This window comes from Myotis daubentonii, chromosome 15 (assembly GCF_963259705.1).
Source record: "Myotis daubentonii chromosome 15, mMyoDau2.1, whole genome shotgun sequence".
NCBI classification, from domain to species: domain Eukaryota; kingdom Metazoa; phylum Chordata; class Mammalia; order Chiroptera; family Vespertilionidae; genus Myotis; species Myotis daubentonii.
The window spans coordinates 57,617,232-57,746,342 of record NC_081854.1 but is presented as its reverse complement, the minus strand read 5'-3'; the positions used below and the strand labels follow the sequence as shown (position 1 = coordinate 57,746,342).

Genomic DNA, 129,111 nt, shown 5'->3' with positions numbered 1-129,111 from the left:
ACGCACACGCCAAACCAACCAACCGAACAAACACAAAAAGAAACTGAAGCCCTGGCCGGTTTGGCTCAGTGGATAGAGCGTCGGCCTGGGGACTGAAGAGTCCCAGGTTCGATTCTGGGCAAGGGCATGTACCTGGGTTGCGGGCACATCCCCAGTGGGGGGTGTGCAGGAGGCAGCTGATCGATGCTTCTCTCTCATCGATGTTTCTAACTCTCTATCCCTCTCCCTTCCTCTCTGTGAAAAATCAATAAAATATATTTTTTAAAAAAAGAAAACAAAAAGAAACTGAAGAAATTACAACTGAGTGGAAGCATGTGCTGTGTTCACGGGTAGGAAGACTCGACATCATTAAATGTCCACACGGCCCACGGCGACCTGTAGATCCGCCGCAATGCCTATCAAGACACCGATGGCGCATTGCACAGAACTGGAACAAATATTCCAGAAGCGGACGTGGAGCCACAGGAGCCCCCGGACAGCCACAGCAATCCCGAGATAAAAGAACGCAGGTGGAGGCTTCACACTACCTGGTGCCAAACAGCCCGGCACTGGCATGAAATCAGTAGATCAAGGGGACAGAATAGGGGCCCAGAAATAAAGCCATGCCTTCATGCTCGAATTAAGATTCGACAAAGGCGGCAAGAACACACAACGGGGCAACGATGGTCTATTCAAGCGATGCCGTTGTGATAGTTGGACACGAGAATAAACTCAAAATCGATTAGACTTCGGTACGAGACTTGAAACCAGAAAAATCCTAGAAGAAAATATAGGCAGTAAAATTTCTTGTAGCAATATATATATGTATTCTTTTCTGATACATCTCCTCGGGCCAGGGAAACAAAAGGAAGAATAAACACACGGGACTACATCAAACTAAAAAGCTTTTGCACAGCAAAGGAAACCGTCAACACAATGAAAAGACAAGCCCCTGATGGGAGCACATATTCGCCAGTGACACATCTGATAAAGGTTTAATGTCCAAAATGTATACAGAACGTACACAGCTCAACACCAAACCCCACAAAACCAAACAACCCAATTACAGACGGGCAAAGGGCCTGAATAGACCCTTCTCCAAAGAGGACCTACAGGTGGCCAAGAGACATGAAAAGACAACGCCACGAATCATCAGAGAGATGAAAATTAAAACCACGATGAGGTACCACCTCTCCCGTCGGAGTGGCGACCATCAGTAAGTGAACAAACGACAAGTGCTGGCGAGGGCGTGGAGAAGAGGGAGCCCTCGTGCCCTGCTGGCGGGATGCAGACGGGTGCAGCCATGGTGGAAAGCAGCATGGAGTTTCCTCAGCAAATTCAAAATGGAACTGCCTCATGACCCAGCGATCCCACTGCTGGGAATACATCCGAAGATACCCGAGACACTGATGTGAAAGAATCTATGCCCCCCTGTGTTCACTGCAGCGTTATCTACAACAGCCAAGATGTGGAGGCAGCCCAGGTGCCCATCCGTACGTGAGTGGATAAAAAAGCTGTGGTCCGGTTACAGGAGGAATACTACTCGGCCATAAAAAAGAAGGAAATCTTACTCCCCTTTGCGACAGCGTGGAGGGACCCGGAAGGCCTTATGCTGAGTGAGCTAAGCCAGGCAGAGAAAGACCAGCACCATGTGATCTCACTCACGTGAAACCTAACGAACAAAATGAGCTAACAAACAGGATAGAAACAGACTCATAGGGACAGAGAACTGGCAGCAGCTATCAGATCAGAGTAGGATGTGGGGCTGGGCAGAAAAGGTGAACGGATTAAGCAAAGCAAAAACCTCCCCCCCAAAAAACCAAACTCACAGACAGACAGGGGCATGCTGATCAGCAGAGGGGAAGGGGGTGGGGGGCGGGGAACATACAACACAACACACAGAGGACGTTATACAGACTGTACATCTGAAACCGATATAACTGTATTAAACGGTGTCACCCCAATGAATTACAGAGAAAGACACAGCTTTTCAGCACTGAACTTCTTTCTGCCTTGTTTGCTTTCTCCGACATGAGCTGAAGAATAACGGACAGGAGCTGGCATTTGTCACAGTCTCACACAAGACTTTTTCCGACATAGTGCCAAGGGATACTTACGATACATCACATCGCAAATCTAGCCACAGCCTACAGGCTCCACCGTAATGAAGGTGATGGAATTCTGCAGCCGCGTGCAGAATGAATGAGGACTGTGAAACGGTGAGTTACGACCCCGATACAACAGCTCACGCGACGACGATGCTTCGCGCTGACCAACGGTCAAACGCTATAAGCCTGGAGAGACCGCAGGCAACTCAAAGCGCACCACTGAGTTGTAACCATCGGGCGAAGGGTGAAACAGCCCAGAGCTGATCTTTTTGTTCTCGCTGCTGAAAGCGGAACAGAAAGAAGCCATGGCCTCTTGAAGAGATGACCTTCCACCCAGAAGCCCACTCAGAAAGGCCGATTGGTTGTGGCAGAAACTGACCACTACGTTCCTGGCCAGGCTCTGGGTAGGTGATGCCTATAATTATGCAAACGTCCACTAACTGTTCCCATCAGCACCTCTGCCGCTGAAGCAATCCCCTCGCAGGAGGCTGCCAAGATACTTCCTCGCCTTCTGCACGCTGTGTTTTGGAAAGAGCAAAACACAACCTTCCTTTCCAAGCCACGGCTCGGTAACCGAGGAGTGACGGACGGGAAAGGCTACGGAGCAGCGCTCCCAATTTACTAGAACGGATGGCAGCACTGGCGGAACGCCAATCCCTTTAATTTTTAAACTTAAAGGACCCAATTTTTGCATAGGTAACACATGCACTGGGTTTTAAAAAAACCAGGAGTAGGGACAAGGGACGCCTTCCCTTCCCGGTGGTCTGTTCTGTTCTCCTCCGAGGCCCGGAAATACGGCTTATTCGGTCCTGGTTTCAGAGGCAACTTTGTGCCACGGTCTCCCCACATGCATCTTATTCGAACGCACATCCATCTAACCTAATGCACACCCACTTACTCTGATGCACACACATCTTACTCTCGCTTCTCCGTGCCTGCAGGTTCCCTTCTCAGAATCCACTTTTTAAAAAATCTCCCGAACCTCTCCAGACCGCTGTCTCCATCCCCATCTCCACAGCGGCAGGCGCATCGCCTGCAGGAGCCCGAACAGCCTGCTCTCGGGCGGGCCAGGGGCCTGCAGCCGCCACCAGCGAGGCTGGGCGCGCGCAAACAGTGCGGCTGGGGAACCGGCACCGGAGGAAAGCCGGATACTACGCTGTGTTCCCCTGTGTTCCCCGTAGCTCACGGTCGCCATCCGCACGGAAGGAATCCTTTCCTGAAAGGCAGCAGCGGAACGCACCGGCCAGAGGGGGCAGTGCGCACCCACGCGCCAGGCGCAGGCGGCCCCCATCACCCCCCTCCATCCTCCCGCCTCCGGGAGCCCCGGGCGATCCTGTCCTCCCAGCCCGGTCTCTGCAAGTTCTGTCTGCGAGGCTGTGCAGCAAACCCAGGGACTGGCCGCGGGGCCAGCACAGGGGCTGTCAGGAGGAGACAACCCGCCGCCACCGGGCGCCGGGAGAGCGCCGAGCAGCCGGCACCCCACTCTGCACGGAGCTTCTGAAAAAAGCAGAACAAAACCTTCATGTCTGAGCCGCGGCTACGGAGTCGAGGAGGGGCGGGTGGGAAAAACCACGGGATTCAGGCCAGCGTCTGGGGTGTTAAGAGTGAGGGCGCCCTAGGCACTGGCCGGAAGGTCCCGGTCACCCGAGCAGGAACCGGGCCCCGAGCACACAGCCCGGCAGGTCAGCGCTTTGCATCCAGTGACCGAAACCTCGGCGGCCGGCGAGCTCGGGCAGAGCCGGGGCAGAATGCGTGTCCCGCTCAGGCTGAAACGCAGGCTCCCACGGCGTTTGCGGATAAGACGGAGGAGGGAAAAGTGTCGGCATGGAGGGGGAGCAGCACCCCAAACACCCAGGCACCCATACATGCCACTCTCCACGCCTTCCCCGATCAGAGAGAGCGCGAGAGAGGAAGGAAGAGAGAGAGAGGGGGAGAGCGCGCATTCCATAATGTGGCAAATGCCGGGCTATTCGGCGGCACCCCGTCATCAGGGGAAGCCCGCGCGGTGGGCTGTTCTCCCCCGAGGACTGCAAACGGGGTTCATTCGGTGCGAGTTTCAGCGGCAACTTTGTATCGCGGTCCCGGCGACCTCCGCTCACGCGTCTGAATGGGAAACGCCCCCAGCCCCGAGGCGGAGCGGCCGCCCGGGGGGTTCCGGGCCCCGACCCAGCGGAGCGCGGCCGCGGCGGCAGGCGGAGCCCGGGTCCGGGCGGCGCGGGGCTGAGCCGAGCCGAGCCGAGCGGGTGGCGGGGCCGCAGTGGTGCCGCAGCCTCCGGCCGCTGCAGGTGGGACCCGGCCGGGCGCGCAGGCCGTGCGCCCCCCGCGGGTCGTGCAGACCGGCCGCGGCCGTTCGCGTGCACCGACTGGGTCTTCACCTGTCGGGGGAGCCCGGCCTGCGCCGCACGGACGCGAACCCCACAACTTCGTGGAGCGACGCCCGCCGCTCGGTGCTGCGTGTCCCCCGTCCCCCGGCCCGGAGCCCCGCGCGCCGCCCGCAGACAAAGGCGCGCGGGCGCCGGAGGGACGCCGCCCGGCCTCGGCCCGCAGGGGGCGCCGTGCCCCGCGGCCCCCGCGCTTACCTTTGAGGATCGAGCCGAGCTGCTCCAGGGCCATGTTCCCGGCGGCGCGCGGGGCCGGGCGGCGGCGAGGCGCCGGCGCTCACGGCCCGGCTGGTAGGCGGCCCCGCGCCGAGCCCATCGCGGCCACCAGGCGGCCTCCCCGCGGGCTGCGCTCAGGTCCCGCGGCGCGCCATCCCCGCGCCCCCCGCCGGCCCCAGCCCCCCGACGGGCGCCGCCTCCGGCCTCCCGGCGCCCCGTCCCATCGACCGGCCCGGAGCCGAGCGGCGCGGGCGCGAGGGACAGCCCCGGCGCGGGCCCCGCTCCAGTGGCGGCGGGCGCGGGGAGCCCGGCTCATTTAAGCGCGGAGCGCGAGCGCCGCGTGCCGGCCGCCGCCCGCGCGCAGGTCCCGCCCCTCCCGCCCCGCCCCGCCCGCGCCCCTCGCCCTCGCGGCCAATCGCCCCTGGAGGGCGGCGCCTTCGACCCGCGGGGCCCGATGGGCTGGGTCTCGGGGTCCTGGGGTCCCGGGGTCCCGGGGTCTCGGGGTCCTGGGGTCGCTGTCCCCGCCCGGGATGGGTCGGAACCGCCACCGCGGGAGGCCGGCGCCCTGGGGGAGCGGCACCGACTCCTCGGCCTCCTGGGACCGCAGTTCAAGGTCAAAGCTGCCCGGCTCAGTCCCGCTTCCCCACCCGCCGGGGCCCAGGGCCCTCACGCGAAACCCGCCCTTCGGCGCGGGGTGGTTGGCCTGACCCGCGGGAACGTCTCCAGCGCGTCCTGACCCCTTCCTCGGTTGCCAGGCACCGGACCAAGCGCTCGCGTTTGAGCTTTAACCCTCAGTCTCGCCGCGGTAGGTGCCGCGGAGGCTGGGGAATCGGAGGCCCGAGAGCGGGCTGTGTGCACAGCCGGGCGGCGAGGGAGGGAGGGAGGGAGGGCGGGCTGGGGACCCGACACCTGCCCCAGACCTGCCCTCCCAGCCGCGGAGCCAGGCTCCTGGGTCGCTTGACTCCGCTGATCAAAAGCTCCAGCTCTGCCAGCTGCTGTGTTGGGTGTGAAGGGCCGGCTGCATGGCTCCGTGGTAATTTGATCACCTTCTTGTTTATTTGTTCTTCCCCATCCCCCTCACCCCACTCCATCCACTTGTGAGCTCTTGGCCCGCCAGCGAGCACTGACCTATGACCCAGGAGGTCACGGTGCGATTCCCGGTCAGGGCACAGGCCCGGGTTGCTGGCTCAACCCCCAGTGTGGGACGTGCAGGAGGCAGCCGATCAGTGATTCCCTCTCATCATTGATGTTTCTCTCTCTCCCTCTTCCTTCCTCTCTGAAATCAATAAAAATATTTTTAAAAAATGTATAAAGTTGCTTGCAGGCAGGGAGGCTCGCACATGCACTCAGCACTTACTGTTAGCCACGTTCCGGAGGCAACGATAGCTGCTGGGAGCATCCCTGCCCCGATAAGCAACATCTGCCTGCGCTGACACACAGTAGGACCTCCAGCGTATCTGTCCGACCAGGTCTCATTAGGGACATGTCAGGCACCTGCAGGAAGCCTCCCAGGTTGTCAAGAACGCTCTTTCCTTCTTCTCTCCCTCCCAGAGGCAGAGGAGCGAGTGTCCGCAGGGTTTGCTAGTGAACACATTTGACCCCAGTAAGCACCAAGGCAGCGGTTCTCAACCTGTGGGTTGCAACCCCTTTGGCGGTGGAACGACCCTTTGACAGGGGTCGCCTAAGACCATCCTGCAGATCAGATATTTACATGACGATTCATCACAGTAGCAACATGACAGTGATGAAGTAGCAACGAACATAATTTTACGGTTGGGTCACAACATGAGGAACTGTATTTAAAGGGCCAGAAGGTTGAGAACCACTGCACCAACGTCTCTAGCCCATGGCCCTACCCAAGGAGGGGTCCCAGGGGCATGTGTGGGCTCACCCATCACCCGCCGTCACATCGAGATGGCACGTTTACAAGCCCGTTCCACAGACACAATCCAGGGCCCCCGGGGAGACCAGCACGCACGGAGAGTCAGCTGCGAGCACAGACGCGGTGGGCAGCGGGACTTGGGAGGAAGGCGCCGTCTCTGCTTCTGCAACACGACAGGTTCCACATGCACAGCGGCCGAGGGACCAAGGGAAGGGAGAAGGTGTGTGTGATGTCATCCGTGGAGGGATGACACGCTCAGAGGGGAAGGGCTGGGGTGGTGAGTGGAGAGGGGAGAGGGGAGGAGGGGAGGAGGGGAAGAGGGGAGCGTCCCTCTGGGGGAGGGTTGTGCTGGGAGGCAGTGATTACAGGGGACGGAGGTGGGCTTTGGCCCGGGAGACCCTGCTGGACCGACAGGCAGCGGAGTCTGCTCTTGACTGAGGAGGCCAGAGGCACAGGTTTCACAGGGGAAGGTTCAGTGGCAGCAAGTTCAGGCTGTAACAGGAGAGATGAAAGCAACCCTAGTAATTTATTTTAAAAAAATGTTTATCGATGTCAGAGAGGAAGGGAGAGGGGGAGAGAGAAACATCCATGATGAGAGGGAATCATGAATCGGCTGCCTCCTGCGCGCCCCACACTGGGGATCGAGCCTGCAACCTGGGCCTGTGGCCTGACGGGGAATGGAACCGTGACCTCCTGGTTCAGAGGTCGACGCTCACCCACTGAGCCGCGTGGCTGGGCCCACCGTGGTCATTTAACAAGCACACGCACAGCACGTGTTCATTCCGCCTCGCAGCTCTTACTGGTGGTGCCACCGTGATGGAACCTCAGCGGGCTCTTCTCTGCTGGCTGGGGAGTAGGCCCCCCCCCCAGGAGGGGCTGGCTGGGGAGCAGCCCCCGGGGAGGGACTGTGGGGAGCAGCCCCCAGGAGGGGTTTGGCTGGGGAGTAGCCCCCCGGGAGGGACTGGCTGGGGAGCAGCCGCCGGGGAGGGACTGTGGGGAGCAGCCCCCCGGGAGGGACTGGCTGGGGAGCAGCCGCCGGGGAGGGACTGTGGGGAGCAGCCCCCCGGGAGGGACTGGCTGGGGAGCAGCCCCCCGGGAGGGGCTGGCAGTGGTCGCTGGGGCTCCCTGGGGACGCCTTTCACACGGACTGTGTGAGGGCAGCAGCGTGTGGAGTGGAGTTTGCAGGGAGGGGAAGCACAGACTGTGGCCGAGACTGCGGAGAGGCCATATGCTCCCGAAGTGAGAGGCGAGCCCTGCGCATGCCTCTCAGCCGGGGTTCTGGATCCAGGTGCCTTTTCCCGGAAGCCCACCAGGAGTGCCCGGTCTGTCCCCGCTTACCTGCCAGCGCCCGGCACGGGCTCCTGGCCTCCTGCCCGCTCTTCCTGGCACAGGCCCAGCCTCTGCGGCTCCTCCCAGGGTCCCTCCCCCCAGCCTCTCCTGCGGCCCCAGAACAGCCGTCCGCTCCAGTGATTGTTGCTTAAACCTGTTTACTCGCAGCCAAAACGCAGGCTGGTTCAGTGGTACCACATGAAGCCATCATGTTAACGTGGGAAGTCCTTTCCTTTAGCGTTTCCCACCCATGGATGCCTGGTTAAAACAATACAGAGCGGGTTGACGGTGTTGGTCACTTCCCACACAGGTGACAATACGTGTGTAGCTGCTGTAGTTTAGTTGTCCCTGCTCTTTTTTTAAAATATATTTTTATTGATTTCAGAGAGAGGAAGAGAGAAGAATCAATGATAAGAGTAATTGATCGGCTGCCTCCTGCACTCCCACTACTGGGGATCCAGCCCCCAACCCGGGCCTGTGCCCTTGACCGGAATTGAACCCGGGACTCTTCAGTCCCCAGGCCAACTCTATCCATTGAGCCAAACCGGCTAGGGCATAGGGAGGAGTAATTTTAAATTCGAAAGTATGACTGTTGCTCTCAGATTTTCAATCCGAGTTTAGATGTCCCAAGTGGCATATAAAATGTTCCCTTTTCCTTCATAGAGGCTCCTGGGGCAGCCTGTCACCAATGATTGGTAAGTGTGGGAGCATACAGGCCCAGCCTTCTTATTAAAAAAAATATTTTTATTGATGTCAGAGAGGAAGGGAGAGGGAGAGAAACATCAACGAATCATGGGTCGGCTGCCTTCTGTAGGCCCCCCCACTGGGGATGGAGCTTGCAACCCAGGCCTGTGCCCTGACTGGGAATGGAACCGTGACCTCCGGGTTCATAGGTTGATGCTCACCCACTGAGCCACGCCGGCCGGGCACGACGCAGCCCTCTGACCCGGCTTGGGACCGGTTAGGACAGGGGAGCGCATCCTATCGGGAAACTCCCTGTTGGCTCCTTTGAGGCCTCCAGTGAGAATGCCTGGCTGCTGGACACAAGGCCAGTTTCAGTGCTTTTCCGAGCCGCGCTAGTGTGTGAGGGCCCCTCCACTGGCTTTGCTCCTTCTCGGAGGTCTTCCGAAGGACAGAAGGAAAATTATGTTTTAAAATGGACTAAAGCTCGTTCTCTTGCAGTGACTGTCAGACCCACTGGGCCCGTGTAAACCAGAGGTTCATGATGGACTCAGTGGGCCTGCGTTTCCTGATCTTGCAGCACGCTGCTCTGGGCTTCCCTGCGGAGGCGGCCACCCGTGCAGCCCCGCTCCTGTTCTCTGTGCCGGTGAGAACCTGCCTGTGGGTGCTCTTCCCAGGAGTGCGGGTGCTCCATGCGGCGAGGGTGCCTGCCTGGGTCTCTCCAGTAACGGTCCCGCCTTTCCTCGGCGAGAGGGGGGAGGGGAGGGCAGTGTGTGTAGAAGCTGTGAGCTTTCCGCCCGAGGCCCAGGAGGGAGAACCGTTTTGGGATCCCGCTTTTGAGAAGGCATCACGGTTTTTGGGGGGTAGATGGGGCCATAGAAAGGGCGGGGCCACCAACAGCGTGCTAACGGCCCAGCCGCTTCCTGCTCCAGGATCATCGCTTAGACTCACGGACATGCCTGGCGAGGACTCAGGCCGGAAGGTTTATTAGGAAGACACGCTAACATGCTTAGACACAAAGAGCCGCGCAGACACGGTCTCGGGGACCCGCAGGGAAAACACCACGAGGGCAAAAGTGACTGTTCTCAGGGGACTTTCAGTTTTAGAGCCGCCGCATGTCCATTTCACAGCAGACAACTGTGGGGGCTGCTCCGTGAGCTCCTCACGCTCAGATCTGAGCCTGCGGGAACTCCGGCGAGGTGGCGCCCACGGAAGTTCACACAGACGTGGTGTCGGGAGGTGAGCCTGGGCTCCCCCAAGCGCCGGAGAAGGAAACTCGACCATGGCCGTGGCCTCTGGTGCGCCCGCAGCGGCTCCGTCCGGAAACCCACGCTCTGTGTGGGGAGGGGTGAAGTTTCAGGGCCGTCCGTTGGTGGAGGGCACCGCCATATCTGTAGTTAATATGAGCACACGCCCTCTGTAAGATAGCAGCCACCGGGAACTCAGCTTTTCCGCATGTGATTCCTGACGCCCGGAAGTAAGATTCTGGGAGTCTGTGCATTTTGATGTCAGTGTGGACGTCTAAGGATAGTACCCAACACAGCAATGACCCTGACCGCTCACGCTGTGCTGGGCGCTGAGCTCCCGGCAGATGCCCTGTCCCATCAGATGCTCCAGGGGGCCCCGCTGACCAGTGCCCGCCCCACTGATGACCAAGGAGACGGCTCGGGGGCTAGGCATCGGCCGCGTTCCCACCGCCTGCGAGGCTGGGACCGGGGCTAAGGCAGCCTGTCCCCGCGGATTCCAGAGCCAGATCCCCAGCCCCCGTGCTGTGCCATCAGTGAGGCCCCGACCTGCCAGACGGGGGGCAGGTGGGTAACTTCACCTGAGAGACGCTCACCAGTGTATCGGGGTGAGAAGCGAGACCAGGTCAAGCGGAACATAAACCCCTGCTCCTTTAAATAGTTTATTTACAGGCTTTCCCGTCACCATCATTCTACGACGATTATAAACACGGACACAGTGCATGCACCGCCCACAAAGGAATAGACAGCTCGGCACAAACAACCCGAGACCCGCCCGCTGCCAGAGCTCCAGAGAGACCCGGCGCCTCTGGCCGTGACCGCGGCGCTCCCCCAAATCACAAAGGAAGCGTCACTTATAAATAATGTTCACCCCCCTTTCCTGTCTCAGCCAAACCCGGCGATTCCGTGAATCCAGCGAGCGCCGGGCAGGTCACATGGCGTCGAAGTGAAACCGGTGGGCTTCCTGCCGCTTCTCTCTGTCGTCCGCTTTCTGAAAGAGACGCAGACCCGGTTATAAATGCAGGAAGTGGCAGCAGACGCCTCAGCTCTGGGATAAAGAGGTTAAGTCAGAAAAGCCTCAGCAGTGAACGGACACAGGTGCTTCTGGAACAGTCTGTGCCCGGGTTTGAAGTTTGCAGGAGCGATTTTCTACGTACTGAGCCACTGATTCTAACAGCCAACCAGAGCTGTTCCCTAAACGCTTCCTTTTGACCGCGTAGCATTTATGTGAAAGTCGGAGTAAACATGAGGCTCTGTAAAGATGGAACAGCGATCACATTTCTCCACTCCTGCCCCTGCCTGATGTTAGTCAGCGAATCTAAGTCATATTAAATAAAGTACATTCATTATTTTGGGGCTACCCTATTGATTTAGCAGATATTAATTGACCCTGTTCCCAGCAAAGTACTGTGCTTGGTACTTCGAGGGATTATAAAGACCCTCATTTTTGTATTTTGCTCTCAAGGAACTTAAAGCCTAGAAAGAAAAAAGCCTAACATACTGCACAGTATTTCAGAATAAAAAGTGAAATGTGCCTGGCGGTTGAAGATTGACAGATGAACCAGGAGGTCAGGTTCAATTCCAGTCAAGGGCACATGCCCAGTTTGTGGGCTCGATCCCTAGTGGGGGGTGCACGGGAGGCAGCCGATGGATGATTCTCTCTCATCGACAATGCTTCTCTTTCCCTCCCTTTCTGAAGTTAACAGAAACACAGATGTATGTTTAAAAGTAAAAATGCTGCCCACGTCCTGAGCGGGAGAGGACTGTAGCTGAAGCTGGCGGGCACGTGTGGAAAGCAGGGAGCCCGGGTGGGTGCCATGGTTAGGGAGAAGAAAGGAGCAGCCAGCGTGGGTGGACAGGCGGGAGGCAGGCAGGGAGCCAGGAGCCCTTTTCGGGAAAGCACTTTGTGACCTGCTAGTTATGTACTTTTTATTCATGTACGAGTAGGAATGAGCCTTTTCAATTTGCATCTAAACTGCCACTAACTGGTCGCCGCCTGGTTCCCTCATGGGCGCTGTGTGAAAACCTGCATATGTGGGGTTCTGTTCTTAATTATTCAGGGTGTTACACTGAAGCGCCGAACTCAGTTCAGTGCAGAGAATACCTGACAGAAGGCAGATGGGCCACTTCAGCTCCTCGCCCGAGAGCTGGGGCCCGCTGTGAGCCTGTGGGCTCGATTCTTCTCAGGGAGAGAGGGAGAGAGAGAGAGAGAGAGAGAGAGAGAGAGAGAGAGAGAGAGAGAGAGAGAGAGAGAGAGAGAGAGAGAGAGAGAGAGAGAGAGAGAGAGAGAGAGAGAGAGGGAGACGGAGAGAGGGGAGAGGGGTCATCCCCGCAGAAGGCCGTCCGCGGCTCTCCCAGGAAATCATGGACACTCATCAAAAATGATGACCATTTTCTCAGGCCGTTAGGAAATTGTTTCCAACTAAATTTTTCCCCTGTACCTGGTGACTTGGGGTGATCACTCTACCATATTGCACAACATCAACATTTTAAAGTAAATCGTCTCCTGTGATCTGTGTGACCTGCTGAGACACAGTCCCTTAAGGGGATAAAGCAAGTCTCAATCAGGTGACATGATGGCTCTGGCCAGCATGCCCAGTGGTTAGAGCGTTGGCCCAAGCACCGAAGAGTCAAGGGTTTGATTCCTGGTCCAGGGCGCGTACCTGGGCTGCAGGTTCGATCCCTGGACCCGGTCGGGGCTTGTGCAGGAGGCAACCACTCGATGTGCTTCTCCCACACTCTCTAAAAGCCAGTGGGGGAGATGTCCTCGGACGAGGATTAACAACAACAAGACATCATGGGCAGAAATGGAAACACCAGAAAACCCTCCTCAGGTCACAGGCCTAGAATGCGGTGTTGGGAAGAGCAGCCTATTCCTTAGCCAAAGCGAGCGCTTCGCTGGCGCACGGACCTTCTCCTGCCAGTGCAGGACGCCGATGATGGCCAGGATGAAGATGCAGACGCCGATGAGCGCGATGGCCGTCAGCAGGACGATGTTGCTGGGCGTGAGGTACAGCTTGGCGCTCCAGCTGCCGATCAACGGAAGAGGCAGAACAAGTTTAACTTAAAGACACCATTCTACCGAGACCAAAAAGCAGGACAGCTTATGAATGAACCCACTCATTCATTCCAGTCACTCCCCCACCTGTCCATGTGTTACCCACACACAGAAGCCACTGCGTTCAGGCAGGACGAACCATGCTGGCCTGAGGGGTCAGCTTTTACTCGGCGGCCTGGATCGGGCCGCTGTGACATTTCTCCTTGCTCCTGGGGACACTGCTCTGAGGTACATTCGACAAGGGCACTTGGGACAACGTTAGGCGTTGCTTTCACATCCTGCTTGCCTTTAACTCTATGCCCTGTACCCACCGGATTTCGGTAAGATTTCCGTATCATCCTTTTTTGGGCCTCTGCTCACAGAGGGACTACGACCACCTAAGACAACCACGTGACCAGCTGGTGCAGGGAGACGGCTTGTGTGTCCCTGTGTCGCGGGGGAGGGCTGACGCCCACGCGGACGGGAGACTCCTTACAGAATCACCCAAGTCGCTCTGCGTCAGTGGCATAGGCAGACTTCAGCGTAAACAGAAGCAGGTCTTTCTTGTGACACAGCCCACAGCCAGCACCTGCACAGCCCGGGAGCCTGAGGCAGGTCTACACTGCAGGGGTGCTACACAAATCACTTTTGTTCTCCCCAAAAAGAGGTAATGGATATATTTTCATTTTAGAAGTTTAATAACGGTAAGATGGTTCTATGAATGGCAAGTAGCGACTGACTTATTTGGGGCTAATTAAAATTTATTGATCCATAAGTTAGTCTCTAGTGAGTAAATCTCAAAATACGCCTCAAAGTAAAATCAATTTGGCTTTTATTACGTACGTAAATCTGGAAAGCACATTTCTTCAGAAAGAACAAGAGAAGCATGGGGAATGTGGAGGTTGTAGAGGAAAGCTGTAACAGTTTTCCAGAAGCTCAGGAGAATACAGGAACGAGCTGAGGTTGGCTGCTCCCGGCATGTCACCTGACTACTGTGGATATACCCGTGAAGGCTTTTATGGAAAAGATCGCTGCTTATTAAAAACCCAGCACCCTGACATGTTAGAATTTACAGCTCGTAACTGAGGCCTGGTTTATTTAGGTGGAACGTGTATAAACTCCTCATTGTTAACCTGCTGGCTTTCGGATAAGGTGGAGTTTGTCGCATAGGAGCGCCGGGGCTCTGTGTGGGGTGTGCAGTCACGGGGTCTGCGGGGGCGGGGGAGGGGTGCAGTGCTGGCCCGCTCTGGGGGAGCACAGCGGGGAGGGAGCTCAGGCAGCCTTACCTCCGGGGCACGTTGTGGGGGTAGGGAATGACGATCAGCTGCGAGTTGGGGATGATGGCAGTCCACTCCTGCTTCCGCACCGCCTGCAGGAGGAGGGAGGACTCAGCATCGGGTCCACTTACACTCTCTCCTCTCGACAGAGGAGCGGACAAGCGCCCTCTGGCTTCATGGAGCCCTGGGCACGGGAGCTGCATCACATGCGGCCCAGGCCAGGCAGGGCTCCCTGAGGCACAGGGTGTGTGGTCTTTCAGGGAAGGGTCGCATTTCCGCCTCCGGGTGCGTTCATTCAACAAACAGTATTATTTATGCGCAGCCGTCACCGGTCCCAGTGCTGCGTTCCCAGGCTGCTCCGAGCTCAGAGCAGAGGGAGTCTGACAAGCACGTGAGGCTCGGTGAGTGAGATGGGGGGGCGGGGGGAGCAGAGGGGGGAAGCAGGCGGAGGGCGGGGAAAGCGGGCGGAGGGCCAGGGGTCAGAGGCTCATGGCGAGGAGGCGGGAACTCTTAGCTTCCCATTAGGATGTGCTCCAGCCAGGCCACTACCAGCAATTCTCTTAGCTCTTGATTTGAATCATTGCAATTCAATTCAATTCAAGATTCTGAATTCAGATGTTTGAACAGTGAATATTAGAATACAGGTTAATTGTAAACAAAAGTATTTGTACTCACCTTCTCTCCAGACGGACGGGGAATCCCGACATAAAGATGATCGAGGAAATTCGCACTTCGGCCTAAACCTAGTACACTGTAGGGCAGCTGGAGAGCTAGATGTGCCGACTGGCTGAGTTGTCCAGCTACGTTTATTAAAAGAAAAAAAAGACACCTTCGGAAACAATGCTCATCAAATATTAAAATGATAAACTGTTAAAAATATGAATAGAATCTCATGAGGCGAAATCTTTTGTTCTAACGAGTCCGGCCCTACAGTTTCTAATTTTCTTTGGTTTTTCAGAATACGCCTGACTCACTGCATCTGTGCAGACGGGATCTCTAACTGCTGAATGAGCTGCACACTTTCTCAGTTTCTCACACTCTCTGTGTTATGTAAGTCATTCATTCACTCAGTCATCCGATTTCTGTCCTTATACCAAAGGGAGGGGTCAGCTGCTGCTTAGAGGTATCTGCATCGTCCCTCCGTCCCTCCCTCTTTCCTTCCAGTGAGAAAAAGTCACCATCACTAGTTAAGTCCCCCCCCCCCCACCCCCCCCCGCCACTGTTGACGTGGCTCTTCCTGTCAGATCTTTAGTTGATGTGAGATTAAGGTAAGGGGACAATTCTTGCAAAAACTCGTTTTTTCAGAGAGAAATCGTGTCATGGATATTCCAGAGGACATTCTAGCTCTTTCTGTTTTGTTACCGATTTATGTTTTTTGACACAAAAACAAGCCTGAATAATGTTTGCTCAAGCTAAAGAAAGATAACACCAGCAAGTCCTGGATGTTCTGGTTTAACAAGCATCTGAATTAAAATGTAAAAAAGTAATTTGTTCCAACTGTCTATATCCTCATTTACGTTTCCTTGACCAACATCGTCTATTAAATAAAGTATTTGATTATAATTGTCAATTTCTCCTTGAAATTTGAAAGTTTTGTATTATGGGATGTTTCTGTGCTGAGGCAGGGGCGTGGCTGGGAGCTTAAACGTGTACAATTAGCTAAAAAGGAGACGCACTGGGGTGTACTGCTGTGAGGCCGTCAGATACAACAAGGAGGGCCGTATGGTGAGTTCTCCCATATTCTGGGTCCATAAAAATGGAGAATAAAAGCACCTCGGCCGACGCTTGTTCACGGCGAGGCCCCTAGCGCCTCGGAGCAGCACTGACAGGTTACGGTCCTGCTCTCACTTAGAGGGTCGGGACGATCACAGTTGTTTACTGCGACCTGAACCCCCTCTCAGGCCGCCGGCGTCTGCCAAGAGCTCACCCCCTTCGCTTAGTCTTCGTTTTTGTATGAATTGCATTTCCCTTTATTGCTTCAAAAGTAGAGCTAGCGTTTTTCTTTATGATCATACATCAAAACCAGCTCCATGTAATGTTCTAGCATCTATTCCACTAGGAACAAACCAAGATTACTTTAGGTTGTAGATTGGATTCCTAATTTTTATTTCTTCTGAGAGGCGCTTTGTTAACTAATTTACCGCTTCACAATTTGATCAAGGTAACGCTAGTAATTTCTCTCAAACTCTGCTACTTCGACTGAGAATCGTGTAACAACTTGGCTCATCACCATCGGGAAATCTGAGGAACTGATATATTTGCCGTGAGGAGCTCCTGTGATCCGCTGAGGAGCGCCCACAGAAAGACGAAGTGTGATGTGAAGGGGAAGGTTTATGAAGCGCGTGGAAGCCTGCTAGCTGTTGTCGCCAGTTGACTTTGCCAATAGCCTGACTGCAGGTGTCCTGTGCGCTGTGAACTGGTGCTGGCCTTACCCGAACCATTTTTCGGATATCCATTTGCATCCACGGTTGTGTACATGATGTAAGGGCCAGGCTGGTTCACACCAAAGGGCTGCAATAAAAAAAGAGTTAAGCCGGAGCAGCAGTGAGTCATGTTGGACATCTCTAGGAGCCGATGCTGTCTCTCATAGACGGGTCGGCGTCCTGAGCGGTTCTCCCCAGAGAACGGTCGCTACTTGAAGGCGGGCAGCCCCCCCGAGAAGCCCCGCCCGCAGCACGTCTGCATTCCCCAGCCTGGAGCTTGCTCTGTGTGAACTGCCCTACCAGGCGGGACTGTTTGTTAAAAACAAGCTTCAGAGTGCCGATCTGACTGTAACCTATGACAACTATTTTGTGTGCATCTATTTTCATGCAAAGAATTTCTCAGAAATATTTACAACTGAGAGTTTACTTACTGTTATCTTACGAGGACAGTCATTAGAACAGAGGCCACTAAGAACTGTGGAGAAATAAAGAAAAGGCTCTTTATTATCCTATATAATAAAAGCATAATATGCAAATTGACTGAATGGCAGAACAACCAGTCACTATTTCGTGCACTGACCACCAGGGGGCAGACGCTCAACGCAGGAGCTGCCCCCTGGTGGTCAGCAGGCTCAGCCAGAAGCCAGGCTCACAGCTGGTGAGCGCAGCAGCGGTGGTGGGAGCCTCTCCTGCCTCCGCTGCAGGTGGAGAGCAAGGAGCGAGGGGTCCCGGACTGTGAGAGCCCCGGACTGTGAGAGGGCACAGGCCAGGCCGAGGGACAACCCCCCTCCCACCCCCGCACAAATCTCATGCACCGGGCCTCTAGTTACTGATAAAATGTAAGCTTATATTTAAAGAAAACTCTTACTGTTTCACCTAAAACCTATTAATATGCTCTTTTGGTTGATAATCACACGCAGAAACCAATTCATTTCTTTAGATCTGAGTAAATTAAATTTTTGTTGTTCACTTTATACCAGTATTTCAAAAGCCTTTGTGAAGCAATCAGAATGCTAATATATAGGTGCGATAATTCTGGTTACATCCAGCTATAGCTACTGTGGGTTTTATTTTCCAACTGGTTAGCTCCATTTCAAGGATGACTTGGAATCTGACAAAAGTGCCAAACGCAAACCAATTAAAATGCCTGCTGAGAAAAACAAACAGAACATTTAGTTCTTTATGTCTCAAACTAGACTTTTCCCATTTATATAGTCAAAGTTTCTGGTCACAGATTTTGGGCACGTTTGATAACTGTTATAGAAAACATAACTATAAAATAATTGATGAGTCTACCATACAACAAATATACAAAAATAAAGACACATTTATTCTATAACCACCCAAAAAGAGAAGGCGAGAATACGTGAACAGTCTTTATAGGAGCCACCTGAGTATGAGACACAGCTGTGCTACTGCTGCTGCAGGTGTGGTGATGCCGTGTAACAAAGCAGACACATGCTATTACGTAAACATCCTGTGTGTGACGAGTTAGAGCTGACTGTTCTGCTCAGCGCGCAGGAATTATCTCGATAATAGTTAGGAACGTGCCAGTTCAAACAGATCCATAGGAAAATGGGTTCTTCTATTTACTTGTATTCTGTGACTATAAAATGACAATTGTTCTAATAGGAGCACAAAGGCACTAAGACACGAGCACGGTTATTTCATCACGCGAGAGGGAGCTGCTCACTCACACTGAAGGCGTGAACGTAACTTCATGTTTACATTAAGTACAACTTCAGGGAAGAGTGAAGAAAATGTCTTCTACTTGAACACAGTGTTCAGTGGTGAAGGTTCTTATCCCGGGACCGTGACTGGTTCTCACTGGCTTCTTCTCAAGGGTTTTTTTGTTTTTTTGTGCACCTTCCCTCAGCTCTGGGCAGACATTAGTATTTCTTCTCCATCTGTCCCAAGGTGAGTTTCACAAGCCTTCACTGAAGGCACCGTTCTGCTGAACAGTAACGATTTGCTCACAGTCGGTGTTTCTGACCAGCAGGTAGGCTCTGGTCATTTCCTCACCTCGGGGCCTACGCCAACATCGCTGCTCAGGAAATACTCGGGACAGCAGGAAGAAGATGGGTTATTCAGCACTCGGGACTGGGTAATGGGCCACTTGCAGGAAAATGAACTTAGACTAGAACGTAGAACATCAAAATTACATTTGGCAGTGGCCCAAATAATATGAAGAACTCTTACATTTCAATAATGAAAAGACAATTTAAAAATGAGCAAAGGATTTGAACAGGCATTTCTCCAATGAAGAGACGGACAAGCTCACGAGAAGGTGAGCGGCTTCGTTAGCAGCGAGGACAACTCGCACCAAACCAGCGAGTGCGTGCCACTCGGTCCAAGGGCGGAAGCACCCAACACGCCCCACGGGGGGCTCCAAACTCGCCAGGGACAGGGCTCCGCCCGCACAGGAGGGATCCTGTCGTGGCCACCCGCGGGAACCCTGAGGACGTCGTGCTGAGAGAAATGAGCCAGGCACAAGGGGACCGGTGCTGCACAATTCCACAAGGAGGTGCCCGAGGAGCCACGTTCATGGACAGTGGGACGGCGGTGACCAGGGCACGCACTTCTGGGTCTTCTCTTAAGGCTTTCGGCAGGGACAGCGGAGCTGCTCCGGAGAGATTACGAAGCATCATTTCTGCAAACTTTTCGCTGATGTCTGGTGAGTGGCGGACTCTGCACGCGGATTTGTCACTGATGCTCGCCCTTGGGCCTCTCGGAATACAGCGAGGTAAGTGCAGTGGCCCCGCCCCTTAGTCAGAGGGGAGCCGGAGCCGGGCCGGACGCCACTCCTGGCACAAAGCACACGGAGCTCTGAACGGCCACGGGGCCACTGGCCACCAACTGGCCTGGAAGCCGCGTTTCCCTGCTTCAGGGGAGGCGGGAGGGGAAGGCCGCGGGACCGTGTTTGCTGTACAGGGCATGCTGTGTCGTGGTTAGCACCTGAGAATTTCACTCAGTCACATGATGGGCTCTCGCGTTCTGTACAGAGCAAGCTAAAAACGGGCTTGTATCCTGTATCTCTTTGTTTTTACAAGACTTTCTCTGTCAGACGTGAAGTTTCATACGGTAGCAACGGGGCCAGAAATGGTAAGCCTTCAATGTGCTGTCCATACATGTTGCACATATGTCCCCGGTGTGCCTTCCTTGGTTTTCACACGGTTCAGGAAGGATGAGCCCAGTGCTTGAGCGTCACTAACAGTCTGCAGGGAACACTTCCTTCGCCCGGGGCTACAGGTGCTTCCCAGACACGCAGCCCCGCAGCCTCGGGCGGCGGCCCGGGACCCGGGGACCCTCCCACGTGGGGCAGGAAGTCACGGCCACAGCCTCAGGAGACTCTAAGTGTTATACTCTTTACACGCGACTTTTCAAGCACACGCCCTAGAACAGTATAAGGAAGCCCACGGACACGCCGCACAGCTCCAACCGTCAGCAGCGCGTGGCCGACCACGTCCACGGCCACTTCCTGCTCCTGGGCCGCAGGGAACCTCAGGCCTGTGCTCCCGTGCCGGCGCGTGGCGGTCCGGCTGCTCCCTCTGTAAGGAGGCGGCCTGCTCTGAGCGGCCACGTGTGTCCACGCTGCCGGCCACTGTGGCCCTGTTTCTGGTCTGCTTCAGGGAGAACCCCGCCCTAACTGGACTAGGACTCAGTTTTTTTATTTGCTATTATTTTTAAATTTATCTTTATTGCTAAAAGTATTACAGATGTCTCCCTTTTCCCACCACAGACCCCCTCCACCCAAGATAAGCATACCAAATATACAGCATGTTTAAAACATTCATTTTAGCCCTAGCCAGTGTTGCTCAGTGGATAGCGCATCAGCCTGCAGATCAAAGGGTCCTGGGTTCGATTCCTGTCAAGGGCAAGTCCCTTGGTTGCGGGCTCCTCCCCGGCCCGGGCCCTGGTCATGTGCAGGAGGCAGCCAATCGATGTGTTGCTCTCACAGAGATGTTTCTCTCTGTCTCTCCCTCTCTCTCTCACTCTCCCTAAAAATTAATGGAAAAATATCCTCGGTGAGGATTAAGACAAAAACACCCAAAAGAAAAAAACAAAAATTTTTAGTTCTAAAATAGCCAAATAATACCCCTTTGAAATGGCCAAGGGGACAGTCACATGGAAAATAAGTGTAGACTCATGCTAGCTTCCTATGGCCTCATGGGTAATGGAGCCGGGAGTCATCCTTGCTCATTCAAATGAGAGGGCATTCGCTAGAAAATCCTCAGAAAGCAAAATTACATGCTCTGTCATTTTCATTTCTCAAATCTCCTAATACTCATATTTCCGTGGCTTTTCTATGTTCAGGTAATTAGGGCCATTTCAAAACTGTAATATTCATATGAAATACATGTCACTCCATTAACAAATAGACTGATGGCTGTCTTGGTGTCAACTGTCATGACAGCAATAACAGAGGCAGTTCCCTTCTAACACCAGTTCATGGTGAAACTCCCAGCAAACCGGAAACGGGCGACTTCCCACACACAGAGCGCCTACAGGCCCACAGCTCACCATGCTCAACGGGGAGACGGGCTGCTTCCCCCTGATCAGAAACAGGCCAGGACGTCCGCTCTCGCCACGTCCACACAGGGACCGGCATTCTCGCGAGAGCGAGAGCAGGGGGAAGGCATAGCCCTGAGAGAAAGAGATGGAACTGGCTACAAACGACACGACCGTCATGGAGACAGTCCCCGGGAACCTAAAAGCACACCCAGGCGGAAACCAGGCCGAACAGCAGTAACTTTACAATCACTGGACGGGAACAGACAGGCAGACGCCGACAGCGCGTGTGCAGGGTGTGTGTGGCCGGGTCAGCGAGGGCGGCTGCGGGGGCGGGAGCAGGAACCGCGGACACCGAGTGAGTGCGTGCACCGGGGAGAGGGAGCGAGGAGGCATCCCCAACAGGAAGGTGAGGGACAGCCTCTGAAGTGATTGGGTTGGGTATGGGAGTCATGGTAGGAATTCCTGCGAATACGAATAACAAAGCACAAACCACTCACTCACCGATGACTTTCACAAAGTAGGCATCTGCCTCAAAGTTGTTCTTCAGCGCGTGGATGGCCAAGTCGCTCCTCGTGTGCCCTTGACTGAGCACCACGATGTCCAGGATGCCCTGGGTGAGCAGACGGGAGCGGTGAGAGCAAACCCCGACCCACTGACAAGTGCTGGACACGCAGGGCGCGTTTCTCACCCAAATGTAAACCGTAGCCAACCCCATGTTCCAAGTACAAATGCCATTACCAAGATCAAAGCCCCGAGTAGGAAAACAAGTGAAAAAAACATTGCTAACTTAGATCCCCGGGGATGACAGCGCTTCCAGGCTGACATGAAGGCCTGGGACAGGGACGTCCACAGCATGGCCACACCCGGCCAAGAGCACCGACTGCTGGCCGCCATCCTGTTCCCTCTTCCCTGCGGAGGGGAAGCTTCGCTCATCCTATCGGAGGAAAAGGGGCGCCCTCAAGCGTCCCTGCCGCCCCTCGTGAGGCTGACCAGTGACCAGCTTCCCCGTTGGCCGCCTGGGTTTCTCCTGTAAACTGACGATGTTCTTTTTCTCGAGAGGGAGTTTTTGGTGACTTCTATCAGTTTATATAAACCCTTTTCATAGTGAGGATATTAATTATTTGATTCTTTCATAGCAAATTTATTTCCCAGAGTCAAAAACAATTTTAAATTTCATTCATTTAAATTTCATTTGGGATGTCTTTTCTGTAGAGGAATTAAAAATTGATATGTAGGCCATTCCCTGGGACCTTTTCGCCAGTTACTTCGATGCTTGAAAACTGCTAATAAAGGTGAAGTAACAGGAGGTTTGGTGGCAGGGAGACAGAACAAGGGCCTGGATAATTCCATGACTGGGAACCAGCCGCTTGTAAGAACAAACAACAAGAGCAAAGGGGGGTTAGGAGAGACGTGCCGCCCTGCCTGGGGGCCTCTCACTCTGAGATGATGAGGGCACCTCACAGGCGGCCTGCATCAGCGCTGGAGCCGAACGCATTTGTATCAGACACACGACTCTCCTGAGCGGGGACCTGGCTTTCACGGGAGGAGGGAGCCAGGCCCTGCGTGCCTTTCCCACGTTCACCGCAGCTGAAGGCCGCCGCGCAGCACCGGGCACAGCTGCGCCCGTAGCTCACACCGCGAGGAGCCCGAGCCACTCCCGCCCTGGGCAGGTGCAGGGCTGGTACCTGCGGAGCACACGCCCCTGCCCGCCTCAGAGCCTCCCTCGAGGGGCAAACACGCACCGCAGGGCGTTTTCACGTTTCCCTGCGCTGCTCGGCCAGTGGTGTCGGAAGTGCGTCCCCCTGTGTGCAGCCTGAGGGGCTTTCCTGAACGAAGCATTTGCTTTCGGGGCCTCACCTATTTCCTGGTCAAACAGGGTGAGAGAGAGCGGGGCGCGATCAGACCCGCCCGCGCGAACTCACATCTTCGTAAATGTCGAAGAAGGTGGCGACCTGGGCCTCCCTGATGTGACTCAGGTCCGTCAGCTCCCAGCACACACGGAACATGCGGTGCGCCCCCTCGCAGCTCGCGTTGGTACAGGGCACGTTCTCCAGCAGGAAGGCCTGCTGGCTGCTGCAAGGGAGGACAGGCATTCAGGACGCGGACACAGGCAGGCTACTCGGCCGTGAAGAGTGAGACATCACGACAGGGCACCCCGATCGTCCGCTCGCAGGAGGCGCCGTGCGGTTCGGGAGCTGAGCCGTGGCGACGGGACTGGGAAGAGGAAGGGAGGAGGGACAGAGGTGGGGATGAGGGCAGCTGCCCATTTCCCTCCGAGTGGCTGGGCGTGAGGCACCAGCTGAGACGGGGTTCGGGGAGAAGATTGCTTCAGGTTCGGGTGTGATGGGGAATGTCCAGGGGCAGGTCCACCGGCGGCTACACACGCAGGCGAAAGGACTAACCACATTTAAATTTCAATGCTATCTTCTTGGGGAAAGTTTGACCACATGCTGAGCTAAGATAATTACATACCTTAAGGAAAGGGCATTTTCCCATCAATGAAAACGCATTAAACCAGGAATGTATACACAATCACCTATTAAACCCTTTCTTAAGCAGAGGACAAAACATTTAGATAATTAACTAACAGAGAAAAAGGAGATGAAAATAATTAATTAGAGCTTCTGTGAAGCTGGAAACTTCTCCTTGTCATGTCTTCCTTGGCCTCGAGTGGCCCCAATTTAAGATTCACGCTCATCACCCGAAGTCCTTCTACCCTGCCTGGGAGGTGAGAGAAGTCTCAGTTCTCGAAAACATGATGGCTTGGAAACTGCCGCGTCATGGCATAGCCGTGATCATGGAAATTTACAGCAAATGTCACTAATAAGCCGTGACTCCCATGTTAGGGCATTCGAGGCAGTAAGCGCAGAACACGGTTCAGAGAGGCTGAAACTGCTCTCCCGGAATTCACCCCCAGCGGCCACGCGCCAGGAGGCGAGCCCAGGCCCCGGGCCCCTCCTCACCCTGTGGGCGCCGTGGCACATGAAAAGCGATGTCACCGGGGTCTACTTGGTTCGGACCTTCACTGACTCGAGAGGGAGGGAGGCAGTTTCTAAGGCCCGTGGCCACGGCATTGTTACAGTAAGTTTCCTGCTCACAGACCACGCGCCACGTTTCCCACAGGAACCCGAGCGCCAGCCTGCCACTGCGCTCTGCGAGGGGACGCTGGTCGCTCACCTCCTGAAAGGACTTAGAATGAATAACACATGTATTTTCTCGGGAGGTGAGCATCCCAGGCCTCTCCCTTACGTTTCCTCCACTGCTGGTTTTGTATGTCAAAGGGCACCGATTGTGGGCCTAAACAGAAATGCTGGCAGTAAATCCTTTTCTGGAGATTACTGTGGTAGGACTTCCAACACTATGTTGGATAAGAGAGGTGAGAGTGGGCATCCATGTCTTGTTCCTGACCTCAGAGAAAACTTCCAGCTTTTCACCATCGACTGTGTTAGCTGTGGGTTTGTGGCCTTTCCTGTGTGTAGGCATGTCCCTTCTATGCCCACTTCATTGAGCGGTTTTATAATACATGGATGTTGAATTCTGTCAAGTGGTTTTCCTGCATGTACTGAGATGATCATATGACTTTTATCCTTCATTCAGTTTATGTGATGTATTATGCTGCTTGATTGGTGGATATTAAACCATCCTTGCATTGCTGGAATAAATTTCAGTTGATCATGGTTATGATTTTTTTAAGTATTGCTGAATTTGTTTGGAGGATTTTTGCATCTATGTTAATATAAGAGACTGGCCTGTAATTTTCTTTTGGTAATGTCTTTCTCTGGTTTTGGTATTAGGATAATGCTGGTCTTGTAGAATGAGTTTGAAAACTTCCCCTCCTCTTCAATTTTTAAATTACTTAGAACAGGATAGGGATGAATTCCTCTTGGAATGTTTGGTAAAACTAACCTGGGAAGCTGTCTGGTTCTGGACTTCACTGAATAAAAAATAAGTTTTTCACTTTCTATTAGATGTCCACCTTTGTTCTACAGAAAATAAATCTGTGAAAAAGAACTAGTGTTCTTTTATTCTCTTTCTTTTAAAAAAATATACTTTTATTGATTTCAGAGAGAGGAAGGGAGAGAGAGAGAAACATCAATGATGAGAGAGAACCACTGATTGGCTGCCTCCTGCACACCCCTTACTGGCAATCGAGCCTGCAACCCGGGCCTGTGCCCTGACTGGGAATGGAACTGTGACCTCCTGGTTCATAGGTTGGTGCTTGACCCCTGAGCCAGGCTGGGTGGGCGGAAGGGGTGTTCTAAGCAGCTGGAGGAAGTTCAGGGACTCCGTAAAGAAAGGATCCACGCTGGTCCTGTTATGTAAGGGCCTGTACCACACTGGGGTGCTACTTAGTTACAAATGTCTCACGTGACTCACTTCCCGTACCTGCCAGAGGTGTTCTTCAGTATGGCCAGGGCGTCCGGGTAGCCGTCCATGTTGTAGTCTCCAATGCGAAGGGTGATTGGAATCGGAATTTCCATCGGGTGCTGTTCTTGCACGAACGGCACAAAGCCCCAGAGCGTGCCCTTGCTGCTGAAATCCTGCAAGACTGGAACCCACTATGAACGGGAGAGAGAGGCGAGGCTGTCTTACAGGCATTTTAGAAAAAAATTTCACCATTCGCAAAACAAGGAATCCCTTAAAGCCCTCAAGAGAATCATCATCTTATTTAAGTTCTTTCTCTCTACAAGAGGGTGGGGTATCATAATTTACTCTGATGAACTGATACTCTGGGAGAAAGTGCTCTTTAAAATTTATCACTAGTCATCTTTCACTGAACCGGCACATACAGCCTCAGAAGGTTTTTCACAGAATTCCAGAATCTTAGGATTAAAATGACATGACTAATGACGTAGCTGAATTGCCCATTTTAAAACCTGTGTCGACTGGAACTATAACCTCAAATAAGTACTGTCAGAAATCAGAGCAAACGGCAGTATGTAGCCAATGTCCTTCAGGAGGACGGCTGGGGGGCGTTAGAGCACGACCAAGTTCTTTCCGGGCGACCTCGTGCCCTGCTGGGCCCGATACGTGACCGTGAGCTTGGCCATCACCCCAGAACCCACCCCCCAGCCCGATGAGCCGGCCCGCCCTGGAGAACGAGCTTTTTCACTAAAAGAGCCGGAAGCTCCAAAGTCAGTAAGTTCTTTATTTCTAAATTAATAATGAACAGAACAGAGGGAATAGGTTGATTTTCAAATAAGCTTTTGGAAATAAATCCTTCTTTTCCGAATGCCCCGTTTTCCCTTTGTGCAGCCTAACGCACACTAGGAATGTGAGGAGCGGGAAGACGCTGTTAGAAGTAGACGCGCCCATAGCGAGCCCAGGGCGGGGACGCCGGCCGGGAGCTGGAGACACCGGGACAGCTGGCCGGACGGGCAGGCGGCCAGCACCCCTGCAGGGTTTCTTTAGGAGCAGGTGAGCTATCGTGAAAACTCCTGGAAAAGGACTCCTTTCAGGGTACCCGGACACCCTCCAGGCTTCTGAAGAAAGCATAACTTGCCGTGGAGAAGAAACACACTTAAAGACACAGTTACAGAAAACAAGGCGCTTAAAAAAAACCTGTCTATCTTTAACCGCTTTTTCAATCTCATAAAGTGAAAAAGTATTAAATAGCATCAAAGTGTTCTCGTGTTTCACTGGACTGAAAAAAATTGTTTTGGAAGATGGGAAACTTCATAAAGCGCCAACTGATGACCGATTTCTGGAGGCTGACAGCTTATTAATGAGAACGCGTTCCTGTGAAGGTCAATGCATTAGGGCCTGAAGAGCAAAACGTTTCCTCATTAAGGTGACACCCTAACAGTCACCACAGCCCCGGGCACTCACCTCCCAGAGGCTGACTGTGTGCGGATGGGCGGGCGGGGTCTGCCACCTGAAGACAGGCTCAACTGCCAGGCTTACTGACACCTAAGCATCGGCATGAGGTGTGTGTGACCTCATGTTTTCAGTGATTCAAACTTTTAGAAACTTCTAGATATTAACACTTAGGATTGTAACAGCTAAGTGTGTTTAGAATGCTATTACATTCATTGGGGTGACAATGGTTATAGAATTACACAGGTTTCAGACGTACAGCTCCACAATGCATCACCTGTGTATTGTGTTTCGTGTTCCAAGCTTCCTTCGGTCACCATTTATCTCCTTTGTCTTTTCCCTGCCCCTTCCCTCGGGCCATCACCGCGCCCACTGTCTGTGGAGACTTGTTCTCGTTAGTGTCTTAGTATAAAAGGTGATGTTTGTACTTATAAGGGCTAAAAGTCAATGTGTTATTCTATCCTCTTTACCTCCAAGAAGAAAGGAAAAGGGATTAGTTCTACCCTATTACTGCTTTCCCGCCAGGCGCTGTCCACATGGAGAAATTTTCAATGTCGTGACCTATTGTTTCCGCGTTAGTCCTTGGCTGTGACTATCGAATCCTAAATTGTTCACCTACAGGCTAAGGGAGGAATCGGCGGGAGATGACATAGATCTCGATATCGCGGACAGAAACCCGATTAGCCTGAAAGTGGATACGATGCTCTTCATTAGCCCTGGTTAGAGTTATGGTGCGTGTACCTTCCCCCCGCATATAGAATGCTAACAGATCATTTAATTACAGGATCAAGAACAGGTTTTCTTTACCCGCAATGATTACAACAGCACTTTCCCCCTCAATAAACCGATCAAGACTGGATGGAAACGCATTTCATTAAGTGAGGAAGTCGATCATTCGGTTTCTCTCTGCTCTATTCTTCAGATTATCTTTCCTGACCTCCGAGCCTGCTGTTCAAGGCGGGACCCCATCGATGTTAGCGAAGTGATGTACCTGCTCTGTCCCGGACCTCGCCAGGTAGATGGCGCTTCTCTGGCAGCCGCGATCCTCACAGCCCGGGAGCAAGTGGTCCATGTGCCCATCTCCATCTGCGAAAGAAGCGCCGAGTCCACCAGCAGCCCCCACACGCGTGCTCCCGGGGCAGGGCACGCTCCTGCCGTCCCCCGGGCACACCGGGCAAGCTGGCGGAACTGGCTCCCTGTTTTAACTGCTCACCTTTCTGGGCTAAATATTTACCCAAAGTGGGAAAAAAGGCCCCATTTCAGGGTCTAATGTTAAAATCGCCCATTTAAAAAAATGGGGCTTTTGACTTATTTACATCCTCGTCCCCGCTGCCCCATGTCAGCAGTAACCCATGATCAGGCATATTTTACATGTGTTTACACACGGGCTGTGTTACATGCACGTTTAGGTGTCGCCTATACAGCAGGGACCTCAATGGTCACAAAGCTCGCAGCCCCGACCTCAAGAAAGCAATACATTTTCATCAATCAAAGAGCAAGTGAAGGGAAACGATGTCATTTCCAGCTGCTGCATTTTCAAGCACTGCACGTCTGCAAAGACCTCTGGAGAGGGGGTGACTGAGGACCCTGGGGGCGGCCCTCAGGGCTCCCCCATCTACTGTCCCGGAGCCTGGGGGGAGGGGGGCAGATTTTGATGTCCGCACCAGGGAGGAGCCCCCTGGCTCCTAGGGCTGGGCCTGACTCGGCATTGCTCTCATCACCGACTCATCGCCACGGCCTAATGTTTCCGTCCCTGTGCCGACACAGGCCTGCACGAGGCTGTGCGAGGGCTCCCGGGAAATGTCCTCCCTGGCGGGGCTGGGTATTGAGAGACAGACGGCGGTGAGCCCCCCGAGTCTCCATACACATCCAGGGGGAAGGCAGGCGTGTTGGGCGGAGCGGGCGAACCTGGCAGTGGGAGGACCTCAGTGGGCCCCGCTCACTTCAAGGACAATGGAGGCTTTCATTGAATTTCCTGGGCTAACTCCTTAGGCTCCTCACGCTTAGCGTCTGTGGTGACACACCCTTCTGAGGGGAAGATAACATAAAACAAAGCAGCTGGACTATGATGGGCAGGGCAGGGAGCACCGGTGAGGGACAGTGTGGGTGCGGCCTCCTGAGAAAGCAGTGCCCACCTCGCTGCGGACGCACCAGCACGGCCCCATTTAAAAGATTTAAAAGGACCTTTTAGGATTTTATGCTCGGAGCTAAAAACTCCACCACAGCTGTGGAAAGCTTCGGTTCCTAGACTCCTTTCTGGAACGGACTCCTCCTGTGAGCTCAGCATTCATTCAAGCATGCGCTTTCCTTTCTTCCCTTCCTTTTTTTACACCAAATGAATGGCGGATGTCTGGAGTCATGCTGACTTCCTGGCTGTCAGTCATTCCCATGACGTGGTTCAGAGGAAGTGGGAGGGCAGCAGATGAAGGCAGGATTCGGTTCACAGGCTTCTCAAATGCACAGGAAAATCCATAATTTGTACACATTAATATTCATAGGCCTATTTAACGTATAGGAAAACGCATATTCTGCATATATTAATACTCAGACTTACTCAATGCCATCTGCTTTTTTGGACTCATTAGCAGCCTTGTTTTTTCCTAAAACCAACTAAGAATACAAGGACTTTTTTTTTTTTAATATTGTTGTTGATTTCAGAGAGGAAGGGAGAAGGAGAGACAAAAACATCAATGATGAGAATCATTGATTGGCTTCCTCCTGCACGCCCCCCCCCACTGGGGATCGAGCCTACAACCCAGGCACGTGCCCTGACCAGGAATTGAACCGTGACCTGGTTCATAGGTCGACGCTCAATCACTGAGCCACACCAGATGGACAGGACTTTTAAGTAGAAGTTGTGGGATATTTATCTAAAGTTTACTGATACGTTAATTCATATGCAAGCTAGAATATGTTTATTCATATGCTACCTAAAGTTATTAAAAATAGGGGAGAAATGTTGTTTCTTCATTGACTATATCCTATAGTTTGCACGTTTAAAAAGTTTGTCAACATATAAATGTCTATGTTTATAGTTAGTGCGATTTTTGTTGTTGTTAATCCCCGTCCGAGGATATTTTTCCATTGGTTTTTAGAAAGAGCGGACAGGGGAGAGACAGAGAGAAACATCGATGTGTCGGGCACATGCGCCCGACCAGGGACCGGAATGGAGCCTACAACCCGGGTACATGCCCTCGACTGGAACTGAACCCGAGACCCTTTAGTCCGCAGGCCGACGCTCTATCCACGGAGCCAGGGCTCAGGGAGGTCTGGAGGCCCGAGAAGTGCACTGGCCCACAGACATCTGCCCTGGGGGTGCGGAGGGTCTGTCACTGACGCAGCCTCGCGCATCCATCCTTGGCTGCTGCAGTAGAGACTGCACCAGGCGCCAGGCGTGCGCTCAAGACCACGGCGTGCTGCACTGTGCTTCACGGTCCCAGCCACCACGGAGGGCCACGTTTCCACCGACACGATCCGACCTCCGGCTGCGACAGGGACTGTCGCTGTGACAGGGACGCGCCGACTCAGCCATCGGACAGAGCCAGGCAAGGCCAATGGGAAGACAGCAACGCCCTGTGCTCCTACGATGTGCCGACACTGTGCTCCCCTCAGCCAGCCTTGTGAGGTGCCCGTCGCCGTCACCCTCGGTTGATAACGGGGAGACAGCCTCTGGGCGGGATGGCATTCCGCCTGCACCCTGAGTGTCAGGCTGAGGTGTTTGTTGGCAGGAGGGAGAGCTGTCACCTCTCAGGAGGAATCCAGACCCCTCCCACCCGCCCCCGTTCTTCCAGCTCAGCCCTGAGGGCGCAGGAGAGAGCATCTGTGCTTGGGTGTCCCCAGCCAATGGCGGTGTCCAGCCAACGTCAGCTTGGCTTGCGGTACAGAACCTATGCAAGGCGGAGACCACACGCCCCTGCAGGAATGCGTAACAGGTGTGCCTCTTGCCTGCCACTGGCTGCAGATACAACGCTCTGGTGTTCACGTCGCCAGAGGCAGGCGAACTCCTTCCGTTATTTTGGTTCCATAACCTGGACATACAAGAACCTTCCCTACAGACAGGCACCCCTGGGCTCGCTCTGTTACTAAACACACGCTGTAAACTGCTCCACTGCGTGAAGGTCTGCCCACATCGCACGTACCACGCTGACTGGATCTGAAGGCAGCTGTCTGCTGACCTGGGGAGCTGATCCGACCGGGGCAGAGTGTGGGGGTGAAAATGTAAGACGGAAACAACCTTACCAAAGTCTGCAAACGCTGACTGTCCCACCACCATCATATTTTGAGGTTTTTCAAGTACAGTCCTGCTAGAGAAGTTTCCATCCTGTTAAAGGCAGAAAATTTTGGATTAGACTCTATAATTCATTTGTCAGGCGTGAAAGAAAGCGTTTTAACGAAAGCAGGAAATAAGTAACTTTAGGCTTTTGCTGTCCTGCACAAAAACCGTCCCAGTGTCCTGCTCCACTTTTACATAAAACACAGGGCAGTGCTGTGGGTGGATGAAGCCGTGCAGCTGGCTGGCTTTCCTGTCGGTCCCAGTGTGACACCCTCTACTACATCGTCACCCCAATTCCAGGCATACCGAGGGCCCTCTTCGTCATGTGCACGGGAGTTTGGGAAAAGCTCAGAGCTATAAAAAATAGCTCCTCCCCTCAAGGCTTCCGTGCAGTTGGGAGATATGGTCTAAATCAGCGGTCGCCAACCTTTCGGACCTCACGGACCACCAGTGGTCCGCGGACCCCCGGGTGGCGACCGCTGGTCTAAATCAGGAAATCAGAATTTCTGAAGGTGACCGATCAGTGGTACAAATAGTTGCAAAGACACGATGCTTTACAGATTTCAAGGGGAAAGACTCTGTTGGAGACAATTAAGAAAAAACATTAAAATGAGGTGAGAACTGTATTGATTCTTGGTGCTGGTGCAAGTGGAGGTGCTGGTGCAGGTGCAGGTGGAGGTGCCGGTGCAGGTGGAGGTGGAGGTGGAGGCGGTGGTGCAGGCGGCAGGAGCAGAAACGGTGTGACTACACTGTTCACGGACAGTCCCGCTAACCGCGTGCGCCGCTGCACTCTCCATACAGACCCGTCTGACATGCAGTACCACACTCACTGCAATAATAAAAGCTTGAGGCATCTCACTCTGTCCTAAAACCTTTCAAAACGTATACATTTTTAAAAATATGTTTTTATTCATTTTACAGAGAGAGAGAGAGGGAGAGAAAGAGGGAGAGACATTGATGAGAGAGAAACATCAATTGCTGCCTCCTGAACACCCCACACTGGGGATTGAGCCTGCAACCTGGGCCTGTGCCCTGACCCAAAATCAAACCGTGACCTCCTGGTTCAAAGGTTGACACTCAACCACTAACCCACACCGGCCAGGCCACTTATAAGTTTTTAAAAGGTCAAATTCCCTTGTTTAGAGCCAGGGCCCTGACTTGGTGTGTGTGATCGGCCAGGCTGGCGGGTCCTCAGACCCTGTCCCATACTCTGTAGCCTGAAATCCAACTTTAAGATTGGGGTGATTTATTCTTCATGAATGAACCTTTCATATCATAAAGCAAGCTAAGAATAAATCAAATCAAATCATGAAATCAGTTTCAGAATCTTCTACCTGCAATTACAAAATAATATGTAGTGGGAAAAAACTCCTTAATCTTGGTCAACTTGGCAATAAGTTTAGTAACTGTTTTCGTGTGCGTGCGTGCGTGTGTGTGTGCGTGTGTGTGTGCGTGTGTGTGTGTGTGTGTGTGTGCGTGTGTGTATTTTAATATAAGCCTGAAGGCAAGGAAGAAAACGTTAGTCTCTTATAAAGAGTTTTCTTCAATAAACCATCAGCTGACAAATTAACTGACAGCCCCGCCTCTCAACAGCTGACAGACAGCCCAGCGGGGGCTGCTCCCGCTCCCATGGGGCCGCCTGGTGGGTGTAACTGGCAGCTGCCCTGAGCCTGCAGGGGCGGGCGCTGATGCAGGAGAGGGCGCTGATGCAGGAGAGGGCGCTGATGCAGGGGCGGGCGCTGATGCAGGAGAGGGCGCTGATGCAGAGGCGGGCGCTGATGCAGGGGCGGGCGCTGATGCAGGGGCGGGCGCTGATGCAGGGGAGGGCACTGATGCAGGGGAGGGCGCTGATGCAGGAGAGGGCGCTGATGCAGGGGCGGGCGCTGATGCAGGGGAGGGCGCTGATGCAGGGGCGGGCGCTGATGCAGGGGCGGGCGCTGATGCAGGGGAGGGCGCTGATGCAGGGGAGGGCGCTGATGCAGGAGAGGGCGCTGATGCAGGGGCGGGCGCTGATGCAGGGGCGGGCGCTGATGCAGGGGCGGGCGCTGATGCAGGGGAGGGCGCTGATGCAGGGGAGGGCGCTGATGCAGGGGCGGGCGCTGATGCAGGGGCGGGCGCTGATGCAGGGGAGGGCACTGATGCAGGGGAGGGCGCTGATGCAGGGGCGGGCGCTGATGCAGGGGCGGGCGCTGATGCAGGAGAGGGCGCTGATGCAGGAGAGGGCGCTGATGCAGGGGAGGGCGCTGATGCAGGGGAGGGCGCTGATGCAGGGGCGGGCGCTGATGCAGGGGCGGGCGCTGATGCAGGGGCGGGCGCTGATGCAGGGGCGGGCGCTGATGCAGGGGCTAATGCTGAGCGGAGCAATTCCTTCACGATGCTCAGCCGCCTGCACGCAGCAGCCCAGCCAAAGACTCCTCACCTCATTCTATTTATTGTTGTAACCAACCGACCAATGACTCCTTTCACTTTATTTTCTAAAACTGTGTGCTTTTACTGAAATACATCGTTTAAAAATGCTTCAAAGGAAAGATTTCTTACCACATTTTCCCAGATCTCAAACTGCGAGGTACCCGTGGCAGACAATGTCGTGAGGAATAAATCTAGAAGAAAAAGAACCGAATTGTCAGCTTTGCTACTGATGTGTGTGCTCGGAAACAGGAAGAAGCGGGCACAGAGCCGTCACCATTCAGCTGCTTACACTGCGTTAAGCGTATTGTGAGGAGCCCGATCCCAGCAGAGGAAGCAGCAGGCGAGCTGGGCTGCTGCGCTGAGGGGGTGCTGGGAGAGGGAGCATCGGGAGGGAGGCGCCCCCCGACAGCCCTCAGCGCCAGGAGGCCTCTCCCCTCCGCAGCAATCACACCATCCATGGAGCACCCCTCCCCCAGAGAGGAGGCCCAGGCCCCAAGCCACTCCCTTCCCGTGGGAGCATCTCCCTGCCCCGCCTTCTCCCTATAGAACCCTCCCACTGCGCAGCCCCTGGGGCCCCTCCTAGTTGCTGGCGGGCGCTGCCCACTCCTGAGTCACTCGAGAAAGCCAGTTACATCCCCCCTGCACCCAGGGCATTATGTCTGTCTTTGTATGAGGTAGACTCTATTTAGGGAAAAGATATTCTGGGCGTAATCACAGTTTGCTGTCCCCCCCTAAAAGCAGCGTGAACCCATATATCCCACTCCGGTTCAAGCCACAGTATTATTCACACCAGTCCCACAGAATCCCAGGTCTCTAGCACTCGTGTTAAATGAGCCAGTTGTATTTCAAATTTTGAGTAGAAAAATAACCTCCCTGTATTCTACCTGGAGAGAGAGGCACAGTGACTGATGAAATTCACTCAACAACAGGCTGCAGGGGTCAGACACCGTCTGTGCGCGGTCAGGGGGCGGGGAGCTCGCCCGCACCTGCCCCGTGTGGCTGGCGATGGCAGCTGTGCTCCGTGAGCGCGGGGATCAAAGGAGTGAGCCGACTCCCAGGGACAGCCCAACGACGTTATTCTTTCGAGCTTTAAAACTGGGAATTGTGCAGAGTGATGGGAAGGCCTGACTGTTTTAAAGGAAATGTGTACAGGAAAAGGTCATTCCTGCTTTGTGTTTTCTGTAAAGATTCCATGTGAATTCGATGAAGCTAGTGTATGGAGTCATTATAATAAAGCTTTCCCCCAGCTCCCCAGGGAGGTGAGTAATCTGCTCCCTTTATTACTAGCTGAACTCAAAGCTCCGGCCACGGCTACGTGAACCCATCCTTCTGTCGCGCACCGCCATCTCCGCCTGCGGGTCACCACTCCCAGGAGGCTCTGCCGGACAGAAAGTGGCCTATTACGAGGACAGTCCTTTACTCGGTCAAACGCACGCTCGCCCAGGAGGTCCCGAACACAGTCTGAGGCCCGCGAGATGACACGGCAGCCAACCCTCCCCCGCCCAGTGAGGCACAGTCACCTCCATCTTGTATAAAACCGCTGCTTGAATTCTCTGCTACTGTTAGATAGGCCCTTGTTCTGTAAACTGTCATTTTTAGACAGTCTCTTCTTCTATAAAATGCCTGTTTTAGTTTGAATAATAGAAAAAGATAAAAACTGTCTGACCTTGTAAGCCGGCCGTCTAACGTAATGGGTTAATACTGATAGCACTTCCCATGTTCTTATGCCACGTGTTTGTTCTTTATGTATCCAAGATCACAAACTGTCTGTAACAATAACTCACACAGAGCCCTTTGTAAAGCCTGCAGATAAAGAAGCTCAAAAGTATAAATACGGAAACTTCCTGTATGTGTTGTTCAGAGATTTGGAAGATACACTCTCCTAATGGATTGGCTCATTAAGGCGTCTTGTATCTCACTCGCTGATTTACAACACAACACCAGGCCCCTCCACACCGCCATCAGCACGACCCCGCACAAGCACACATCTGAGCTCTCTCCCGTCTTCCGGGTGTGGGGTCGCCCCCTCGCCTCCTCGTGCCGGTGACGCCCGCCCACCCGTGTCCAGGCTCACTCCCTGCACCCTCCCAGGAACCTCCTCGGTGCACCCAGCACCTGGTGCTGTCCTCAAACTCAGCTGGGATGGCCCCCCCCTCCCGAGGCCCCCCCTCCGTCTGGGCCCGGCTCTCCCTCCGCTGTGGCCATCACAGTGGCCATGGTAGCCTGGTCTCTGTCTGTCTCTCCAGAGCTCCCGCCGGGGAGGGTCACGCCGAAGTGCGTTCCGCCTCCCTCTGCTTCCTCTGTGCTTGGAAACAGCAGGTGCTCCAACGGCTGTTGGATTATGAAATACTGTATATATTGCAAATTTGCGTGGACTGCCTAAAAATAGTCACTTGATTGCGTTTCTGATGGGAAGTCTTGGGAGAAGAAAGGTCTTATGTTAAAGCATTTCATTAAAATGAGCATTGTTTTCACCTATTGCAGTGACTACTAAGAACACTGAAAAGCCATTACATTTTTATATTATCATTGGAGGCCCAGTGCACAAAAACTCATGCACTGGGAGGGGGGGGTCCCTCAGCCCAGCCTGTACCCACTCACAGTCTGGGAGCCCTTAGCAGCGGTTCTCAACCTGTGGGTTGCTAACAATGAAAATACATCCTGCATATCAGATATTTACATTACGATTCATAACAGTAGCAAAATTACAGTTATGAAGCAGCAATGAAAATAATTTTATGGTTGGGGGTCACCACAACATGAGGAACTGTATTAAAGGGTCACGGCATTAGGAAGGTTGAGAACCACTGTTAGGGGATATCCTACTGACGGCTTAGGCCCGCTCCCCCTTGGGAGGCGACCGGCAATCAGGGGAAGGCACTGCCCCCATCACCCTGCTGCTGCTGCCATTGCCGGCCCTCGCAGCCACTGCAGCTTTGTCCGGAAGGACGTCCAGAAGACGTCCGGTCTATCCAGCCTAATTAGCATATTACCCGTTTGTTAGTATAGATATTATCTGAAAATGTGGGTAATCAGCATAAGAAAGTGATGGGGATTACCAGCCACAGAGATGTCTAAGGTCACTGAGCCACCTCAATGCCAGTGCCGAGCCGTTTGAAAGAACCAGAAGCCAGAAAAGGGGCGGTGATGCCGTCACTTAATGTGAACAGGTGACTGTTCCAACTGGACCCACGTGAGCACAACCGAGGAGGCGCCTTTGCCACAGGCACCCACGGCTCACCGCCGTAACCGCCCTTACCGCCCGGAGTTGTTAGCGAACGGCCAAGCAGGAACAGCGGTGGGCGCTACCGGAGCCCGTCACCGGGCCTGGGAAAACAATGCAGTTTTTTCTGTAGATGTTGCATTAGTCTCAAAATACTTGCATAAAAGATGTTAAGAGCTTCCAGTCGTTTCACTCATATTTAGAAAATGTAAGAACTATAACAAAATTTTTGCTGATTGTATCTTCATGTCCGCGCTAAGACTTTGAAAACCAGTGAAGTGAGATAAGGGATTGGAAGTACCTTGTAAAATTGATTTTAAACATTCATCTCACTATTCAATTACGCACGGAGGTTATAGAAAATAAATGATTCATTATGTGGAGAAATAAAAATAGAGACAATTAATTATTAACTCAATATGAAGAGTCATGCCTCTGGCTCTGAATGAGAATAGAAGCAGCGCTAGAAAATCTCCCAGTCAGCAACGCAGCGAGGGGCTCAGCCTCCCTGTGGTTAAGAGTAACTCACACAGCCCAGCCAGTGTGGCTCAGTGGTTAAGCGTCGACCTATGAACCAGGAGGTCACAGTTCGATTCACGGTCGGGGCACATGCCCGTGTTACGGGCTCGATCCCCAGTAGGGGATTGTGCAGGAGGCAGCCGGTCCATGATTCTCTCTCCTCGTTGATGTTTCTATCTCCCTCTCCCTCTCCCTTCCTCTCTGAAATCAATTTAAAAAACACACAAAACGACTCATAGACAGAGAAATGAGAGGGCATGCACTCGGGGTAGCTGGAGCGGGTGCTGGACACCCACCCACGCCCTGAGAAATGGAGGGACCCCCTCAGCTGCTGGGAAGGCACGGACAGCCAGCCCCAAGCGCCAGTCCTTTCGGGAACAGCGTGGCTGAAAAGACCATTCTCACAGGCCGCGTCCATCTGCGTCCAGCACTGGTCAGCGCAGAGGCACCAGGCTGGGCCCTCGTCACAGCTCAGCAAGCGGGCAGGGCTCTGCGGGTAGCGGCCCCGGGCGGGGGCGGAGGAAGCTGTTACTGACACTGAATCAGGCCCCCTGCCCCCGCCCCCTTCCATGGCACTGACCACAGAGCGCGCCCCAGAATTCATCTTTTTTTTTTTTTTAAATCTTTTATTGATTTCAGAGAGGAAGGAAGAGGGAGGGAGAGATAGAAGCATCAATGATGAGAGAGAATCATGGATTGGCTGCCTCCTGCACGTCCCACACTGGGAATCGAGCCCGAAACCCGGGCCTGTGCCCTGACTGGGAATTGAACCATGACCTCCTGGTTCAGGGGTCAATGTTCAACCACTGAGCCACACAGGTCGGGCAACAGAATTCTTACTTTTTCCCACATGATGGGCTCTTACGCAGGGGCTGGGGTTGGAGAAGAAACCTGTGCTGCTCACAAGCACAGTGGCGAACACTGAAGAGCAAATGCGATGGGAGCACTGCATTTAAGTGGCACGATCAGTGGAGGTGACAGGGGCAGGGCTGGGAGCAGAAGCTGCTGTCGCTGACGGCTGATCCGCCAGTGATGCCACACACCGCGCACGGGCGGCTCCCACGGCCGAGGCCGGATCTGAGTTATTAACATGGAGCCGCCGCTAGCAGCCGGCAGGAGCCCGCCGGCCTGGAACTCCTGGTTTTCGCGCTGTCCTCCCTGCGAGCTGGTCCGCTTCCTTTCTGGGCACGAGGGGCTCCCCGTGGCCCTCAGGGCGGCCTGATGAGACGCCATCTGAAGTGCCTACGGCCACCCCGGACACCGGGAAGGGGCTCTTTCTGCCGAGTCCAGAGCAGGGCAGGGATCACACACTTCGCATGTCATGAATCCCAGTCCCTGGGGAAGGTACAGCGAGGCACGAGCGCTGGGCGTCTCGTCCTCGCCCCCCGAGGGTGTGGCTGGACTAAGGCCTCCCCCTTTCTTCCGCGCCCTCCAACCTCACGCAGCGCCTCCACGTGCCCGGTGCTCAGGTCCAGAGAAACACGAAAGTGGGGCCCCTGGCTCTAGGGACCTGCTGCCCTGGAGGCTGAGGGGGAGCCAGGCCACGGGAGGGCTCTGCGGATCGTGCCTGCCTGAGGGCCTGAGGGCCAGAGCTCCCTGCCGGGGCTGGGGCTTCCCGAGGCCACGTCTGTGCTGACAGAGCGCAGTGGGAAGCGCGTCGTTTTAGGGCTCGCGGCGCTGACAGTGAAATGCTGACGCGACCAACGCGGGACGTTTTGCTGCGTGTGAACCTCCTCATGTACGAGTGAGTCAGAACCAAATAACCGGGTCATTCAGGGACTCCACGCTGAAGCAAGTTATTAAAATAAGACGTATTCTCAGCCTGTAATTCACTAAAAAACAATTACTAGGTAAAGCTCCTCTTAGAGTGTAGAGTGCAGTACACACACTAAGTACACCCGGCATTTACGACATTTGCTCGCAGACCCATCCGAGCTATCTAGTCTGAACTAAGAGCAGTTCTGAGAGGCACTTTCCTCGGATCACGGAGTTTGAGGAAAGCAGTGCCCACACGTCACGTGTGGAATGGTGAGTCTATCTCTGTCGAAGCAAAGCAAGCACAACAGTGCTCACCGTGACAACGAAGAGCCCATGAGGTGAGATCAACAGCCGCCTGCGATCTCAAACCCAACCTCAGCTCCACACGCACCGTTAACACACGGAGACAGACGCCGCCGTGCAAGCAGCAGGCCCGACAGTGACTCATCGTCCCCCGTCCACCTCCCGCCCCGTGCCCCGTGCCCTGGGCGAGCCGATGGTGCTGGGAGAGCACAGCCTATTTATAGGTCACGCGGAGACGGTCCTGCAAGGAGGAGAGGGCTCACCTTCCTCTCTAAGGTCAGAGGGCCGTGCAGGAGGCCCCGAACATCCTCTTCTGACACTCAAGCCCCACTAGGTCAGGTCAGAGCCTGCGACGCTGCGGCAGACAGGAACCAAGTACAAGGAGAGGATGGGGCGGAGGGGCGCCCCCGGAGGCTCCGCAAGCTTATCCTGTTCTACTCCAGTCCCACGGAGTCTCACGGATCCCCCAGCCAGAGCCGCGAAGGAGAGAGAGCGGGGCCAGCGGCGTCATTAAAGTCTACATTACAACCCAAACCTTCAGAAACCAGCCCCAGTTCCCATGTCAGCTCAGTGCTGTCCATTCGTGGTAAAGATGGACAGGAATTAACATTCACCGTTGGGGTTTGTTAGTACCTGGGAAACCCTATATAATAGAAGTAAAACATCCGATTTTTATTATTGCACAGTCAGTAGGAGCTCAGAATTTAGGGAAACCAAAGGCTGTTTAAAAATAAAGTTTCTCTTCCAGAGTTCTATTAATAAAAATATTCATTTCAAAATGCCGTCAAAAACGCCGAGTTTCAAACACTCCCTCCCACTTAGGCCGAAATGCCGCGTTCCTGTGCGTCCATGGTCAGCGGCCACGCCTGGGGCCAGGTGAAAGCACATCTGTCCCCAGCTGCAGGCCAGGCGTGCGAAGTCCCACCTGAAACACAACCTGCTTGTAGCTGTCGCACAGCCTCGGGCCCGGCTGCCCCAGGCGCTGGGTGTGTGAGGAACGTGCACACCCACAGTGTCCTCCCTTCCGCGGTGCGCGTGGCAGTGGCAGGAACACCCGCGCGTCCTTCCCATTTTCTGACGCATATTGGGGGGGAGGGGACGGGCGGAGGGCGGTCTGCCTTCGCCTCTGGAGCTACTCCGAGCAAACACTTCGCAAAGTCACAGCAAGGGCAGGGCGGCCGCTGGCGCTGAGGAAATGTCGGTCCCGGCAGGCAGGAGACACGCACAGTGAGTTATTCACAATGACAGCCTCACTTCGCTCAGAAGCCGCTGCAAACAGCAGGCAGTGCTGCTTCCTTCTCTGAGGAGCCAGGAGCGGGTGGGGGCGGGGGGCGGGGGGGAGACAGAGCACCTGACAGCCATCAGGACGAGAGGGAGCCTCCAATTTCAAACCGTGAAACTGGCAGGAGGAAGACGGAGCCCAGGGCTGGGGCAGCTGGATGGGGCCTGGCTGAGGAGCGGGGCTGAGCAGGGGCGCTCCCAGCTCGTGATTACGATGCGTCCCCCCTGCAGGCGCTGGTGTCCCAGCATCGGTGTCTGAGTGGGAGTCAAGCCCAGAGGTCGCGTGCATTTGCAAGAGACGCAGCGATGCCCGTGGACAGGAGAGAAGTGGAGGATGGGGAGGAGGGGGACTAAAGCATCAGGGTTCCCCACGCCATAAAGGTACCCGGCTTGGACTGTCACCAGGGCACAGCTGAGAGGCCGAGGAGAGGGGACAGCAGAGGCCAGGGCAGGGCAGCGAGGAGCCCGGAGCCACGTGGGGAAGGCCGAGGTCAGCCCCTCGCAGGCGGGTGCCAGCGGGACCCGGGGCGGAGAGCCGGGGCGAGGCCTGTCACCGCGTGCGCAGGCTCCAGATGGCAGCCCATCCAGAGGGTGCGGAGGGGCCCCGAGGTCCCTGAGCACAGAAGTCACAGGACTCCTTTGCGTCGGGTGGTGTGAGTGGGACGGGAGCCTCGTCAACCGTGTTCAGGGTCCGAGCGCGCTCCAACGCTCCTGGCGCCTCCTCAGCCACAGCCAGGCCCGGGGAGACCCGTCAGAGCAGGCGCACAGTGGGCGGCCTGACTGCAGCTGCTGCACCGCTGTCCACAGCACCCACGCGCCCAACACTAACGACAGAGGAACAGGCAGCCCTCTCGGTCCTCTCGCCGCATCCCTAGCGTCCCTGCAGACGTGCGGAGGAGCGAGGAGGTGGCAGGAAGCAGAGGCCGGCACAGGAAAGGGCTGAGTGAATACCAGCATCTAAACACTTCCTGGGAAGCCACTGCCCGTGTGGGGACAGGCGTGAAGCTCAGACGTGGCCCCGACCTCTCCCACCACCTGCACCCGAGGGAGGAAATCTGAACCGCCCGCTGCTGTCGCCCGTGTTCGACGGCTCTGCGTTCGCGTGGCCCACTTCCGTCAGCTGGGACTCTCCAGTGCCGGTCATTTATAAAAGCCCGAGTAGGACCAAGGCAATCTGCTACTAAGGAGAAAATATTAACTTGATTCGGGCTGCCTCCTCTGTTCCTGTCCCTGAAATAAATGAGACACTGAGCAAGGTCACCGAGGCAATCACGCCCCCAAATAACTCAGCTCCTTCCTGACAGGAGAGACTTCACCCACGGGCGGCCTCCGCTCAGAATGCTAATCGCGAAGGTGCCGCTGCTCCTTCCCATGCGCCCGATGGCGCCCGGCCCCGGAGAGCCCTGCCCACGCCCGGGACAGCCTGCCTGCCAGACCCCGTGTTGGTGAGCACATCAGAGGGAGCGCCCTGCCCATGCCCGGGACAGCCTGCCCGCCAGACCCCGTGTCGGTGAGCACATCAGAGGGAGCGCCCTGCCCACCACGTGCAGGTCCTGCAGGCTCCGGCGGGCGGGACCCAGGACGGGAAGGAGGAGCCCTCGCATCAGCTCCTAAGTGTCCCCTCCCCCAGATCAGGTGTGCAGGCTCCTGACAGGCTGCTCAGCGGGCAGGAGGTGCTCCCGGGGCAGGTTAACTGGCACCGCTATTAATAGAGAATAAATGCAGTGAGAACGAGGGAAGGGTAAGGGGAGTGACACCTTTAAGTGAATTTTCACAGAGGCCCACGTTTTACTTTCGTTCTTTAAGGAAAACGCGCTAAGACACCTCAGTACACACTTTCCATCAGATCAGGTCCTGCTCCCGTGAGCCCCGATGTGAGGCGGGCAGGCCCTGCCAGGGGTCACCGGCCTCAGGGCGCCTGCTTTCAGCGCACGTGCTCTCCGTGTCAGAAAGCACAGTGACGACCGGACGCAATGCTTTATGGGCTGTCGGGGAGCGCGGGTGAGCAAGGTTAAGTGCAGGTACGGATAACAGGTGCTAGCAGTTATGAAACAGGCGAGGAGGATGCTGCCACCAGACGTGCTCAGGAATACACACGTGTGAGGGTCAGAGAAGGTGCAGGCTGCTCACGAGCAGCATCCCCGTCCCTCTGCCTCCCCGGTGCCCCTTCCTTGTCGGGAACCGCGGGGGACAGCGGAAACACTGCGGCTGGAGCTCACAGCCCGCTCCGTCTTCCCGATAACGATCAGCTATTATTTACAGCAGAATTTGAATCGGTTCAAACCAAATGCATTTAGAAGGGATTTGTAAGATAGTCTTATGAGATCTTAGGGGTTGAAATGGTTTAATTTGTATTTTTTAGAAAAATGGACAGAATTCTTTAAAAACAAAAGTCTCCATTATCGTCTACATCTGCTCAGATAAAGTCCCCACAGCCACAGTCCTAAGCTTTGCATGTGACCCTGAGACGCTCCGTGTGGGAAAGCTACATATTGATGCGGCCCGCAAACAACAGCACCTGCTCATCGCAGCCCTGCTTCCCCCGCGCAGCCATGTCACCGACCTCCTCACGTTCGTTCAGCACTTAAACATATGATTAGAAAGTGCTTGCTAAGAACATAGGAAATACGGCCTCACAACGCTTTGGCCGTCCAAAAGAGGGAGTTTACACGGACGTGCAGCTCACCTGCTGTGAAATCTTCAGTCAGGTCGATGAATGCGTGAGAATGTGGAATTCGCATTTTACTTTTAGTGGTCAATGCAGGGTGCCAGGATAAATTCCTAGGAACAACAATACAAAGATTTTCTTAAGTCAAACATCAAATGAGCATTGTTTTAAAACAAACAAACAAACAAACAAAGAATCGGTGCATGCAGACGTGTAAAAATTTTTATTTCCTTTATTTAGCTGTTTCACATAACCTAAGCTTCCCCATCTTACATTCTCGCTAGCAATGCAGGAGGGTTCCAATATCTCCATTTCTTTGCCAACACTTATTACTGTCCATTTGTTTTATTATAACTATCCGGTGCTCACTGGCCATTTGTATATCTTCTTGGGAGAAGTGTCTACTCAAAGCCGTTGCCTGTTTGAAAATTGGGTTATTTACTGCTTTCCGTTTGAGTTGTAAGAGTTCTTTATAAAGACTGAATCCTAGATCTTCATTTAATGTGTGACTTGCCAATGTCTATTTTTTCTTTCTTGCTTGTCCTTTGGTGTCATATATAAGAATTCATTTCCAAATCCAAGGTCATGAAGTTTTACTGCAATGCTTTCTTCTGAGAGTTTTATAGTTTTAGCTCTTACATTTATAGAACTTTTCTAAATACAAGAAAAAATGGTTATGTTTTTTCCTAGACTGTAGTAATGGTTACCTTTTATGAATATTAATTTTAAAGTTTAAGCCATGCAGAAGAATGAATTTAAGACTCTACCTCAAACCATATAACAAAAATTAACTCAAAATGGATCCAAGAGCTAAAACTAGAAAACTCTTAAAAAAACAGTGATAAACCTTCATGACCTTAGATTTGGAAATGGATTCTTAGGCATGACACCAAAATAACAAGCAATAAAAGAAAAACTAGATGAACTGGATTAATCAAAATTAAAAACTTTTGTACATAAGACATCTCATCTCTGATAAGGCTCTGGTACCCAGACTACATCAACAACTCTTACAGCTCAACATCAGAAAGACAAACAACCTAATTTAAAAACGGCCCCGGCCTAGCCATTTCTCCTAAGAAGACATACAAATGGCTGCCCAGCCAACAAAAGATGCTTAGCATCATCCGTCAGTGAGGAAACGCACATCAAAACCAGTGAGCAACGGCTCCCAGGCCGGGGATGGCATCAGCAAAAGCCAGGAGTATGACGTGGTGCAGCGCCTGTGGAAACAGGTCGGCATCCCTCAAAGCTCAGACACAGACTCACACAGGGCCCTGCCTCTCCACACGAGGCACCTACCCGCAGAACTGAGGGGAGCACGCTTACGTGAGAGCGTCCCCCCCAGGTCCTCATCGGCAGGCATTCCCGTCCGCAAGGCCCCACGCCAATCAGCCTCCTGCAAAAGGCCTTGCTCTCCTCTAACGGCGCTGTGGTTTGCGTTGCAGCCACTGGAGGAACCTTCTCTTTGAGGGGTGAGCCCCTCCAGGCACCCTGACCCCTAGCTTTGTGCCTGCGAGGCCTAACCAGGACCTGCCCAGATGCTGGCGCCCCGAGTCAGAGGCTTCAGTAGCACCTCCCACTCTGCTTCTAGTTAGAATTTGCTCCCCCCCATTATGTCCCAGCGCCCATGGAAGTACAGACACGTCATCTCTGAAGAGCAATTTAAGGCTCATTAAGTCCAACTTAATTGTCCACACAGTATCCACTGGCTGTGCCGCAAACAAGGTTTGCTTGTGAATTCAGCTTTGATGTGTTTGGAGAGTGGAGAGGAACAATTGCTAATCTGTGCTTGGCAGTGGGAGCCTGGGAGAGAGAATACGCATTCATCAGGAGGGATTTTTCTGCAGAGTAACTTCTTCCCAATGACCCCCGTATACACTCTTTTTAGCACACGTCAGGCTTCGGCTGTAAGCTGAACGTGGCAGGAAAAACAAAACCCAGCACTACCCGCACACCCTAATTTTATTATTTTAAGCAAAACCCCATGATATAAGGTTATGATGAATTTTATAAATTGAGAAACTGTATTTAGCATTTGTTGTAAGGTAATTCAATGCCAGGCATTCACGCCGTGTTCTTTCAGACTACACACGGTTAGAAATGCTTAGAATAATTTCAATTAAGTTCAATTGAATACTGGCTGGTTCACTTCTTTCTTTCTAAGATAGGCCATGCATTCATCGGTCCTTTAAACTCTAAGCGTTCAGGTATTTTTAGTTACTAACAAAATAATCAGACTCAGGTAGAGATTCTATGACAAGTTTAACCCAAAAGTCATTTCAGAAGCGCTTCCTGGTGTTTCCAACAAACTTGTAATTATAGGCCAAACTGAGTTAAAAACAGGCTTTTAGGAAGTTGAGCTTAATGCGGTTAATCATGGGTCTGTGATTAATTACTATCAGCACAGCTATTGATCTCATTGCCCATAGAATTTTCTACAGGTCTGCTTTAAAGTAAGCTACAACTAGAATTTTGGAAAACTTCAAATAACCGGTGATATTTTTCCTAGGAACTATTTGACAAAAATGTGCATTTCAAATGAAGAATTGAGAATAGTGATAAGGCAAGAGTAATAAAGAGGTGATGGGCCATATCCAGTAGAAAGATGTTTTATCTGAGCCTTCCGTTGTTTTAAAAGTTTTGAATTCACTGCTAAAGCTTAAGTAAAAAGTCAGGTTTCACCTACAAACCTGGATTTCCAGCTTCCCTGGGAACAGCAGGCCTGACCACCCCTGGCAAGCGCCCGCAGGCAGCGGCTTCCTCCCTTCGCTTCCTCCTGGGCCCCTCAGACGTCTGAGTTGGAAACTCCTCACGAACATTAACTGTGATCTTGCTCCCTGAACATTTCACATGAATCCTGCGGGCCCTCGCAGTGTTAACGTGGATATGCGTTGCCTGTCCTCTGCTGTGCCACATGGACACCTCTGACAGGCGGTTACCTGACCCTCACATGTATGCAGGGCCCATGCACCACGCTGCTGTGCTGCATGTTCATGGTTGAGAATGGAATACAGACACAGCTGTTTATCAGAATCAAATGGTTTAACATGTTATAGTTCAAAATAGAATTCATTTTTCCTTCTACCTTCAGTGCGGCTCTTTGTACTCAAGGTTTTTCAGTAATAAGAGCAGACACGGTAGTTCTCAAGCAACTGTGCTCACATAAGCTATAATCTCATCCGTGCTCAACTCCATTGGAAGGCCAAGGTCGCAGGTATAAGCTATTCTGATTACAAAGGAAGAAACAGCCGCAATGAAAGTGGGCAGTGCTGAGCCGGGTTGGGTGTATGGGTTGACATTTCTTGATCTCTGTAGAAAATTCCAATTATTAGCTTTTCCCCCCACGGGAAGCATACTCATGTCAAGGTGTTCTGATTTGTGGGCCTCATCACCCTTAATCTCAAAGAACAGCATTTATCAAAGAATCCATTTAAATGTAATTAATGTCAACCACAGCTTTTGGTTGCCTATGGTAACTGCTCTTTGAAGTGCCTGCTAGTCCACCCACTCTCCCCCGATCAGCCTATGCCGAATTATCATTGTTCAAGATAGCCGAGTGAGGGCACCGCCTAGGCGATGGGTCTGGCATGAAGATGGGTCTAGCTGAGACTCTAGCATGCTTCTCCAAGCTGCCTCGGTCTTCTTTTTTATTTAATATCCTCACCTGAGGATATTTTTCACTGATTTTAAGAGAGAGCTGGGAGGGTGGAGAGAAAGAGAGGAACATTGATGTGAAAGAGGCACATCAATTGGTTGCCTCCCACACTTACTGACCAGGGCTGGGGTTTGAGCCTGCAACCGAGGTATGTGCCCTTGACCAGAATCGAACCCAGGACCCTTCAGTCCAGGGGCTGATGCTCTATCCACTGAGCCACACCAGCCGTGGCAGCCTCATTCTTTAGCCCACCGGCCCTCACACATTTCTGCTCAGACAGGCTCTAAAAGAATTTTGAAAATCTGTGTGCCCTTGAACACAGATTTAAATTCATTTCTAAGAAATGTAACCTAAATATTTTCATCAGCCTAGATAGCTACAAAATAGGAAATCTTCAAATCTACTAGAATTGTTGAGATTTTAAAATAAAACGATTACTCTTAAAAATGCATCCAGTGGAATATAACTGCCATGCTGAGTTGCTACGGGGACCGCCATCCACACACAAACATGGCACGCTCCTCTTCAATTGCGACCGTTCCCTCTATCCTTGACGTTGTGCCTCCATCCCACTTCCTTACAGAACTTCATCATGATGGAAAAGTTTCTATATCTGAAGTCTTCTTAGCGACCACTTGATCCTATGTCTCTGAAGAAATGCAGGTCTACAAGTCAGTATGTCAATTAAAATTGGTATCTAAGTGGTTTTGTTTATGTATCCAAGTGTTTAAAATAAACCTGAGGTTATTTTAACTACGTGTACAGTTGCTAAGAACACACATTATACAGCTGGATCACGTACTAAGCCAAAGGTGAAACTGTACGGGAAATGGGTATTTGTAAGAGCCGAGGGGAGCTTTAACATGGATTGGCTCATGTGTCCTATGGCACCGCTAGGGCGGGACAGGATCAGCAGTCTACACCCGCTCTTCGCCCTCACAGACTAGGTGCTAAGAAATCCTGTTCATATGTCCTATTAAAATCTCCCTGGGAATATAATACTAAGAAATTATTCTTATTTTGTTAGGTCTGATATACTGTAATTATGTATTTTTTTAAATCCTTATTTTTTAGAGCTATATACTCAAACGTGTATAGATTACTGTGGGGAGCAGCTACAGTGTTTGGACAAGTTCAAGCCTTGGACTGAGTAGTGGGCACAGTCCTCTCGTGGCCGCGTGCAAGTCCCAGCTTGGAGGGCAGAGCCCTCCCAGCACAATCACAGCCAACAGCTGTAGTTGTGAGCTTGAACCTGTGGTCTGAACACATGGCCCCACGTGCCTGTGTGATAGAGTTCAGGTGCATGTAATTGAGTGGGACTGAAACCCACGAGAATGTTGTAAACATCTTGGTCACGCCCTTACTTTGCCTCGTGGCATCTGCTATAGAATAAAGACACGGCTGTGGGCGCTGGCGCTGTCTCTCCACCTGAGAGGGCAGCATCCCACCGAGACCCAGCTTCCATTCTCTTGTCTGTCTTTTCTAATCCTTCACCGTCCCCTCTCAGCGTCACTGAACCAGGCTGAGCTGGTGCGGCACATAAGGCGCCCTGGGGCTGAGTATGCCATAGCCGTGCCAGCTCGCCACAGCTTACACATGTCTGGGGAGGGAGCTAGAAGTGAATGAGCTAAGACTGGTCAGGCGTTGATGATGACAGCTGGATGACGGGTGCGTTACGCACCAATTCATGGCTGTCCTCTCCCCCTGCGCATACGTTTCAAGTTTTCCGTATTAAAAGCAAAAAGGGAACTGCAGAGCTGACGTAGCTTCGGGTTCAGTGTGGGGAAAATGTCTGCCCTGTAATCAATCCGCAGAGCCAGGCCTCACTGTCTCACCAGCCTCCGAAAGAAAGTTATTTCTGTCTGAAGGAGTCTGACCGCATTTCTCCAGTTCACGTAAATGTGTGAATATGCATCTCAAGGAAGATTATAAAAACTGCCGAGCCAAGGACAGGCTACAGAGCGTAGGGCAGATCACCCAAAGCAGCCAATGTTAAAATAATGACACCAGCAGGAGGGACTGACAATTATTAAGTTTTTTTTAATCCTCGCCTGAGGATACCCTCCTCCCCTGACTCATTTCTAGAGAGAGTGGAAGCGAGGTAGGAGAGGGAGAGAGAGAGAGAGAGAAGCATGGACTGGCTGCCTCCCGCACATCCCCCGACTAGGGCGGGGATCAAACCTGCCACCGAAGTGCGTGCCCTCGACAGGGAACCGACCCGAAGCCCTTTGGTGTATGGGCCCCGCTCTGACCACTCAGTGAACCAGCCAGGGCCAGAACCAGTTCTAAAAGCCATAGTTTTTCATGAATCATCAGAAAGGCAAAATCTAATATAGAATTCACAAGGAAATAAGCTATGCGACTATCACATGATATTCTAGGTAGGTTTCCGTAGACCCAGGAGAAAGCCCATGAAGATTCTAGACAGGCTCCTGTGCAGTCCCAGCAACAGGCAAACTCGCAGGCCTCGCCGTGGCAGGACTGGCCTCGCTGTGGCAGGAGTGGCCTGTGCAGCCCCCAACCCCCACCCTCCACAGCTCCTGGCCACCAAGGCAGGTCCCACAACCCCACACACATGAGGCTCCTGGCCACCAAGGCAGGTCCCACAACCCCACACACATGAGGCTCCTGGCCACCAAGGCAGGTCCCACAACCCCACACACATGAGGCTCCTGGCCACCAAGGCAGGTTCCACAACCCCACACACATGAGGCTCCTGGCCACCAAGGCAGGTTCCATCCGCCCGCCCCCTCCCCATCCCTCCCCGCGCGGACACACACACACATGGCTGCTGGCGAAGCCAAAGCAGGACCTCCCTCCACTGGCCTGTTAACCAGGGTTCTCTTCCAGGCGCTTTTCAAAGCCTGGGGGGTAAAAAGTCTCTGGTTCAGGATTCACAGCAAGTCAAAGGTCACCATGAACAGCAGCAAGACACCCACGTTCTTGACTGCAAACCTTTGGGAAAAGTGACAGGAAGTGTGACAGCTTCTCTTCATCACCTTGAATTTTAACAACTGACTCATCTGCGTGCCTGTGAATCACATCTCAAAACCTAACCATAAAAATACGCGGCTTCTCCAAAGCACAGAAGGAGCCGCCACTGATTTCCAAGCCCCTGGGCAGGTGATGGGTCCAGGGAAGTGTGTGTGCTGGGAAGGCAAGAGTAAATACTGCACTCTGTCCTCAGGAACCAAAATGTGGCTTCATTAGCAAAATCCCTCTTAGCGGTTTTGTGATCAGATACAAGAGAAAGTAGCCAAGTGGAACAGGCTAGTAGTGAAAAGTGCCTTGTCATGAACTCTGTGTTAGGACAGCTCTATTTTAAGCCTAGAGGAACTGTAATGAAGATCTTAGAGCTGGCCCGGCCGGCGTGGCTCAGGGGTTGAGCACTGACCTGTGAGCCAGGAGATCATGGTTTGATTCCCGGTCAGGGCGCAGGCCCAAGTTGCGGGCTTGATCCCCACTGTGGGGTGTGCAGGAGGCAGCTGATCCATGACTCTCATCATTGATGTTTCTATCTCTCTGTCCCTCTCCCTTCCTCTCTGAAATCAATAAAAATATATATATATAAACGATCTTAGAATTGCAAGGCTCCAGATGGTTTCTCCCGAGAACAGCTGCTGGGACGGGAAGAGTCCTCGCACACCACTGGTCAAGGAGAGAGTGTACACGGAAGAGCCCCAGGACGAGGGAGGGCTGTTTACTCTGATAGGCAGTCATTGCTCACTGAACAAATACAAGGAAAAGGAAGGCCGTGCATCCCTGAGCCTGGGCGCTGAGGCGGAGAATCAGGCTCCATCCAATGACCCAGCCTGCACACGGCCCCGGGGCCTGGATGTGGCTGCTCTCCACAGAGCACACTTGCAGCCCCAGCCGGACGCCCGGGAGCGCTCACGCGGACCAGACGCCCTTTCCGCGTCTTTCCCACCAAGGATTTCCAGTGGCTAACGCAATCGGCTCACACAGACACAGTCCCCGTAGGGCTGACACCTACACTGAATTACACGGTAATAAGCATGTCGTTTACTCACCCTCCTAACAGAATCTGTGGCTGGCTGGCTTCATGCGTGACGCCAAACACATCAGGAATTAAATCACCATTGAAGCTGAAAAGAAAACAGGAGGCAGCGATTTTATCCAATTCTCAACCGTGGCTTTAGAAGGAAAGGACGCCCGGGAGGGGGGGAGACATCAGGATGCTCACAGCATCTGCTGTGGTCCAGGCAGGTCAGCAGAAGGGACAGGGTCAGCTCCAGGCAAAGGGTGTAGCTGTGGTCACCAGACGCTCCGGCCCCCCTGCCGTGGCCACGAGGAGAGCACGTGTCTCAGGGTCCGGCTGCACACAGGGGTGCAGGGTGAGCAGGACTAAACCGGTGCTCTAGACCCTGGGGCTGCCGTCACCTCTGCCTGACCGTGTCCATCCCCGAGGGACACGGAGACGCCACTTACTGCAGAACCTGACCCAACCCGTTCAGTCGATGGACTTAGGAGAAATAACCGGCTGGTATCCAAGTGGCCAAAGTGGCCGCTGCGTGTTGCGATAACAATGAGAACATGCAGCAATGGAAGAAACCAAGCTGAGTGCCGTAAGGAGATCAGTCCATGGGTTTACAGAGCTCTGAGGGCCACTGACCTATTGATGTTATGACTGTGACTTTAATAACTATGAAAGGACAGAGTGGCCATATGCTGCCTGTCCCCCAAATGATCTCTACCGCATTCCTGAAATCCCTGAAATCTGTATTAATTTTATCCCTGTATGAGTCTGTATTGAGGAAATAAGTGAGAACATTAAGGAAGAGCTGTAAAAAAGGACAAAAGTTTCTCCTAAATATAAAAACCCGTGTAAATTGCTGGAGGAAACCCTGTACTCTGGCTATCCATCCATGAAGTAACAGTTTTACCCAAAAGCAGTTCTCTTAATTCTCTGATTAATGACATGGCTGGAATTATCATGGATCCGTAACAGACACCATCAAAACTACTGAAACAGAAAGAAAACACAAATCCCCTCTTCTTTCAAAAATACCGAATTTCATTTTCCTCTTTCCTCCATCATGGCAAATAAACATATCACTGGGAGCCCCTATTGGCTTTAAAGGGAGAATGAATTTAGTGTCACTACTACTTAGCCAAGTAGTTTTTAAAAAATATATATTTTTATGATTTCAGAGAAGGAGAGGGAGAGAGAATCATGGACCGGCTGCTTCCTGCACGCCCCCCACTGGGGATGGAGCCCACAACCCAGGCCTGTGCCCTGACAGGGAATCGAACCGTGACCTCCTGGTTCCTAGGTCGATGCTCAACTGCTGAGCCACACTGGTTGGGCAGCAAAGTAGTTTTTTATGTGAAAAATTTTATTTTATGTTTGTAAGTTTAAAGTGACTCAAAGGGAAGCAAATGCATACTTACTCCATAATCAAAGGTTCATCTTGAAAAGTCCTGTTGAGCATGGTCATGTTATTAGGATCTGTAAAGAAAGCAAACACATAAACACAGGCCCTGTGGATTACCTTTCATATCCACCCATAGGACAAAGATAGTCTTTCAATTATTTTCAAGATTCATCTCTAACGAATTCCAACTGTTACCATTACGGAGACACTATAAACAGAACTCAAACCGACAGCCCGTTTGTAAAGACAAACCACTGGGCGAGTTCACGCCACAGTGACGACCGGCCTGACACCAACTTGCACTGGCGCTTCCCTCGACCCACCACGCGGGCCTCCTCCTTCAGGTCCGTGCTGACGGGCTGAATCTGCAGCACGAGAGTCCTGTCTACACCCCCATGTGACGGAAAACACGACGGCGCCCCTCCAGGAACAAAGCTGTCTGCTTCGCTACGATGACCTGGCTTCAGATAAGACTGGAGGTCTGGAGGGGACATGGTCTGACTCTCAACCCTGCTCCATCCTGGCAGTGCCTCCCTGGGCAGCCTTTCTTAGTCAGCCTGGCACCTGAAACCTGGAGGTAAGCATGAGCCTTGCCCACTGGGTGCACTGGGAGTTCCGGAAGGCAGGCGTGCGGGGACGCTGTGGCCTGCACGTCTTCTCGGGTCTGATCACTGAACTGTGAGTCCCCAGAGGCCGGTGCAGGGCACCCAGTTTGTGGGGAGAATCACAGCGGGCGTGCACAGGGGCATCCTGGCAGGTGCTGTGCAAATGGCCACTTTCTGATGGTGAAGAGGCAGTCGCTTCCTTGCCGGCTTTGGGGATTGTTCCAGAAAGTTCAGCCTACGGTGTGCTCTTCATCCATCAAAACCCTCTAATAAATCTCTCTTCATAAGCTATCCAGACTGAATTGTTTTCTGGAACTGACCTCAGAACAGGTCTAGGTTGAGAATGAAAAATCAGAAAATGGACTTTTTTTTTTTACACAATCACTGACACTCAAGAACTGCAATTCTTTTAAAAAATTTGACTTCAGAACAAACTTTTTGCTACATAAAAATACCCTTTCCTATCCAATGGTAAATAGTAAAAACTCCTAAGACAAATTCACCTAATGTTTGATTTTTCCCCCAGAAGATGACAGCGCTTAATCCACCGTCGACATGATTTTTGGGGAGATACGTCAGCAGGACGTCCATCTGCGAGTCTCCGTCGTAATCCCCCGGCACCACACCTGTGATCAGTGCACTGTGATTCCTGCAAGAGAAAAGACACCTTATAGTTATCCCACACCAGATACTCCCAATGCAAAAGCTATAATTTCACAGAACCGGTTTATCTCATTCTCTTCTCAGTATCTCATCATCCCTCATGGACGCAGGCCCCTTTGGTCTACAGAAGAATTCAGGATGAATGCAGAGTGGTTTTAAGAAACAAGACCATGACCAGCCCGTGTGGCTCAGGGGTTGAGCATAGAGGCAAGAAGCAAGAGGCCACTGATTTGATTCCCGGTCAGGGCACAGGCCTGGGTTGCGGGCTCGATCCCCTGTGTGGGGCGTGCAGGAGGCAGCCGGTCCATGATTCTCTCCAATCACTGATGTTTCTCTCTCTCTCCCACTCCTTTCTTCTCTGAAATCAATAAAGATATATTTTTAAAATAGAAAATGAGGACAGAAATCACTGATCTTTTCTCCAGTGCAAAGGACTCCCTCCCTTTACCTCCCCCCTCCTCCCTCCCCCTCCTAAACACGGTTGACCTGATAAGCCTGAGTGAACTGCTCCCGGGACACTCAGGAGGAGGGACAGGGAATCCCGACACATTCGGGAAAGCAGATTAGAGAGCAAGGTAGTGACAGGTGCCTGCAGGAACAGACCTGCACCCACCAACTTTTATCTATTTTCAAAGTAAATCATTTGTAACCTTTGCTACATTCACTATTTTCCCAAACAAATGACTTCCGACTCATACCTCCTAACTAGTGGTTCTGTGTCAACGCCACAGTTGGGTGCCAGTGAATTCAAAGACAATCCAACCAACTGCTGGCTATCCCTTAGGACACTGATGCCCGTTCCACAGAAACAAATACATTTGTACTTACTTCAAGGAAACCTTCACTCTGGGTTTAAAATAGGGTGCGCTCTGGTCCGCCAAAAAGACGATTAGATCATTTCCTAAAAGAAGCGAACACAGGGTGTTAGAATGAGGTTCCCTGGTCAGACTTCCAATCAGTGTTTATAGGAACCTTCAGGATACTTTTCTCAACAAGAAAACTTTTGTTTGGCTCCAGTTCACCTTCCCTTTCAAGGTTAGTCCCCGAGTCTGATGGGACGGAGATCCCTAGCGGTACATCACCGATCCCAGGCCCAGAGGAAGGATGGGCATGGGAAACGTAGCCGGGGAAGGACTTCTGCCAGAAGTCGGACTGGTCGCCTTAAATAACGTGCCTCGTACCTAATATATATATACACACACATACACTAGAGGCCCGTTGCAGGAAGATTCCTGCAAGAATAGGGCTTCCTCCGGCTGTCTTGCTCCCTCCCGTCTCCACTGCCTCGTCTCCGCTCCCGCCTCTGCTGCCTTGGCTCCCTCCCTTCTCCGCCACTTCGCTCCCTTCTGTAGCACTTGGCTTCCTTCTATGCTGTCTTCAGTCTTTGCGCCACACCTGCATATGCAAATTAACCACCATCTTTGTTGGGTTGATTTGCATACTCGATCTGATTGGCTGGTGGGCGTAGTGGAGGGATGGTCAATTTGCATGTTTCTCTCTCTTTTTTTTTTTTGGTGTAGATATATATGTGTGTGTGTGTGTGTGTGTGTGTGTGTGTGTGTCTGTGTATATATGACTGTGCCCAGATTGGGGGAGTAGCTACAGGTGTGGGAGTAGCACCCTTTCTGCAACATGTGGGGTCCTACAAAGGCAGGGAAAGTATCCGGGTCCACAGGAAGTCCCAGGCCTGGCAAGGGCCCCAAGAAATCTGGGCTGGGGTCCCGTCTGTCAGGCTTGGTGTAAGCCCTTCACTCCTGTCTTCCTGGCCTTGACCTTAAACAGTACCTGGTTCTGTGGGTCCTGGAGAATGCCCCGGCCCCATAAGGCCCATGGTCAGCATCAAGATTTACAAAAAGGTTTGCCCAGTGATGGTGAGAGCAAGGAACTCCCAAGAACCCCGGGTTGGCAAAGCAAGCAGTGATATGGCAGACTAGGAGAGTGACCCCAGCAAGGATGGGGCAGCCGCACACAGCAGGCCCGATGGCTCGGGAGGGGGACGTGGAGAGCGGCAACAGCAGCGGTTCTCAACCTGTGGGTCGCCACCCCTTTGGTGGTCAAACGACCCTTTCACAGGGGTCGCCTAAGACCATCCTGCATATCAGATATTTACATTGCGATTCATCACAGTAACAACATTACAGTGATGAAGTAGCAACGAAAATAATGTTATGGTTGGGTCACAACATGAGGAACTGTATTTAAAGGGCCAGAAGGTTGAGAACCACTGGGCTACAGCGTTTGGACAGGTTCAAGCCTCGGACTAACTAACGCGAGGGCACCACTGATCCTCTCGGGCTTTGCCACGTTTAAGTCCCAGCACAATTGTAGCTAAAGGCTATGGCTGTAAGCTTGACCTTATGGTCTGAATCTGTGGGCCCACGTGGCTGAGTGATATGGGCTGCGGGAGGTGTGGCCAGGAGACAGAGCTTGACCAGGTGCATGTAACTGAGCAGATTCCAAACCCGGGAGAACATGGTAAACATCTTGACCACGCCCTGGCGGAATCTGGCTATAAAATACAGACTCGGCTTGCAGGCCCTGGGGCCGTCTCTCTAATCAGAGGGCAGCGTCCCACCCAGCCCCGGCTTTATCCTCTTGTCTAACCCTTCACCGCCCGCCAACCCCCAGGCTCACCCCTGGCCGAGCTGGCCCTGCACAGGGGGGTGAACTGGCAGGTGGACACCCCCTCCCCTTGCCTCCATGCAAAATGCTCCTGAGAGTTGTGGCGAGTTGAGGGGCTGGCAGGGCCCCGTAGCTCCCGAGAAAGGGGGGGGGGGGCGGGGAGAAGCCCCCTGGGAAGAGATGTCAGGATGCACCTTCCCCGTCCCCAGGGCAGGAAGCGGGAGGGAGAAAAGCAGGAAGGGACGGGGCTGCGGGAGGAGCGCAGGTACAGCGTCCTGGGGACCAGGAAGGACTCGGAAGGCAGGGGATCCCACGGGGGCAGGCGGGTGCGTGGGCCTGTCGGGGGGAAACTGGGGTGTTTGCAGGGCTGCGGGTTAGATCACACTGAGGGGAACCCCGCCAGGACCTGGGTGGGGGTGGGGGTGGGGAGGGAGATGGGGGGACGGGCAAGCTGTCAGGGGAGCTGGGGGTGAAGGGAGGGCCCGGGCGATGCAGGGGGCCAGCCCTCGGGCAAGGGGCGAGGGGGACCCCGGGAGGACACTGACTTTCTCGCAGCACGAAGAGGTCCGTCTGCTTGTCGGAGTTGAGGTCTCCGAAGGCCGCCACGGCGCCCCATGCCTCGGCCCCGAAGAGCTCGGCCGTGACGTTGTGCAGCGCCCCCGCCGGGACCGGCCCGACCCCCAGCCGCGCGAGCGCACCAAGCAGCGGCGCCAGCAGCGCCCAGAGCCCCGGCAGCCGGCCCGCCGCCGCCATGGCCGCCCTCGGCCCCGCCCGCCCGCCGCCGCCGCCGCGCTTGACGGCAGCCGTAAAGCACCGCGCCGCCGCCCCGGCCGAAGCGCCCGGCCGCCCGCCCGGCCCCGCCGCCGGCCCCTGCCCGTCGCCCTCGCCCCGCCGCCGGCCCTCCGACGGTCGCGAGGCCGGGACGCTGAGCGGGGCGCCGCCCGCGCGCTCACTTCCGGCCGGCGTTTTCGCGACAGTGTCGCGCGCGGGGGCGGGGCCTGCCGGCGAGTTGACAGGCGGCTCGGGGGTGGCGGCCCAGACGGCGGCCCCGGCGCGATGGCGGGGGCGGCAGGGCTGATGGCCGAAGTGAGCCGGACGGTCCTGGAGCAGAGAGCCCGGGCCAAGCGCTCAGGTTTGCGGGCCGGGGCGCCCCCTCCCCCGGGCGCCTGGGGCGGGGGGCGGCGGGGTCCCGGCGCGAAGCTGTGCCCGCCTGGGGCCCCTCAGACAGCAGTCGGCGGCCCGGCCTTCCGCCCGAGGTCTCCCCGCTGGAAATGAGGGGGTGCTCTAACATCACCCCGTATGTGCCCCCAAAAGTAGGGGGTGACACCGACTTCGCCCCAGGCTCCCTCCTTAGAAACCAGGCGGGACCACGTTCCTGCGAAGGGGAGTCCTTATGGGGGGTCCCTCCCCCGAGGCCGGGTGGCTGCACCCCCTCTCCCCCCTGCCACGTGACTAGAATCCGCTCGCCGCCTCCTCTCCTCTCTGCTTCCCGCCTCATCTCGTACCTGCCGGCTGCCTGATCTCATATCCCTTTTGCGTTCCTCCCCGAATCCTCAGCCCCAGCCTGTTATCTTCGCGGCAAAAATGTTGGGGGACAGGGCCCAGGCCATGAAGGGGGTTCCGGGGAGCACAGTTCGGGCTCGGAAGGAAGCGGGTGCCTTCCCCAGGCGAGGGGCCCCAGGGGTGCTCGCCCCGAGGCCGAGCCGGCAGCCCCAAAAGTTCAAGTGTCCCGAGCTGACTCCTTCAAATTGCACCGTCAGCGCCCTGCCGCTGGCACCTGTGGCTGCGGCTCCCGGGGAGCCAGGGCTGAGCTGCCCGGAGGGGAGAGGGAGCCTGTGAGCAGTACTGAGCCTCCCCCCCCACCCACCACCTTCCCTTTGGAAGGACCCGTGTTACTATAGGTCAGAGGTGGGAGATGCTCATGTCCGCGTTGCTAACGGCCGAGCAAAGGCAAACCAACTCTGCAGCTTGCATTGGTGCACGGATGTTAAGAACTCTTTTCCCTCAGCTCATGTTACCGTTATGCCGAGTTCTTGCCGCCTATGAAGTTCTTATCGTCTCTAGTGCGTTCTGCCTCTTTTTTTTTTTTTAAAGAAATGATCTGATTTCATAAATCCCACACAGAAGAGGTGTGCCCAGCCTTTGTTGCTAATTTCGTTCTGTTTTTTTAAAGCCTCACCAAAAAGCTCCATACTTACTAGGACGAGACCAAAACGACCCAGGAAGCAGGAGAGGGGGTCTCGGAAGGCCATTTGAGCCCAGACAGTACCTGGGAAGAGTCACGTGTGCTCTTGTTCCACCCTTTTTCTTAAAGTCTTTGTGGCCGAGTCAGCGTGTGCAGCTGGCCACTAACAGCGTAGGGATGGGGTTCTGAAGAGTGTTGTTGGGTGGGTGCTATCTGGTCACAGAGAGCCACCCAGGGTTGTTTTTTTTTGCAGGGAGCTGAGCTCTGCCCTCAACATGTTTTAAAAGCATTTCTCTCTTCCTTTAATAAGCATGGAGGGTTTCTTTTCTCCTCGTCTTTATTTCCTCTGAAGTGCATGTCGTAACAGTAAGCCCTGAAGACCTGCCTTCTCCTTCTTCGCCGAGAGGAGAATCCCAGTTCTATGTAACCGCTGTTGAATGCAGCCGCTTCCGTCCCTTCCATGTGCACGGCAGCTCGGCGCCCGGTCCACGCGTCGCCTGCGCTTTGGCTTGCTCCGCGCTAGCGGGGGAGATACCATTCGAGGTCCTCGCTCCCAGGTCGTTGGGGTTCCGGCGTCTTCTGCTAACTCCGAAGCAGCATGAGACTCTGAGGCTGCTCGAGTGCATCATTGACGCCCCGTGTCATTAAAACAACCCGCCTGATGGCTGTTGCTTTTAGAAGAACGTAGGAACTGAGCTTGGTCTGAAACTTGGACCGACCTGGCTCCGATGGAGGGGCCGCTGCAGAGTTCTGAGCATTGTTACATAGCCGCCCAGTCACCCGCTGCCCCTGGGAGGGTGCCCCAGGAGCTGATGCGTGATAAGTGGGTATTCCGTATTCCTGCCAATCCACACGGGCCACCGGAACTTAACCAGAGCAAAGCAAAATTCCAGATCATAAAAAGAAAAAATGATCACGAACCTTGATTGGTTGCCTGCGTTGCACACGGCATCACGTGTTAATACCTGCTCACACTGCTTTCAATGAACCTAACCTTGATTGCTTCTAACCTCCACTAAACAGTTGTGAACGCTGCCGTAGTGTAGCCTGTGGCGCTTATGGTCAGAGGCAACCATTTGACATGGCCAGCCCACCCGACGCGGTCGCCTCGTCTCCCCGAGCCTTCTTAAGGTCTGGTAAGTGTGGAGACCCCCCCCCCCCACCCCGGGGGGTCGTTTTACTTACCTTTGTTTCTGAAGTTTGCTGTCGCCAGAGGATAGCGTTTGGATTGTGGGCCCCTGGCGGGCCCGGGCCTGCACACCGTGGCCCTGTGCCCGTTGGCGCGGCTGCTGTGGGCACCGTAGGTTGAATGTGGCCCGGCCTGGGGTGGTCGCGCGGCGTGAGAAGTGACGGTGGAGCCGCAGTTGTCAAACGGGTACATGAAAAGCTTCGTAAATGGTTTTTGGTGTCTTGCGTCACGGAAGTAACCTTGCAGAGTTGGGAATTTTCGGTCAGCCTCCTGATTATATTCTCGTCAGCAGCTCGCTGTGCAGTAGGTGTTTTTACACATTTTTACAGCCGGGAAGGGAAGCTCACTTGGTGAAGAGATGAAGCAGCTCGCCCAGGTCCCGAGACTTAGGGTTCAAAGCCACGCGGTGCGCTTGGTCGAGGGGCTGGGGGAGATGTGCGCACAGGGGCTCGTAGGCGGCTGTATTGGTAAGACCCCTTGCCAGCTGGACGGAGGCTGTGGAGCTGCTCCTCCCGGGGGCCCGGGTGTTGAAACCGGTTGGAGGAGGTCCACGCATCCAGGAAGGACCAGCTACGGGTTCCCGTTTGGAACCCGGGCCTTCGGATGCGGCCAGTTAAGTGGCCTTGGCGCGGAAGCGAAGGCTGGAGCCACCTTGGCCACTCGGGAGAAGCCTGTGGCAAGAGGCTGCTTTGTCCCTGAGGTGCCTTAAGCAGAGTGTCCAAGCCTCGCCCGGCTGGTGTGGCTCGAGTTGAGCGTCAACCTATGAACCAGGAGGTCACGGTTCGGTTTCCCGTTGGGGCACAGGCCCGGGTTTCGGGCTTGATCCCCAGAGTGGGGCGTGCAGGAGGCAGATGACTCATGATTCTCTCTCATCATTGATGTTTCTAGCTCTCTCCCTCTCCTTTCCTCTCCGAAATAAACTATATATAAAAGGAATGTCTAATCCTCAGGGCCCATTAACAGGTGAATGTGAGCTGAGCCAGCCAAAAGGTGACAGTGAAAACGTTCTGTTTTCTCCATAGCCGTTTATTTCCATTTCTATTTCAAATCCTGTTTTGGCACGATAGAGGAGGAAAATCTTGGGAAAAAATAAGAAATAGCTCAGGAAAGACTCAGTCCAGGGAGATAAAAAAGCTTCTACATTAAGGAGTGAAAACAATTCTTGTCTTCAGTGGTCATCAGCTAAATGACAACAGCATACGCAACATTGCCAATGTTTGACTTCTGATGTAGGCTCTGAACTGAGAGACCAAGGGGCTATCTATCTATCTTTGGACTGTGTTTTCTTTCGTTTAAGCACTAGGCTGTTCCCCACTTTGGCAGTGCCGGTAAGGAGCTGGGAGTTTGCAGGGGCTGGCAGTTATGGGGAAATAGAATGCTGATGGTGAGATAGGCTTTCCTGCGCCGGCAGTCCTGCACATTTCAACACCTCCGAGCGGCTTTGACATTGCACAGCGTTTGAAGGCACACACAGGAGGCGTTCCCAGCACCGCGTCGTTACACTGAAATAGAATGCGGCCAGAAGCAAAACAGAAAAAGACCCGCGTCACTGCCGTTAGCCATTTTACAGACGATTCCTTATACTTGACTTGCAATGTGTATACTTTTTGGAGGTGCCTCCACCCAAAGCGTAGTGATGACTCTGAAGAAATACTGAAAACTTTCATCTGTTAAAATGCGAATACACAGAGGGGCTTGCACGTACAGGTTATGGGCTCATGTGGAAATTCCGCGTTTCTGTTGGAAATGATTGTTTCCCCGGGGTAGTTCCTTGGAGGTCGTCATTGTAGGCGCGTGTTTTATGGAGTCATTTATCAGTCATTTCAGAGCTCGGGTCCACAGCTGACCTTTTCCTGGCCCAGATGAAAGCCCGTCTCTTGCTTTTGGAAAATCCCTTTCCAACGTACCTAGGTCGTTTTATGTATTTTAATCCTCTTTATCCCTCCTGGAATGGTCTGCGTTTTGTCCGTTTCTGCTCTTTCTTGAATGTAGTGTGTGTCCTGCATTTCTGTGTGGTGCTTGTGCTGTGCTTGGACTGCTAATGTGTCAGTCTGCGCTGTGGCCGAGTGTAACTCCTCTTGTTCAACCGCTTAAACCCAAAGAAAGATCTGAATGTCCAGCTTCCTCCCTCCCTCCCTTCCTCCCTCTCTTCCCTCCCTCCCTCCCTCCCTTCCTCCCTCCCTTCTCTCCCTTCCCTCCCTCCCTCCCTCTCTTCCCTCCCTCCCTCCCTCCCTCTCTTTCTTCCCTCCCTCCCTCCCTTCCTCCCTCCCTTCTCTCCCTTCCCTCCCTCCCTCCCTCCCTCTCTTCCTCCTTCCCTTCCCTCCCTCCTTTCCCTCCCTCCCTCCCCTCCTTTCTTTCCCTTCCTCCCTCCCTCCCTTCTCTCCCTCCCTTCCCTCCCTTCCCTCCTTCTCTCCCTCCTTTCTCCCCTCCTCTCTTCCTTCCTTTCTTCTTGTATTAAATTTTAAAACTTTTTCCGTTACAGTTACTAGATGATGTTATATTAGTTCCAGGTGCACAGTGTTGTGATGAGACTTTACATCTTTGAGACTTGGTTTCCTTGTCTGTAAAAATAAAGATAATAATACCCCCTGAAGCTATTATTGCGAGGATTAAATAAGATGCTATGTATGTGAAACACTTGCTATTAAGGAGCTGGCCAGGACATTTTAAATATGTTCTTGTCTCTCCTAAACACACGTGGCTTGTTCAGTATTGCTGGTGCGCATCCAAAGTGGGAATCGCCCACAGCAAACACGCGTGCTTATTTCTGTCCCTCGTTTTGGTGTCTGCCCTCTGAGCAGCCGTTTGACTGAGGAAAGGCGTCACGCTGAGCTGCAGGGGGCTCAGAAGGCAGCGTCTAGGGACTGGCCGGCCCCTCCCTTGCTCACCACCCGGCATCAGCTCCCCGTCTCCTGCAGGGATGGGGGCGCGGGGGGACTTGGGCGAAGGCCTCTCTGGAAGGGGTGTCTGAGCTGAAGGAGGAAGCGGGAGTCACAGGAGCCCTTAGGGTGGGGGCTCCAGGGAGGACGTCCGGGTGGAGCGAGGGCACAGGGAGGAGCTCCGGGAGGGCCAAGGGACAGGGCTGACCGGGTGGTGCTGGGGGCGGGTGCTGGGGGGGGGGGTCACGGGGCTGCCCGTGGAAACCTGGGCACTGCGGGGAGAGCCTGGAGGGGGCCCTGCTCAGGCTGCAGACAGGAGGCGGGCCTGCCCCCTGGGCGCCGTCTCCGGCTGCACACTTCCGAGTCCCTTTATTTCACAGGGACTTAGGGTCCTCTCTGAGCAGCTGTGTGTGGTGTTAGGCTGGGCACTGGCAGAGGATTAATCATTTCCATTCGTTTTCTCTCCGCTTTGATGGGAATTTTTTCCTTTCAAATGGAGGCTCTTTTGAGTATAGCTCATCTAAGGCAGTTGATTTCAGACCTTTACGTCATGTTTGTATTGAACATCTTTAAAATGGCCTGCCGGTAACGGGCGTTTCTGTTAAATGTCTTTAAAATAGAGGTATTCAAAATCAGAGCTGTTTCCTTAATGTACGTATTTCCGAGGGGAATTATCTTTGCTTTGCGGGCTCTTCCTGTGAGTTGTTATCGCTGTTTCTATCAGTTCAGAGATCCTTGTTCACATGGAAATACACCGCGACGCTCAACTAATTTGTTATACCCACTTAATCCTGATTCTCAGTAGGCTTGTAGCTTCGATAATTATCATTTGTTCAATAACCACCAGGATGAAAAATCCTGGCAGGATGCAAAGTTAATTATTACCATTTAAAGGAATAAAAACCATCTGAGGATTAGATGCGATCCTTGGATTCTCTCCTGCTGCGTCACACGGTACAGTATTGGCGTTTGTACCCACGACCTGCACCGCACGTCAGCCTTTCCTCCGCCTGTTTATTCTACCTTTTCAATACTTCCTGGAGAGCCCTCCTCTCCGCAACCCTGCTGTCACTATCTTTTAAAAAAATCACATTTTTGTTGATTTTGAGAGAGAGGAAGGGAGAGGGGGAAAGAGAGAACCATCGATCAGCTGCCTCCTGCACCCGCCTGACTGGGGATGGAGCCCGCAACCTGGGCACGTGCCCCGACCAGGAATCAAACTGTTGACCTCTCGGTACCTGGGACAGCGCTCAAGCGCTGAGCCATGCCGGCGAGGCTGCTCTCCCTCTTAATTCGAGGCCCGAGGGTGCATGCTGTAACCCACAGAGGACCCCGTGCCTCGGCTGACCTCTTCCCGGCTGCCCTTCACTTTCTGAAGGTTGGGTCACGTGACGCCTTGCCCTCCACCTCCCAGCGCCTCTCCATCATCCAAAGGGCAGAGGGCAGACCTGGGCCGGGCCGCGCTGTCCAGCCTCCCCGCATGTGCTCTGTGCGGTGCTGCTGCCTGCGAGCCGCTCCCAGATGCCACCCTGTGCCCTGGCTCCTGCACCCTGATCCCGGGGACTCTGTTCAAGGCCTCTCTCTGAGCCGGGTGCACGCCCCCCATCTTCTGTCCTGCTCCAGCATCTCTCACGCCACATATTTCCCCAGGAGCCCGTCCCTGCAGCCCAGTGTCCAGTGATTCCCTGCACTGGCTCCGCGCTTCCTGCGCTCCGTTTAGCTCCCACGAGCATTGCTGTTAGATACGCACAGACCCGTTCCCTTCTGGGCGACGAACCTCTTCAGGTCCGAGATGGACCGGGCTGTAGCTCTGAACCAGTAGCCCCAGATACGGGGCCTGGTGCTGGGGACTTCAGGTTGAATGAACCAATGAGTCACGCCAGGAAGAATCAGTGCAGTCTGAGTACCGAGGGAACTTTCCAGAACTCCGTGTTGCCTAATCATTTCACCTTTTCTTTAAAAAAAAAAATATTTTTTTTATTGATTTTAGAGAGGGAGAGGGATAGAGAGATAGAAACATCAATGATGAGAGAGACTCACTGATCGGCTGGCTCCTGAATGCCCCCCATTGGGGATCAAACCCGCAACCCAGGCATGTGCCCTTGCTTGGAATCGAACCCAGAACCCTTCAGTCCCCAAGCTGACACTCTGTCCACTGAGCCAAACTGGCTAGGGCTCATTTCCCCTTTTTATTGGGCAGAGGGTCGTGTGGGCCCCACGTGTGAAGTGATGTAGCCGTGATGGTAGCCCAGGCCTGACTGTTTTCAAAGCCCGTGTTCTTTCCAAAGCCTGGGTGTCAGGGGCTCGCCCCGTCCAGGAGGTCTGTGCACGCTGGGGCCGAGGGCGGGGCATGGAGAGCAGGCTTCGGACCCGGGGTTAATTTCACTCACCGAGAAGTGAAGGTCGGCTTGGAAACGGATTGACCTGGCTCCCTTGCATGCTGGGTCAGTTAACGGCTCCATCGTGGGCAGGTCTTCACAGAAGGCAGTGGCTGCACAGGACCGCCGCAGCCTTGGGGGGGTGGCCAGTGTGGGTGTGCGTGGGCCCTGGCCCGCCTGGCCAGCCGTCTGCACGCGGCTGCGTGTGGATGAGAAGGACTAGCTCCCATTCGTTACCTAAAAAGGCCGTGCTGGAGACTGTGCACGAGTCTCCTTAATCTTTTCTGGTTATGAATGTTTTTACTCCTATAGTTGTCGGACTTGACTAATTCATAGTTTATTGTAATTTTTTTTCTTACCATTCAAGACTTCATCATGCCGACTGTACAAAGTGTTATGGGGCAGGTTTTTTTTTTTATATATATTTTATTGATTTTTTTACAGAGGAAGGGAGAGAGATAGTTAGAAACATCGATGAGAGAGAAACATCGATCAGCCGCCTCCAGCACATCTCCCACCGGGGATGTGCCCACAACCCAGGTACATGCCCTTGACCGGAATCGAACCTGGGACCCCCCAGTCCGCAGGCCGACGCTCTATCCACTGAGCCAAACCGGTTTTGGCTATGGGGCAGTTTTTGATTAGCAGTAATAACACTCCCATTAAACGCACTGCTGAACTTTGCCAAGACAGGAAGTACCGACCAGGTTCCGTCCCAGTATAAATGACAGATGGGAACGGTGTGGTTCCGTTTCAGAATGCTGAGCGGCTGGACGGGCGATTTCCCTGGGACTCGTGTAGAAGGACGCGTACACAGCGGAGGCCTCGTGTCACATGCTTTACGGCTATAATAGACGACATAACACAGTGAGGGAGTCTTGTGAAGATTGGGAATGGTGTGGAGGGAAGTTCTTTCCCCTCCACGTAACTCAATCAGTGCTGAGCTAAGGCTCTATCTCTCCTGTAACTCAGGAGTTCGGAAGGTGAGCGTTTCCGTGGTGGTGTAAGTCTGAAGCATGACTCCAGGCTTCTCCTGAGAAGTCTGATGTGTTCAGATGAGCACTGTCCTTTAGAAAGTGACCCCCTCTAAGGCTCTCTGTATTTATTCTCGGGATCAAGTCATTGCAAAATCCTATCCTTTTATGATTTCGTCCAGACCCTCCTCTGTGAGGAGTGGAAGATCAGAAGGGAAGAAACCATAGAGAAGAACAGAACAAGTTTAATTACTTTATGGTCGCAGCATGGGTCACTGAGGAGTGGGTCGTGTGTAACTTCACGCTGTTTAATCGTCATCGCTGCCGCCTCTGCGTAGCTTTTGGCAGCTCTCAGGCCTCAGAGGGTGTCAGCCCGTTTGCTCTCTAAGTGCCTCCTGAGAGCTCACTGCGTGCCAGGCGCGCTGGCATTGGGCCGTCACAGGAGGGCACCGCCACGGCTGAGGGAAGTGAAGGGCCTGTGCCATTCCTGAGCATTTCTTATAAAGAGGAGTTCCAGACAGCTCTGAGAGAGATGAGCGTTGTCGGGCTGCAGCTCTGACCTCCCGGACATCGTGCCGTGGCGAGGCGCCCGACGGCCCGCACGTGGGAAAGGGAACTCGGTCTCGGACCGCGTGCTTGGCATTCACGAGGGCCCCGGGAAGCGCCCGCAGCTCCCATGTCCTTAAGCAGGTTTATCGGCTGAGCGCCTCTCTGAAGGTCACAGGGAGGGCTTAATGCGTTTTTATTAGAAATAAAGTGGACCGTGGAGTGGCCTTTTCACATCTCATTTGGATAAGTTGAACCGGCAAAGTTTACTGTATTTTTAAAAGTCGTGTTGTTTCCTGTTTGCCATTTCCCATTTGAAACGCGTTTCTTACCCAGCTTGCCATGGAGAGAGTCAGGCTTAAAAAGTTGGGGCTGGGAGGTGAGGGCATGAGCGGGGGGGCGGGAGAGCAATGGGGGGATAAGGACACATGTAATACCTTAATCGATAAAGAAAAAACAATATAAAAACAGTCGGGGTTGGGATGAGCTGTGATGATAAACGGGCTCACTGAGTAAAGGCGCGCACGTGTACATGCAGTCGGCTTGTGATTCCGGAGCAGCTGCTGCCTAAGGCAGGAAGGGGACGCGAGCACTGAGGGCTCTCGCTCTTCTCCGCCGACGTCTGCGTGAGGCCTCACGTGTCGGGATTGGAGCCCTGGGTGCAGGCAGCCTCCAGGCAGTAACCGGCTTGCGCCCCAGTGCGATGCCAACCTCAGCTTTGCCAGGAAGACAAGTGGGACAGGGCATATAAAGTGTCTCGCGCAGTATTGGGAGGAGGCATTCAGAATTTCCCTTCCTGGGGTGAGAGGGCTGTGCAAGTGGCCAGTGGACACCCTCTCACGTAAGCTTGAGACCATCAGAAATATGTAGAGAAAAGCCGCTGTCCTGTCCCTGCTGGCGATCCTTTCCACCAGTTCGCTGTGTGCCCCGACTTTGTAAAGTGCTTTGTTTATCTGCATGTTCACCTGCATTTGTAAAACCACACGTGTAGTCATCTTGGCTGAGTTTGCAACACATAGTATCATACTATATGCCTTGTTCCCTGACATTACTTTTTCACACTGTATTTTTTTGCTCTTTCCTGGTATTACAAACAGGTCTGCTTCATCCCTTTACGGTGTTAAGGTATTTCATTGAATGGAGGTGTCACCATTTATTCGTTTCCCCCCCCTGGGGGTACATCTGTTCTCTAATGTTTCAGTTCCTGTGCATGGACCAACTGGACAGTAAAGGAAATCACGGTTTACACTTTGTTTCTTTGCTTTGCAAGGAGAGTTTGGCGTCTGGAAGATGCTCCGTGTGCTGAGTCATGCACAGTGCATTCAGATCTCTTAACTGGAACAGTGACCGTGTCGCCAGGAGATCCCTTCTTCAACTTGTCTGACTGTGGGAGTCTGATGGGTGGCCCTTGACTGTCGACTCCGAGGGCGTGGGTGGGTCGCAGACAGGGCGGCCTGTGAGGATGCTGCTGTCACCTGATCATCAGCGTTTCCTAAAACACGTTTTGTCAGCGTCTCTCCTTCATTTCCTTCCTTCCTACCGAACGTTTACTGCCGTCTGCTGTGTACTAGAGCCGGCCCCTGTCACAAAGCACTTTCCAGGGTGGGTCACACATGGAAGAAACAGTGAGAATGACATGTTCTGTGATAAGGAAGAGCTGTCTTAATTGTTCACTCGGCGCTGCCGGCTGCGGAGGGCGGGGCAGGGACCCCTGGCACGTGGGCCACCCGGTTTGATTCAGTAAAGACTTGCTGAGAGCTTCCTCACGCCAGCGTTAGAGACACAGGCCGAGAACGCACCGGAGTCACTTGTCCCTTCGCTGGTAGTGTCCTTCTAGCTTTAATCGGTGCAGGAGTAAAGGGAACTGTACGATGAGGACATTAACATCTAAAGGCAATGGTGCGATTTCAGTTTCAAAGTTGCTGGAAAATATATTGTGTCATATATAGATGATGTGTAGGATAAACATATAGATTCTGTACTCTGGGGACCCTTGCAATCTTAGCAGCTGAAAAATTGATGTTCTAATCTATACTAATAAAAGGGTAATTTGCTAATTAGACTGGACATCTTCCGACGTCCTTCTGGATAAAGCCACGGTGGTGGGGGCTGAGGCAGAGGCTGTTAGGGGCCATCAGGCCAGCAGGGGAGGGCAGTTAGGGGCGATCTGGCTGGCAGGGGAGCAGTTAAGGGGCATCAGGCCAGCAGGCAGAGGTGGTTAGGGGCCATCGGTCAGGCAGGCAGGCGAGCGGTTAGGAGCCAGCAGTCTCGGATTGCAAGAGGGTATAGGCCGGGCTGAGGGACGCCACCCCCCAACCCCGTGCACAAATTTCGTGCACTGGGCCTCTAGTATCCTGATAAGCCAGAGGTGTGGTTTGCCTGCGTTTTGTGTGTTCATAGACAAGACCGTCTCTTCGCTGTCCCGTGCCTACTGGTCTGCACCTGCCTGCCCTCTCACCTTGTCCACGTGCATATGTGACTGGGGGCAGGGAGCCTGCAAGCTCTCGGAGCTGTGCGCCGTGCCCCTCCCCAGGGCAGGCTCTGCGCACTCCTGTGAGCTCGCTGTGCAGCACGACGGCCCAGGGTCCTGGTTGTTCTCTGCTGCCTTGCACACGCCCTGTTGCTCTCTCAGCCTCCGCCCCTCACAGCCCGCACAGCTGTGGGCTCAGGCTTCTTAGACTCGTTCCCGGAAGTCACAGCCCTGAGCCCGGCCTCTGTCTGCGCAACTGGCTGCTCACCGTTAGCGAAGGCAGGAGACCCTAAACGTGCACCCTCTGACCTTCAGCGCGGCCCCTGTCTGAGAGGATTGTTTGTAAACTGCAGATGGGGACACTGGCTGCGCCTCCCCTCAGGCTAAGATTCTACTTTCATGAATTTTATGTATTTTTCTGCTAGAACCCAAGACCCATAGGAAGATGGAAGTGCTTTATGTTTCAACTTTGCGTCAGTACGCAGTACTGAGGGCTCCCTGAGATCCTGTATGCAGATCAGGGCGTGCTGCCCCAGGCATGGAGATTTTGAGACCTTCATGCAGCCACACAAACGCTGTGGTTGAAGCCATTGGTAAACATCACATGTCCATGGTCGGTTTGAGATCTTACATAACATTGTTCCATCTGAGGAAATGCATGTAGGCCAAACGCTCCGTTATCAGACACTACAGTGTTAATGCTGTTTTGGAAATGAAATTGCAGTTACTCAAGAGGAAATGGTCTATTTGAATCCCATAATTTTGGATGCTCTCTGCTTAGAATTTAGGATAAATGGATCTTTCTATTCAATATTTTGTAACCTAAAAAAAAGGAGGGGCCAGTTGGATCTTTTAAAAATGTACGGACTTGACTTCTTACTTTAAAATCAGTTAGGAACCTAATTCCCAGTGCATCAGATACCTCCATGGGAAGAGCTATTTTCTTACAGAATAAAAATGGAGCAGAAAATTGGGGTGGCTGTCTGTGTAACCGAGGGGTTACACACACAAACCAGGCAGATCACAGATTTGTCCTTGTGCTGGGCGGCAGGCCGACGCGCGCTCCCTGGGTCGGAGGTGGACTCGTGACCCTGAGTGGGTGGTTTCTGGGCGCTTTCCACAGGAATTGGGGGGTTCCTTAGCCCGTGGCTGAGGGTTCCCATGCTTTCCTGTCATTCAGCCGCTGAGAGTGGGCGCTGGTCAGGTGAACGATTGAGTGGCAAATGGTCCTGGTCACGGTGAGCTCTGCGGCGTTTGAGCCGAGCGCCCCGCTCGCGCGCTGGAGAGTCCCCCGGCTGACGTGCAGTGGTCTCCCTTAGAGTCCAGGCCACACCGGGGGACCAGGCGTCAGAGCTCCTGCCTGCGCCGAGTGGTGGTGGGTGATGCCGGGGAGCATGTCGGCGCCCTGTTCTCCGGGGCGATGTGGGTGAGCGGCTGGCAGAAGGCCGGCGGGTGCGGCTTGAGCATTGGACACAGCGCGGACCTCAGGGCAGGTCAGAAGGCGGATTCCTCAGGCGGAAGGGAAGCTGATGGGCCAGTGCGGGCACCTGAGCAGGAGAGCTGTTGGAGTGGCTGGTGGCTGCAGGGTGCGGGGGGGGGCGGGGATCTCCCTACAGTCAGACCCTCGGACCTGCTTCAGGGGAGCTGTCTTCTCTCCCTTCTCCACCCAAAACGCGAACCGTAGTGAGATGCGATCGCTCGCCCGTAAGCGCGAAACCCTGCTCGTAGCTTCCTCGGCGGCCGCGGCCTCCTGGGGGCGCGGGGTGAGAGCACCGAGGGTGACAGGCTCCTTCCCCGCAGGCTCCGTGTACGAACCTCTGAAGAGCATCCACCTTCTGCGGCCCGACCATGAAAGCCTGTGGGAGAAGCTGGACCGTCACTACAGGACCGGTGAGCAGCAGGGGCGCGCCCCGGGCCGGCGCTGGCTCTGCTGGCTCCTCCGTTATGTGCTGGCATCAGCGTCATCCCCTCACTGGGCTGTGGGGGGGAGGAGGGGGCTGCATGGGGTGCTGGGGCTGCAGAAGGAGCCGGCGGTCACATCCGTCCTGGAATAGTTGTAGCGCTGTCACCGGGGTCCCTGGTGCCCTTCAGGCTTCTGGAACATTTCAGAGGCTTTCCTGAGGGCGCTTGCCCGGTTTGTGGACGGGCTCGCTGCTCATTCACTTAGGCCTGGCTCCCGGGCAGCCCTGCACCTCGCATAACCGTCTCTAACTCATCGCAACAGACGGTGACCTCGGGTCACTGGCACCCATGTCAGGCCCCTATCCCGCTGGTGCTTTGTTTTCTCTCTGTGTGTATGTTTGTACGTGTGTGCGCACGCGTGTGTGTATACGTGCACATGTATGTATGTGTATGTGTACATGTGTATGTGTATATATGTGTGTATATACGTGTGTATGTATGTATGCATGCCTGTGTGTATGTGTGTAGGTGTATGTATACGTGTGTGTGTGGGGGGGGAGAGGGAGGTTCCCTCTTTGTCCCTCAGAACTAAGTGGAAATGTCTGTGTTTTGTGTCAGTTTACTTCATGTGCCATATGCTTGGACTGGAAGGGCAGACACTGTAACATTTGATTTATTTGTCTCCCCTACAGTAAGGATTTTTGCTTGTTTGCTTCAAGTTTACCTTAATTCACCTTCCTTTGGTCAGGATTCCGGTCTATAGTTTACGTTGTCCTTTATTTCCTCTGTGGTCATATCTGGCTACAAAGATTGGCTGCAGTGGCTTAGCGTGGAGCTCTTCCCGTGTCATCAAAGGTTTTACGCTGCAGCTCAGTTTAGAAACAGCAAAACCGTCAGAAGGGGGCGAGGCGGGGCGGCCCGGGGGCAGGGCTGTGCCGCTCACGCTTCTCCTGCCTCCTTGCAGTCAAGGCCACGGTGCTGCTGTACCAGAGTCCCACCACCGGCCTCTTCCCCACGAAGACCTGCGGCGGGGACCAGCAGGCCAAGGTCCAGGACAGCCTGTACTGCGCCGCGGCCGCCTGGGCCGTGGCCCTCGCGTACAGGTGAGCGGTGCGCGCTGTCCCTCGAGAGGGAGGGGCGTGCTCCCAGGACGCCGGGTCAGCTGTCCCTGGCTCTGCTGCGGACTCCCGGCACCGTCCCGTCTGCCTACGGGTTGACACGGGCCTGGTTTTCATGCTTCACGAGCGTAATTCCTCAGCTCTGGGCCTGCAGGTGAGCATTAGGTGTTGGCAGGAGGAACCGCCACAGGAAGGAGCTGGGAGGAGATACAAGCACGTGGAGGGATAAGTCAAGGCCACAGCGCTCCTGTGCCAGCCCAGCCCCGGCCTCCTGCTCACGGGCTGGAAGGACTGGTATTGCTAAGCTGTCCTGGCACCTGCAGCCGCATACAGACGCATGCAGCCCTGTTAGAGGACCCGCGGCTGCTTCTCAGAACTGGAGCACGAATCCTAAGATGCATCCAGAACTACAGGAGATCCCAAGTAGCTAAAGAAATCTTGAGGAAGTTCAAAGAGGGAGGGATCAGGCTCCCTGATGTCAATACTATAATACAAGTCAAAATATAAAATAATAGTCAAAACGGTATGGTACTAGCATGAAAAATATATATACTGGTATATATATATATATATATATATATATATATATATATATATATATAGAGAGAGAGAGAGAGAGAGAGAGAGAGAGAGAGAGGGAGAGAGAGAGGGAGAGAGAGAGAGATCAATGGAGTTGTATGGAGGGTTCAGAAATCAAGTGGCCATTGTATAACCTAGAAGGATCGATATTAAAAATTGCCTCTACCCTGTAACAGTGAGTTTTAAAAATATCTTTTGGTAGATTTTTCCAACATAGAAATATCGCTTAAAATTTGAGCCAATTCCGTGTGGAAAACATTGTCTGCTATTTTTAGAGCAATTGCCTTCCGTCCTTAAAAGAAGGAGAAATCGGCACAAGTTTCATCCTGGGATTTTTATATTTCTTTGGCAGCATTTCTGCATCTGCTGGGAAAATGGGGCTTCACTGTTAGAGAATTAGTAGACGTCGCCAGAACATGGGATTAGCCAGATAGTTAAATACGTAATTATCGGCAGCTCAGCTCCCTTCCCAGATCCCTTTCCGATTTCTTCCCTGCGCTATCTCTCCCGCCCAGGCGCATTGATGACGACAAGGGGCGGACGCACGAGCTGGAGCACTCGGCCGTGAAGTGCATGCGAGGGATCCTGTACTGCTACATGCGGCAGGCCGATAAGGTGAGGCGCCGGCCGGGCTGCAGCCTCGGCCCCCCGGAGTGAAGAGCCCACAGCAGCCTCTCCCGAGGGGCAGGCACTCAGAGGGCCAGCACGGCCCCTGCCTGCCCAGCGCGGCCCTGAAGTACCGCCTTCGGAGAAACCCTCGCGGCGGGTGGTCGGGAGTTGCTGTTCAGGCTTCGGTCTGTTTGCATTTTGCATCGGGTGTTTGCTCGATAAGGAGTTCTCGGGAGCCTCAGTGTCCGAGTTCTACCCGCTATTACTGTACCTGAGAAAACCCTCCTGAAAATGCCCTTTGGGCCCGGCCAGTGTGGCTCAGTGGTTGAGCATCGACCTAGGAACCAGGAGGTCACGGTTCGATTCCTGCTCAGGGCACAGGCCCGGGTTGCAGGCTCGATCCCCAGTGTGGGGAGTGCAGGAGGCAGCTGATCCATGATTCTATCTCATCATTGGTGTTTCTATCTCTCCCTTCCTCTCTGAAATCAATAAAAATATATTTTAAAAAGAAAACAGCAGACTGTATAGGTCACTGGAAATGAAAGGAATAATATACACAATAAAGCTTTGTAAACGGCAAAGCACCATACACATATAATGAGGTATTTCCTACTTGCCTGTATGCCTGTGTCCAGGGTCCTAATATAGTAAGTGTCTGTGAGTGTGTCACGTGTCCCCAAGGCCAGCCCAGGCGGACGGCTCCTTGCAGAGGTGCACACCAGTGATTACTCGGGCAGTCTTGGGTATGTAGCATTTTGTATGTTTTTATCATGTGAATATTGTATTGTTTTAATTTATGCTTGGAATGGTAAAAAATGGGATGGTACATTTTCTTTTTAAGACCTATATCTCAAGTTAAAACTTAAAAGGAAAATCACCTATATCCTGCCGCCAAAATATGGCAACAAGAGCATGTCCCTCGCAGAAGAAGTAGATGTAGTCGCAGGCTGGTGATAGGGACACGTGACACACTGTCATTGTCAGCCGAGACCGGACTCCGCAGGTCACGAGTGTAAAGGTTCAGGAGTGCATTAAAAAAATATATATATATTTTAAATATATCATTGATTTCAGGGAGAGAGATAGAAACATCAATGAGGTTTTTCAAGGCCTGGAATGCAGCTGTGTCAGGCTGACATGCTGAGTCACAGAGCGTGTCATCTATAATTGAAGCGATTACCATGCGCGTTGTTTTTCCCCGCGTGTGTGAAGTGCACAGTTTACCTGACAGTTACTGTTTCCTGAGCGCCTGTCATCTGTGAATCCATCTTCTCCCCACAGGAGGGAGACCTCCTTGAGAGCAGGTAGATCTCAGTGAGCATCGCTGACCAAGGGAAAGGATGTAATAGCGAGGCTTTTCTCTGTGGTTTGCTGTAGTCAACTCTTAATTTCCTTCCTAAACACTCTTCACCTTTACTGATTGGCCTCCTCAGTGACGGCGTCTTTTGCGTGTAGCTCGAGTGTGACTTTAGCGGTCCTGAGCCCTCAGTGACAAAGGCTAAGCGTGTTTTCCTTGCGTGCTGGTCATTAAAATCAGCGAGCTGTAAGGCGATGGGACGACGTTGGGATTAGGAGTCTGTGCAGACCACAGGGCACAGGGTGGGATGAGGAGTCTGTGCAGACCACAGGGCACAGGGAGGGATGAGGAGTCTGTGCAGACCACAGGGCACAGGGTGGGATGAGGAGTCTGTGCAGACCACAGGGCGCAGGGTGGGATGAGGAGTCTGTGCAGACCACAGGGCGCAGGGTGGGATGAGGAGTCTGTGCAGACCACAGGGCACAGGGTGGGATGAGGAGTCTGTGCAGACCACAGGGCGCAGGGTGGGATGAGGAGTCTGTGCAGACCACAGGGCACAGGACTTAAAGCTCCTAAGCATTTTCCTGCTGTGATCTTTCCTGCTCCCACACCTGTCAGAGCAGGGCTGGAGGGCGTTACTGTAGCTGGGCAGCCCCCCTCCCCCACCTGCTGCCTCCCTTGCCTCGCCTCTTCCTGGTGCTCACCTACCCTCAGGGGCCACAGCAGTAGGGCATGTCGCCCTACGTATTGGAACACGTGCACCGTGTGTCCTTCGCCTTTCTGTAAAGCTGAAGGAAGCCTGAGTGGGGCTCACCGGCTGTGCTGTGCCCGGACGGCTGGTCATCTCCGTCGTCTTAGGTGAAACCATGCGGAGGAAGTCGAAGGCTTTCTACTTCCACTGATCTCTTGTCGTCAGACACGCTTCCCGACGTAACTTCCAAAAACACAACCCGAGAGAGGCTGTTAACTGAGGGTGGATTTGAGGGGGTGAGGGGTGGTCCTAGGTCTGCAGGAGGGAGAGCAGCTGACTCCCGGCTATTGCCGTCTGGCACGTCTCAGGGCTCACCTGCTGACGTGCATGTTCCCTCTCCCCTCTCGGTGTCTGCGCCTCCCCTCACCGGCTGGCTCCCGCTCCCGCTCGCTAAGGAGAGGCCTTCCGATGCAGGTGGGGCGGGATCTGCCTCGCACCAGGCGTGCACGCTGCTGTCTTTATCGACTTAAACATTTGTTTGCTTCAAACGCTACTAAGTAATTGCCAATTCATGAGAAACCATTAAAGTTTCATAAAGCTTATTCTCTCAGGATCGCCTTGAGAGATGGGCTTTCCTACCTGAGTGCATGTTCTAAGGCTACACATTGGGAATGGAGGACACAGTACTGTTACCTTTTCCTGAACGAGAAGCTGTTTATTCACAAGGACACATTTCAGAAAAGCCAAATAAAACAGAGACAGAGAAAACATGAATCTAGATTTTTTAAAAATCTTCACCTGGGGATATTTCCTCATTGATTTTTTGAGAGAATGGAAGGGAGGGAAGAGGGGGGAAGAGAAAGAGAGAGAGAGAGAACACCATGTGAGAGAGAGAGACGTCGATTGGCTGCCTCCCACACGCACCCTGACCTGGGCCAGGGATCAAGCCTGCAACCGAGGTACGTGCCCTTGACCGGGAATCAAATCTATGCTTTGGTCCGAGGGCCGACACTCTAACCCAGGGGTCCTCAAACTACGGCCCGCGAGCCACATGCAAATACAAATATTGTATTTGTTCCCGTTTTGTTTTTTTACTTCAAAATAAGATATGTGCAGTGTGCATAGGAATTTGTTCATAGTTTTTTTTAAACTATAGTCTGGCCCTCCAACGGTCTGAGGGACAGTGAACTGGCCCCCTGTTTAAAAAGTTTGAGGACCCCCCTGCTCTAACCACTGAGAAACCCAGCTAAGGCTCTAGGTTTTCTTAGCCGAGCAAATTTTGTGTTAATCATTCCTTACTTTTACTTGCCAGATGTCAGACGCCATAAAGCACGAATTAATGTCTCCTTGATTTTGGCTGCTTTCACAAGAGCTTTTTGTCAGTGATTCACATGCAACTCACCCCATTGCATTCCAAAGCTTAGAGAGTCTGGGCCTTATTTTTTGTCTGAAATGTTAAATTACTTGTCTTCTCGCAGCGTTAGGGCTGAAAGCAGAGGCACGTGATTTTCCTTCTGAGCATCTTGAATCGTTTAGCAGTTGCCTTTCCCCGACGCAGTGATTGGATGTGAGTCCTCTGCCGGGTGCTGTGTGTCTCGGAGACAAATAACAAACGCCGCCCGGCAGCTGCGGCAGCCACCTTATTAAACAGATCAGACCGTCTCCTTCGATAGGTCCTTACCCAGGAGGCAAGGTGGCTTTTGTTCTAACTTGACCCTGTTTTGGTCTCAGCTCCCAGGACGGTGTTTGAGATGATAATGTTGTGTGGAAGGATTGACCGCACGGATGTCTGTGTCGTTCAAGACCATGGTCAGCAGTTATGGTCTGAGTGATGTTTTTTTAAAAATGTTTTTATTGATTTCAGAGAGGAAGGAACGGAGGGAGAGAGAGAAATATCAGCGATGAGAGAGAATCATGGATCAGCTGCCTCCTGCACACCCCACACTGGGGATGGAGCCCACAGCTGGGCATGTGCCTTGACTGGGAATCGAACGGTGACCTCCTGGTTCATAGGTCAACGCTCAAACTGCTGAGCCACCGGCCGGGCCTCTCTCACATCTTTTCAGAGAGAGAACCCCGTTGCTTTTCCACTGAGTCTTGTGCCATCCTGTTCACCCTCCGCTGCTGTCCAGCGGGTGCTCGCGGGGACCAGCCCGCACCTGGCATGCAGTCGGCTTCAGTCAGCGGTTGCCAAGTTGAATATGACCGAGACGAGACGGGCGTTGTTGTCCTTGGAGCGGGCCTGTAGGGCATTTAGTGTTCACGTCGTGTTCTGCGACGTTAAAGTGGACGTCCAGCGAGCAAGGGAAGGCGTGGACTGCGTTCCTGGGAAGGGGAGCGGGTGGGAGGGAAGGAGCCATGCGGACAGGAGCCGGGCTGCGTTCGCCCCTCGGAGAAGGAAGCAGCATTTCCGTTCGGCGCCCACTGACTCCGCACGTGGCCCGCAGCGCCGTCACCGAGTGTCAGGGCAGCGCCCCGCCGTCAGTGGGACACGGAGCGGCCGTCCTGCTGCTCCGCGTTGCTGGGTCAGTGACATCCCAGTGAGGACCCACGGCCGGTTGACGCCGTCCAGTCAGCAGTTATGGGTTCTGCCTGTTTTGTTTCTTCAGAAACAGTCACGTCTCTGGCTTGTTCTGCCCTCTACCTACAAGCAGTGACTTTCCTCGCTCACACCTTTCACGAGGAATAACTTGGGATCTGTAGCTTGGCCGTGAACGTGAACGGCGAGCATTGTGTACCTGTTGCCTTTGCTTCCAGGTCCAGCAGTTCAAGCAGGACCCACGCCCGACAACCTGCCTCCACTCCGTGTTCAACGTGCGCACCGGGGACGAGGTCCTCTCCTACGAGGAGTATGGGCACCTGCAGGTGAGGAGGCACACGGGCCTGCCCTCCCCGCAGAGGAGGCTGGAGGCCTCGCAGTGTTTCACAGCGACTTCAAGGTGGAAGGGCGCCAGCTTGACTCGGATGGCTGGGAGCCGCAGGCGGGGTTAGTTATGGGGGCTGAATACTGAATCCACAAGCAAAAAGGGCAGCTGGAAAGGTTATGATGTTAGGACCACCTAAAGGAGGAACACACGGTTTTTTAAAAGCCATTTTTGTGTATTGATTTCAGAGAGAAGGGGAGAGGCAGAGAGACAGAAACATCCATGATGAGAGAGATTCATGGATTGGCTGCCTCCTGCCCTCCCACCCCCCACACTGGGGATCAAGCCCGCAACCCGGGCCTGTGCCCCGACCAGGAATGGAATCATGACCTCCTGGTTCATAGGTCGACACTCAAGCACTGAGCCACACCAGTTGGGTAGATCTTACAGTTCTTTTCTGTGACGAAAGCTTGTACTTGTCATCAAACCTGAAAGAGTTTCGACACTTAGGAACCAGGGGATAAAAGACCATCGACGGGGCCGTCACGGCAGATCAGAAGTTCCTGTTCCACAACAGTTCATTTTTAATATGTCAGTTTCCCATCCAGCTAAACCTATCCTTGAAACGACACTCCAGAGGCTCTGGGGTCTGAGTTTTGTCTTTATAATGCCTTAACCATAGGGCCGGGGCTAAGAACACGCTGCAGGATTCGATGTTCTGCTTCAGCATTGCCCGCTGCTCTCAGCTGGACCTCCTGTTGCCTGTCCCTGAGACCCAGATACCATACACCTACTTATCCTTAATGCGTCTCCTTCCTGCTCCTCTTGCAGTTTCTCGAGCTGGAGGGCAGAATATTTACTACCCATTATTTGGTGCTAAAATAAGACCTTCTTGTAGTTCCCCTCTTTCTAACGATCAGAAATGTCTTACTGAGTGTGACTCCTCCAAACAGTGCGGCATCTCCATTTCTGTGTAGCACAGACTCCGGTACTTACTTGTGATAAATGCGTACGTGGGACCCAGGATCCTATGCGTATGTCGTTGCTCAGCCTTCTCTCAGGGCTCTCACATAATTAGGCTCCAGGCACCTCTTGCTTTGGCAAATGTTTCCTACTTGAAGTAGGGTTTTCAGATGTTCACTCCTCATTTATTGTTGTATCCCAGAATTGAAGCGCAGTGCAGGGCACATCGCAGGTGTTCAAGAAATGCTGGTCACCAGCTACTTGGCAGTCCCTTTGCAATTGTCACTTACTGATCGTTTCTCACGGAAGCACCCCAAAAGTCGGAGCAGAGGGCTCGTGGAGGTGGAGCCCTAAATGGCTGTCCGTGGGAATAGAACCTCTCTGAAGCCGTTTCTGACGTGCCAGTGTCAGTGCTGGAATAAATATTTGGGGGCTGGCAGTGCATGCAGCCCTTGAGACAGGCCGCTCAGAAGCCACGTCCATCTAAATTCCTTAAAACCAGCATCTTGTATCTTTCTGTGTGGCCGCCTGCATCTCGACGAGGCCCTTGTCTGTCTTTAATAGACCAATACACTAAAAGAAGGAAACTCATTTGCTTATAAACCATTTGTTCACACATAGATTTGAAAGGCTCTGCTATCGCGCTGAGTCAAACGGACATGGCCTGCCGATGCCCTCGAGTCCTGCGCTCTCTGGAGGAGGCGCTTTAGCTGCGTAGTGTTTTGGCCGGCAGAGCCCCAGCCCATGGGACGCGCGTGCATGTGAGATGGTCGACATGACCAAGTGCCTTTGGGGCAAAACGGTGCCCCCCAGGCGTGCGTTAGCCCAAGTCTGAAAGTGGGTCTTTGAAAACAACTGCCGTAGAAACACCTCCGTGTCCTCCGGCGGCCGTTCCCTCTCCAGGCGAACCGCCCGAGGACGTGAGGGGGTGGGTTTCCTCCGGAAGCTGGGGTTTCATCAGGAGCTAGAGCCGCAGCCCCGTCATGTCACGATGGGGAGGGAACAGCGTTCGGCCGCAGCGAGAGCGGAGGGCTGGTCGTCTCATTTTTACATGGAATCCGATGACAGCGTTTCTGCTGCTCCCTGTGACCCTTCCCGGTGCTGCTTGTTTTCAGATCAACGCGGTGTCCCTCTACCTCCTCTACCTGGTGGAGATGATTTCCTCGGGGCTGCAGATCATCTACAACACCGACGAGGTACGCGCTCCTCCTGCTCTTTAAAAAATGATTTTATTGATTTCAGAGAGGGAGGGAGAGGGAGGGAGAGAGAGAAACGTCAATGATGAGAGAGAATCATGGACCGGCTGCCTCCTGCACACCCCACACTGGGGATGGAGCCTGCAACCCGGGCCTGTGCCCTGACGGGATTCGAACCCTGACCTCCTGGTTCATAGGTTGATGCTCAACCTCTGAGCCACGCCGGCCGGGCTCCTCAATTCTTTAGCACCGAATTTCATCTCCAAGGATCTCTCTTATCTTACTTTTTAAAACTCATTTTTTGTTTAATAAAAAATGGATCATTCTTCATTTCATATAATCAGAGACTGGATTTGGGATATTGGATCAAAGTCTTTACATTTTCAATGCTCAGCACTTTGAAAATGAACAAACATGTAGCAAGTTATAAAATTGTACTCCTGTGAAGGCTCTAAGGCGATCTGAAATAGAAGCTTTCAGGATATTTTAGTAACAAAGAAAGTACAATAGCATTTGCAGATTTTCTGTTGTTATTTGTTTTTTTACATCATTCCTTTTTGTGACCCTCCTTTTCCAAGTGGAGAGACACTTCTATCATATTGTATTATCTTCATTTGCGGGCCTCTCAGTAGGGTTCTGGGTGTTTTTCAAAAGACAGATATGCTCTTTTCTTCTTGGAAATTTGAACTGAATTTCCGCTCAGACCACCCAGAGTTGAGGGGTGTTTCTTTCATGGGCGGTCATGCTGGACACACACACCTGCGACACACTTTCAGCTGAGCCCAGCCAGACACAGGCTCTTACTCTTTTTTTTTTTTTTTTAATACATTTCTTTATTGATTTCAGAGAGGGAGGGAGAGAGAGAGAGAGAGAGAGAGAGAGAGAGAGAGAAGGAGAGAAACATCAATGATGAGAGAGAATTATTGATCGGCTGCCTCCTGCACGCCCCCCACTGGGGATCGAGCCCACAACCCGGGCATGTGCCCTTGGCCGGAATTGAACCTGGGACCCTTCAGTCCGCAGCCGACGCTCTATCCACTGAGCCAAACCAGCTAGGGCGAGGCTCTTATTCTTGAGATGGTACACACAGTGGGAGCACAGGCTCCTACTATTGAGATGGTACACGCAGTGGGAGCACAGGCTCCTACTATTGAGAAGGTACACGCAGTGGGAGATCCCCAAAGAGGAGGCGTGCTGTGTGGACTGGTCCTTCTTCCTCGTCTGTGACCCCTGCGGGGAAGACATGGCCAGACACTAACTGCCAGGACCATCAGTGGGCACACGAGACCGCTGGACGTGGGTGCCTGCAGTCCTGCCCTCTCGTGGTGTTCAGCCTCCTAGGTCCTTCCAGATGCAGCTCTACAGAAAGCCCAGTCTATTTAGAAGTGAAGAGAAATAGCAAAGGAGAAAGGATGATATGAAGAAATTACTAATAACCACTAAGGTTGCTCTGTTCCATTCATCCAAAAATTGCATGTTTTCGTTTCATCTAAATCATCCTCATTTTTAACACATTGTTTGTGGGTAGTTTTTATCGCGCGCTAACAGGTGGCATGGGCCATTTTTGCTATTTTTTTGCGCAAATGGCAACGTTCAGTAAAATTACGATGACTTTAGTTTACGTATTTATACGTTACCCGCATTCTACTGCTAGTCTATAAAAAACGCATTAATATGTGTCCCGCGCTCTACTACTTACAGTCAACGTAAAACGTATAAATACGTTTCCCGCATACAGTGTGTTTTAATAACATTGGGAAATATTGGAATTCAGGTATTCTGGGTCGCGAAGGGGTTGGGGACTCCTACTTCAGACCAGTCGTAAGCAGCCTCCTAAATGTAAACAAATATGAGAAGTGTGACTGATTGAGAAGCCCGCCCACCCGGCTTCCCGTGCTCCCCACCCCGGGAGGCGCTCCGAAGCCGGGAGAAGGGGTGGCTCTGGGCGGGACCAGGGTGGGGCCCATGCACAGTGAGCAGCAGCCCACGCGATGGCTGCCCACGATTCCCGTGAGTATCACTCACGGCGGGTGACAGGCCTGGTCAGTGGCGGCTTTGTTTTGTTCGGTATTTTATTTTCATTTTCAAGTTTCAGCATTTATTTTTTGCTTTCTCAATATCTGCTCTGGCTCATTTTAAAACTTGTCAACTGACGGATTTTATAAATACGATATTGCTTTAAGCTTTGCACTCTGTTTATATGGCTTATCCATACTTAAGCAATTTTGGTATCTTCTCTTTAATTTTTTCCCCTTGTTTCCTTATGCTTTTTCTCGGCCTTGTAGGTTTTACCTGGCGATATAAAATTTTTATGTAGCCAATATCAATAAGCCTTCAACGTGTGCACTTAAAATCCCGGGTAACCGGCAGAGTCTGGGGGCTGAATCCGGGTCGCACGGCGGCAAATGGGCTGCGTAGAGCCTTTCAGGGACGAGGTTCCTCTTAAGACACGGTCTTTGCTCTGACACATGAAGGCTCTGAGAACGGCTGCCGCTGTGTGCGTGCTGGTGGAGGTGGGGTAGCATCGCCACTCTAGGGGGGCCTGCGATGAAGGGGGGCGAATGTGTGCAGCTGGGCACATTGAACCATTCGCGATGGCTAAACAAGACCCTGCAATCGGGACCAGAGGTCCCTAGAAAATGCCTGCATGAAAACGAGTGAACTTGAGCTCAATAAGAGCGGACCATGAGCTCTGCTGTCACAGTTCTGAGACTGTAAACTTCATCAGGCGTCTGAAAGTTTAATGCAGAAGCCGTGTGACCTGGCTTTTGTTTGCCCCCCCCCCCCCGCCCCCGTCAGCTCTGGGTTTATAAGAAGGGGTGCCCGCGGCTCTGCAAAGTGGGGGATTAGAATCCGGAGGAATAGAAGTGAGACAACAGGTCGACCCCACGGGGGACTGGCTTGTTTCAGAACTGAGAAATGCCTTCTTACCACCGAGGTTTTAGAATATTTAACATCTCACATGGGCATTTGCGATTCCAGCTGTTACCCACTGTGAAGCAGCGCTTTCTGTCTGTCTTCATTCTTGAGATGCGCAGCCCTTGCGAGCGGCATAACGCATCGCTGGAGAAAGTGGGGGGGCACTGACATGTCGGCTCTTCCGTGTGGTGTAATGTTGGCGCCTCCCTTTAGGCCCGAGGGGAGAGTAGCAGGCGGACCACAGCGTTCACAGCGCTGTAAGCGGCACGGGAATCTCAGCTCGTCAGAGGGCCGGTTTCAGACGGGGCGTCATCGTCCGTCAGGATCTGAGCATCTGCTGTGGCCGTGTCCTCACGTTCCGCTTCTTGTCTTCCAGGTCTCTTTCATTCAGAACCTGGTGTTTTGTGTAGAGAGAGTTTACCGGGTGCCTGACTTTGGAGTCTGGGAACGAGGAAGCAAATATAACAACGGCAGCACCGAGCTGCATTCGAGGTAACTTGCTGATTTCTGAGTGGTTTTTATTCAGTTAAATGTGTGAGTTTGAATATGAGTTAAAATCAGAGTGTTAGATGGGAACTGTGGCTTCTATGTTAATTTTCACCTGCTTCCTTCCTCTGTGTGATGCAGATGAAATTCGCTTACAATTAAAGTCAGAGTCGGCTCCCCTGCCCCAGCAGCTGCGGGAGGAGCAGGCGGCCCCCAGCTCAGGTCAGAGCTGGCTGGCCTGGACCCGCCCTCCTCTCGGCCGGGCAGCGATGCTCTTTGAAAGTCAAGTCCAGGGAGCTGCCCGACCCCAGTGTGCACGCGCTGCATGGAGTCCCCCCCCCCGCCCCCCCCTCGTTCACAGGGCCGAGCTTCACCCTAACCGGCAGGCCCAGACCTTTGGAATCCAGAGTAGCGCCGGTCGCTGTTTTCTGGAAGAGGTGCGAGCAGCCGGGAGTCTGAGTCAGCCGCAGTGGCTGCCGACTGCGGTTACTAGTGTATGAATTCCCCTGCTCCTTGGGGTGAGGGAAGTAGCTTTAGTGCCTGGTTGCGCCTTTCAGACATTCTAAATTTACGCCCAGGAGTTCAGCTTTTAGCAAAAAGCGGAGCTCGGTGGGTCCTAGTGCTGCACACGGAAGGATTTGCGAATGTGGAGGTTATGAGCTGCAGGTCAGCTTAGATCACTGAGATGCGCGCGGAGTGGGGAAGCAGGCTGGGAAGCTGGGTACGAGGGCTGTGCCGCTCTGCGCCCTTTGGATGGAAGGGCTGATCACAGGAAACATGAAGCCGATGGAAGATGTTTAGTAAAGGTAAGACTGGCTCCAGATGGCTCGCTGTATGAAGTCTCCACTCCCTCAGTTTCCCCATCCGCAAAATGAAGGCAGTGATAGTTTCTACTATGTAAATGGTAACGGTCACACTAACATACATACATGTTAACAGGTGTGTGCATATGTGTAGCATGCACGTGCATATGTATGTGTGTATATGTACATATACATGCGTATATATGTAGCATTTGCACACCTGGCCTTGGTAAGCACTAGCATACAAGTGCACACGCACATATCAGAATATTTTAATAACAGACACCAGCGGGAGGACAGTTCAGTGCAGACGTTAAACCAACTCCGGCAAGTAGAACATAGGAAGATAGTGCTGCATTTTAGCCATCATCCAAGTTAAGTTCTCAGCACTCCAGGTTAGCAGTGAAATTGTAAGGGGGCAGTGGAGGTGACGAGCGAAGGGGGTTTTGCGTTCACCATCACGGACCTGGCGGGGCGCCCCGCCCCCGTGCTCTGCCGGCCTGCGCTGCTCTCGGCCGCGTCGCTGCACACAGCGCTCATCCCAAAGTGACTGCTTCGTCCCGTGTCGTCGCTGGTGCTCCAGTCCTCGAGCTACAGCAGCAGCCACGTCCTCCTCTTCCACTTCCTGCTACGTGTGGGCTTGTTTGTTCATCCCCACCCGAGGAGTTTCCCATTGATTTTTAGAGGGAGTGGGAGGGAGAGACAGAGAGAAACATGGATGTGAGAGTGACCCATTGATTTGGTTGCCTCCTGCACACAACCTGACTAGGGCCGGGGAACCTGCCAAGGTACGTGGCCTTGACTGGAATCGAACCCAGGACCCTTCAGTCCGTGGGCTGATGTTCTCTCCACTGAGCCAAAACGGCCAGGGCCATGGTATGTGGTTTTGCCAGAACCATCCGTGAAGGTCCACTGAAACCACAGCCCTGCACAGCCCTCTCTCAGGAGGTGGGGCTGGTCGCTGGCAGGCAGAGCAGGTGCTGGCGCCAGGAGGCGGAGTTCAGTTCCCGCACGTGCCGGTCACGGTGGGTTTGTAAATCCCCGGGCCTAACCCATCATCTTTTTAGAAAAGTGTCGATCTATCCGAGCGGTCACCAACTGGTGGTCCGTGAGGTCTGAAAGGCTGGCGACCGCTGACCTACACCACAGATCACTTATTACAGACCAGCTCCCAAGCAAACCTCCCTTTTCGTTGGCCCTCTGAAACGAATGGGGAAGTCTCTGGGGCAGAAGTCACAGTGGGGTGTGCTCTGCTGGTGCTGGTCCCTAATGTTAACATACCCGTAGCTAATGACAGAGCCACTTTCCCAGACTGCCCAGTGCTGGTAAGCATTTCCAACTCTAGCAACAGCATGTATGGTATCTGCCGTTAAAAAGATCCCATTAGGCGTCTGTTTTATTTTCTAAATGGCTTGCTGTCGCCAGAGACTTAAATATACAGAGGAAAATAAATTAACATATTTGTACATTTCAATTAAGTCCAATTATTTAACCGATTGCATGGGGAAAAGGATGAAGTGGGAAGAACTGAGCATCCCCGCTCGTCCGGGCAGTGTTGGTTTCTGTGATGCTCTAAGTAGGAGACGGTTTCCAGCCCACCCCGGGCTGTCTGCAGAGAAGACAGAGCCGGGCTCCTGCGTGTGTCTCCTCCGGCGCGGCTTCCTCAGGCCGCGCCTCGTGGGTGAGGGCCCCTCACGCAGTCTCACTCACACGTGCACCCCGCGCTGCGGGCGGAGGGTTCTGTTACCCGCTCCAGCGGGGAACGCTGTGCGTGAGCCGCCGCCGCCTCGTTCTGGGTGCGTGATCGTCGGGGCCCAGCTCAGGTTCCTGCCTGCTCACCTGTTGCTGCAGATGAACCGCATGGCCGAGAGGCTGGGGGGGTGCAGTCCCTGGTGCACTCGGCCACAGTTTCTGAGACGCTATTGTCCGAGCGTTTCTGTCTTGTAGGCCGCCCTTTTCCGGGCCCCGTGGCTGGGAGCCGGCTTTCGCGGGGCCTTTCTGGTTTGTGCCCCTACTGGCATTTCCCCGTTAGCGCTGCTTCACCTCCAGGCTGGAACATGCGAGGCAGCCGCCTTCCCTCTTCCCGGGACTTTGTCTCCCTGCCTGTAACGCCCGGGATTTTTAGTTGCCCTTCGTGAGAGGCATAGAGAAGGTTGCGTGCGCCACTTCCTGTTTCCCATCTACTCACCATCCTGTGGTACAAATAGCGCTCCCCTGAGAGATGGCACATGAACACGCCTTGGAAAGCGTGGGTCACAGCGACACGGATCGCTCAGAACGCGCTCAAGCACCTGCAGGGCTTTCTGCCCTGGGCATGGCCTCTCCCAGGGAGGAGGGAGGGGGTAGGGGAGGGAGGAGAGGAAGGGGGAGAGGGAGAGTGGGAGGGGGGAGGACTGGCTTTGCTGCCAGGCTCCGGGCCAGGCTGCTGCTCCGGCCCCGCTTTGTTAACTCTGCCTGGGAGACGTGCTGAAACGACAGATCATTAATTTTGTTCAGTATTCCCGGCGAACGCAGTTGCTTTCAGAAAACAGTTGCAGTAAGGAAAATAAACGGGATACGAGGTCTAAAATGCTTAAAGGTTGCTATTTATAAGACGACAGTGTCCTGTTTTCAATGACATTTGGGTCTCCCCAGTTTTGAGCACAATTGGTGGCTGATGAGAGGCCTGCTGACCAGCCGTCTGGGGACAGAACACGCTGCCTGTTTACCGGTCCCCGAGCGCGATGCTCGGCTGGGCGCAGCTCACCACGCTCACCGCGCTCAGGTCGTGTCTGACGTGAGAGTCTTACAGGCCCGATTGACGTCAGCACAGCCCTTTTGCGTTGGTCTGAACTGACGGTGCCCAGCCTGGTGGTGACTGTGCCCCGCTCATCCCCGCAGCCTCCTCCCAGCTCGCCCTTTCCCTCCTGCGCCAGGGGCTGTCCGTGCTGCCGCGTTAAAGCTGCTCCCACCCGTCCTATGGCCATGTGTCCACGCCAAGGGGACCTTAGAAACATTCCCCCCAGAGGTCACTAACGATCGAATAGAAACACTAAAACAGCGACGTGTCATCCCGAGGCCTCCCAGACGTTCTTCTCCCGGAAGTTGTTATGAGTGTTAATGAAGAAACTGGCTTGTGACTATTCCTCAGATGGTGGTGCTCATTTTGTAGCCAGATGTGTCAGAGTTACAGCGTGTTCCTTTCCCTTTCAGCTCCGTTGGCTTAGCAAAAGCGGCTCTAGAAGCAATTAATGGATTCAACCTCTTTGGCAATCAGGTAAAAAAAACATAGCAGCAGCAACAAACTTTGATTACTTTTTTAATTACCTGTTTAATTAATTTGGCCACTCATTAGCCAAGTCATTCCTCAGTATCGCAGAATGTCTGAGATCTATGTCGCGCGGTCGAACAGGCTGCCCTGGGACTTGCCAGTTAAATTTTAGTTTCCTAACTAAGAACATTGCTTCATTTTAAAAATCTTTTAGTAAAGGATTCTCGTTATCTTTTTAAAAAAATATTTTTTATTGATTTGAGAGAGAGAGGAAGGGAGAGGGAGAGATAGAAACATCGGTCGGTTGCCTCCTGCATGCACCGGACTGGGAATTGAACTGGTGACCTCTCTGTTCATGGGTTGATGCTCAACCACTGAGCCACACCGGCCCGGCAGAATTCTCATCATCTTTGTTCAGTAACTTTTCCCTCAAATCTGCTGATGAGCTTTCACATTGAAGACATTTCTGGCATTATATGCCGTGTATTTTCCGTGTCAGTTCTCACACCGGTTTCTATGTGATGTACACCAGCGTACAGCTCTGGGCAGGGGAGCGCGTAACATATACAGCCACGGAATTGCAAGTCTGGGTCCTAGCTTAACCCTCCCCTGGCTGTGAGTATGTCTAAATCTCATTTTCTTTGGGACAAGAGAGAAAACCCTGAGGGTTGCCTTACACGTTCAGAAGGTCATTAACCAGTCCCTGCACGTAATCAAGTAGCCTGGATCGAGCTGCTGATGGGAAGGAATGAAATGTAAGAATACCGCATCCTCTGGGTCAGGAAGCCGCGCGTGTTCTTCAGCAATGTCCGTAAAGAGTCCTAAGCTGGGCGGGCAGAGGCGGCTCCGGCTGATACTACAGTGAACCCCACGCTATTAAAATGCTAGGTCAGCGCAGATGCACTGGAGGGAGTTAACGGAGGTGTAAAATGTGGCGGTTTCTGTTGGGGCGATGACAATACTGGGGACCCCAAGCGTTGAGTGTAAGAAAGTTCCTAGTGGTACCAGCGGTCTCCCCCTCCCCACGGACACCTCTTCCCTCCCTCCCACCTCCTCTGGGGGATGGACTCCCGTCACACCCGGGACGGGAAGGATGAAGAGTGAGGCCGACAGGAAGGGACTGGGACAAGGGGCGCAGCACCCATTCTGGGCGCTCTCAGGGCAGCCCTACGTCACCCACGGCCCACACTCGCCCTCTCTCGTGGGATGTGGGTGTGAGAGCCCGTGGACTGCTGCACCTCTCCCGGGGATGCCGGGGCCTCTCGGGGCCTCCGACCGGGTCCTTGGCCTCTACCCACACTCCTCTCCTCCCGGGGAGCCCAGCGCTCACGCAGCTTTCGGTCGTTTTATTTCCTTTTCACCCTCCCTCTCCACACGTCATTTAACGTGCGTGCGTGCCAGTGTGTGTGTGTGTGACAGAGAAATAGGAGGGTAGTATGGCATAAATAATGGCATTGAGCCTTGTTACAACAGCCAAGAAAGATGGGAGCAGCCGGGGGCGCTGACGGATGAATGGGTGTACGTGTGCCCGATAGACTAGGAGTCAGCTGTAGGGAATAAAGTCTGGACAGCTCCGTCAGCATGGGCATGCCTCGAGGGAATTATGGGAAATGAATCAGAGAAAAAAGACAAATACTGTATGATCTCACTGATGTGTGGGATGTAAATAAACAGCGGCACAAGGTCGTAGGTGGGGGGAACTGATCGGTGTTGCCAGAGGTGGGGGAGGGCAAAACCGGGGCAGAGGGGCAAAGGCAGAAACTCCGGTGAGGACACCAGGAGTCGGGGAGGGGGCGCGGTGCGTTCCCTAGAGCACCGTCAGGGCGCCTCCGCGTGGGCAAGTCTAGCTGTGGGCCTTCAAATACGCTCGCGAGCTGGAGGCAGGCGCCGGGCAGACTTGTGATGACTGAGGAGGGGAGATGGAAAGCTGCCCAGGGCGCAGACATGCTGGCTGGCACGTCCCCAGAGAACATTCTTCCTTCTCCCGTCTTCACGGGAGAAGTCACCACGCGACCTAGAGAGGCCCCGTCTGAACGCGAGGAGAGATCGCTCAGGCTATGCAGAGCGCTCAAAGCAAGGCATCCTGCCTCCCTCCCTTTGGACGCTGCCGCCTGAAACGAATGTGTCTGATCCTCTACAGCAGGTGATCATTAATCCCATCTGTACGTCCTCCTCAAGGATGGTTTTTGAAAAATCGCTTCTGAATACGAAAGCTGCCTATGGCCCTGGGTGATTTTTATCCTCCTGTAAATCGACCATATGCCTAGAGCATGGCCTGGTTTTTTTTTTTTGTTTTTTTTTTAAAGATTTTTAAATTGATTTTGAGAGAGAAAGGGAGAGGGCGAAAGAGCAAGAAACATCCATGTGAGAATGAAACATTGATTGACTGCCTCCTGCACGCCCCCTACTGGGGATGGAGCCCGCAACCCAGGCCTGTGCCCTGACCGGGAATCGAACCCGCGACTGTTTGGTGCTCGGAACGATGCCCAGCCAACCAAGCCTCAGCAGGCAGGGCGGCTGGTCCGTTTGTAAGAGGACAGAAGCCATGCCGCTGGCTGGCCTCTGCCCGGTGAGGACTGGTGAGAGCAGGGGCCTGTCCCCCTGCACACCTTCCTTGGAGGCTGGGAGAGGGGAGGCCTGGACAAGGAGGCCATTTGTTTTTTGGCAGAAAATAGAAGGTGACTGTTCATATTAATCAAATCAAATCAAATTGAGCAAGAATTGCCAAAGCTACCATTTCGCTTCACTCCTTATAAATTAGCCTCCTTAGGTTGTGCCTTTAAAATTTCAACTCGGGGCAGACTTGCATGATGTGGCATGCAGGCAACTTCCCTAATGACCAGCCTAAGCGCACATGGGGAGTCTTACTGCGTTCTCTATTCACAGGCTAACTAATGTTGGCATTTTATTAGACTAAATATCTTTTATTGATTAGTCATCAATATATTTTGATTTGTAAGAAAATATAGGAGAAATAGGAAAATAACATTTGTTATGATTACAAAGTTAATCTGTGCATTGCAGGATATTTGAGAAGACCTGACTGTGCTGAAAAGAAAATTAAAATCTTCTGTAATAGAGCCGCGCTCACATGCGGCCCGTGCTGTTGTTTTTGGGTGCAGTTTCTTCACAGTTCAAACGCCCGGCTCTGTACAAGTCCCGTCTCTCTCGTTCCAGGGCTGCTCGTGGTCGGTCATATTTGTGGATCTCGATGCTCACAATCGCAACAGGCAGACCCTGTGCTCCCTGCTGCCCCGGGAGTCGCGATCTCACGTGAGCACCTTTACCGTGAATTAGACGCCGTTTGTGGTGTCGCCTCTGGGTGACTTCCACATGCCGGGAGGAGACCTCCTCAGAGTGTTCTGGCAGTTGCTTGTGGCTCTGTTTTTTAGAAAACACCCCAAGTGAGAGTATTTAATTATTTTCAAACAACTCTTGTATAGAAGAAGTAGCACAAGATTTTGATAAAAGTAAAACCCACAAAGACAAATAATATCATGTCATTCCTGCACCCCCAGATTTTCATCGCAGGCGGCGCACTCCTGTTTGTGGGTTTCCGCATGGTCGATGTACATATACAATATTTTCACTTTACAAAACTGAAGATATTCTTAATAATGCTCTGTAACAGAGTTCTATGAACGGACATGCTTCCATATTTAAAAAAAATGGTTTCCACAGTATACATTTTAATGGCTGCTAATATACTGTCCTAGTTGTCAGACATTTAGATTGTTCTGTTTTTCGCGATTATAAACAAGTTGCTATGACAAACTAAGTTGTAAGGACTAATTAATTATCAGTGTGAAATTTCACACACTGCCTTAATGAAGATCTCAAGCCTGAGGTCAGTGTTGAGCCTTGAGAAGACTTACTCGTGGATAAGATTGTCTCCTCTGAGGCCCACTGCCCAGGCCACGTGGACGCCCCTGTCCCGGGGCACGCCTCATTGGCACCGGTCCCTGCCCACTCCCGACTCCCTGGGTCTCCGCGGGCTGTCGGCCATGTCGCTGTAGGCCCACCGCCCCCTCTTCTCGTCCCTAGAACACAGACGCCGCCCTGCTCCCCTGCATCAGCTACCCTGCCTTCGCGCTGGATGACGAAGCTCTGTTCAGCCAGACACTCGACAAGGTGGTTCGGAAGCTGAAAGGGAAATACGGCTTCAAGCGTTTCCTGAGAGACGGGTATAGGACGTCCCTGGAGGATCCCCACAGACGCTACTACAAACCGGCTGAGATTAAGGTACCCGAGAGTGCCACCCCCGGTGCCCGCGGGTCAGAAGTGCCGCCTGGGTTTGCGTCCGGCTCGTCCGGCTCGGCCGCTACCAGTGGGCGAGGCAAGGAACCTCCTTGCACGTCCTCTGCGCCACTGTGTGGAGGAGGAAGTTAAATCCCTGGGTGCGTGGTGAGGCGCCCCCCGCTCCCTCGCTGGGGAGGCCTGCAGGCATGTGAACCCCCTTTCTCCAAACCCTTCTCTGACCCTGGCAGACTCCGGGGTTCGTCCCTGTTCCTGACACACGTGGACGGACATCTCAGAGGGCGGCAGGCGCTGCCTCCTCACCGCCTCCCTGTGGGCTGGGCCCTCGAGAGAGCGCGTCTGTGTTCTCAGCCCTCGTCCTGCTGATGCCGGGCACGGGCGGTGCTAAGTCCCCGTGAACATTTATGGAGTGAAGGCGCGCTGAGCGATGATGAAGCACATGAGCTCTTGAATGAGTCCAGGGAATTTAAAAAACAACGAATCAGCCCCGTTTTGTTATACAATAAGTCACTCCTTTTGCATATCCCACGGTAATTGTGACTGATACATTGCCCTGACACTGTGATTGTCCCAGCTAATTGTTCATGACATTCCCATATTTTATTTTCTGTTCTAGCTGTTCGATGGCATCGAATGTGAATTCCCCATATTTTTCCTGTACATGATCATCGACGGTGAGTGAGCTTCCCTGCGGCTGGGCTGCGGGCTGGGTGTGTCGGGGGGCGCAGGCACGAGATGCCACCGCGTCCAGCCGCTCAGACGGCGCCTGTGCCATTTCGGCATTTTACGCTCTCCCACTCCCGGCGCAATGCTAAATCACTTAGAGAATTAGAACCACGCTGTGAATTATTATTTTTAAAGATATATTTGTATTGATTTCAGAGAGGAAGGGAGAGGGAGAGAGAGAGAAACATAAATGATCCTTACACTGGGGACTGAGCCCGCAACCCAGGCATGTGCCCTGACCGGGAATCGAACCACTACCTCCTGATTCATAGGTCGATGCTCGACCACTGAGCCACGCTGGCCGGGCTGAATTATTTTTAAAATGATACAGCTCTATTTTCATATTTAGAAAGAAGAAAGTTTCATGCGTAGAAACCACAAATGCTATAATCTGCGACACCGAATATCTATAACATTCACACTGAAGAATCGAGAAATTTCAATTAATAATCAGTTTTCAATCCTAAATGCTAACATGGCCTTCTGAAATTGATTTCCTGGAAAACTATCACACATTTTCCTTACCTTTTTTTAAGTTTATGTTTATCATTTACCGAGATAATTACCAAAATAGTGGTAGGTGGGCCGGTGGCTCTGCGGGGAGTCCCCGCGTGCTCGCTGAGTGGCGCTGCGCTGTGCTCTGCGTTGCAGGGGTTTTCCGAGGCCACACCGCGCAGGTGAAGGAGTACCAGGACCTGCTGGCGCCCGTGCTGCACCGGACCACGGAAGGTAGGCTGCGGCTGCTGCAGGCGCTCCTCCCCAGGGCCTCCCGGAGGCGCCTTCCACGTGTGCATGAGTCCTCTTAGAGCAGTTGCTGTCAGACGGAAGGAAACGAGGGGGCCTTGAATGAGTTCGAAAGAACAGTCTATTCACTTGTCACAAATGTGTCTTCTGAACGGAGTGCATGTGGCACGGCCGGGATGGGGGATTCAGGTGGTCGTGGCTGCAGCCACTGCAGGACGCAGGCCGGGCGTGGGTCCTCCTCTGCCACCCGCTGTAGCTCCTTTGCTCTGTGCTGGCGTGACAGGAAGGACTGGTTTTTTAATCCTTACCAGAGGATATTTTTTCATTGATCTTTAGAGAGAGCGAAGGGGCGGGGGAGAGAAGCATTGATGTGAGAGAGATACATTGGTTGGTTGCTTCCATACATGCCCCAACCGGGCTGGGGATGGAACCTGAAACCGAGGTACCTGCCCTTGACCAGGAAGCGAGCCTGCGCCGCCTCAGTCTGGGGGCTGCGCTCTCACCACTGAGCCCCCAGCCAGGGCGGACGTGACGGACCTGCATCAGGTCCCGGAACCGCGGTGCTCAGGGGAGTCCGCCCGCAGAGGGCCACGGCCCGGGGCGCTCTGGCCTCCTCTTGGGAGCCGCCTGTGGCACCTTCCTCGGGTTACGTCCATGTCCGCTAAGACGCCGCCCTCTGAGGATGGACGTCGTATTTTAGAAATGACCGCAGGCCCGTCCTCGGAGCAGCGTGTGGGCTCCAGTTGGAGGCAGCGGGGCTCAGGGAAGAGCGGGACGGAGTGCTCTGTGTGAGACAGAGCTCATTCTCAGAGGACTTGCAAAGGCGAAGCTCCAGCCCGGCCGGCGGGGCTCAGGGGTCGCGCTGACCGAGGAACCAGCGCAGGACGGACCCTCGTGTGGGTGTCAGACACACGTCAGTCCTGCCCGACGCAGGGAACGGAGCTTTAGGGAAACCTGTGCGATCTCATTAGGAGACGAAGTTTCCCACGGGCTGACGTGCAGCAGCTCAGAGTGCTGCCTTCCCTGTGGCACCCAGACTCCGGCCTTCACACACTAGCACTTCGCTTCCCCTGAGGAGCAGGTCTGACCAGGCGGCCGGGGAGGTCCTGGGCCCGTGCGGAAAACGGTCTCTCTGCTCTCAGCCGGGCTCCGGGTCTGAGCCCCCCCCCCCCCCCACACACACACCAGGTCCCAGGTGTGAGCTTCCCCGACCCTCCCTCCCTCTCAAACCGGCTTCCTCGCCGCCTGCCAGCACTGCATCGCGCCGCAGTGGGTGCCCTTCCAGGCGCCACAGGAAGCGTTGGCGGAAGCGTGACCTGCGCGTGGAATCGGGTCCTCAGTTCTTCCCGGCAGCTTCTGAAAGGGGCCCCCCAGGCGCTTCCCGTAGCCCGTCGGGCCGTCACCTCCTGCACCAGCCTCGTCTCGCTCTGCTTCCTAATAGTCACTCTCGCACCCCCAGGCCACCCCGTCGTCCCCAAGTACTACTACGTGCCGGCCGACTTCGTGGAGCTGGAGAAGAGAAACCCCGGCAGCCAGAAGCGCTTCCCCAGCAACTGTGGCCGCGACGGGAAGCTGTTCCTCTGGGGCCAAGCCCTGTACATCATCGCGAAGCTGCTGAGTGAGTGCGGACGGCGGGCGGCTCCCCAGTCTTCGCGCCCAGACAGTGTGTCTGCGGCCATTACTGTTGGTCTCGGGGTGGGTGCGGTGCGGAGGCCGGGGAGCGGCTTCGTCTACACCGGCCTCTGAATGCGCCTCTCACTGCGAGCCGATGGGCAGTTTCTGGAAGGTGTCACGTCGGCGTGGGCCGCTCCGGTCTCGGGGCTCCGGCGGCGTGCGGGGCTCCAGCAGAGGCTGTGGGAGCGCCCATGCACTTCATAGCATAGAATGACATTCCCGGCTCATGGGATGGCCACCTGCGGTCAGAGCTTTAGCAAGCCGCTTGCCAAAAGGGATGGGCTATCTCCAAGTGCCTTCTTTCCCATGAACCCGTGTACTGGGTGTCAGCTCCGAGGCCCAGTAGAGCCCTCCCCCTGCCCAGGCCACGCAGCCATGACCGCAGCACTTTATGGGTTTGGCCAGGGCCTCGGTGAGCGTGCCACCCGGAGCCGCTGGCATTAAGCATGCTCATTAAACAGACACCCTTTGCTAACTTAGCAAGACGTGACTGTATTCTGCTTCATTTACATGCTGATTATTAAAAACGTATTTCTTAGTCATTTCTCTGTCCTCTGCAAAGTGTCTTGTTAATTCGCTCTGCCCATTTAACCTTGGTTTTATGGTGTTTTTTTTCTCAGTCTGCATAGTGTTTTATATATTACGTGTATTAAACCTCTCTTGCATTTTCCTAGTTTGTTTATCTTTCTAAAAAATATATATTTTTATTGATGTCAGAGAGAAAGGGAGAGGGAAAGAGAGAGAGAAATATTAATGATGAGAGGAATCATTGATCGGCTGCCTGCTGCACGCCCCACACTGGGGATCGAGCCTGCAACCCGTGACCTCCTGGTTCATAGGTTGATGCTCAACCACTGACCTACACCAGCCGGGCTCTGTGAAATATTTTTTAAATTGTCATTTCATTAAAGAAACAAAAATTATCCCCCATACATCTTCTTACCCTCAACAATGATGGTTTGAACTGAACTCAGGGTCTATTTCATAAACCTTTCTGTGCATTAAAAGGCAAATATGAATGGCCCACCCACCCGCTGAGGGTTGAAAGCGGCTTCTGTGTTTGTGGAAACGCTTGGCTGTCGGAGGGTGGCCCTGTGCGGGGAGCTGCAGCCACCTCCCCATCCTGTGCTGGGTCGGGTGTGCTCCTGCAGGCTGGCCCCTCCCCAGGGAACGGTGCCAGGTGCCACGGAGCTGGCACCTCCGGGGCTCGGCTGTGCTTCCTGAGTGACAGAAACCAGTGCAGCGAGAAACAAACACAGCTATTCCTTGACCTTTAAGGTCTGAGCCACGTTTACTGCTGCGGCCACGAGAGCGACGATGACAGCAAGTAACGTTTCTAACCTGCTCCCACGCCAGTTTGTCATTTTGCTTATTGAGTCTCCTGAGGGCCTGCTCCATGCCAGTGGGAGGGAGGGGCGGCGTCAGAGGCGAGCGCCTGGAGGGAGGCTCGTGAGCAGCAAGCCAGGCCCAGGCGCAGCGCAGCGCGTGCGAGAAAAACACGCCAGGAAGTCAGCGCTTTCAAAGGCCTCGGCAACTGCTTCATTCGTGTCAGTGTTTGTAGACTGGCCCGTATGCTTTCCAAGGATATAACGTCTTTATCTGTCGTCCTTTCTAGCTAACAAAATAATAAGGTAGAGCTTCGTTTCCGTGGCTGGCGGCGGGACATTAATTATGTAAAATGCTGATGTCGTGGGAGCTTTGCACATCCCAATGATCAGACAAATGAGACCGGGAAATAATGTGCTGCTGTTTAGAATATCACGGCACTAATCAACCCTGCCTCACGAGCTAAACTGCTATTAATAAATGGAAATGACAGGTCGCTATTTGCCATCATTAAGCCTATATTGCTTCCACTTAAATTTTGCAAAAGTACGTGAGAGAATGTTCTGGCATGTGCTCCCTGGTGTGGGCGGGACACTACCACCTCGTAGGTCTGACTTACCTGTTTGTGGCCTCCTCCCGGCGTCTTCCCATCAAGGGGTAGAGAAAGTGATTGCTCTTAAAGGGCAAGGTTCCCCGTGGTTCAGGGCCCAGGCCCGGGAGAGCCTGCCTGTGTGAGCTGAGCTCTGCCACTCCCCAGCGCGGGTGCGAGGTGCTTGGCCACGTGGTGCCTACGATTCGTCGCCTGAGAAGGATGCGGGTGTTGTGAGGATGTGTGACCTGTTGCCGTGGCCGCTGCTCCTCCCTCCCCTCCTTCCTCTGTTATTAATGTCGCTCGCTCATTGTTGAAGACCTCTCCCAATGTCCCTAGAAACGCCGTGGCGATCTGTGTAAAGGGTAGCGTTGCCATGTGCCTGGACGTTGCCCAGCTTAGAGATACCGAGAGAAACGCTCCCCAAGCTGCAAGAAACGGGCACGCGTTTTTGTGGCAGACTCCCGCCCTGTTTTCCAGACCTGGTCACTGCTAAGGAAACGAGGTGCAAGTCCTTTTTAAGTAGACATTAAACGTGGTGAATTTAGACAAGTCAGCAGGCTGTTGTTTTTACATGATTGCTATAGAACGGAAGATCAAGAGTGAGCGCGTTTTCATAGCTTATCTGCAGTGAAAATGAAAACAGGGCCAACTCATTTTAGAGGTAGGGCCTAGCCCGGCCAGTGTCGCTCAGTGGTTGAGCATCAACCTATGAACCAGGTGGTCCGATTCCTGGTCAGGCATATGTCTGGGTTGCAGGCTTGAGTTCCAATAGGGGGTGTGCAGGAGGCAGCCGATCAATGATTCTCTCTCATCATTGATGTTCTGTCTCTCTCTCCCTCTCCCTTAGTCTCTGAAGTCAATAAAAAAATATATAAAAAAAGAAGTAGGGTCTTTATTTATATTATTCAATTAACTTTCACATGTGTGAGCAAAACACTAAGATAACTATGGCTACAGTGGCCATTTTTAAATTGGGTTGTTTGTCTTTTATTACTGAGTTGTAAGCGTTCTTTATGTTTTCAAGGAACAAGTCCCTACAAGATCTATGGCTCGCAAATATATTCTCCTCTTTTGTGGGCTGTCAGTTTGACCTTCTTGATGGTGTCCTTTGAGAAACAAAGGTTATAATGTGACCAAATCCAACATCTCATTTTTTCTTTTGTTTCTTAATGTTTTGATGTCGTAGTTTCATCTAATTTAAAATCACAAAGATTTCCTCTGCTTGGTAGAGTGTTCGTGAATGCCGGTCAGGTTTTGCTGGTGTTGGGGTTGAACAGGTGCATTTTGGGTGACGCCTTTCCTCCCTCCCCAGCGGATGAGCTGATCAGTCCTAAGGACATCGATCCCATCCAGCGCTACGTCCCGCTGCAGAGCCAGCGCAACGTGAGCATGCGGTTCTCCAACCAGGTAAGGGGACCTGTTTCCCGCTCGCCTCATGCAGGGCACTGGCAGCTTAACTGGCGGAGGAAGTGTGTTCCAAAGGCGGCTTTTATTGCTCCTTCCGAGGGCACGGCTCTCCCTCTTCCGGGCAGTTCGGGTTTACGTGTCTGTATGTCAGCTCTTCTTTCATTTGATTTATTTACTTTAATTTTTAAATCCTCACCCTAGGACACGCTCAGAGAGAGGAAGGGAGGGAGGGAGGGCAGGGAGGAGAGAGAGAGAGAGAAACATTGATGTGAGAGAGACACATCGAGCGTTGCCTTCTGTACCTGCCTTGACTGGCCATTGAACAGCAGCCTTTGGGTGCACAGGACAGCGGGCAGCCGGCTGAGCCACACGGGCCGGTGACTAGACTTGAATTTAAAAAATGACTTGGGGTGAAGGGCTGCCTGTGAAGGAGGAAGTGTGAGCCAGAGGTGTCCAGCGAGATGTCTTCCCGGTAAACGTCCTCTTCACAGGGTGACGTGAAGGTGTCCCGCGGGCTTGAGAAGGTGCGGGGTGCGCGGGGGCAGGGGCGGGGCTGGCGGTCGCTCCGCTGCCTGCTCTCGTGCTGGGCGGAGGAGTGTTTTACATTCTGTGTAGTTCTTCCTGTGGATGCCGACTACGTGGTGGCCACAGAAGGAACGTTTGCAGGGTCAGCAAGATTGACTGTGAGCCTGAGCAAGCCTCCGTGGTAAGCGGCACCGGTCACGGGGGCTGTTAAGATGAGGCGCCGTGGGCTGTGGAGATGCCTGCGGGACGGGAGCGGGTCTGCGTGGCCGGGCGCAGCCGGTGGACGCTGTTGACTAGAGCGGCAAGGCCCTCTCACAGGAGTGAGGCTCACACAGTGTACAGGCCCCTTCGTTGTCTTTCCATGGGCTTTTTCCCCCTAGAGCGAGTAGAAGGGGAGGGGGGGAGAGAGAGAGGGAGAGAGAAAAGAGAGAAACAGTGATGTGAGAGAAACGGATTGATTGTTGCCTCCTGCCTGTGCCCGGATGGAGGTGGGGGATCAAACCTGCAACTGAGGTCTGTGCCCTTGACCGGGAATCAAACCCCTGACCCTTTGGTCCTTTGGCCCACACGGTAACCACTGAGCCAGACTGGCCTGGGCAGCACTCCTTTTAGCTTAAAAACCATGCATGTGGGTGCACACACACACACGCATTTTAATGAGAGTAAGGGAGAGCCAACCAGACCCATTAGATCCTGTCACACTATTTCTCTGAGCCTTTTGATCATTTTCCACAAAACATGCAAAGACCTGAGTGGCTAATAGTGCAGAAGCTGTTCGGAGGCGGTTACATAAACGCTGGGCTTTCTCAGGACACTGAGCGCCGGTGTCAGTGCACAGTGGACGCGCCTCCCAGCCTGGGCCCCTCGCTCAAGCGTGGACGGGCTCTGTCTCCACTCCCTTCCCGGACAGCGCAGCGCACCTGCAGGGGTGGCGATGCAGAGGAGCGGGGTGTGCGAGGGGGAGGCAGGAACAGGCGGGAGTGGGTGGGAAGGTGGGGAGAGCTGGACTCAGACAGTCAGGAAGGCTGACGACGTGCGGTCTGGGAGGATGGGCACAGAACTGGCCGGAACTCGGGGGCTGGTCTGCAGACCTGAGGCCCCGCCACACAGCAGCCCGGCCTGGGCTCCACCACCGCCCTGCAGCTTGCGCATCGTCACATGGTTGCTGGGGGTGGTGTGGAAGTCGGGGCACTGCCGTCGTGGGCTCCCAGGACCTGGTTGCGGGCGCCCTCGGAGCGATGGCGTGGACAGTGCCCGGAGCCAGGTGCGGGAGCGACGGACTCAGTGGTGGAGACGGGCTCCCGAGGTGGGCTTGCCGCAGTCAGGGGGCAGCCTCTCCATGCAGTCGATTCCTCTGCAGCTCCGACAGCACGGGCTTGTCCCGCGCCCTTTGTTCCTGTCTCAGAGCTGCTCACGGTTTTCCGAGGTTCACGAGTCTTGGGCGATTTAAGGAAACTTGGCAGGAGGCTCCGCCTTACTTGGTTCACGTCATTCCAGTGCTCACATCGTTAGACCAGTTTGAGACAATTTCTACTTAAAGGATTAAAAACACACTTCACTTCATTCGCTTGGCAAAGAGAGAGAGAGAGTGTGCATGGGACCCAGAGCCAGGTTTCCCTGCAAGGTGGGGTCTTTAGCACTGAGCACAGGGCCCATGGTCGTTACGATGAAACAGCAGGTCACAGCCCAGGTGGCAAACACGCCTCCGGGAACCTGCCCCCCCCCCCAACACACACACACACACACACACACGCACACACGCATACACACACATGCACACACATACACATACGCACGCACACACATACGCACACATACACATACACACATACACATACACACATACACACGCGCACGCACACATACACACACACATACACACACATACACACATACACACACACAGCCACAGAGGGGCTTCCCAGGCGATGCCTCCGAGGGCGTAGACCCCCCCCCCCCCCAGCCACAGAGGAGCTTCCCAGGCGTATCCCCATCTTTAGGGAAGAAGAGCCTCCTGTCAATCACTGTTTACCCGGAGCCAATGGGAAGGACACGCCGGGTCAGAACTCTCCAGAACGGAGGGAGGTCAACCTGGAAGTTTAAAGCAACGGGCTGACTGCTGGCACCATTCCAGCGGCCTCTGAGCTGATGAAGATGAGCAGCTCCAATAGCAGCGGGAGGGCAGTGACGGCTCACACGGCCATGGCCTTCCATGGCCAGGCTGGACCGTGGGGGGAGGGCAGGACGCCAGGCTGTGGTCCAGCGCCCAGGAGCACACGGAGCCCGTGGCTGGTGTCGTAACCAATGCCTCAGGCCTCCACGCGCCCCCCTCCGGGCCCCTCCGAGCCACTGACGCCTGGCACCTTCCTCTGAGGGAAGTCCACTTGCTCATAAATAGAGGCCACTTGCCTGGGCTTCCTTTCTCCTCACGTTGAAGCTGTTGACGGGTTTAAAGGCCTGAGTCTCTGAAGAAGACCTCTCCGTTGGTCCGCACGTAACTCCCCCTTAGCCAGTGCTCTCGTCCCAGGGCGGCCCCTCCTAAGGGGAGGCGGGCTGTGGGGGCCCCTCCCAGGCCCCGGAGATCGCAGGGAGTTGGGTTGTCTCGTGATAGAACATGTATTTTGGGCGAGTGAAGCAGCATTTCACGTCTTGGTTTAATTATCGTGATGGAGCAGGTCACGTGTGCTGAAGCTCCCCGAGGCAGTTTGGGTTCCCGGTCATCATTTTGCAACACCCCAGCGTTGAGCCTGCGAATTGCGTTTAATAGGCCAATTAGAGCGGATTGAGCTGCTCTGCGGGTCTGGGGGGAGGCAGGTAGGAGAGGGATGCTTTTTAATCGTCAGAGCTTATTTCCAGAGCCGGATGGAAGCCAGCATCGATCGGTAAGTCGCGTGCATATTTACCTCGTGGGCGCCGAGTTCCTCCTGTGGGGGACGTGGGCGAAGGGCTCCGGGCGGGGCTGAGGCCGACCCTCAGCAGGCCGGTGGTTTGTGAAGGGGGCCTGCTGAGCTGCTGGGTTTGCCGTGGGAGTCCTTCAGCCCCTGCAGCCCCCAGCCGCTGCTCACGTGGTGCCTTGGGCGTGGGCACCTCAGAGCTGGTGCCCGTCTGCCAGGCAGAGGGAGAGAACAGGGACCAAGCAGGCCTGCGAGTCCAGAGGAAACACCAGGCCGCGGCCGGGAGCTGCAGTGCCCTCCTGGGACGCCCGGGGCTGCCTGCCAGCCCGCGCCCTCCTCGCCCCTGGGCAGGAGCCCTCACTCCCGCAGGCTCAGGGACCCCCGTCGGAGCCCACCCTCCTTCTGATGCAAACACAGGCTTCACCGAGAGAAATGGGGCTCCGTGTTTTGATTTCTCGTTAGAAATCTCGATGGGCCTCTGAATAATTCACTTACTTCCTCGCCCTTTGGAGTAACATGAACTGTTAAGGTTTTTATTGAATAGAAATAGAATTTATAGCCCTGGCCGGTTTGGCTCAGTGGATAGAGTGTCAGCCTGCGGACCGAAGGGTCCTGGGTTCGATTCCGGTCAAGGGCACGTACCTTGGTTGTGGGCTCCTCCCCACTGGGGCCCTGGTCAGGGCTCCTGCAGGAGGCAACCAATCGACGTGCTTCTCTCACATCGATGTTTCTCTCTGTCTTTCCCTCTCTCTTCCACTCTCCCCAAGAATCAATGGAAAAAATATCCCTGGGTGAGGATTAAAAAGAAAAAGAAAGAAATAGAATTTATAGCATTTGTAATACATATTTATTTTTGTTGGGCTGTTACATCATATGTTCATTTAATCACGCGGAAGTCCGCCCGAAATGGCATTGTCACTGCGATCCTGGGGGTTGTGCCTTTGGCCGCATGGGTTTCGCTGCTGATGTGCACATTCTGTGCTCCTGGCCTTCCATGCCACGCACAGTCCCCCCTCAGAGCCACAGAGGCAGTCCCCGGCAGGTCGGCCGTGGACAGCGCGCTGCGGGAGTGGGCCGCATCCATGTGAAGACGTGTGTGCCCGTGTCCTCAGAGCTGCCTGGAGCTTCTGAGCCCTCCCTGCGGGTCACGTAGGGCTCAGGGCATCAGATGGCCAGAGCCCGTCTCCGTCACCCGAAACAGAAGCACGTGCCCAGCGCTGGCCCCGAGGGGAGCCACTGAGCCCCAGCTTGTGCGGGGACACGGTGCTGACTGCAGCCAGCGGGCCGGCCCCCCATGTGGGAGCCACACCTCAGAGCACGGCTCTTGGATGCATGAGGTGCGGAGGCAAGTTGCTAACAGGCCCGGGAGGAGCCGTGCGCGCGTTAAGATGTCAAACGAGTAACTTCACTCCCAGTCACTGTCTCACAGAGAATACGAACGTTGGGTTTTCAGTTTTAGCTCCTCCTCTGCCCGCAGAGGGAAGTGATGGGAAATGGCTCTCCGTCCCCAAACTACTCTTAGGCCTCATTCCAGAGAGCCCTACGGCTCACCTCCTGGGCGGTGAGCTTGATGGCTCCCGCCTGTCAGAGGGACCAGGGCGCAGCGAGAGCGGGAGGGGCGGCCATGCAGGCAGCTCATGCCGTCCTCTCAGTGAACCCGGAGACGTTAACGCAGCCCAGGCGCCCACTGCCGCGGTGACCGGATCTTCTCAGTCGCGCCCCCTTTCTGTGTGGCAGGGCCCCCTGGAGAACGACCTGGTGGTCCACGTGGCGCTCATCGCAGAGAGCCAGCGGTATGGAGCGTGGAGGGAGGCGTGCGCTGTGGGGAGCCTGCGGGGGGGGGGGGGGGGCGCTCGCTTTCCTCTCCCGATGTTGAAGCAGAGGCTCCGTGCAGGCCCCTGGCAGGGTTTAGGACGGCGTGCGCGCCCCTGTAAGTGCAGGACCACGTTCTCGTCAGTGTTAGTGACGGGAGTGTTAACCACTGTGACCAGCGCCAATGTGGCCTGGGGTGCAGCATTGAAACACGAGCACACAGATTAGGGGGATCCCCCAATCCTGTGCCTGCCCCCCGCCCCCCGTTGGCCCGTCCCCAGAGCTCCCACCTGGTGTAACGTGAGGCCCCCGGGCCCCGGGGCCCCAGGGCAGACGGCGCGCTGCTCCGCTGACCAGTACAGCTGCCCCGAGCCCGGCCTCTGCCCGTGGGTTCCGCGCTGCTCCCTGCTGTCCCCAAGGCCCCTCTGCCTGGCCCTTCAGCCTCCAGGTTTTCCTCAACACGTACGGGATCCAGACGCAGACGCCTCAGCAGGTGGAGCCCATTCAGATCTGGGCGCAGCAGGAGCTGGTGAAGGTGGGTGCTGGCTCCCCACCGTCGCCCTGGGAGCCCCCTTTGCCTGACTTCTGCAGACCTGGTCCCTTCAGTCACATCAGCACTGCGATGGAGATGAACGCACAGGCAGCGCACAGATGTCATCTATGCACCATCCAAGTCCACGTCTGCACACTGATGTGTGTGGCGTGCGTGCATCTATGGCGTTAGGGCGCTGTCCTGCTGCTGCTGGTGGTTTAGGGGTCACAGCATAACTCCCGCCCCTTTAACATGCACCAGCGTTGCCCAAGGGGTGGTGGGAGCCGGCGGGGCCGTGTAGTTGTAGCATTTGGCTTAAACTTTAAAATAAAATCAGTAGGACACTCCCGCTTGGGTGAGAAGTGCTGGGAGGAGGAGGGCGCCTGTGGCCTGTGCTCTGACGTTAACTAGCTCTCCCTGGTGGGCCCGGGGCCTCTGTCTCGTTCCCTTGTGCATCGGCAGAGCCGGAAGCTGACTCTGACCGTCTGGCTCTCACATCTCGGGGCCCAGAGTCCAGTGGCCGCCGTCGGCCGGCTTGTGTGCCTCAAGCCCATGGGATAAGGTCTCCCCCGCTTTTTCTCTGGAGAGAGAAGAAAAGGAGCAGGAAATGGCGGGGGTGGGGCGGGGGCAGGGGGGAAAGCACGCTCCGCGCCAGACTCTGTTAACACGTGTGTCTTACAGGCCTACTTCCACCTGGGTGTCAACGAGAAGCTGGGGCTCTCGGGGCGGCCGGACAGGCCCATCGGCTGCCTCGGCACTTCCAAGGTGCGCGGCTCGGGGGGGGGGGGGGCGGGGGGGAGCGCTGCACTTGGGCTCCTCCCTGGGGTCGTCTTTTAAATTATATTGTTACGGGTTTCAGAGAGGAGGGGAGAGGGAGAGAGGGAAACATCAGTGACGAGCGGACCACTGATCGGCTGCCTCCTGCACGCCCCCCACTGGGGATCGAACCTGCAACCCGGGCCTGTGCCCTGACCGGGAATGGAACCATGACCTGCTGAGTCATAGGTCGATGCCCAACCTCCGAGCCACACCGGTCGGGCCTGAGCCATGATTTTTTACAGCCAGTCTCCTGGTTGGAGTTGTGTGACATCACAGAAGCCTCTGGGCGGGAATGAGCGCCCGCTCCGTTACCTCTGAGTGCCCTGAGGTAGCGGATGGTGGTGGCTGCTGAGGGGCTCTCCGTCGTGGTGGAGGGACGGTCATGTGCTTACTCACACCCCCAGTCAGTCAGGGGCTTTAAAACTCCTTCATGTTACGTATTTTTTATGAGTCTGTTATTTGCCTCCTCAGAATCGGACATCAGTAGCCATTTTTTCAGGACTCTGTGTTTATTTGAACTTCTCCCGGCAGATTTACCGCATTCTGGGGAAGACTGTGGTGTGCTACCCCATCATCTTCGACCTGAGTGACTTCTACATGTCGCAGGACGTGCTGCTGCTGATAGATGACATAAAGGTAGCCGGGAGCACTCCCTCACCACAGGCAGGGCTGTTCGGCCAGTTCCCTCATAGGTCCTGGCTCCGACCCGTCACACGGGCGGTCAGGTGACAGGGTCTGCTCTGCTTAAGCTTGCGTGGCTGCTCGGACACTGCGGTCCTCTGGCGCCCGCGGGTCATCTCCTCTGGAACAAAAGCTGAGGCAGAAGCCATTCATTACGAAGAATGTCAAGGAAGACCTCAGCCAACTCGTAGCCCCGTTAGCTAAGCCTCCTCCCTTTTCCGTTTCCACTGCGGAGGGCCATGGTGTCTGGGGCCAGGCGGCCCTTGTAAAACGTTGGCCCCACCTTTCCCGGTCGCGTGACCTGGGGCCAGGCACCTCACTCCTCGCGTCCCTGTTTGCTCATCATCGTGGTGGAGTAAGCGAGCTGCTGGGGGTCAGAGGCGCGAGTGCGTGAAGCACAGAGCAGCCACCGCATGAGCGCTGCCTGGCCCTGAGGGGGATGGGCACGGAGACACTGAGTCGGAGGAGAACCTCCCCATGGCGGGAGGCCCATGGGGTTCAGTCCAGTCTCTCCGCCTCCCGTCTCACACGCTCACGGGTGGAGGTGAGCATGAGCCTGCCTCCCCCTGGGGCCGTCCTTGACTGCTTATCAGGCCACACGCCAAAACAAAAGCATCCTTCGTCCGTGCGTCTGTTCTCTTAGAGAACAAAGTATGAAGGCAGGGTGGTTCCGGCAGCCTGTGCGTGCCCTGCCGTGTGCGTGTAGGTGCTGGACTTCTGCCCTGGTCGTCTGCTCACGCCAGGGTGCCCTGGGAGTGACCTGGGCATGGAGGGCTTTGCCGGCTCAGCCAGGTGCCACCCCGCCCCGCTGTCCCCACAGAACGCGCTGCAGTTCATCCGGCAGTACTGGAAGATGCACGGGCGGCCCCTCTTCCTCGTGCTCGTCCGGGAAGACAACATCAGGTGGGTGGGCGCAGGGAGGTGCCGCCCGTGCTCCCCGTGCCCCTCGGGCTGGCGGCTCGGGCAGGTGTGAAGGGCACTCGGTGGGAGGTGGTCCGTTTCTCATCCTGCGTTCACGTGCGTGTCTTGCTTGCCTGCTTCTATCTCTAGGGGCAGCCGGTTCAACCCCATCTTGGACATGCTGGCGGCCTTCAAGAAGGGCGTGGTCGGGGGCGTGAAGGTGCACGTGGACCGCCTGCAGGTAGCTGGTGTTCCTCCGGTACCAAGGCTGAGCTCGCACCTCATTTAGTGAGACAGTTAGTCCCATGAGGGCGCAGGTGTTTCTCCACGTGCGTGCTGTGGGAGGCGCTGGTCTCGGGGCGTTATTCCCGCCGTCTCCTGTGCCCGCGGCCATCCTGTCCCCCTGACCCTCCCCAGCCCACTTGCCTATTGACTCCAATTAAACATTCCCTTTACGGGCTATTAGTACAGAAGGGTGGCCAAGCTAATAAAACTAGAAAACATTAAATCAAAATTAATTTTCTTATGTTTTCAGTGTTAGTTACGAGCTTTGAGAATAAATGAATACTTGACTCTTTCTTTATACCGACATCACAATCCAGTATCAAACCGGTTCTCTCCTCTCAGAACCTAGCCGTTGCCATCATCTCCAGCCCCGACACTGGTCCAGGCCACCGCCATCCCCCCTGGGTCCTAGCAGTCCTCTCCTAAGTTCCCATTGGCCACAGCGGCCCCTCCTCCTGCTCTCCCAGCCCATGGGCCTCCAGCGCCTCCCCCTCGCCCGGTGAAGCCCAGCCCTCTGTCTGTGTGCTGTCCACCATGAGCGCACCCAGCGAGCCACAGCGTCTCTGCCCAGGCCATTTCAGCATTTTGTGTTTTCTTTGATTTCAAATTATTTTTTAGCATTTTAATAGGCAACGAATTTTATCTCAGCTTGAAAATGATGACTGCTCTGAGCGCAGAGAGAAGTACAGTTGGTGTCGGGTTGCTGTCCTTATTCACTCTGACTCGTGGGCCGCAGCTCGGTGTCTGGGCTGTGTGTGTGTGTGCATGCGTGCGTGCGTGCGTGCGTGTGTGTGTGTGTGTGTGTGTGAGATGGGCAAACCCTTCTGCTTTTAGAACGCCCACGTAAGAAATGGCTTCAGGGTTGATACCATGTTAGGCAAACCCACCTGAAGAGTGACATGGGGACAGCCAGGCGTGCGCGCGGGACACAGAGCTGGGCTTGGACTCACCCGCGCGCGCCTTCCCGCCCTCCAGACGCTGATATCGGGCGCGGTGGTGGAGCAGCTGGACTTCCTGCGCATCAGCGACACGGAGGAGTGAGTCCCGGGTGGGTGCGTCTCCGGGCCCGTGGCGGGGGCAGGAGTCGGACCGTTCTCTGTTGGGGTCTAGGGTTCCCGAATTTAAGAGTTTCGAGGAACTAGAGCTCCCCAAGCATTCCAAAGTCAAACGGCAGAGCAGCGCCTCCCAGGCCACCGAGCAGGAACTGCAGCCCGACGTCAGCCTCGCCGAGTGGAGGGCCCGACCCACCCAGGACATTCTGCAGAAGCTGGAGGTGAGGCGGGCCCTTCCCGGGGGCCCGGAGTGAGGCCTGTGGCCCCCCGTCACCCCCGTGATCTGTGTTCCCAGGACTGCAGCGGCCTGGCCAGCCAAGTCATCCTGCTGGGCATCCTGCTCAAGAGGGAAGGCCCCACCTTCATCACAAAGGAAGGTAGGGGCGGGCGGGGACGTTTCCAGCAGTGGCCGTGCTGCCGCGAGCTTCTGCCGAACACGCGTGGCCGGTGCCCACCAGGCTCACCAGTGACTCCCTTGAACTCTTTAAACATTTACGTGGGAAATGCTCCTGCCCGCCACGTGGCCCGGCGGGGGAGGTGTGAGCTCCTCGTGGCTCAGGGATGCGGGTGTTTCTCTGATGGTCTGAACGGCGTTGGAGCCGGGGTTCTGCTGGGACTCTTAACCTGGTTGCTCCGGGACAGTGTCTCTTTCCAGTTTTATTTTCTGTCCGTTTTCAAGAACAACATTGAATTGTTGTAGCTATAAACACTAGCCGCCCTGTGGTCCGCAGCAGCCACATGGGCGGAACCGGCACAGGACGGGGGTGTGCTCTAAAGATGAACAGAAATCAGCCCCTTCCGTGGTGTCCGCTACTCTGCGTTCACGGGGAACCCGTTACCCCTGGACCCGAGGTTGTGCGTTGAGTCGCGGCTCTCAAGAGCCCCTGAGCTCTCCATCGGGCATTTTCCAATAGAGAACAATGCAGGGTACACTTCACGTGGGTGTTGTCCAGCTACTCAACCTTTTGGGCTCATCTGGGACATGTTGGTTTGGTTGGACCTGGAAATTGAGTCAGAATTTTAAGCATCGGTGTAATTAATAAGATTTATAGTTTTGGTAGCGAACTAAACATAATCGCTTATTCACATAAGGCAATTCGTTTTTGCATTATTGTAGCTAAGAGCTAACCTTGAGTATTATACATGCGAATTAAATACTCCTAATTTTCTTAACTAATTAAAGGCAGAAGAACTTTAGGCAAATTTCAAACAGAATCCCTCATTTCTAATTAGTATCGAAGCTATAAGTATAAGCAGAATCCCAATTACATTGAGGATATTCACTGAAATTTACACTCTAAAACAATAGGATTTCATAAAAGCAAGGATTTCATTAGGAGCCTGGACTCCAGGATGGGTATTTAGTAGTGCTTTAAAACAGAATAATATTTATGTAAATAGTTTATCACGAGCATGCTGAGGGAATCATTTCTTAAGCCATTTTTTGTAAACTTGGGAGTAATACTCATCTTTCACTTAGATACTGAGACGGTTTAAATCTGTAAAACCTTACGATAGAGTGAAAATCATGAGCATGTATGGAATCTGAATGCGATTTTATCCAATTGGCTATAGAGCTAGAGAAGTAGGTTCAGGGTAAAGTGACGACCCTACTCTTCACCCCGTTCCTCTTGGTGCTCGGTCTCCTCACGTGGTTAATTCATTGGCAAAGCCGACATGAGGCCCGGCCACGTGGGGACTGGCGCCAGAGCGCGCCGGGCGTGGCGTGGGTGTGAGCAGCAGCCCATACGCCTCCGTAGTTTTGCCGAACAAGTAAGTGAAGAATCGTATACAGGGTGTCCCCCCAAAATGTATACACACTTTGAATAATTATTCATTCCAATGGGTTAAATCAGAAAAGAAAACAATATCAATTGAGCTATCAAAAATATATATGTATACATTTTGGGGGGAGATCCTACATATGCAGAGTCTACAGCATTTGCTCAATTGGCTATGTTCTGTGTTTTATTTTCTGCAGTGAATTAAAATAACACTTTTATGTGTTTAAAACTTAGAGATTGCATAGTAATTAAGAAAGAAATCGAGACATCCAGTCCTCACTAAATCACCTGCTCAGACAAAGTAGCAGCAAGGGCAGGACCACACTGTGTATTTGGGCTGCATGTTACCTGTGTCAGGCAGTGCGGGACATTACGGGTGTGGGCGTACCAGTGCTCGTGGAACAAAACAAAATGGAAATGCGAGGGGCTTTGAAGCGGAGAATAAATGTGACGCACTCTCTTCCCCGATGTCCAGGTACCGTGTCCGATCACATCGAGAGAGTCTATAGGAAAGCTGGCAGCAAGAAGCTCTGGTTCGTATGAGTGTCCTTGTCCTGGTGTTTGTTCTGTGTGTTGTCCGAGTGAAGGGCCTGAAGATGATGGGCTGGTCTCCAAGATGCTGTCCCCCTGATTTCCACTGTCCAACTCTGCGGGCAGCACCGTGCCTGCCACACTCCCCGAGATTAAAGTGCCTGGGAGAGAGACTCCCCAGGAGCAGCACCTGGGGGTGTGCACGGGTGGCCTGTGCTTGACCTTGCCCCCTGGAGCCCAGCAGTGCTTCCGGCTCTGCTCTGTGTCAGGAGCCCTGCCCGCTGCCGCGGAGGCTGCGGGGGGAGAGGCTCATGTCAGCACCGGCACCAGTCATCCCCTGAGCAGGCAGTTCTCACCACTTAGACGGAATAGCTCCCAGGGCCCGCAGTGGCTTCGTGGAAAATGACTAATGTGTTCTGCAGCGGTAGTCTCTTCCCAGGGGTTGAAACAAAAATGAGGTAAGTCGAAATAAAACAGTTTAAATTCACAGCAGGGCAGTTGGCCTAAACGCACGGCTCTCTGCATTTTGAAGCAATTCTAACAGCATTACTGGCAGAATCTAACATTTTGAAAGTAAGAGTATACATATATATTTTTTACGTGACCCATTATTTTCTCATTTGGGGGGAAAAAAGTCTCAAGATATGTAAGAAACTCCCTTCACCCGAGTGAGCCTTGGCTTTCGAATCTCTGAAACCAGAGTATTGATAAGCCAGTCTCTTGGCAGCCTTCCAGCTCTGTGATGCTCACAGACATGCCCTTCCCGCCCGGGAGAAATAGTGCCGTAACCTGGGGGGACCCCGTTTCTCACTGTAGACCCTCAGCACGGGCAGCGTGCGAGCTCAGAGGTGCTGCCTGACAGCCGGTGAGGGCCCGAGTGGCCATGATCTCCCTTCGGCTAAGCAGGCCCGGTTTTGCTTCACTTGCCTTTTAGATAAATGTGTCACTTGGCTTTTAGGTAAATGTTACCCTGGCATCTTAGATAGGCCATTGGCCAGCAGACGCTGACGGTGCCGACTGTTCTGTTGAAAAGAACAGGCTCCCGGAAGTTGTATTGACTGTATTTTCCCTTTTATGGCTCCGCACTGACACACCCAGGTTGGCGGTTCGCTCCGGGGCTGCATTTACCCAGAAATTCTCCTCCTCCATAGCCCCGCACGTTACCACCATCCTGGTCCATGGGAAGCAGGTACACGCACGGCGTGGGGCCACGGCTGCCTGGCGTGTGGGCTTCCTTGCCTCTGAGGGTGGAGCCTCCCCGCTGGGCGAGTGTGTGGGTGACAGCTTTTCTAAACGCAGGGGAGTCTGTCGCGCTGACTGATCAGTTACTGACTTCGCTTTTACCATTCCCTCCGCGCTGAGGTCAAGGCATGGGCCTGCCTTTATAGGCCAGCTCTCACCAATACCCCGAACTTCAAGAAAACCGTTTTAAACCTCTATTTTACTTTTTTTCATCTAAAAATTCCACATGAATTTTCACTTTTGAGGGAGAAACAAATTGCATGTGCTGAGCTTTAAAAACAATCTGTTCTCCGAAGGCTAAGACTTTTGCAGAAATGTAAAAATAGCAGCGTGAATTCCTTCCTCCCACATTCTGGCTTCAGCTAAGAAAAATGCCGGTCTTTCCTTGTAACGCTTCCTACACCCAGCACTCCGCGAGTCCCGGAAGCCAGGCATTCCGGTCCGAGGCCCCGAAGGACACACGGTTTGTACCAGGGACAAATGATGGACAGGGTTAGACATCAGCCAGCCTTTCTGTGCAGTCAGGGCTCCCACCGAATCCCTCTCCGCCCCCCACCCCCAGGCCTGCCAGGCTCCCTGTCCTCCTGGTTAAGATGATAATGGGACCGATGACAGCAGCTGGGCCCAGGATTGTGGGCTCAGTGTCTCCGCAGGCCACGGCGAGGCCCTGGCTGTGCATAGGTCTGCGTCCCCCTCGCGGGGCCCCGCAGGCCATGGCGAGGCCCTGGCTGTGCGTAGGTCTGCGTCATCAGCTTGTGACCCTCTGGCTGCTCTCTTCTCGCCCCCAGGTCGGTGGTGCGCCACGCAGCGAGCCTTTTAAGTAAAGTAGTGGACAGCCTGGCCCCGTCCATTACTAATGTGTTAGTGCAGGGCAAGCAGGTAAGTGTCCTGGGGGGACCCTGCTTTCAAATCTGGCGCCCTCGGGTCCTAGGCCTTCGTAGCCGCGTTGTCAGAACCTCAGGTGCGTGCACAGGGGTCTTCCCCAGCATCTCCCTCAGAGAGGCCGGCACCAAAGGCAGTCGCCTCGGCTCCTGCTGCCCCGCAGGAACTCGAGGTCAGGGCCGCCGCCGACACAGAACACGGGGCACTGCTGCAGGCAGGCCTAGCGCAGGGCAGGACAGGTGGGCAGACGGGTGCACAGCGCAGGCCTCCCTCCCCTCACGTGCGATTCTCTCCCCTCGGGGTATACTGACTCCCAGGCCCTGTGCCCTCGGGGCGCCCCCCCCCCCCAGCTCCTGTCCACTCTCCCCCCTGCCAGCTCTGGTTAGATCTGCTCTGGGTCCTCCTGGCGGGCCGGTGACGCTCCAGGCTCTGGACCCCAGTTCACTGAAGCATGGCGCTCACCGCGGCTCGCAGGGCTGTGCACTGTGCGGTGTGCCCGCCTGGGCCGGCGCATGGGCGCTGGTGCCGTGGCTGCATGGCGCGGGCGTGCGCTTAGGAGGGGCAGCTGCTCAGCTTCTGGCCGTGCTCCTGCGCTCTGACTGCCCGGCGGAGTGAACGCCTGTTTGCTTCTTTCTCTTCTTGGGGAATATTGTGCTTTACTGTCGTTTCCTGGAAGTTAACCGGGGCCCCGGTGGCTTTAAAGTTAGGAAGGGCTTTAACTCTTCAATGAAATCAACCGGCTGCTCGTACGCAGGCTCAGCTCCTCATAACTGACGTGATTCCCCCCCCCCCCCCCCCATGGCAGCTCTGAAGCACGAGAGCGAGTTAGTGATTTATCCTGTAACGTTACTAACAGTAACAAAGTGCCTGCAGCCGGACCGGTGCTCGGCTGGTTGAGCATCGTCTCAGGCACCAGAAAAGCTGTGGGTTCGGTTCCTGGTCGGCACATGCCGGGTTGTGGGTTTGATCGCAGTCAGGCGCGTACGGGAGGCAGCTGGTCCATGTGTCTCTCTCCCATCGACGGTTCTCTCTCCCTCTCCTTTCTCTCTCTATAAAATCAATTTAAGAAAGATCACAGTAAGGAAATGCCTGAAGAGAAGTTGGGTCACCTTTCTCATGTTACTCTTTCGCTTTCTCACGTTGCTGAGAGGTAGAACTTCCATCCCCTCTGCCGGGCACACAGGCAGGGCCAGGGCAGCGCGCCCACCGTCCTCGCCGCAGCGCCAGCCCGGGTGGCGCCCGCCAGCGCCCCGAAGGGTGTGCACGGCCGGGAAGCTTCTCCCTGTCCTTACCTGGGAGCAGAGTTAATCTCTCCGCATCTGAGAAGGTTTTGGAGAACGTTGAGGTCGCTGGCATGGATTGGGGTTCAGTTTTCATTGCCTCTGGAGGCCCCCGTGTGCCTTCTGTGTGTTTTCTTTACTCGCTGGCATCTTAGTAAACGTATCGCACCTGGACTGGTCAGTACCACTCGAGATGCAACAAACCAGAAGTTCTCAGTTTCTATCCACCACAAAACTGGGGCAAAAGGCCCCATGCTCTGCTGTCTCCCCTCACCCCTGCAGACCCAGGGCCCTGCTGTGCTCTCCCCTCACCCCTGCAGACACAGCCCCTGCTGTGCTCTCCCCTCACCCCTGCAGACACAGCCCCTGCTGTGCTCTCCCCTCACCCCTGCAGACCCAGGGCCCTGCTGTGCTCTCCCCTCACCCCTGCAGACACAGGGCCCTGCTCAGCAGTACTCCCTGCTTTGAGTGTTCGTCACCACCCTCTGTGCTTTCTTGTTTCCGCCTGTGGGAGGCCGTGGGGAGGCCTCTGTGGGTGAGAGAGCAGCCAGTATTTAGAATTCACTGGGCGACCTCCCCTGACCCTTGAAAGGGCGACAGTGTCGTTAAAAAGTCCCACGGGAACTGGGAGAGAAGGGAGGACATCCCTCAGACGCTACGTGTGTGGACTGTGCGGAAAGACGCCGCTCAGTGCGCTCTGGTTCCTCCGGGGCCCTGCTGGGCTCCAGTCCTTCGGAGCAGTCCCATCTTAACAGTCATTTATATTCCTCCCGCCCTGGCCCCCCCCCCCCCCCCGCCCGCCTGCCCTCCGCTTTCTGTCCAGATGCACCCGGGCCCGGGGGGACTCATGCTTTCAAAGCCACTTTCATCAAGGCAGGAGCAGCCACCCCGCCCCCGGCTGCGCGAGCCCTGCAGCCTGCCCTCGCGGAGCCTGGGTGTTCCTGGTCGCTCGGCAGCTAGCAGATGGCTCACCGGCTCCGCCTCTGCCAGGTCACGCTGGGCGCCTTCGGGCACGAGGAGGAGGTGATCTCCAACCCGCTGTCCCCGCGGGTGATCAAGGACATCATCTACACGTGCAACACCCACGACGAGCGGGCAGCCGTCATCCAGCAGGAGCTGGTCATCCACGTGGGCTGGGCCATCGCCAACAGCCCCGAGCTGTTCAGCGGCATGCTCAAGATCCGCGTGGGGTGAGTCGCGCCGCCGCGCCCCCGGCCTCCATCGCCGCCCTCCTCTCTCCAAGGTCAGCCCCCGGGGCGGGTCCTTGGCCGAGGCTGCCATCAGGCCCCGGCCAGCAGCGAACCCGCTCGCCGGACGGATGCTGGTCGGGTAAGGATTTGATTTGCTGTCGGGTATTGATTTGCGCTCGGCTCTCATGTTGAGGTCGATCAAGCGCTGACAGGCCCATTACTGTAAGGCCTGCGAGGCGGGCTCTCTGTGCCGGGCCTGTCAGCCAGCGCCGGGGAGAGCCCCGAGGATGTGCTGTCAGCCTGCGTCACCCCGCTCACCTGCCTGTACACCCTCCACACAGTGACGGTCCGGGCACGGCCCCTCCCGATGCCCCGCTACCGCTGTGACCACACAGCCCAGGGAGGAGGGGAGGACACGGCTCTGAGGTCATTAGCGTGGCTGATGCCCTCACAGGCCTTGACATTCAATGCGAGAGAAGGAGGGAGACCACCCTCCCTGTGCCCGTCTGGATCGGGCACCGGTCCCCTCGCAGCCCGCCGCCCCCTATGGGATGGCTTGGTGTGGGGCGTGCACACGCCCATTCGCTTAATAGCAACCTGGGCGAATTCTTCTTAGCATCTCAAAATAGCTTCAGAGTGGTTATTAAAAATGGTTTCTTATTATGAATCAGTACATTTAAAAAAATATATTTTTATTGATTTCAGAGAGAAAGGAAGAGGGAGAGAGAGATAGAAACATCAATGATGAGAGAGAATCATGCATCGGCTGCCTCCTGCATGCCCCACACTGGGGGGTGAACACCCAACCCGGGCCTGTGCCCTGACCGGGAATCGAAGCGTGACCTCCTGGTTCCCAGGTTGACGCTCAACCACTGAGCCGCGCCTCCGGGAGAATCGGTGCGTTCTGATGGCCCTTCCTCTGTTCGGAAAGTGCCAGCCTTCCTGGTTTAGAGTGGCGTCCGGTTCCATGCACTCACGTTCCCCTGCTTGACGGGGCCCGTGGGAAAGGAACTTGCCGGTGCACACAGCGTGCTCCCAGTCTCCTGCGAGAATGTTAGGGAGGAAAAGCTCATCCCAGGCCCGTCCGGGAGGGGGTCCCCTCCCGCCCCCTCCACGTGCCCGGGCGTCCTTGTCCCCCAGTCAAACCCGAGCCTTGGGAAGGCGGAGCTGTCAGCCGAGCGCATCTGCCGCTTTCCCAGCTGCTCGTCAGGGTCTTCGGACAGGAAGGGCCGTACGCCGGGTCCATGTCCCCGGCCGGCTGGGGAGGGTGACCGTCTTCTGACCGTCCCTTCCCCCGAGAGAACTAGGACCACCCGGGAGGACGCACCCCGTTGCTCTGAAACCAGCCGTGGCAGAAAGAAGGACTCGAACCTTCGGGTCCTTCCCCCCATGCTTTCCTCTCCACACCTGCGACAGCGTGGGGGCTGGCTTTCTGGGACGCGTATCAACAGGAAGTCATGGCACTTGGGTGTAGGAACCCGCCACTGGAAACCCCCCCCCCCGGGTGATGGGCGCTGTCCTGGGCGTGGCTCCCGGGTAACGCACGGGGCCCGCTGGCGAAGTTCATTCCCTGCCTCTCCCTAACGGTGTGTGCAGCTGCTGCCCTCGGGCGCTGTTCTTTCCAGACTCTTCCTTGGTTTGCAAACCTAGTTTATCTCACTTCTTTCCTCAGGATACAGTAAGTGAACAAAATGAGATAAACTGTAAACACACTTAGAAAAGCTTCTCAGCCCCGGCCGGCGTGGCTCAGGGGTTGAGCATCGACCATGAACCAGGAGGTCAGGGTTTGATTCCGGGTCAGGGCACAGGCCCAGGTTGCGGCTCCATACCCAGTGGGGGGCGTGCAGGAGGCAGCCGGTCCATGACTCTCTCATCACTGATGTTTCTATCCCTCTCTCCCTTCCTCTCTGAAATCCATAAAAACACAATAAATAAATAAAAAAGGGCAGTGTGACAGCTGTTCGTGTGGTGTCCTGTCTGCCCGGTGGATGGGATCTCATTTGGCAAGATCCCGAGTTCTAACCAGTCTTCACGTTTACTGCCTGACCTCGTCTGCAAGCACAGGCCGCGCGTTCCACGGTCAGATCCCGTCACGTAACCCTGACGGGGGTCGGTCTCTGGGCTCAGGGAGTTGAGAGGCCTCGTCCCCGCCCGGGTGGGCGGTGCTGAGAAGGGCACTGAGCCAGAAGCCCGGGCCACTGGTCCCGGCTATGGATCCGCTCTTCCCTGTGTTGTCGCAGGTGGATCATCCACGCCATGGAGTACGAGCTGCAGATCCGGGCCGGGGACCAGCCCGCCGTGGACCTGTACCAGCTGTCGCCCAGCGCCGTCAAACAGCTCCTCATGGACATTCTCCAGCCGCAGCAGAACGGACGGTAACGAGGCCCTTGGCCCCCCGCAGGCCCCCGGTCCACAGTCACTCACGTTTGATGCGCGTGTGAACAAAGATGCTGATAAGAAGTAAAACACCGCAGTCGCAGGGACAGTGCAGAGATGCGAGTCAAACTACCCGTCTTCAGCCGCCATTCGGTGCTGATTTGAATCGATACTTTTCAGGTGTAGTTCATGAATGCGCCTTCATTTTCACTATTCTGTGCAGAGCATAGCGCCTCCTTCCCCCCTCCCCCTCGTCACCCCTTTCTGAGCCTTTGCAGCGCCCCCCCCCCCCCCCCCGCGCTGGCACGAAGGCCTGGGTGGGTAACGTGAAGCAGGCGGCCCGTTCTCTGCCTCCCTAAGTAGACGGCGCACCTCTCCAGGCTGAACCGTCCACAGACTTGACTTGTGCGGAGGTTAGAATAAGGGCAAAGCGAACACTCGTGATTGCACTGAATTGAAGAACGTTTTTATAACAAAAGGCTTTCCTATGATTATTAAAGCTGCTCCTATGTTTTTAAGTGAAACTGCTTGGATATTAGAGTCATGTAATCACAGGGTGAGATTTTTAACTTTGGAACTTGCTAGTGAATACTGTTCTACCTGTTACATTTCTTAAAGGCTGGTGATTTTCTCCTTTCCTGCGAGCTTTTCCCTCTGAAATATTCAGTCACCTCGAACACGGGCGGGAGTCTGCATCGCGGGTGGGCGGCTCCCATGGCTTCCCTCTCGGAGGGCTGGTCCGTGCTGGACCGGGCTTCCTGCCAGGGCGCGCTGGCGTCTCCGCTCTGAGGCCTTCTCCTCTGGTTGCAGATCTTGGCTGAACAGGCGTCAGATCAACGGGTCTCTGAACAGAACGCCCGCCGGGTTCTACGACCGCGTGTGGCAGATCCTGGAGCGCACACCCAATGGCATCATTGTCGCCGGGAAGCACCTGCCGCAGGTACCGCCGCGTGGCCTTGGTGAGGGGCTGTGAAGGGGCCTGAGCCGGGCCCGTGTGCCCTCGGCATGGCAGCGCCTTTCCGTGTGTCCCAGGTCCTAGGGGGAGAGTGACGCTGGGAAGGACAACCTTCCAGCAAACAGCCACTCGTAGAGCCAGGCTTCTGTAGAGGGCACCGAGCCGGAAAGGGAAAGGAACTCAGGTGGAAAAATGCGTCCAGTGCGACGAGGAGACTTTTCTCGTATTTCCTCCCTCGAATGCGACGCCCCGTCCCCTTTAAGCACGCCTAGAAATGGGGCAGTAGCGGCAGGTGGGGCTGCCCGCCGACGGGCGCACGGAATGCAGGGCGGGCCTTGCACAGGCGGACAGTGTGCTGTCCTTCCCCTGAAAGGGGGCGCTCCCGCGGGCCCTCTGGGGAGTGAGTGATGCGCATAGTGGTGAGGCTGAGGGGCGTTCGCGGGAAGTAGGAAAGTGTGACTCGCCCTCTCTGCCACCCAGGATGCTGGGGACTCCGCCTGCCCCCACTCACGGAGCCACACTCAGAGCCCCTTCCGCCAGGCCCAGCTCTCAGTTGCTCAGTTGCTCAGTTGCTCACTTCCTGCTCTCAGTTGCTTGTGAAAAGTGCCCGGCACACAGGCAATCCTCTCTATAAATGACACGTGAAGGGCAGAGACAACCCTTTCATTTTGCTTGTTTGTGTGGCTTGCCTTCCCCGCACACAGCGCTGTCCTTGCTGATTTGGTGCATTTTTGCGCCGCCGGGTCAGGCAGGACTCGCCGCAGAGACGAGGTAAACTCCACGGCGAGGACTGACATAGCGTCTGCCGGCTTCGGCCGCGCATTCCATGTTCTAAGGCCCATCACCATGTTCTGTACGCGGTTCAGCCCACGGCTGAGCAGAGCCTGGCGTGCACTCCACGCACCGTCTCGGCTCCTGACTGTTCCCTCGTGTGCCGACATGGTTTCCTAGTCTAGTCCCTTCCCCTAAACACACCGCTGAGGCGACGATGGCTCCTGAAAACGGGAGGTTAGTTCTCACAGCGCCGGCGGGGTTCGCAGTTCGACATGAGATCGAGCCCTAGAGCTGGGAGGCTCTCGGGTTTGTAGAGACCAAAAGGGGTTCTTGGGGAGCGAGTGGAGCTCCTCGTGGTGGAGCCAGGTGCCCCCCACGCAGCGGTGACGCTGGGCTCTCTGTTCCAGCAACCGACCCTGTCGGACATGACCATGTACGAGATGAACTTCTCGCTCCTCGTGGAAGACATGCTGGGCAACATCGACCAGCCCAAGTACAGGCAGATCATCGTGGAGGTGCGTGGGCGCGTGGCCTGCTGGCGGGCGCTTTCTCTTTCTCCCTGAAAACCGGGCGGAGATGGGCCAGGAGACCAGAGCTTCCCACCTGCCTGGCCCGCCCCCCGCCCCCCACTGGGTCCTGAAGAGGACAGAGCCCTGACCTCTGACCCGAGCCGAGGCATAGGAACAATTCCCACGTCCTGCGTCCTTGGGCAGAAGGATGTCCAGCTTTGTCAGCGCACTCTGGCCCTCAACAGCCAGTGCATCATAGACAGCGAGCACCTTTTCTGTTTTTTAAAATATGTTTTTATTCATTTCAGAGAGGAAGGGCGAGAGAGAGTGCATTTTTAACAACATGACAATCCCCGGAGAAACTGCTGTGGGGTCACAGATTTATACTCATTTGGGCCCTAACCGGTGTGGCTCAGTGGATAGAGTGTCGGCCTGTGGACTGAAGGGTCCCAGGTTCGATTCCAGTCAAGGGCATGTACCTTGGTTGCGGGCACATCCCCAGCAGGGGGTGTGCAGGAGGCAGCTGATCGATGTTTCTGTCTCATCGATGTTTCTAACTCTCTATCCATCTCCCTTCCTCTCTGTAAAAAAATAAAAATATAGTCATTTGGGTGCTGGGCTCTGAGTCACGTGATCGTGAGCCTCCATCCACAGTCTCCACGGACTTACCCGCCGCCTCTGGCTTTGTTGCCTCCCATGTCCTCTGGGAGCTCCCGCAGACGCTGATGTTGGTGTCTGGCCGACAAGGATTACTGCCCAGCGGCCAGGAGAGTTCAGACACGGGGGGAGGGGGGGTGGGGGGACGGGGGGAGGGGGGTGGGGGTTGGGCACTAGCTGTAGAGAGGGTGGGACAGTCATCTCCGAGTCTCTAGCTTTTCTTAACGACTGAACATCTCAGCGTGGCTACAGGGACCCACAGTGAAGAGCACTGTCATTCCCAGTAGGACGCAGGCTGCTGATTTGCAAGGTTCGGAAGGTTCCAGCCACAACGAGCCTAAGCCCATCGCTGTACAGGGCGCACGGGGGACCGCAGGGCCATCCTGGCTGGGAAGGGGTGAACCCGCCAGCCTGTGCCACCCCCAGCCACTCACCTGGCCTCAATGTCGTCTCTCCCAGCTGCTGATGGTCGTGTCCATTGTCCTGGAAAGGAACCCCGAGCTCGAGTTTCAGGACAAAGTCGACCTGGACAAACTGGTGAAAGAAGCATTTCAGGAATTTCAGAAAGACGAGAGTCAACTCAAGGGCGTTGAAAATCAAGTGAGTAGAGAAAATAGCTTTTCGTAGATTTTTTCCTGCCTCAATTCTTCAAACTATCCCAACCTCTTACTGTGTAACTGGCAGATTCCCAGATGGCACAAGGGAGAACTTGGGGTGGGGAGGGGCAGGAGGTCTGACTTACCTGAGGAATTCAGGCTACTTTATATTTAATTATGAGTCAATTCCGCCATGAAGTTCTGTAGAAAGAAACCTGGGAATTTCCTGCACAGAGGCAGCGGGTCAAGCGTGCTTTACAGAGGAGCCCGGGCCCCAGGAGGCTGCAGGATTCCACCCTGTAGGGAGGGGTGTGGGCCCGGCTCTGCGGGCGCCGTGTGCGCCCCCTACAGGCTGTCACATTCATGCTCAGCTGCCAGGAGGCCTAAGTAAACAAGCACTGTCAGCCGAGAGGAGAATCGGAAAATGTCCGGCTTAGCTCTCGGCGCGTTTTCCAGGAGGGAACCCTGAGAATGACCGCCCGGGGCCGGCACTCACGTCACCCGTCAGAGCGGAAGGAAGAGGGAGAGAGAGACATCAGTGAGGAGAGAGTCATGGGTGGGCTGCCTCCTGCACGCCCCGCACTAGGGACCGAGTCCGCAACCCCGTCAGGGCCCTTAGGACCTCCTGGTGCGGAAGTCAACACTCCACCACTGAGCACGCCAGCTGGCCTGTCCCCCTGCACCAGGCAGAAAATCCAACGCACCTCCCTTTCCTTCCCAGGACGACATGACTTCCTTTTACAACACGCCCCCGCTGGGCCGGCGCGGGACCTGCAGCTACCTGACCAAGGTGGTGATGAACCTGCTGCTGGCCGGCGAGGTCAAGCCCGGTGGCGAGGACCCGTGTCTGGTCAGCTAGTGAGGAGGCGCTGGGGGCCCTGGGGACACGCGTTCGAGGAGCGGGTTCCGTTCTGCCTGGACGTGGAGTCCAGGCGGCCACTGCCGAGTGCACTGACCCCGCTAGGGCGGCGCTGCCCGCCTCCCACAGGGACTGGGCCTCTTGCTGCCACCACCAAGCGAATGGTAGGACAGGCTGTCAGGCCAGCGAGAAAGTCCTCGTGGTCATGCCAGCTAGCCGTGACCTTTACCGAACAGTAGGAATAGTAGACGATGGCAGGGTCACCGCTGCATGTTCTGTGATCAGCTGCTCATCAGAAGTAATCCTCGCTTCCCCACTTGCTGCCACTGAAGTGCATGTGCCACGCGGTGCGCTGGGACGAGCGCGGCTGGAGCAGCGCTGTTCAGGGGCGTGTCACGCCCGGATTCAAATGCATCGTCACACGCGTCGGCCAGCTGACGTGTTGATGTCCGGAAGCTGTAGTATTGGTGACATTGTAGGATACAGAGCCGCTCTGCAGTTGTTACCTTGGAAACGTGACGATGGTTTTATATTTGTCGCACCTGTAGTGGTTGGACTAAAATACAGTAATAAATCTGATCAAACGTGTAAGACTTGTCTATTTGTATTGCAAACACCGATATGCCTGATGAAACATTTTCGTTGAGTTCTTACTAAAGAGAGGGCGTGTGTAAGATTATTGAGAAGTATGGGTGGTTTACCTAGTTTGTATTAGTAAAAATGAAATTAAATATTACTGAATTTTATTTCTGAATTAATCTTTTTATCTGGGCACACTCTTTGTTCTCATGTTCCCAATACGGGCTCCTGACCGTTTTTATTTACTAAATCTGGAGAGGGTGGGAGAGACGCAGTGGTGCCTCCCATCCCTCAGTTGGGTAGCTGCCACATTTCCTTAAGCTGATACAAGCAGAACGTAAACACTTAAATGCCATGGATTTGTTTTCTTGCGAGGACATCGGGTTCCCGTAGCCCACGCCCACTCTGCAACAGCCCTGGCCCTCGGTGGTATGGGGGCGTCTTATGAACAGCACACGGGGACCCACGGAGCTTCTCCCTAAGTCAGTGGGAAGGGAGGAACTCCGTAACGTCAGTCACTCCCCGCCCGGCACGCTCCGTGTGTGGAGAGGTGCAGGTGAGGCGGGCGTGGGGTCCCCCGACTTGTGCGCCCGGTGCAGTGAGCTGCACGGCAGGCGGGAGTGGCGATTCGGATCCAGTCCCTGCTGAGCCAGCGTCGGGAGGTGGGGTCACGGGGGCTGGCACGTAGACGCGTTTGTCTTCTGGGCCTGAGGGGGCGAGGCCTCGGATGCAGCGCCCGCCCGCAGCCTGTCAGACTCGGTCGTGTTTGCTGGAGATGTCCCTCGTCACGGAGGCTCAGCTCAGGTCCTGCTGGCCAACCGCACATGGACTCGGGGAGAAAAGGAGCAGGATGAACCCAAGCAGAAATGACATGTTTTGAGTCCACCCTTTTCCGTCCACGTTCTTATCCTCAGAACAACAAACAATAGGACAGTGATTCTCCGCCTTTTGAAATCACTACTCTGCCCTCAATGGAAGAGATTTCATTTCACTGAAGATATTTTTTTCTGGTTTTACTTTTTGTTGTTGTTTCTGACTGACCCACATTAAGGGACAAAGGATGTTCGCCTGCTGGGATTCCGAATTCCTTGGCTCCTAAGCTAGTGTTCCCACCTCAGAGGCTCGCGTTGCAGTTGCCTCCCGGGGGTCAGTATTAGCATTCTCTTGTACATCTTTTGTCAGCGTCAGGAGTCCAGTCTAGTTCCCTGCGCCCTTTCAGCCTCCTCCATCGCGTATACGAACCTTCAGCGCCTCCCTGTTGTCTGCCTTTCTGAGTCAATCTAGGCGACTCGTGGTCCTCAAAGCAGACACAGGGCCCGGCTGGTGTGGCCATGGTTGAGTGTCAACCCATGAACCAAGAAGTCACTGGTTTGATTCCTGGTCATGAATGGCTTTAGTCCTTCAAAAGCAAGAAGCTGACATTCCCACTTTGTTTTGCACATGCCCCGGTTTCGGGCTTGAGCCCCAGTGTGGGGCGTGCAGGAGGCACTGATCAGTGATTCTCTCTCGTTATTGATGTTTCTATGTCTCCCTCTCCCTTCCTCTCTGGAATCAATAAAAATATATTTTAAAAAATAAAAGAACACTTATCTTTAAAAAAAAACACACAAAGAAAAACATCCAGACACAGGTATGGTCCTCTTACCTGAAACCCACCTCCTCCCCTTCTCTCCTACGCAGTCGCCCATCCCCCGCCCCCCCTCCCCCTGGTCTGTCGATGAATGCCAAAGACAGTGCCACCCAAGCATAGAACACGCTCTCCACTGTCGTGGGCTCTGGCGTGAGGCCACCGCTTTCAGGTGGAGCGTATGCCTCCGGGGGCCCGGCACCCAGTGAGGGCTAAATAGGTTGGGTGTCTCCACTCACTACCCACTAGGGCGCCGAGCTGGCACAGAAGCCGAATACGTGCTTGCTGACTGACAGAAGAGAGCGGGTAATAAATACGGACCGCGAATGGGGATCTTCCCAAAGGGAGGTGGAACTGCCTGCTTGTCCGGAACGGGCTGTGTGGGTGGTTTCATAGGGGAGTGTGCGGGGAGCTGGAGAGACGCGCTGAGCCCCGCCGTGTTTATCGCACGGGGACAATGGAGGGTCAGACATCCTCAGCTCCCTGCTGACGACCGCTGATGAATGGCTTGTCGTTCGAAAGCAAGAGCTGAGGATTCCAATTCGCTTTGCAAAAAGAGCTTTGTAGTCGCGTTCTGGAGCTGGAAGCTTTTACGCAAATTAATAACAAGTGATTTTCAGCTTCTGTGGGGAGAGGCGTGCGCAGCCAGGACTCCCGCGTCAGCAGCTGGACGTTCTCGCGGTGCGGGGAGGGCAGCGCCGTTCATTCTCCCTGGACGGAGGGTGATCCCAGCCGGGTTCCTGCCGCTCTGCGCCCAGGGACCCACATCCTAGACGGGCGTTCAGTTGGCCGCTGTTTGGTTCAAACACCTGATGCCGGTGAGACTGTCTCAGCTTCTGGAGCTAAGGGGGGGCCCAGGGCCGCAGGGCACCTCTGCTTCACGCAGGAACCGGCGCTCCCCCAGGTCTCTCGGGGCCTCCCTCCCCCAGCGGCTGCCGAGGGAAACCAGTCCTGACCCACCACCCGCAGGGGGCACGGTGCAGAGAACTCGGGTGACACGAGCAAGATCCCAGAGCCCGTGGGTTGTGCCTGGAAGATGCTGGGACGGAGCAGGCTGCCTGCAGTCCCTCCATCACCCAGGTCTGAACGGGAGCCTTTGCTGTGCACATGCATGGCACCGAGGCACCGGGGGCCTCACTCATATGTGCACATGCATGGCACAGAGGCACCGGGGGCCTCACTCATATGTGCACATGCATGGCACCGAGGCACCGGGGGCCTCACTCATATGTGCACATGCGTGGCACTGAGGCACCGGGGACCTCACTCATATGTGCACATGCATGGCACCGAGGCACCAGGGGGCCTCACTCATACGTGCACATGCATGGCACTGAGGCACCGGGGGCCTCACTCATACGTGACGTCAGATCGAACAGGGGCAGCACGGCCTTCCACCTGAGCTCCCTATGGGCCAGGGGCTCCCGGAATCCGTGTCCTGTGCACCCAGCATCGTGACTCACGACATTTGTCACCTGCTCGAGCCCTTTCCCAGCCACCACCGCATTCACCCGCACACCCTGATCCCCACTCTGGGTGGTGCCCTCCTGCTAGAGCCGTGCCTGTGCCCGGCCAGCCTCACCCCCGCCTGGCACTCTGGAGCCTCACCGAGGGCCATCGCCCCTGAACTCTACCGGGAGGGCGCCCGGCTCCGTGAGTTCTCAGGTCAAGGGCAGGATGGGCAGCTGCTCTCCTCGGCGGCCGCCGTTCTTCCCGGGTCTTCCCACCTGCTTGCAGGCCACGGTGGGCAGTAACCTTGCACAGTGACTCCTGTGTTGTCCTCGGTCCAGGCCTCACCTCTACGCCAGACTCAGTCAACCACCTGTGTGACGCTCAGTCCAGACACACTTCACTGTCAACATTCTCAATAGTTGAACCTGGGCCCTGGCCGGTTTGGCTCAGTGGATAGAGCATCGGCTGTGGACTGAAGGTTCCTGGGTTCAATTCCAGACAAGGGCACATGCCCGGGTTGTGGGCTCGATCTCCAGTAGGGGCTGTGCAGGAGGCAGCCAGCCCATAATTTTTCTCTCTCTCCCTCTCCCTTTGTCTCTGAAATTAATAAAAACATCGTTTTTAAAAAATAGTTGAACTTGGAATGACCTCGCCCTCAGCTCCTAAAATCTTGGTTCTCTTCCAGTTTTCCTGCATCATATGTGGGAGTCATCACTCCCACCGTCAATCAATGACCAAGGTCTTTCAGTTCAGGTCCCAACAAATCCCGACTCAGCTCCCAGCTCTCACTTCCCCGGCCAACACCCCGATGCGGGCCCCCCGCCCCTGCCCCCTGCGCTGGACCTCTGTGGGGGGTCCTGACCGCCCTCCTCTTCGCTCGGCCGCCCTCCCACCGGCCCAGCATCCGCTGGAGACGGATTTTTGACATGGAAATCTGAGCATGAGGTGGTGGTGGTTGTGGCGAGCAGGGAGACTTGAAACCTTTTTTTTTTTTTAAGAAAGCAACTGTCCTGAAATAAAATCCAAAACTCTTTCCCAGTTCCTGATTCCCCACGAAGCCCTGGCACCTGCTTCCCCCGCCTCCGCTCTTCCCGCCCGGCTCTCCCGCTCTCAGCGCCGATGCCACTTTGCAGGGGGCCTTCCTGCAGCCGAGACCAGAGCGCCTCATGCCTCGCGCTGCCTTCTTTCAAGGAGAAGAATGGCCCCACGGTGGCTGGATCCGGTGTCCTCGGGCCACCTTTACGGTCATGACCATGTCCCGAAGTTGACTGCGGTGATGGTTGAACACCGTCGTGAATAGGTGACAAGCCGGTGACTTGTCTACTCGAAATGGGTGGCTTCTGGCGTGATCCGTCCCAAGGAAGGTCTTTTAGGAAAGACAGCCTGGCGTCTGGTCGCTCTTGTCTCGCTGTAACACTTGGGGCTGTTTCTATGGGAGCTCAGCGGCCCTGGGTGTCCAGCTCAGCAACGGGTGACCTTTGTTGTTTAATGTTTGTTTTGTTTTTCTGTTTGTAGACCCTTCAGCGGGGCAGGCCTTTGCTTCTCATGAGCTACAGCTGTGAGGACACCCGCCTGTTTTTCATGCCGTCACAGGGAGGGTCCCATTAATTCCCGTTCACTGCAGCGTGTCCCTTCCTAACAGTTATTCCTCTACGGCTGCCCCGATTCTCACCCCAGGCCCCCCGATCGTGGCGCGTGGGCCCCTGTGGAAGTCAGTGAGCCTTCCCAGGCCACAGGGGCTCCCTTGTAAAATGAGGAAGGAAGACGGTGAGAGGACCCCAGTCTCCCATTCCGTCCTGTGTCTCTCGGCTCCGATTTCACGTCTGCGCGGTGCTCGCGGGCATACGTCCTTTTCCTTCCTTCCGGCGGCTCTTACCTCTTTTCAGTTTCCCTGTGGCCTGGCGAGCCCTGAGCAGGTGGAGACTCACCTCAACTCGATCCTGAGTTATTTTTTTTGCTCACTTTGCTACCGGACGTTGTCTTTCCCTGAGGTCTCTCCAGGAAAAAGCAGGGGCTGCACCTCCCGGCGTGGCCGTCCTGCTCGTTTCTGCCCCTTTAACGCAGGAAGCTCTGCCTGTGAGGAAGGGCCCAGGCCAGCTGCGCCCCTCACTGGCTTCTCAGGGAGCGGGGGTCGCTGCCACAGAACCTAACCCCCTCTCTGCCACGCACCCAGGTGCTGCAGCTGGCTGCCCGGGGGCCAGCAGAGCGAAATGGGGTCTCACAGCACCCCCTGGGTTCGGTTTAACTTGGTCCAGGCGCAGCGTGACGAACAGTCTTAGTCAAAGGGAGAGCCGTAGGTGAGGAGGGCTCCCGGTCCTCTCGGTTCCACACCCTCTGCCGCCAGCCCCAGCGTTACCACAGCTCCGCTCCTTCTCTGATGGAAAAACACGGGGCCAGCTTCCTAGCCTGTCCCTGCGGCCGGGTTGAGTGGGGTGGTAATTCCGATTTGATTACTGCTTTCACACCATCGTGGCAGATGATCTCCAGTTGCTTCTCACCTCCAGCTGTTGGGAGCTGGTTTGGCTGAAGCTCTCAAGCTACCCCAGCAGGGCGGAAAGGAGACGGAGCCAGGGGAAGGAATACGGTGAGTGATCGGAGTCGGCTTCGACCCAAGACTCTGCGTGTCAGGAGCTGCGCTCAGTGCTTGCATGCGCCATGACGTCATCTGGTCCTCGCTGCCACCTGGTAAGTTAGAGGGGCGTGTCTCCATCACGGCCCAGGCCTGTGTGTGGCGGGGGGAGGGACTCGGCAGCTTTGTCAAGGTCATGAAGTGGTAAAATTGGAGTTCAGGCCCAAGTTGGTCAGCTTCCAGAGTCCACAGGCCCAGGCGCGTGTGTGTCCTCGGGCAGAGCGGGATGAAAACCTTGCTTTGTCTCTGCCCGTTCCCCCGGGGCCACTCGGTGCCTTGGTGGTTAGCTTCTGTTGAAAGCCTGGGCGTCCTCCTTCCTTTTGGTTTCTCCTCCTGGTTTCTCGGGGCCGGTTTCCAGAGGCCTGAGAAATCACGCGGCGTGACGGGCTGTAATGAAGGCAGCGCGAGGCCCGTGAGCACGTTTCGGGCGGGGGTGGGGCGGGGGAGGGGTGTGTCGTCAGGCTCGGCGGTCTCTGCTGGATGAAGCCCAGAGAGGCTGACTTTAACAACCCGCAGGTGAAACTGCCTCTGTGTGCTGGTCTGTGCTGTGAAGACGATGGGGTAGCATTTGTGTGTGAAAACTAGTGAGGTCTCTGAATGATCACCCCTTAATCTAACTCCATATGGGGTGCGTCTTAATGAACCCGCCGGCCGGCTCCCTGGCAGTACAGGAAACGCTCCCTGCGCGGAATTAAATGATCTCCTGATACATTTTAAATCCGCCTGGTTTCCCTCCGCCCTCGCAGCTGCCCCTCTAACCACGCCGCATGTGCCTAGTTGAATGTTTACTCCTACCACTGCGTTAGTCAGAGCCCAATTGGGGAAAGAAGAAGGAAATATCCTAAAAATCCAACATATTCCCAGCTGAGATGTAAATTACTTTCAGAGTACTTGGCATTTTGGAAAATGTGCTACAATTGTATTGAAAAGGCAAATGTGCAAAGATAAAGTTTCCCTTCATTTTTGCAAAGAAAGGCTCAGAAACCGTGGGGGCGAGATTATTGTGAGACGTGCACGGCCGGGGGGAAGCAAGGGCCCTTTATCGTGGCGAGAGTCCTGCTTCCAGATGGCAGCCCCAGAAAGCTTTCTAAGAATTGCTGTTCAAAGGAACTTATCAAAACAGGCTTTGTTGTGTGTGCCTGGCTCACGCGTCTGGTTGCTCTTGTCTCGGTGTAACACTTGGGGCCGTTTCTATGGGAGCTCACCTGCCCTGGGTGTCCAGCTCAAGCTGAGGCGAAGCAATGACAACACTGACCTACTACCAGCCATCTCCCCTGTCAGGAGACAGGGATGATTCGATAAGACAAATACAGCGTGTGTGTGTGTGTGTGTGTGTGTGTGTGTGTGTGTGTGTGTGAGAGAGAGAGAGAGAGAGAGGAGACATATCCAGAACATACTTTT

The 129,111-nt window shown here is 54.5% G+C and overlaps 3 protein-coding genes and 1 long non-coding RNA gene across 9 annotated transcripts in view; 2 read left to right on the top strand and 2 right to left on the bottom strand.

Moving 5' to 3' along the window:
• Window positions 1-5,009, bottom strand: part of NETO2 (neuropilin and tolloid like 2) — a 19,353-nt gene extending 14,344 nt beyond the window's left edge. For both annotated transcript variants that reach the window (XM_059668122.1, XM_059668123.1), the window contains exon 1: window positions 4,667-5,009. In XM_059668122.1, the coding sequence (XP_059524105.1) occupies window positions 4,667-4,700 (34 nt within the window). In that variant the 5' untranslated portion in view covers window positions 4,701-5,009. The remainder of the gene's footprint in view (window positions 1-4,666) is intronic.
• Window positions 5,010-10,468: 5,459 nt separating this feature from the next.
• On the bottom strand, window positions 10,469-57,017 carry ITFG1 (integrin alpha FG-GAP repeat containing 1). 3 transcript variants are annotated; one of them, XR_009448929.1, is made up of 19 exons: window positions 56,810-57,017; window positions 54,471-54,543; window positions 53,483-53,628; window positions 52,391-52,448; window positions 51,010-51,084; window positions 43,339-43,433; window positions 33,698-33,759; window positions 31,126-31,207; window positions 27,878-27,972; window positions 25,456-25,628; window positions 22,992-23,142; window positions 21,571-21,679; window positions 16,989-17,032; window positions 16,567-16,645; window positions 14,810-14,934; window positions 14,144-14,226; window positions 12,732-12,849; window positions 10,640-10,811; window positions 10,469-10,607 (listed from the first exon to the last, which is right to left on the bottom strand). XR_009448929.1 is itself a non-coding variant. In XM_059668120.1 (18 exons), exons 1-18 carry the CDS (start codon window positions 57,015-57,017, stop codon window positions 10,752-10,754), a joined length of 1,836 nt encoding a protein of 611 aa, XP_059524103.1. In that variant the 3' UTR covers window positions 10,469-10,751. The 3 variants fall into 3 exon arrangements, 2 of the variants coding, with proteins under 2 accessions (XP_059524103.1, XP_059524104.1); XM_059668120.1 differs by having other exon boundaries at window positions 10,469-10,811; XM_059668121.1 differs by lacking the exon at window positions 51,010-51,084 and having other exon boundaries at window positions 10,469-10,811.
• LOC132217620 (uncharacterized) lies at window positions 13,032-15,160 on the top strand. Its single transcript, XR_009448930.1, has 3 exons — window positions 13,032-13,524; window positions 14,457-14,535; window positions 15,093-15,160. It is a non-coding gene; the product is annotated as an uncharacterized LOC132217620 (long non-coding RNA).
• A 176-nt stretch (window positions 57,018-57,193) lies between the features above and the next one.
• On the top strand, window positions 57,194-122,014 carry PHKB (phosphorylase kinase regulatory subunit beta). 3 transcript variants are annotated; one of them, XM_059668119.1, is made up of 32 exons: window positions 57,252-57,396; window positions 59,473-59,585; window positions 70,686-70,775; window positions 71,752-71,890; window positions 73,000-73,099; window positions 77,839-77,946; window positions 80,024-80,104; window positions 83,400-83,515; window positions 87,505-87,568; window positions 90,740-90,835; window positions 91,607-91,804; window positions 92,436-92,493; window positions 93,197-93,274; window positions 94,749-94,907; window positions 98,194-98,288; window positions 103,445-103,500; window positions 103,961-104,054; window positions 104,733-104,816; window positions 105,402-105,506; window positions 106,372-106,454; window positions 106,602-106,692; window positions 107,712-107,773; window positions 107,847-108,009; window positions 108,084-108,165; window positions 110,048-110,105; window positions 112,134-112,224; window positions 114,498-114,697; window positions 116,938-117,072; window positions 117,884-118,013; window positions 119,210-119,317; window positions 120,428-120,568; window positions 121,286-122,014. In XM_059668119.1, exons 2-32 carry the CDS (start codon window positions 59,531-59,533, stop codon window positions 121,421-121,423), a joined length of 3,258 nt encoding a protein of 1,085 aa, XP_059524102.1. In that variant the 5' UTR covers window positions 57,252-57,396; window positions 59,473-59,530; the 3' UTR covers window positions 121,424-122,014. The 3 variants fall into 3 exon arrangements, with proteins under 3 accessions (XP_059524101.1, XP_059524100.1, XP_059524102.1); XM_059668118.1 differs by lacking the exons at window positions 59,473-59,585; window positions 112,134-112,224 and adding an exon at window positions 111,202-111,292 and having other exon boundaries at window positions 57,194-57,396; XM_059668117.1 differs by lacking the exon at window positions 59,473-59,585 and having other exon boundaries at window positions 57,242-57,396.
• The last annotated feature ends 7,097 nt before the right edge of the window (window positions 122,015-129,111 follow it).

Bases quoted from the DNA above. Each gene is read 5' to 3' on its own strand.
- ITFG1 (XM_059668120.1), bottom strand. From the start codon at position 57,017: ATGGCGGCGGCGGGCCGGCTGCCGGGGCTCTGGGCGCTGCTGGCGCCG. The intron at 27,973-31,125 runs GTAAGGTTGTTT...CTTCTTTCGCAG, and splicing joins GTCAGCGTTTGCAGACTTTG to ATGGAGATGGGCACATGGAC. The intron at 16,646-16,988 runs GTAAGTAAACTC...TTTTTATTGCAG, and splicing joins ACTGTCCTCGTAAGATAACA to CCCTTTGGTGTGAACCAGCC.
- PHKB (XM_059668118.1), top strand. From the start codon at position 57,321: ATGGCGGGGGCGGCAGGGCTGATGGCCGAAGTGAGCCGGACGGTCCTG. The intron at 114,698-116,937 runs GTGAGTCGCGCC...GTGTTGTCGCAG, and splicing joins ATGCTCAAGATCCGCGTGGG to GTGGATCATCCACGCCATGG. The intron at 120,569-121,285 runs GTGAGTAGAGAA...TTTCCTTCCCAG, and splicing joins TCAAGGGCGTTGAAAATCAA to GACGACATGACTTCCTTTTA.